Here is a 144,179-nt window from a genome sequence, read left to right as displayed (position 1 = left end):
TGACCTAGAATGTTATTTCTTCTTTGTTCAATAGCAAACCTTGAAAGTATATTTTAAATGGAAAGAAAACTTTTGTGTGGGACACCTGGGTGGCTCATTTGGTTAAGCATCTGCCTTCGGCATAGGTCATGATCCCAGCCTTGGGCTCCCATGTGGGGCTCCCTGCTCAGTGGAGAATCTGCTTCTCCCTCTCCTCTCAGCTTATGCTCTCTTTCTCTCTCTCTCACTATCCCTGTCTCTTTCTCAAATAAATAAATAAAATCTTTAAAAAAGAAAGTGCTTGTGTAGAGACACCTATACAACTGTGGTACAGTTTTGTAACAAAGTTGAAAACAAACTTTTGTGATATTAAAAAGATATTGATTTATTCTGACTGAAGACAAGAGAAAAGTTCACACACACAAAAAGGTAAAATTACATCTTCCATAGTCTTGGAAAATGAGTAAGATTTTGACAGATAAAAATGTGTGGGAAAAACCTACTAGATATTCTGATATTTTAAAAAATTGACAGTACAACATTTTTGGCAGCTTCTTTTTATTAACTTTTTTTCCTCCCCTGAGTTCTAGGCAGACATTTAGCAATTAATCTTCTGGTGCTACAATGAAATAGGCAAGTGTGATTAGAATGGTGAATAGCTCAGTGTGAGGATAAAAGATAAAAAAGACAGAAGTGACAAGTCTAAGATCATAAAAGCAATCATTCATCAGAGATTAGAATTCTTAAATTCTAGACTTCACTATGTGGCCTTTGGTCTAGTACTAGACATCACTGGGATTCTTCTATTTACTTGCCATGATGATGTCTTGGGGAAAAAAGGAAGTGATGAAAGTTTGATTCTTTAACAACTATATTGCAGTTTGAAAATAAACTTTCTCAAAAAAAAAGGCAAAATAGTTATTTCAATTTTCCTGAAATGGTCTTAAATACAAGTTGCTTTCTGAAGAATGAATTCATCTTGACTCAAATCTGCCTCAAGGTTACTGTTACATTGTATCATCACCATCATCATTATTTTCATTTTACTTTTTGTGTCATAAACCCAATATATGCACTTACTTTTATAACAATATTCAAGTTTTAATTTTATCATATTTTCTGTTGGTATTTTCAAACATTCAGAACATAAAGACACTATTTAAATTTATTTTTTGGTAAAAATCCATGCCTTCAATATAACACATTTTCTCTCTAGCTCTAATATTTAGGAGTATGTAGACTAATGATTAAAAAATTCCCCCGGAGCAAAGTATGTTTCTGATAAAAATCAAAGTATTAGGCATTTGTTCAACCAAGCACAATATTCTCTAGAACTAACCAAATCATAAAATTATATACAAAGCATGTATTTTTTCCCTATTCACTTTACTAGAGGATCAAAATGCTACATCCAATTTGATATAACAATTTGGAAGAGACCTATTGTAAATGGGAAGAAAATGACATGGCGTGGAGAAGTTTACAGTAAAGATGAAGTTTCACATTCAGACTACATAGTCATTATAGATGTATGCATATATTTGTAACAACTTGGGGTAAAGGACAGTTGACTATTCTATTTGTTATAATAAGTAATCTTTTCATTATTTTCATTCCTAACAAAGTCTATTATAAGCCCAGGTCAAGAAGTTAACCTACACTAAAGAGTAGAAATGACACAAACTAGCTAAAAATATATGATTTGTAAATTTTACAGGAGAACAAAATGGAGATGAAGGAAGAAAGAGAAAAGGTTCCAGAGCTACAAAAACTCTGGCCAAGGAACTGAACATGGTCACAAAGTTATTATGGAAGGTCATGAACCAAATCCAGAAATCTTTGGGATAAAAAAAGAAAGCGTTTTTTATTGACACTATTCTAGGCTTATGAATAGAAAATATAGAGACACCTGGGTGGCTCAGTTGGTTTAAGTCTCTGACTTCAGCTCAGGTCATGATCTCAGGGTCCTGGATCCATGTCAAGCCCATGTGGAACTCTGTGCTCAGCAGGGAATCTTAATTTCTTTCCCTCTCCTCTGCACCTCCCCCTGACCATTCATGTTCATTCTCTCTCTCTTTCAAAAATAAATAACTAAAATCTTAAAAAAAAAAAAAAAAAAGGAAAAGGAAAAAGAAAAAGAAAGCAGAAAGTAAATGTTGAATGGGTATTACTGATTGTTAGAATGTAGGATTGAAGGATATTGAAGCTATTTGGTTTTAAGTAAAATATGTTAATTTAGTAAACTCAGAGAGAAGTACACTCTCAGAAATACTTTGTAGAGAAACCAAAATGAGACAGACAATCTTCAGAATAGTTTTTTACTTGTGAACACAACAGTTGAGTTGGGATCAAAGCTAGAATTTAATCAGATATGGTAAGAATCCACTTAAAATAGATGTGCACACAGTTCATCCTGCTTGCTGTAAGTCTTCTATTAGTTGAAATATAGTTAACATATACTGTTGTAATTGTTTCAGGTGTGCAATATAATGATTCAACAACTCACTACAATTTTCAGTGATTATCACGCTAAGTGTACTCTTCATCCCTTTTATCTATTTCATGCTTCCCCACCCACCTCCCCTTTGGCAACCACCAACTTGTTCTCTGTATTTAAGAGGCTATTTTTTGTTTGCCTTTTTTTTCTTTGTTTGTTTTGTTTCTTAAATTCCACATATCGGTGAAATCATATTTGCCTTTCTCTAACTGACTTACTTCACTTAACATTATAACCTTTAGGTCCATCTATATTGTTGCAAATGGGAAGTTCTCATTTTTTATGACTGAGTAATATTCCACATATTCTTTCATTTTACATATAAACTACATCTTCTTTATCCATTCATCTATCAGTGGACCCTTGGGTAACTTCCACATCTTGGCTGTTGTAAATAATACTGCAATAAACATAGAAGTGCATATATCTTTTTGAATTAATGTTTTCATTTTCTTTGGGTGAATACTCAGCAATGGAATTACTGGTTCATATAGTAATTCTATTTTTATTTTTTTGAGGAATTTCCATACTGTTTTCCACATTGGATGCACTGATTTGCATTCCAATTGCAAAATAAGTCTTTTTATTTTGATGTTTTTAAAATTAGAAAGTCCACATTAAAGAGCACATAAAGATGCATATTTGGAGGCATATCTGTAAAATATTTCAGAATGGGTTTTTGCAATGAACAAAGAATAAGATAGTGGGGGGTAGAAAGAAGAATTTGAATATTTTGTAAACTCAATTTGATTTCTGTGCTCTGAAATTTTCTGGGAACTGTGTAACTTATTTCTCTCTGATTCCATGTGATTTGCTACTTAATAAGTATTTATAGTTCCATGTTATATCACTTGTTTTATCTGATTCCATTACTTCATGAAAAAAATTTAGAGGAATAAAGGTTACTGAGTTAAAAATAAATACTGTAGGGGCACGTGGGTGGCTCAGTCAGTTAAGTGTCCCCCCTCTTGATTTTGGCCCAGGTCATAATCTCAGGGTCCTGTGATCGAGCCCTGCATGGGGCTCCGTGCTCAGAAGGGAGTCTGCTTAAGTTTTCTCTCTCCCTTCCTCCATGCTTTCTCTCTCTCCCTCTCTCTCAGATAAATAAATAAATCATTTTTTAAAAATAAGTAAACAAATCCTGTAACACATCTGAAACATAACACCAAATCTATTTTAGGGCAATTCCTAACTTTAGTCATTAATATTTGATTAGAATGCGAATGAACATAAAGTTGTACATACACAAACCATATAAGAAAATTTTAAAATATAAATGTCTAATATTTCCTGCCACAGTAAAATAATTTCCCTGAAATGGTTATCTATGCATTGGTGAACAAAACACTGCAAAACTTAGTGGTTTAAAATAATCCACTTGCATGATGCAAGGAGAAAGTAACAAATGTATTAGTCATGACCCCATAACTTCATGAAGTATCATTTAGAGTTGTCAGAAAAGCTGGAAGTTGAGGGAGGATCTACTAGAAAGGAGAGTGCCATATGGACGTGATTGCAAAAGTATAAATATAAACTACCTGAAATATTTAGCTGGGGCTTTAACTCTAATTCTCAAAAAAAAAAAAAGATAAAAATAAAAATAAAAATAAAAAAATAAATAAAACAAAACGAGGGGAAAACAATAGCTGTAAGTCTGAAATATATGACTAAAGATTTCGGAAGCCATTTGTGACTTAATGAACAGATTTTGGAGTTTAATTCTGCCAAGTAAAATGGGCTCTGTAAATATTTTGTGCTTTCTATTCAAGTTCAAAAAGGACCATGACTCAGGAGTAAGGACCACATACACACTCTAACGGATTTGTCCAAAATAAAAGATCATAATATCATAATGAGTAAACTCATTTTAATAAAACCTAAAGCCTAAGCCATACAAAATCAAAATAATCATCTGTAGTTGAACTGCCTTCTAAAACAAAACTCAAGAACTCTTAAAAGGTAACAAATGTCTATAAATGTGTCATCCACAGTTTCCAGTATCCAATAAAAAAATAAATAAAATAAACAAATTGAGGATTGCTGGAGGGGAGGGATCCATCTAAGTATCCATATATACACTCCTTTGTCTCTCTAGATCCACTCTCCACTTTCCTTCACCCAATTAAGTATCCTGTGAGGCTAACTTTTATAGAAAGATAGCCAGAGGTAGCACAAGAGTAGGCAATTATATGACTAGAAAAACATGATGTGGGAGTATATATTATATTCCCTTTCTTCCTTGGTATGCTTTGGTAGGGGCTGTTTTAAGTTACTGCAACTTGGAGCTTAGGTTTGTTGGCTGTCACATTCATTATCAGCCTTCTTTCGAATTCTGATAATTTTGTTGTCCCTTTTACCCTCCCTTTAGAACAAAGAGTGTTAATAGATCCTAACTGTTGCTATTCTGCAGTGATTCAGTCTCTCTTATAGGGTTCTCTAACTGTCCTCATTCTGTTGTCAATAATCTCTAAACTCTTCAATTAAAATAAATAAATAAATAAATAAATAAATAAATAAATAAATAAATAAATAAATAGCAAACTCTTCAATTACCCTTAGTGAACATGTCATCTGTTTTCTGAGAGACTCCAACTCATAACAATCACATGCACAGATAACAGGGAAAAATTATATCACATCAGTAGATGCAGAAAAGAACTTAATATTCAATATCCAAAATTAATAACAGTTTAACAAAGAAATGCTTTAAGATTTTATTTATTTATTCATGAGGGACAGAGAGAGAGGCAGAGACACAGGCAGAGAGAGAAGCAGGTTCCTTGCAGGGAGCCTGATGTGGGACTTGATCCTAGGACCCTGAAATCACAACCTGAGCCAAAGGCAGATGTTCAACCACTGAGCCACCCAGATGCCGCACCAAGAAACATTTTAAAAAGTAGGAATATAAGGAAACTAATATAATCTAATAAAGGGTATCCTCAAAAATATTACAGTGAATATCATGTCAAGTGTGTTCCACTGAGATATTTTCCTTAAAGATCTAGAAATTATTCAAGGATGTTTCTTATCTTGTTATTCAATATTGAATAAAGACAAGAAACACACACACATACACATGCAGGTAGATTTGGGGGAAATGTCTTATTAGGAACAGATCTAACAGATTGCATATTCAAAATACACAATTATCTACCAAAAATTATTAATATTTACAAGAGACTGCTCGATATAAAGTGCAATAACATTTTAATATAAAAGGCAAAATATTAAAGCTTCTGGAAGATAAAATAGAATATGTTTATGCCTTTGGAGTAGGCAGCTTTAAGGACAAAATATTGGCCATAAATAAAAGACTACATTACATTTAAAATTAAAATGTAAAGTTTATGAAAAGTTTGCCAAAAGAGATCATTAATAAAGAGAGAATTTCAAGTCATAGAAGAGTTATTTGCAACACACATAAGTAACAAAAAGTTCCTATCTAAAATACAACGTAATATTGTATGAACCATTAAGTAAAAGAAAGACAACAGAAAAGACAAGTTGTTAAAAAAAAATAGACACTTTAAAATACAGATAATTCAAAATGATGAGTACATCTATCCAAAAGCAATTCCTCTCATTAACAATCAAGGAAATGTACACTAAAAAGCATGGGAGGATACAAATGCACACCGACTAGAATGACTGAAATAATCATGACAAACAATACCCAGTGTCAATGGGAACACTGCACAAGAATCACATACTCTGCAGATGAGAGGGCAAACAGGTACAATCATTTCAGAAAAATATCATTTGTATTATCTACCAAGCCAGAAACACATATATCCCATGTCCCAGTGCTTTTATGTACAAATTCCACAAAAATTAATATATTTGTTCAACAAAAGTAATATATAAGAATGTTCAAGCATCACTAATTATAACAGCCAAAACTGGAAACAACCAAAAGATTGGTTATATTGTGGAATCTTTGTTCAATAAAATATTACTGCAATCACACTTTATGGCTGCAAAGTATAAAAATGTGCACAAGGAAACATGTACTAACAATCTCAGGGCATCATTTTAACTGTAACACTAACAAGAACTGATCAAGATATCCATAAAATAGGGGGATCCCTGGGTGGCGCAGCGGTTTGGCGCCTGCCTTTGGCCCAGGGCGCGATCCTGGAGACCCGGGATCGAATCCCACGTCGGGCTCTCGGTGCATGGAGCCTGCTTCTCTCTCTGCCTGTGTCTCTGCCTTTCTGTCTATCTGTGTGTGTGACTATCATAAATTAAAAAAAAAAAAAAAAAAGATATCCATAAAATATAAAATGGATATTTGTAGTGTACCCATACGATGAAATATAATGTAGCCACAATATTAAATGGATTATAGCTACAGGAAACAACTTGAATGAATTATAAAAACTTAATGCTGAGTAAAAAATTGAGTATGATGATTCCACTTATATAATTCTGTGATAGTTAAGATGAAACCCCATTATGAAGAAAAGGAAGGAGCAGTTTCTATAGAAGTTGAACAGCTTACGTGAAAAGTACTTTGAAGCATAACCCAAAATTTTAACACACTATTGTAGACAAGAAAGTACACACTTTGACTAATGCATACAAAATAGCATCGATATCAATGACAATAACAATACTAAAGACAATGATAAAGTTTCTAGAAGGTAGACTTCTGAATATAAGAGCATTGTAGCATAGAAGAAATAACAACTGCCATTCAGAAATGTTTACAGGTTATATGTTCATTATTTTTAAATGTTAGTAGTACAACTAGGAGGATTAAATTATGAGCATTTCTATCTTAAATCAGAGGCTTCTGCAGTCTCCTGACTTGAAATCTGAAGTCCTCTGACTGTAACAGCTAAATGGGACAAGACACTGAATTCTTTTTTCCTACAGTAAAATGGAGATATACTAGATGATCACAGGCATAAATTTTAGTTCTGAATTTCTATTTCTATACCAATATATCCATATATTTATTTTTTTGAAGATTATATGGCATATTTGCCCAGTGTTAAGCCAAGATGAAATTTATAATTGTCACAAAACAGTAACTTGAGAAAAACAGTGATTTTATATTTTTGTCAAATAACTTAAAATAATAAATTACAGTGATTCAGTAGAAAGGTTTTTTTCCTCTTCTGAGGATTTTTAAGGGAAGATAATGCTTCAAGATGATTTCTGAAATCTGAGAGGATACCAGAAAGGAATGGAAATCAAATGTATTGTGATTTTTGAACGTCGTTCAGGACCTGGGACTCTTATGCAGTGCCTTCGAATAAGACTGATTGGAACCACTGCTCCTCATTTAAAGGTCATTCTCAATCATATGCAGTTTCATGCAAATCTCTGCTCCACTCTTAGTTTTATCTCTCCAGGAGCAAATGACTGCATCTTCTTCTTTGCTAATTAGAGAGAGAGAAGTAGCTTGTGCTTTATTTTAGAAAGTGTCATTTTACGCCAGTTCATTCTTGAGACTTATGCCATGGACATCTAAAATTTAATTAGAACATTCATCCTTCAGATCACATCACTGCTATTTGCCCCCTTGTTCATTTCATTCACTATGTATTCAGACCCAAGGAAAGGAAAAATTCATTTGGTAGCACAAATACAGTTATGGACTGTCACCCTTTAGAGCTGTGGAATAGTAGGCACCGGGGGCATCGTGGCTGAACAAGTGTTTCCATTTGAAGGGTAGACAGCATGTAGAAAGTGAAGTCTTCCCACCAGATTCCGCATTGCTTTCCCCGTAGTTGGTGACTACAGCATATGCAGTCATGATTCGTTACAACATGGCGATCTTAGGAAAACTGTTCTTCATGTTCCTCTCTCTCAGTGACTTGAATACAATTGTTAGAGAAGAAAATGACACCACAAAAACATCTTGGAGTAGTTTTAAAAAGACCTTAATATTTGACATCACAGAAGCAGCCTGTTTTGTGTGCAAGACTCCTTGATATCTGATTAATGAATGTTTCAAGTCTCTGTAGTCTTGAGAACTTTGATGTCAGTTGAAGCCACAGAGCTATAGAAAAAAAAAAAAAACTGTCATCATTAAACTCAACCTGATATAAATATTCATGTGATGTAATTTGTGCCCAGATTACCTACCTGCCCTCCACAACTGCAGTAATCACCTTCTCTTACCTTCATGGCTGGATGAAGGATGTAGCAGAGACAACTAGAAGAAAATGGGCAAAAGAGAGTGACTCCCAAGGTTATTGAGTCTGACTTTTACAAAGCAGCCATAAAGGCAAAACACTGGCATGATTTGTTATCAGGGCCAGAAGCTATTGAAAATGTTTAGAAGGATTATACTTGTGAAATGACAGTGAGAAACTTTGTTCTAAGTAGATACAAAAAGCTGCCCCATCTCATTGTCTTGGGGGGATTGTGTGTCAGATTAAATGGAATATCTTGGACTACTCTGGGGTTTTGATTTATGAGACTATTGTGTACTGGAATAATTGGGAGAGTTTCAAAGAATATATGGAGGCTTTGGGTAAAACAAATAAAAGAATTCTTCCCTCCTAACTTTCAGAACATTACAGGGAACATTCATCACTGGGTTTCTGAAGATCAATTTCTGAATCATAGACCTGCTGCTGTATGAGGCCCGTGGCCAGGTAGAATTGGGAATTCTGTTCCCATTACAGTGAAATTCTGGGAATCCTAGGAATTTTTTGTATAAATAAGACTGAGAAATACAAATATATAAGGATATAGCAATTAACTTAATCTCTTACTTGGAAAAAACAGTATTAGTCCTAAAAGCAAAGAAAACTCCAACCAAGGGTCAGTACAATTCTCTAGGTATACAACACTAGCAGCCCATTTCTGGAAAGATTTTAATAAAATTAAATATTAGCTTCTGGAATTATAGAATGATGCAAATTTTCCTATCTTTATTTGCAATCTTCTGAGCTTTATATTGTGCAATTGGAATATAAACGTAACAATGAAATACTCACTCTGCCTGGTGTTACATTTTTGTAAAGGCATTATGCCTATACTTTGACTATAAATAGATATGTAAGATCGAATTGAATGAACTACCTGAACGTTCCCATTTGTTGTAATTTCTTAAAATGAATTCATAAACAATGGGACCAGTACTTTTTCAGTGTTAATGACCTTATTCAAAGAATCTGTGGCAAGTCATTCCTCCAAATCCCTTCTGTTATATTCAATCTAACATTTGCATTTAAATACAATATTTTGCATTTGCTGTCTTCTCTTTGCTTTGAGAAATGAAAAAAAAAAGCCATATTGAGGTCTTGGAAAATATAAGCATAAAAACTAAACAAAAGTGCCACTTTTACTTGCATAGAATATTCAAAAGCTTTAAACAAAGCTAAATCCATTTTTTCAAACAGAATGCAAATTTGCTTTGATTAGTTTTCTTTATTTCTATGGAATGGTAATTCCAAAGATATATTATATTTTAATATCAATTCAAAGAAAAATGGACTACTAAATACAGGAAAATATTTTTTGGTCTATGCCTTCGGCTTCATGAGAATTTTACAACATTTATAAGGATTTTTCCATGTTGGTAAATACAATAACATTTGCTAAGTTTATACTGAAAGCTTCTAGTCCCTACATATAATCATGATACTGTTCTTAAAAGTGAAAGACTGTCTTTTCTTTTTCAAAAACCAGCCAATTGACCTTACTGTAGCACTAAACTGCAAAGTATAATTATTTTGATGATTTCTTGGTTCAGAAACCTAGACATAACTCTGGGGTGAGGATAGTTAATGAGTACAACACATTAACCCATATTTATATTTCTTTTAAGAAACGAGATAGTGATTTCAGTTTAGATGACAATCACCATGTGTGCACATCACTGAATTATCATCAACATGGTCTACAACATGGTCTATCTACTGATAGCCTCAATGGTACTACAATAATGGCACTTATAAATTGAAACACAACAGTCTGAAGTAAAGTCTAAACTTCTCATGTCTCAAAACTGTAGTGCAATTTTAAGAAATGAGGGTGGCATGCTTAGGATCATCGTCAAGCTGTAATTCTGTAATTTAATTTGTTTACATTAGTGATTCTCAAAGTTTGTTCCATTATTTTTCAGTGATTCTTAAAATCTCCTCCAGGTATGTTATTGGTGAGAGCCTAGTAGTTCTTATCACAAAAGAAAAAGAAGGAAGGGGGGACAAGGGAGAAAGGGAGAGAAGGAGAGAGGGAAGGAAGGAGGGAGGAAAGAAGGTAGGAAAAGAAGAATGGATGGAGGGAGGGAGGGGGCATTAAAGGTAGGTTTGTGCCCTGTTATGGTCTGAAAGTTTGTGTACCTCCAAAATTCATGTGTTGAGTCTTAACCTCTAATATGATGGTCTTTGGATATGGGGCCTCTGGGAGGTAATTAGGTTTAGATTAGGTATATGAGGATGATGGCATTAGTGCCCTTATAGAGAAAGGAAGAGAGACAGACCAAGAAAAGGCCCTGCAAGTGCACAATGAGAACGTGGTCATCCATAAACCAGGATGAGGGCCTTCATCAAGAGCTGAATCCTCCAACACCTTGACCTTGGGTTTTCCAGTCTTCAAAATATGAACTGTTTAAGCCACCAGTTCATGGCATTTTGTTATAACAGCCCAGGCTGACTAAGACAGGCCCTGTTGGTATTCTTGCTGCTATTATTAGCCTAAAAAAATTAAATTCCTTCCTATGTTATTTGATGCTACAGTAGTCAGTGTTCTCTAGAGAAACCAAACCAATAGGATATATAAACAGACATATATAACAGGAGATATATTTTAAGAATGGGCTCATGCCATTGTGGAAGCCAAGAAGTCCCCATCTGCAAGTTGGAGAACCAGAAAAGCCAATGGTATGATTCAATCTGAATCCAAATTCCTGAGAATCTGGAGGCCAAGAGTGTAAGTCTTGGTCTCATTCTGAAAAGTCAAGAACTAGAAGCACTTATGTCTGAGAGCAGGAGAAGTTAAATGTCTCAGCTCAAACAGAGAAAGTGATTTCACCCTTCCTTCACCTTATCGTTCTATTCAAGTCTTCATGGAATAGGATGACACGCACCAGCATTGGTGAGAGTAATCTATTTTACTTGGTCTACTGACTCAGAAGCTAATCTCTACCTGAGACACGCTCATAGACTCATCCAGAAATATTTTGCCAGCTATCAGGGCATCACTTACGTCAGTCAAGTTGACACAAAAAAACGGCTAAATTCAGATGAATTAGAACATTGTTTAAAGGTAAATACAGGAGTCTGTGTGCATGTAGTTCACTGTTGAGAGGGGTCTCTGAGGTTTTTGGATATTTTAATCTAAATAATCTAAATATAATTATTTGAGGTTGATCCTCAAGAGATCATGCTGAAGCTGAAATTTTAAGAAACAACAGTGCAGAGAAAAGTAAACTGTCTAATTCATCTCACTGGAGCCCTTATAATGTGGATATATATGTCATGGAGCTTGCTTCTAAAAATACAGCTATGAATGCCAGAAGGAAAAGGCTTGCTCAGGTGTAAAGAGGCTCTCAGGTATAAAGAGGTCACATGGACTTTCCCCTTTTCCACCCGAGGTCATCGCACTCTGAGCCACAGGAAAAAGCCTCTCTTTATTCACAGATGCACTAATCTACTGTGAACTAAGGAAGGGGCATGGCAACCTGTTCCTCAGCGGCAGAGTAATGATGCAGACATGATGGGTCTCAGGGGATTCAGGAGTACAATGTTGAATTGGAATAAGAATCCATCATTCCCATAAGTATGGAGACCTGCCCTCTTGCTTCACGAGTGGTTTACTTTGTTTCGTGTGTTTTAGTGTCTACACGGTGTTCAGGGGAAGATTTAAAAACATTGGGTAAAACTATAGCTTTCAGTAGGATAGAAATGAGGCAAGCATATAGATCCTGATCTTCTTTGTCTCAATTATCAATGTATTTTTAAAAAAAAATGTTGAAGAGACTGAATTATTTGAATAATTAGCTCAATAGGTTCTTACTACCAGTTCCTCTTCTCTACAACTTAAACATGTCAAAGAATTCACATCTCAAAAGCAAACAGAATTGAACTTTTCTAATTTAATTTTTCAATAACAATAAGAAATACTGATTATCTTATAGGTTTTATATATACATATAAATTATATATATTATATATAATAATTAAATTTGGAACCATAGCTAAATTACCTGATAGATGTCACTCAGTATATTGAGGGCAAGAAAAAATATATTCTGATTCATTTCTCATTTTTCATTATAATTTACAAAATATTCAAAATAACTGGATATGTCAGGATACTGATAAATTTGAAATATATCAGATATAAATATGTTTCAAGAATGCAGTGGTTTTCCCAAATAATGATAAATTTATTAAAACAAAGCTTAACTTTAAAATACAAGCCTTAACTTTAAAATCAAATATCTGTGTATTTTTAGTGAATATTAAATTATTCAGACAGTAGCTTCTGTTTCAGTTTCCACATGTAGGTAACATACAAATTAAAATTATTCTAAGCTGTAATTGTTTACATGAAGTATATATTCTGGCATGGGTATGCAAAATCGGTATCTGTATCTAGGAGGGTGGAAATTGAGTTTTTTCAGTAACCAAATACTGAAAGAAGTATTACAGACAAATGATTCCTCAGATTATGTGAACAAATTAATAAATACTTAATAAATTATAAAAATAGTATTTTAATAATAGTGAAAATGGATATGAATATTTAATTTACGCTGGCATGGATTTATTTAAAATATATTCTATTGTCTATTAAGTTGAATAATGTGTAGATATTGCAGCCTAAGGCAGTATTTCAAACATCAAATGACAGGGTTATGTTTGTTTTATATACCTTTATAGTCTCCATGACTATGAGATCTTAAAAGCAAAAACGGGGCAGCCCAGGTGGCTCAGGGGTTTAGCACCGCCTTCGGCCCAGGGTGTGATCCTGGGGACCCTGGATCGAGACCCTCATCGGGCTCCCTGCATGGAGCCTGCTTCTCCCTCTACCTGTGTCTCTGCCTCTCTCTCTGTGTCTGTGTGTGTGTCTCTCATGAAAAAATAAATAAAATCTCTAAAAAAAATAAAGCAAAAACAGGTTGCACCTGGTTTCCCATGCCTAGAAAGAAAAGAGAGGGGGTGCCTGGGTGGCTCAGTCCATTAAGCATCTGCCTTTTAAGCATCTGCCTTAGCTCAGGGTATGATACTAGGGTCCTGGGAAGGAGCCCCGCATCAAGAGCCCTGCTCACTGGATCCCTGCTCACTGGGAACCTGCTTCTCCCTCTCCTCTGCTGCTCCTCCTGCTTGTGCGCTCTCTCTCTCTCTCTCTCTCTCTCTCTGTCAAATAAATAAATAAAATCTTAAAAAAAGAAAAGAAAGAAAGAAAAAAGGGTTTAATCAAAACCTGTTGTTATGGGCGTTTAGAATAGAACCCCAAGATGAGATCAGCTCAGACTGACCCTAGGCCAAATTATGAAGGACACATAAATTGTCTTTAATGCTTCTGCTACCTCTATTTTTCTTTGATCATGGCAAGATACATGTAACATAATTTATACCATTTTATACACTTTTAAGTGTAAAATTCAGTGGCATTGGTTAAATTCACACTGTGGTGCCGCCATTATCACTATTTCCAAAATTTTTAGCAAATAAAAATCTTGTACCCACTAGGTAATAGTTCCCCATTTTCCCTTCCTGGAACCCCTGGTAATCTCTAATGTAATTTCTATCTTTATGAATTTGCTTATTGTGTGTATTTCATATAAGTAGAGTAATATGTATGTTTAAATTTTATATTCCTCTTCCATTTTCTTCAACTACTTAGATCCACATTCTGTTATAGTTGGTAAAATCTCCTCATATATAGTGCTTATCCCATGGCATCACCCAACGCACCAGATGGTGAATTTTACCAGCTTATTTTGCCACAAGAGAGAATCTATCTTTACCCAAGTTTTCATTCTCTTAGACTAACATCCACCAAATTTGACAGTTAACATTGCTCCTCCCAAAGGTCTTTTGATTTCTCCAGATAAATTTGTAAAGATTTCTCCAAATATGTTTATGCCTCAATTCAGTAAATAAATACATATACATATAGTGGATGTGTCAACACCATAATCAACTGTGAAGAGCATGATTATTGCCAGAGACCTTGTTATCATTCCAAAGACTGCATTGCTTTGAACTAGCTGCTCTTCTGGGTATCACTCTGTTTTGTCTTTTTAGAAGTGTTTATCAGCATGAGCAATATAGACCTAATCAGCTATGCAATGGGGCTTCATTTCCACTGAATCTCTGCCTTTCTTGCTATAAGCATTGACCTTCTTGGAAGCGTGTATCAGCATGAACAATAGTGATCTTATTAGCTATGTTGTAGCCTACTTGAGTGGATATTGTCCTGTTTTCTGTGACGCTCCTTACTTAATACCCAATCAACTAGAACCTAAAGTTAATGGTCTATATATCTCATCCTTTTTATGTAGTGACCAATGTGCATAAATGGTTGTTCAATATTAGAATTCAAGTTATAGAATAAGATCTTCTGTTTCAACATGGGAAATAGCTGAGCTCATTTGTCTTTTTGACAGCTTTCCAGCAACATCTTTCCTTGACAATCATTATTCATGGACTTTTTTTGTACATAGCCCCAAATCTCTCCCTGCCATCTTAATTAGTGGTTTCTGTTCACACTATGAGAATTAAGAATGCAGGTGTCGGATTCACGTAGTTAATTAATAATAGCTATGACTTGGAGAAAACAAAATATTTTGAAACACAAACTTAGAAGATAAATATAAACTGGTAAACAGTGGAACTAATGTGGCACTGTTTTATAGCTGCTACAAAGCAGCAAATTCCCATGAAAATTATTTCAATGAGCTTATGTTTCAAGATTCTAGATAGTCTTAATACATTACCTGAAGACAGAATAAAGCCTTGCCTCATGAATCTCTCTCTCTCTCTCTCTCTCTCTCTCTCTTTCTTTTTTTAGATTTTATGTATTTATTCATGAGAGAGAGAGAGAGAGAGGCAGAGACACAGGCAGAGAGAGAAGCAGGCTCCCTGCAGGGAGCCTGATGCGGGACTCAATCCTAGGACTCCAGGATCACACCCTGAACCAAAGGCAGACGCTCAACCGCTGAACCACCCAGGCGTCTCAACTCGTAAATCTTTAAGTATTATCAATGCATCTGCCATTTGATATTATTTTCAAGTTGTTTGATTCATCCATATGCAACATAAAGAAAAGGAAAGAGTTTATTCTATAAACATAATAGAAAATACCCAGATAATGTAACTACATAACTTAACTTAACTACATAACTACAAACTTTATTATGTATAACACATTACATTATTATTAATATATTACATATGCTTAAGCTACTGAAATTCCTCAATTCCTTAAAGGAATTTTTTAGTAATATTGGCTCTGTAAGACAAAATGTCAAATCTGAGCTCAAATTTATCAATTAGGCTTAATTCTGTCATAAATGTTGTTTGATTTATTTGTTCATATATAGAAAATTACCATTGTCTAGTTGAGATATAGTATCAAATACTTAATATTATAACCACTACCTAAACAAAAATAAATGATATTTCTTTGCAATACTTAGTGGAAAAGGCTTTTTTAAGAATATTCTTATTGGCTCTAACTTTCTTCTCAGAACATTGTCATGTTTCTGGAGTTAGTCTTCATTGCAATTTAGATTTCTCCATCAAGTAAGAAGTAAGCAATCCAGAATAGTATTTTGTTAAAAAGTTAAAAAAAATTCCTGCAGACATTCCCAAAGAAAGAAAATTGAAAGAGAAGAGAGGTTTGTAAGAGAAGGGTAGTGGTAGAGTAATTTGATACAGTTGTGTCTTGTCTCAAGATAATAAAACAAAAATTTTAAAAAAAGGAAAATTATTTAGGCCATTAATGAACTTATCTTCTTTAAAATTCACTATAACAAAAGAATTAACTTTTTAATATAATTGATTTTCATGACTGTTATCACTAATACATTATTAAATGATAATTGTCATCATACAATATCTACATCTGTTTGCCTTTTCATCTAAAAAAATCCCAAGAATTTATGATTTTTTTAAACTATTTATTTATTCATGAGAGACACGCAGAGAGAGAGGCAGAGACACAGGCTAAGGGAGAAGCAGGCTCCCTGCTGGGAGCCCGACCTGGGACTCTATCTCGGGTCTCTGGGATCAGGGCCTGGGCTGAAGGCCGCGCTAAACCACTGAGCCACCTGGGCTGCCCGAATTTTTTATTTTAAAAAGGTCATTTAATTCAAATGATAATTTAACTATTCTAACAAAGAAATAACAACATTCATTTAAAAATCTCATAATAGAGATAGTGTAAACTAGAGCTGTGTTCTCAAATGTTAGAATGTGTTGAAGTAACGATTTAAAAAAAATCTCAGTGCTACATTCTAAGGAAGAGAAAGTTGCCTGTTGAGGGTCGGGAAGTAGAGGGAAACAGAAAATGAAAGATGTAGATAGATATATTCATCCTTGGTTTGCAATAACAGTGTACAATGAAAATGAATTAACCAAAGAAGAAAATATTTTAAAATAAAATATTGGATCTTTTGTTCAGGAAGGATTTATTTTCATTAAAAATATTTAAATAGAAGATACTGAATTACAATAATTTAGATTTGAGTAGCAAAACTATAATGGGTGAGTTTCATAAAAGTAAAAGTTATTTTATAGTATCTCCTACATTTCTATATATTTAAGATTTTACAAATAAGATTCTAAAAATCAGAGGCAATAGTCATGGAAAGAATAAAAACTCTCATTTATTTATATTAGTGTTCCATTGAATTAGGAAACCAAGAGCAGTATATATATATATAAAGATCTATAAGATCTAAAGATATCTATATCTATCTATATCTATATATCTATATCTATATCTATATCGCTCTTGGTTTCATAATTAAAAATATATATATATATTTTTTTTTAATCACAGTGAAATGTGCTTTGGAGAAGAATGTGTGAGAATCAAGCTCTCAAGGTTTAAATCCTGACTCTGAATCTTAGTAGCTGTGTGGATTTTGGAAAAAAAGCTTAAATTCTTTGAACCTCACATTGTCCATCTTTTGCTAATGATAATGATAAGAAGATTTCATAGGGCTTTTCTGAGAACTAAATGAATTAATAGTTATAAAACACTTCGAATGATTTCTAGTATTCAGTAAATAACAGGTATCATTGTTGTATGTATTATCATAATATAATACCTTAGACTTACATAACAGTCATAGAAGGCCACTCAGAGGAAATTATTTTTGGAACTAAACTTTACTTCTCCAACAAAATTTATATACACGCGTACTGTAACATATGCTGCTTGACTGATCTCATGTATTAATTAGACTTGCAGAAAGCAAGAGTGTGTGTTTTACTCACCTTTGAATTATTTATGTAAAATTCCAGGCTCAAAAAATATTTGCTGGATTGAAATTCTCATTTGATTTAAACTATTTGCACACTTTTTCCCAAAAAATACAGAAAGGCTATATTCTTGTAGGAAGGATGAAAGAACAAGAAGTCATTAAAATTTCTACGTGGCCTGGAAGAGACCTTCACCATCATGAAACTGAGGCTCTTCGTTAAAGACACGTAAAAACTTGACCTGGAGAAGTCAAATTGCACCTCAAAATACATGGCTAGTGAATGCCTATCCAGAAATTATAACCCAAGTTCCTGAAATCGCCCGTCAGTGCTGTTCACATTAACACTCGGGATCACAAGAACTTTTAGTTTCTAATCCTCAGGAGTACAAGGGTATTATTGCCTTATAACACTTAAAATAATAGTGTTCTTTCCACTGTTGAAAATGCCTAATACAGGGATAAATCTCCAACCAATTGCCTTGTTCTGCTCTTAGAAAACTGTCTTCACTTTCTCAGACATTATGATCTTTTTGCAAAGGAGAATCAGTGTAATCCTTACTTGCAAGGAAAATGTCATCCAATTATATTTCATCATCGTAAGTGTTATGGATACAGGAAACAAAGTAAAAGCTATGAAAATTCTATAAAAATGTTAACCTTGAGCAGTCAAGTGAATAGAAATGTGGCTTTTTTCCCCCTATAACAGCAATTGCATCTTGGCAGAATCCAGCTAGAGTAGAGCCCTGATGATAAAAATATTTGCTTGAAATCTCACATCTTTCTGGTGACTAAAGGACATTTTGTTTTAGAGCCGACAGATATTCCGGAAATGATTTACTTCCTTTTAGCACAAGTCACAACTCAGAAGCAAAAACAAAATTCTTTCCTATGACTCATTTTGAAATAATGCCCTATTTACAAAACCTGGCCAAAATAAGTTCTATAGTTCATAAACCCATGGTACAAAGCCCATCAAACTAGAGAAGATCCGCAAGCTTTGAAGCATATTCTACATACACAGTGGAATCCATATTCCACTAGTATCCATTTTCCTAAAGCAAAACATGTAATCCATCCAACTTTTAGCAGTCTCTCCTGAGGCTGCCTGTCTCTCTGGCTCGACTCCTAGAGTTCCTCTCAGCTCCACAGTGTATGGCCAACACTTAGAACAATGCTGCAAGAACCACAAGCATCCATAAACATTTGATAAATAAGTAAATGAATGAACAAATGGGTGAAGAGATCTAAGAAGACAGTGTTAATGATGAATAATTTGCAGGCACTGCACTTTAAACAAAGTCTTTAAATGAAAGTCTGATCTCACCTCAGCAGGAAGCACCACACTTACTAGTTGGGAATGATCTTCAAGATATGTTTGAAAGAAAAAAAGATCAAGATAAATAATAATATGCATGATATATTACCATTGTAATTAAAGAGAAAACTGGAGCACATAGTTATATGTGACTTTTATCCATAACGATTCTAGAGTTAGTTCTAATAATTTTTACAAATTTCAATTAAAAATAATGTACAATAATTTTATGAAAAGTGTTATCTTTATGTGCTAAATGAGGGAGAGGTGGGATGTCTGTAGAAACACACAAATGACAGGGAAGTATTATGCTACATGGCATTGAAATTATTCAGATTTGAACTATGTGAAACAAATGTCTATTCCAGGGGCACCTGGGTGGCTCAGTCAGTTAAGTGTCTGACCTTGACTCAGAGTCCTGGGATCCAGTCCAGCCTCACATCGCCCCAGGTTGGGCTGTGCACTCAAGTGGGAGTTTGCTTGTCCTTCTGCCCCTCCCTCCCTTCACATTCTTTCTTTCTCAAATGAATAGATTCTAAAAAAAACAAAACAAAACATAACAAAAACTAAAAAAATATCTATTCCAGAAAATTTTAAAACTGAAGTCCTTAATTAGGATATTTTGAGCGTAATTTGGCTATGTTCTAAGAGGAAACCTTTATAGATAAATTCAAGCTACCTCTTATTTGTATGGTAACTCTCATCATCTACTAGGATGACCCCCAAAGCTTCTTTGCATGGTTCCCAAACACCATCCATCAATAGGTTGACCTTTTTGTTCTGAAAAAAAAAAAAAAATGCTCTTTCTTTACTAAATCTTTCCTATTAATTTCTTTTTTGTGGATATCTACCAATTAGTAACCTGCATGTATTGTATCTTTCTGCCAGCTGCGGACACATCGTAACAATCACTGATTTTACTTTTGACACTAGTATTCTGAAATTTGAGTGGGAGAGTTTTGCATTACAGACCACAAAGTGGAACAGAAAATAAGATGGGAGCACCTGTAGAGTTTACATTTTAGGTACCAAAATTAACATTACAAATTTTTTTCACGAAATTCTGTTTGATAAATTGCTTCTTTATGAAGTTAAAAAGTACTTTTAATTGAGTAAAAGAAATTACTCAGTTTGACATTATATCAGAAGATACTATGATTTTGATGCAGAGTTTTAATTATGTCTGGTCCTACAGGATCCCATTTCTACAGCTTCCTTGACACTGGAAAGCATTTAGTAGTTCGTGGGCCTGGAAAAAAAGGTCTTAGAAATACACTTTCTACATAGACCATTATTAATTTTTTTTCATTTTAAAGACATTTTATATGGAACAAAAAGATAATATTTAATGCTCTTTGAGACAAATTCATTTATGTTGATACTAACATAGATTTGTTTATTTCTTCTCCGGAACACCACTCATCCCCAAAACAGAAATCACACTTAAAAGCAGATATTTGACGAAACAAACGTTTACATTTTTTGGCCTAGTTTTGCTAAAACTTTTATATATTACATGTTAATTAAAACATTAATTTAAAAATAATCTATGTCACTTATGTGCTTAGATCATCTGTTCTAAAACAGATTTTTGTTTCATCTCAGGAGCACCATACAATTAAAAGATATTGAAATTGAGAAACCAAAAGGGCTTTTCTTTAGGTGGGTTATATATATTGATATCTACCATATTAAAAATGAGAATGGAGATATTTTAAAAATATGTTCGTTAATTCTTTTTAAATAACAATAATAAGTGTATTTCATGTTAATGTAAATAATACAAATTTTTAGTAAAAAAAAAAATACTATATACAACTATACTCTTCTTAAGAAAAGAGAAGAAAGGGCAACCTTGGTGGCTCAGTGGTTTAGCGCCGCCTTCAGCCCAGGGCGTGATCCTGGAGACCGGGAATCGAGTCCCACGTCGGGCTCCCTGCATGGAGCCTGCTTCTCCCTCTGCCTGTCTGCATCTCTCTCTCTTTCTGTGTCTCTCATGAATAAATAAATAAAATCTTTTTAAAATAATAAAATAAATAAAAGCTTTAATTAAAAAAGAAAGAAGAAGAGAATCATGTTACAGTTTTGCACATTACTCTACTGTCTAGCTTAGACCACAGGAAGTTTATCATCTCCTAATACATTCCACCTGTTGCCTCTAATGTGTATGTAGCTGGAAAAGGTAGGAGTATTTATTTATTTATTTATTTATTTATTTATTTATTTTTAAGATTGTATTTATTTATTCATGAGAGACACAGAGAGAGAGAAGCAGACATAGGTAGAGGGAGAAGCAGGCTCCCTTCAGGAATCCTGATGCAGGACTCAATCTCAAGACCCCAGAATCGTGACCTGAGCCAAAGGCAGACGCCCAACCACTGAGCCACCCAGGCATCCCAAGGCAGGATTATTTACAAACAATTTTCAGATAATTTTAAGTAATCTTTTCTTCTACCACAGTGTGACAAGTTGTGTTTTCTTAAAGGTTAAGTCCAATGTAGAATGTAAATTTGATTCGTGTACTTTTTGTACTCTGGTACATTAAAATCCATTTTCCTGAACTCTGAATGGATCATTTACCCATGTATGATTTTGTAACATAATTTAAGGATCATTTGGCAAACATTGGTACACAGATTTATGCAGATAATCAAAATGCTGACTAATTATGATATTAAGACAGCCCGTTTGTTAATATCACCAGTGATCCAATCAGAAAAGTCTTTAAGAATCAGGACGCTCTCAAGATCATGGTGACGGCTACAAGTTTTCAAAAGTTCTAATTTTCACTTGAAATGTTCAATATAATCATTGGTAACAAATACTGTCAGTTGTTCAATCTCATTCCATTGATAATTTCAAGAAAATATCTTTCAAAAGCCCAAATCCAAATAATTGGTGTGATTGTGAATCATTTAAAATAAAAATGATAGGTATTCCAAGTCAATAATTGTTTAAAATAAAAATGGTGGTCCATGGAAAAAGCAGCTAGTGTATCTCACATCTCAAACAATTCCATGAATACTTCTACTCAAGATAAACATCATATTTCATCTTGCAACAAATGTGCTTAATTCATACTTCCATGTTGTTACATAGAATTTTTAAAAGACACATACTCAAGGGTCACGTGAGTGTTACTTTCCAGAACAGTAAAAAGAATAAAGGGAAGCTTCTCATTAGAGTCATAAATGATAAAATATTGTTTCATAAAGTGAAGTTTTATTTAGATCTTACTTCATTGCTTTGTATGATAGCTTTACTACCTTTTTAGTCAAAATCAAAAGTATTCCCAAAATCTACTTGGGTACAGGATAATGTTAAGTTTCAGTTTCTATCAGAATTGCTTACTCTTCTATCATGTCAATGGTATAAATACTCTCAATCTCTTAAGGTTATTATTTACTTGGAGATTGAATGCTGATCTGAATTTAATATTAATCACTTTTCACATATGTTATCATTTAGTCCTCTGGGTCATATTATACATACAGTTTACATCATCTTTCAACATTTGTAAGAGCTGCATGGATGGGGTTAAACGTTAAGAATGAGCAAAAGTTTCTAAGCAGCATTAATTTTCTACCTCACTTCAACTACAGGCAAAATTCACTATAGAATTTCATTAGCATTCAAAAAATTTAAAGATAACTTCACAATCATTTCACATTTTATATCTATACCCTTATAATAAAGACATTGGATTTGGTATTTTATTGGAATTCTTTTTTTATAAAGTGTATTGAAGTGCTCAAATTTACACTGAAATAAACTGAATGAAATAAATGAACACAAATAAATACAAAGTCATAACCCACCAGGTTAATTGTGTTGAACATAGAAGTACTTCTATAATAAGTAGAAGTACTTATTATAATTTTGTTAATTGGTTCAAAATATTTGTTTATTTCCTACAACTGCTACTATTCCTGTTCTGTGGGAATTTGTGAGAAATTTTAAAAATGATGTTCTTGAGAAAAGGGAAAAATTTGAGGTCAAATAATGAGTTGATGAAAAGATTAGTGATAAGTTTCATTAGATAACAGATATAGGGGTCTCTTAATTATAGAGACCAAACTGATGGTTACCAGAGGGGAGGTAGGTGGGGGATGGGTTAAATAGGTGATGGAGATTAAGGAGTGCGCTTGTGGTGAGCACCAGGTGATATATGAAATTGTTGAATCACTATACTGTACACCTGAAACTAATATAATACTGTATGTTAACAAACTGGAATTAAAATAAAAACTTAAAAAGAGGTATGGGAGAAGGGAGCTAAGATAGGTACAATTCCGACAGCAGATTGAAATTAAAAAAGGAACGTTTACTACCATACTAGGGTTAATAGAAACAAGCAGGTGGAAATATAAGAAAATCAGAATTATAAAAACCAATAGGATATTTTCCCTTAAATAACCTAAATCATGCCACCTTAAATAAAGAATAAATTTCTTTGAAGGCATACTGCAAGGGCAAACAGCTGCAGAGGTTATTTCAAACTAATAGTTTTAAATCATTTATTATTTTACTGAATAGCTGGCTGGGAAGTTAATTTATAAAAGCATTTGTCTGAATGTGTAGTGTTGGCAAGAATCCCTGTGGATGAATTTAACAGAAGAGTGTCTCACTGGAAGGCAAATGATTTTATTCACTATCCAACCAATCAGAACATTTCCAACAGCCTGAGCATGGCACTGGTCGTACCAGGAAGGCACAGAATGCTGAGCTTTCCTTTTAAGGCCATAATTAGTCATAAAATTCACACTGGAGTCAAAGTAATTAATGATCAGAAATTGTTACTTACAAACTGCATCATTTGGAAGAGTAAATAAGCAAGACAAGATGCTGGATTTAGGATCTATTTGCCAGATGGCAGTCAGTCCTTGCTCAATTCATGTCTGCCTTAGAAACATGGGATCTCTCATATCTTTAGCATCCTGGATCCTCATGAGTCCCCACAATCTAATGGCAGTTGCGTTTCCTCTTCCTTTGTCCCCAGAGTAGGCCCCTGAGAACTCTGATTTCCAGAAAGATATCTGGAAGACAATCTTCTCACTGAGTCTACCTTACAAAATCATAAACAGCATAAGAAACTGGAGAGTAAAATGATTTCTAATTCTTATAAGGAAACCATAATTAAATTTAGCAATGCATGGGTTTTATTCAATGGAAAGGACACAAACTCAGGAAAAAAAGGCAAGTGACAATAATGTTATATGTATTAAATGAAATATATACATCATGTTTCTTCCTTGTTAAGAAAAATGTACATCTGGATAAATCTATTTATTTTTATTTTAATATATAACTTCTATCCCACACTATTTAACTTTGTAATCTTAGGATAATAGGTGACCAGTAAGAGAATCAAGACACATAAGTATCATCAAGATGCCTGCATGGCTCAGTAGTTTAGTGCCTGTCTTTGGCCCTGTGATCCTAGAGTCCCAGGATCGAGTCCTGCATCAGGATCCCTGCATGGAGCCTGCTTCTCCCTCTGCCTGTCTCTCTCTCTCTCTCTCTCTGTCTTTCATGAATAAATAAATAAAATCTTTAAAAAAAGATACATAAATATCATGGAGTCATATATATATATATATAATTATAATTATAAGTGTGTATTTGTGTGTATAAAATTTATATTATTGGCTATTTTTTAAAACTTCACAACTATGTTCCCTTATGGATAAGCTGTGTCTTTGACAACAGACCTGTCTTTTACCAATGGTAGACGTTAGCCCCAGAATCTAGAAGAGTCCAAAAATTAAACCAATTTTCCAAATACTAACATAAATCTAGAAAATTCCCTAAGGATTCAAAGACCCATCTCCCTCCAATTGTTACAAAGTCCCTTGGGGCACCTCCTCTCCCCAAAATCCCAGGTCCCATTTTGAAGAAAAAAGCAAAGAAAATAATCTTAAAAGAGATAGATGTTAAATCTATAGAAACTAATGATTTACTTAACTAGGGTGATTAAAATATCCTCTTAAGTTTTCAAGTTTGTTGGAATGGCCAATGTTTATTTTCCCTCCACCACCTATCAGATGGATGACTGAGAAAAAGCAGAGTTTATTTTATACATCCAAGTTGCAGTACTATCAATTATGTAATCATAATGCATTCGGGGCACCTGGGTAGCTCTGTTGGTTAGGTGTCCAACTCTTGATTTCAGCTCAGGTCATGATCTCAGGGTCCTGTGATGGAGCTCCTCATTGGCTATGTGATGATCAGCAGAGAGTCTGCTTCAGGATTCTCTCTTTCCCTCTCGCTTGCATACATGCTGTCTCTCTTTCTCTCAAATAAATAATTAAATATTTTTTTAAAAGAATGCATTCATAAGGCAAATCAAATAAAAGATGAAAAAAAAAGGAAAGTGATAAGAAAAAAATGTAGCTAACTGCATGGGTTTTGAGGTTGTTCATAATCCCCTTAGTTGACTCCCAGCTCATATCCTCCAAATTTCTCTGTGCCTCTAACTCACAGATCATGTCCTAGCAGTTATGTTTAGCTTCATCTATTTTAGTGGCCTTTCTCTAGTCACCTCAGATTTTCAGTTATTTTTCAGTCTGTCACCTTTGGGTCTCATAATATTCCAGAAGTTCCTCTCCATTACGGCTCTCTGCCTGACTGCCCTTTAGAAGTTTGGGTTTTCTAAGTCCTGTTTCCAAAATGGGTGCTCACTGATCAAGACACCTGTTCAGGGATTTCCAGTTGATCATGTTCCCAAGAAAATCAATGACAAGCTTTCTCAAATGTAATTATGGTAACTTATGAGTCTGATATCAAAAGATGGTGTAATATTGATTAATTTTGAGCTATTTTTGATAATGCTATTTCTTCATTGCATTTGACTAGAGAATAGAGACTATAGGTTTAAAAAACAGAATGACTTAACTGTCTAATGTGCAGCATAAGTTATTCCAAGACCCAAAAGTTGGGCCACCATGACTATCTTTGTAAGTTCTTTTCAACAATTGGCCATATATTTGTATAATAAAGTCTTGCACTCTTCAGAGGCCATTGACACTACTCTTCACCCAAGACAGGAAATGGCGAAGTAGTCAGCAGAGGGGATTGTGAAATGAATCTGGAAAGGTGAAAAATACCAGATTATTGGAGACATTTTAGTTGGAGAAGTTTATTCTCCAGACAAAAGGGAAATAATGAAAGTCTTTTAGGGAAGAGAAAGACATGAACATCTCATTTAAGAGAACACTTGAGTATTGAGGAGTAGGATAAAATGGAGGAATTAAGTTTTAGAAGTAGGGAGACTATTTAGGAAATCATCTTAAAGGTTCAGATAGGATGAAGACCTGAACCAAGGCAGAATCTGTGAGGAGAAGGAGAAAACGGTAGCCATTAGAGGTGTCAACATCTTCTACTTGAATTTAAGGGATTGGTCTCAATTTGTTTAGGACTACCTATGTTTTTGCCTATGTTTCTCCTTAGTTATATTTATCATGGTAGAAGATGCAGGAAAAGAAATGTATTTATCAAAAATAAATAAATATATTTATCAAAAACTCATGAGGAGGCTGTTCTATAAAATTTGAAATTGAGTTGAAAATATCATGTCCATAATTAGTTATATTAATATAAAACTTGGCACAATGGTTGGGACAGGGATCTTTGTGAGTCACCAGCAAGGATTTCACAGTTGAAGTCACTGAAGTTGGGAATATATGGGTAAGGGTTCTAGAAAGAAAAAAGAGAATAATTAAAAATATGAACACTAGGGTACCTGAAGTGTCTGTCTTCAGCTCAAGTCATGATCTCAAGGTCCTGGGATCAAGCCCAACATTGGGCTCCCTGCTCAGGAAGGAGTCTGCTTCTCTCTCTCTCTCTCTGCTTCTCCCCCTCCTGCTTGTGCTCTTTCTCTCTCTCAAATAAATTTTAAAAATCTTTTAAAATAATTTTCTTAAAAATCTGAAAACCAGTGTTGTTTATTGGTATAATTGGTTACTGCCAATTGCAGTGTACTTGCTATATGCTAAACATAATTTGAAAACATAATTAACTAATACTATGGAGAAATATATATGTTCCAGACATGTTTCTAAGTCCTTTAGATATATTAATTCATTTAATCATTACAACATCATAGTTACATCATAAGTACTATCATGTTCCATGTTTTACTTTTGAGGAAATTGAGGCAGTTTTAGTAAGTTATCTATAATGTGACAGTGCTAGGAAGTGGTAGAGCAAGCTTTAGACCTTTGAAGACTGTCTATACTTTTAGCTGATACAATTCTTGGTCAAGGGTAAGTCTTGCAGGATTATAAAACAAGCAGAAAATCTAGAAAGAGAGAAGTAGAGACATTTTGAGGAGGATATAACCAACTGTGTCAAGTACTACAGAGAATTTAGGTAATTATCTAAACAAACAAAGTCTGTTAAATATGGCAATAAGAAGATCCTTGGTGATCCAGGACCAAAACGTAGGCATGGGAAGAACTTCTGCTGACAAAAATCATTGGGCAGGACTGTATTTATACTCTCCTCCATACAGGACCCAAGCCTACAGAAAGTACTGCACTTACATTGCAACATGTGTCAAGGGCAAGAAGAGATGTGCTAGGCTTCTGTATAAAGTGTAGCTTTCCCTAGGATTTTCAGTAATATTCTGTGCTGGTTGTTATGAGATACTGTGGGATTTGAGCTTGATCTGGTTTCCTAATGCATAAAAGATGCTGACTTTTACAACAGTAAGACTTCAGTTTTGAAATATAAATCGATATGACTGCAGAATGTGTATCCATGTGGGTATAACTGTTGGGTGTGTGTGTGTGTACATTTGTGTGTACAGTATGTGTGTTTGTATGTGTGTGTGTAGCATGTGATTTGTGTGTGCATACGTGTGTGTGTGTGTCTTTGGGAAAGGGACAGTAGACCACTGAGCTAGACATCTACCTAAGAAATCTTCAATGAAAACATTTCACTAAGTTTCTAGGTGGGCAATAAAACTAATAAAATGTGACCTGATTCAAAGATCATGAAGCTTTTTTTGTTGCAAACCTTTCTTATTAAAATCTGATGCATAGTTTGTGTTTTTTACAGTACACCAACAGCTTTACTCAGGCTGTATAGAGAAGACAAAGGAGTTGCCTTAGACTGCCTTGGGGTGTTATTCTGCACTTTAGTCTGGCTGGATTGGTTCTCTGCAGAAACCAACAATACAGCCAAATGGAAATTCTCTCAAAACTCAAGGCAGGACTTTAAATACATCAGTAAGTTTCTGATATTTTTGCAAAATTTCTCTGTATATTAACTGTGTTTGACAGTTAATTCTGTGATCCATATTCCATTGGCTCTGAATCTTATACTCCCACAGAAATATCCTTTCTTATTACAAGCAGGTATATAAACTTTTCCAGAAAGTATTTTAGGCCTACAAAGAAGAATAAAGAATGCTATGGCTCTCCCTGCTTAGAGATGCCACTTGTACATTCCTTTGGGAAAGAGACCAGTAATACTTCCAGGCAAAAGAAAAAGTAGCTGATAAAGAATTCTTCAACCAAAATCTGTTCTAAACATTACACATTACTATGACAACAGGAAACTTCTGGCTCTAAAGTTTGGTCTTGTGGTAATATAAATGTCCTCAAAATGATAATTATAAAACATAATGTGAAAGAGAATACAATGCATGACTTGCAGACAGTGTTGAGTATTGCAGGTGAGAGAAGAGAGGGTGAGGTACAGGTAGGATAACCTTTCACAACCACAAGAAAATCACTTTTCACTTTTCTTCTGATCCTTATGTAAGAACAAATAAAAATAAAACATTTTCCTCGAGTAGTTTGGCATAAATGAAACCTGTTCTTATGGAGATACTACTTCTGTTCCAAATGGTCATATTAATTATCAGAAAGCTTGCTTCCCCCTTGATGACATCTGTGCTTAACTTTCTGCATTGCAAATTTGACATTTTTCTAAACAAAGTTTTATGAAGACCAACAAAGTTCTTGTGACCTTTATTTTCAATGAATCATCACATGAGTTGTTTTCAAATGAAAATTCTGGATTCCTAGTGTTCCTATTTTCCTTCTTTATTTGCGCCTTTGATTTCAGCACATTTGATTCCAAGGTCTTCAAACACTGCCAGCCAGCCTAGATCTTACCTGCAAATGTCCAATGCCCACACACAGTCAAGGATTCCAATGGGAAAAATCATGTTTACCTCTTCTCTATAAGTGATAATTCAACACTGACCAGTGACAGCATTCTCCATCATCTGTCATTTCTAAACCACCTGCATCCATCAATAAATTTCTTTGTGACAAATCTTTTTGGAACCAGAATGTCACAAATGCCAGCAATTTTATGTCTATGTTTCTTATCCATGTCTCATCTTGGTCTTTATTTTTTTAAACATTTTATTTATTTATTCATGAGACACACACACAGAGGAAGGTTGAGAGAGAGAGAGAGAGAGAGAGAGAATGGCAGAGACATAGGCAGAGGGAGAAGCAGGCTCCATGCAGGAAGCCTGATGTGGAACTCGATTTGGGGACTCTGGGACCACATCCTGAGCCAAAGGCAGACGCTCAACTGCTCAGCCACCCAGGTGTCCCTCATCTTGGTCTTTATAGTTCACATTTATTCATGATTATGATATTTCTATCAGTATTAATAGAAAAGAAACATATCATTTCCTAATGGTTCACTAGGGAAGATAATAAATCATAGGACCTAAAATGATTGTCATATTCAAATTGTGCCCAAATACAAATCCCTGATGTTCTGTGACAGTTTTCCTTGGTAAAACTCAACCTATAGAGATTCTTTTTCTTTTTCCCCAAGTGCCTTTTGCATTTATGGCTCCCAGTATAAACTTAATCACATATATTTAAATTCTGTAGTTATTCTCTGTGTAAATTATTTCCCCAGCAGTGCTTAATCTCCTTGTCAGTAAGACCTATATTATTCTTCCTCTGTATTCCATGAGTGACTAGGATACTACTCAGTAGGTACTTGAAAATGTTGATAGATTTGATTTAGTAATGTCATAAAAGGGAAATTATACAGAATATTTAATCTCTTCAACTGTTAAGCTTTCTAGACTTGAGTTCTTACTGGTATATAAATTATTAAACTGTAAATACCAAACTCCTAGAAATAAGAATATGCATCCTACAACACATGTAACCCTGAGCATTCATCTTATTTTCCTCTAAGTTAGAATACAAGCTCACTGAAGCCAGAGACATTAGCTCTTTTGTTCACCTTTATAACCTGATATACGATATTAGCCTTTGGAAATGTTTATTGAATGAATGAAGGAAGTTCTATCAGATAGTTCTATCTATCTAATTTATGGGATGTCTTCCCAGCCCATATTCCTTTGTTTCTGAGAATACCTCCTCCCTAACCAAAAGTGAACCCTGTAGGCAGTGATGCCCCTCCCATTTTTTCCATAACTGATTGGACCAATAGGATACACCAAATCTAAACTAGCCAGTCAGATTGCTCCCTTATTCAGGTTGAAATATTAGTTGGGGGCACTGGAGTGCATTACAGCAGCTGAAGTTGGTGGATAAGGTGAATTGCAAGGTGAGATAGCACACATTGCCACAGCTGCACGTGTCAAGCATGATGGCTCTGAGGAGCAGAGAAAGCTGGTCTGTGGAGAGAGACAGATAGAACAAATGCCAAAAGGAAGAAAGTCAAGAGTTAAGGATGGAGAAACTTTCCCATGACCTTTTTCTAGTCCTGCTTCTCTCTAATAACCTTGAAAAGCTGGTTCACTTCACAGCCTTAGTTTCCATGAGTCTCTCTTGGATAGTAACAAGTTGGCCTTTGGTTTCCTATGATTATGTCACCAAAAATATTTTGCTAATTCAAAATACTCAATAAAAAGTATGTAATAGACATTGAACTGGAAAAACAGAGAGTGTATTTTAAATAACAGTCAGGTGACTTGAACTCCATTTCAGCTCTATCATAGGTTGAGACAAGCAAGTAACATTTTAGTTTTTTCATTGGTGAGTTGAGGATACTGAACTAGATGATATCCATCAATGTTTTTAATCCCTCAATTTTTGAGATCTTGCCATGAAAACAGCCACTTCCATGAAAACTGTAACATTCATTTAGCCAATTATTTCCTAATAGATATTTTATTGCATGTGAAGAGCATACATAGATCTTTATAGAATTTTTTAGTTTTCATCTAAATGGATTAAAGTAAATTGGCATGGTATCCTTTCAAACTCATCTTTTCGTTTCTCCCATTCATGAAGCACCAGCCTTAATTTCTTTTATTCTGGGATCTTTCCAAATAACATTCATTAAATCAAAATTAGGTTGGAATAGGCTTTTTTTTTTCTAATCCATGTGCATGGAACACCTGTCTTTTATATCTCTACAGAAGGTTATCTCTCATTAAAAATTTAGTATCACAATGTTATGTTCTTTTGTTTTGAATATATTAGAGTAGCTTTCCCAACAACATTTACAAGATCTCCTAGGCATATGTAAATGCAGAAAACTTGGTAGAAGACCTTGATAGCAATCAATACAGACTCAAAGTACTAAAACTAAAAAGATAGCACATTGCAAAGAACACCATAAACATTTATTATTGCATCCAATTCTAAATATTTTAATAACCTTTTTCATATTTCCTTCTACCTAGATAGACTAAAGAATTTCATTTGTTAAAGTTTGAAAAGAACAAACATTTTGACTCTTAACTCATTCTGTTCTTTTCTTTCTCCTGCTATGCAGTTGTAGAATATATCCTCTGACCCAAATCAAATAGTATGAATGAAATTATATTTATATGACACAACATTATCTACCTAAAATACTTTGGACATTCTCTCATAACTTAGTTCAAAATACTAATTTTGTTCATACAATTATCTGTCTTATGCCTCTCCAGGATAATGCAAGCTAAAAAGAAGAGAAAATTATACTTCTGTTCCTGAGCTCATACCCAGAACCACAATAGGAGCACAGTGATCTATCTATGCTACCATTCTTTGCATAGGTGACCATCCATCTCTGTGCTCAGATGCACACAAATAGTTAAGAAGCCTATGCACAAGTGAAAATCAGTTTCTACCTAGTGAGAGTCAAACAATTTGAGCCACTAGACTCCTTTTGGTGGAGCAGAGTGGTTGCCTGGGTGGCTATTGGGAAGGATGTGGGAAGAAGTGCTTACAACCGGGAATCAGAGCAAAACTAAGAGGTACATTAACACGAGGCCTCAAGGTCATCAATAAACATGTGCAAAGAACAAGTAGCTCAGTTTGGCTGGGTTAGTATTTCAAGAAGTGGTGAATAGAAAATAAATCTGGAAATTCAGATTGAGACCAGATTATAGATGGCATTGATTACCACACTAAGGAAACCAAAACTCAAACTATGCATGACACCATGGAGGATTTTTTTAAAGATTATTTATTTATTTATTCATGAGAGACACAGAGAGAGGCAGAGACACGGGCAGAGGGAGAAGCAGACTCCACGCAGGGAGCCCGATGTGGGACTCAACCCTGGGTCTCCAGGATCAGGCCCTGGGCTGCAGGCAGCGCTAAACTGCTGAGCCACCCGGGCTCCCCCCATGGAGGATTTTTAAGCAGAGAACTGACTCACACCAATGAAACAACACCGACAATATTAACCACAGTCAATATGTCATAATCATCTACATTGGGAGTGGTACTGCATAGAAAATAAGGATTAATAAATTGTAGTGCCTGGCTTCAAGTGGGAAAAATACACATGCATACAAGATAAAATTATGAAAAAAAATATCTATACTATAAGACAGAAAAGGCTAACTCCTATAAAAAAGGACCAAAATGCTTTGACAGTCGTATCAGCCCCATACATTCCTGCCTTTATATCCTTTTTTTCAATCATTAAATCTAATATGATCAATTCAGCAACAAATATGATTTTAGATAAAAATGATCAAATCCGCTTTAACCCAGCACTCTGGGACTTATCAAAAATTCACCTTTACTGTTCATGCCTAATAATAGCTAACAACCATACTCTAGATGCCATGCATATTCTTAATCACTGTACAAGCCTTATCTCATTCAATCTTTCCAGAAACACTGCATATTAAGTTTTATTATGACCACTTTCTGAGGCTGAGAGATATTAAGGAATTTGTCCAAGGCTACAAATTTAAATTTATAGTTTTAGCTCTTAGACAACAAATATACTGCCTACTACATGATTTAAAAATATAATCTCTGACCTGGAGCCCAACGACCTCACTCTGCCCATAGTTTCTATATTTTCCCTGAAATTTCATCTCTGCTTTGTGCTCAAATTCTCTTGCACAGACTCTGAATTGTCTCTCCTGTTTCAGTCCCTGTGGCAGGCTGAATTGCTGCTCATAAATCTCCATTATACTATCCTATATCACCATTCCTCGAATGGTGTTGAACTCAAGCAGCATGGTCATATGACCAGTTTTGGAAAATAATATTTGAGTAACATTCGTTCTTTTGGGGGAGGATCTAGAAGACCCAGGACTAGTTTCCTATTAAATCTTTTCTCCACACGATGGTCAAATCTCATAAAGAATTTCATCAGCCTAGCTCCCAGAATAAGAATGTGTAGAGCAAAAACAATGTTGAGCTGCAATAGAATAGATCCAAAAAGCCAGACTTGGATCTCTGTCTCTTTTCCTAAATCCTATACCTGCTCTCTTTCAGCCCCTAAGGTTTAAGTTCCTGTTACATTAGTGTTGTCATAAGTTACATTCCACAGAAGAAAAAAATCCCAAGGCACTGAGATTTGTGTGGAGGACATTTATTGGGAAGTAATCTATGGAAGAGCACTTGCAACAGGTAAATAAAGCAGGATTGGGCAGATGGAGAAGTTGGGCCATGACACATTTGTGGTGAAGTCTTCATGTAATCCATGTACTGATCTGGATTGGAAAGGCCTTTCAGAATTCCCCCAATTTAAGCAAGAGGGCTGGGTTTTGGTATGCCCCTTCCATTGATCTGCCATTGGATATAGGCTTCCCTCTTAAGTAAGGCCTCTTCTTCGGCCAAGATCAATTCCTAGACAGGAACTTAACCATGAACAATCAGAGCTAACACTTCCTGCACTGGGGATAATGACTACACCATTCTAACAGGAACTTTAGCCAGCATCCCACAGAATCCTCTCTAGACAGCCATAAAGAATTCTACCTGTCTGAAAAGAGCTTCCCTAGGATTCTTCTTGGTCTCTTTTCCTAAGAAAACTTACATGAGGAAAGTTAGTGGGTTAACTAGAGCCACTGCCACTGCAACTGATCTCAAAGCCACAGGAGGTACTCATCACCTCCTCTCTACTACCAATGTTGTATTTCCCACATCCTTCTCTAGGGCCTTGATTGGCCTTAAGTGTGGAGGCTGAGAAAAATCAAGGCCACTCCACCTCAAGTTTAGCATTAGCACAAGTACAGCCATCTTAGGCCCCTGTGAATAAGAGCTGAACTTTATGGGAAAAACTGCAGAATGTCTTCAATGTCCTCGGCAGGTAATCCCATATCAGAAAGACAACAGAGCCCAGGCCCGCCATAGAAAGTTCCATATTAGAATGAGAACAGAGCTCAATGTCCTTGAAAGCCCCACATCAGAGTGTAAACAGAACTTGAGAAATTCCTCCACCCCTTCTGAAAATCCCCTAGACCAGCGTATAAAAAAACCAGCTGTAACCCACTTCGGGGTCCAAGTCCCTGTTCGCTGTGTCGGATACACTTGGACCCAACCTCGAGCTTGCAAATAAACCCTCATGCGCTTGCATCGGTGTCAGCTCCTTGGTGGTTTCTCGGATTCGCAATCTTGGGCACAACATTAAGGACCTACTTAATGTGGTGAACCAGACCCTCCCCTCCAGTGGCTCTGTGTTCCTGTCCACCTTGTCCTTCCCAGGTTGCGGCTGATGTCTTGTCCATTTACAGTAAAGATTGAACAGAAAAGTACTAAAAGACACCCCAGAGAGTTATCTCTGCTCTTCCCTGCCCCCATTGCATCATAGAAGCTTTTCCTCAATTACCCAGGAAGGGGCCTCTTTTCCTTATTTGCTAGTCCCTTGAAACAAAGAACCAAAGGTATCCAGGTAGCTTTAAGTTTAGCAGAACTGCCATTGCATCCCCAGGTGGATATTCCCTGTATTAAAATCAGATCTGGGGATCCCTGGGTGGCGCAGCGGTTTGGCGCCTGCCTTTGGCCCAGGGCGCGATCCTGGAGGCCCGGGATCGAGTCCCACGTCGGGCTCCCGGTGCATGGAGCCTGCTTCTCCCTCTGCCTGTGTCTCTGCCTCTCTCTCTCTCTCTGTGTGACTATCATAAATAATAAAATAAATAAATAAAAAGCATTTAAAAAAAATAAAATCAGATCTGCAGAAGTTAAGAGTCTTATGAATAGAAGGATGAATTTCTAAGTGTGTCATTGGGAATATTAGTCCTTGAGGCATGTATTAGTCTGATGCACTACCATAACAGAATACCATAGACTAGATGGCTTAAACAAAATAATTTATATTCTCACAATTCTGGAGGTTGGAAAGTGCAAAATCAAACTTCTAACATGGTTAGGTTTCTAGTGAGAGTCCTTTTCCTGGCTTGCAGATAGATGGCCACCTTGCTGTCTCTTCTTATAAGGACACTCCTTCACAATCAGGGTCCTGACTTTGGCATAACGAATTGGTGAATGTTGGAGGTTCAATCATCTCTGGAGCTCTCTCACTCTTATAAATAAGAACTGAGCTGGATCCTCATCTTTTTCTGCCCTCTCACTGTAGCATTTAAGAGTCTGTTTGTTGCAATAATAACATCCTGTTTTTTGTGCTTTCCCTTGTTTAGGAGTTATTCACCTTCAGCCTTTGATTGTCTTTCTTTAATTCATTGATAATCCCCAGGAGTAGCCATTCTATTTAACATAATTACTAATTCCTCCAAGCCCATCAAATACCTGATATAAAGTACACACCAGCACATTCCCTTCCACAGTGTTCCATTTCAGTTCCCCATCAGTGAAAGCTGAATATACCACAACTATATGCCATGAGAAATGCTCTATCTTCCACAAGATTTTTACTGCCAGCCAGTCCCTGAGTAAAATCCAGTTTGAGAACCCTATTTTAGAGTCAGCTTCCTATATCAGTAGCTCGTAGTAACTGTCTTCATTATGAATCCCAAGAAATATGTTGACTCTGAAATTAGCATGCAAGTGGTTTATAAAAAATGAAAGGCTGAAGGGAACAGGTTTGGGTAGATAGAAAGATGAACTGTGATGATATTTCAACAGAGGTTTCCAGTGGACATTGTGGGGAGCTCTGAGACTAGGAAGGCCCTTGGCTTATTGCAATGGAGGCAAGGAAGCCATGCCTCTTTCTTCTTATATCAAATCTTTGGCTACAGGTTGCCCCCAGAGAGCAGTCATAAACTTGAACAAGGCAGTTTCCTTCAGTGAAAGACAGTTTTGGAGAGGAACTGAGTGATATGGGCAGTAATGGAGACCATCAGCAGCTGTGAGATTGAATACCTGGTCCCTGAAGGAAACCACATATCAGGATAAAGTCCTCAGCTAAATTACAGGAATATTCCTCTAAATTTGGCATAAGTTAGTGATTTGGCTAATGGTTAAGCTCATTCAGCCCACTTAAAGACTTTTATCTATAACCCATATCATTCATTCGCCCCAAAGCTATCCTGCCATAATGAAGTGCAAGCTCTTTGTTGATCCCCTCCTGTCTGCTCTTGACAAAACTGATAAACAGGATGTAAAAGAAATGTCATATTTAGTCCCTTATTTAGCTCCACTAGCACATATTAGCTGATTACAGAATTAAGGAGTTTCTGTTCTTGCAGTTTTGTGTTTCAAGGACGGTCTCATGAGCCTTCAGTTTCATGCACAAGATTTACGGCAGACAAGGGAAAAAAATACTCTGGAGAAAATATCTTACTTTCCAAATTATTAGCAGTTAGTGACTGCTTGTTTAGGAGACCAGATCACAGAAAAATTTCCCAATTTGAGTGAATAAATATTTACTTATTGTCCACAGTTCATAGGATACTATGGGGAGACAGACACCACATGACAACACTATAGTCTTTTCTTTAACAGACCTCATTACACACAAACAAGTCTCATTAAATAGAAGGAGAACATTAATTTATTCAGTCAAACTGTGTTGACTAATGCCCAAATACCAGTCATTTTCTAGACAATTTAGGTGATGCAGAAATAAACAACACATGACCCTTGAGTCTAAGTTTGCAATTAACTGGGAAAGCTAGGAAAAAATATATAAAACTAGCTATATTAAGTGGGACAGGAAAGTAGGTACTATATAGAAAATGTAGAAGTAAAAAATTGGGCAGATTTGGGGGGCAGGGTAGTCTAATTTGTTTGAACTTAGAAGTCTTTTGTGACATACTTCATAGATATTATCAACACTCACCAGAGATATTTCTGGATAATAGTTATAGATATAGATGCTCACAGAACTATGGGTGCAACAGCTAATAAAGCTGATCACACAGGCATATGGATAAGCAGTTCATGAAGGCTGCAATCAACACCAGAAATTGAAAAAAATATATGCCTAGAAAAGAACCCAGAAGGGGGTAATGGGAAAATAATGCTTCTTCCTGGGCAAAAAAGAAACTATTATCTTTAATATTTCTGCATATATTTGTTTGATTTGTCTCTACTGATAAATGTGTGGCAGTTTACAAAGGACATAGATACCAGCTACCTGAAATATAGATCACTGACAATAGGTAAATCAGAAAACCAATACCCTACATCCAAGGAAGGATTGATTTGTTTAACAGGAAGGGAAAAACACAACACAGCCTACAGTTCAATAGAAAATGAACTTTTGACTCTACCCCCAAAGATGGCAATATATGAGCTCTGAAACCACAAAGAAAAACTATGACCAGAGAAATCTTAGGCAAGTCCAAGTCTGAAAAATTCATATTCAAGGATGGATAATGAATGGATTATGTTGGATTTCATTTGCTTATTGGCTAATTGTTACATTCTATCTCCACAAATATTTATTAGTGTAGCAGAGCACAGATTATACATGCTACAAACAATATATTGTGATTTACTAAGGATAAAAGATATCCATGAAAAATATTGATATTCATGACATTCCTAAAATGTTGTTATCAGGACTAGAGCCCTTAAAATGGCAAATATAGGCATGTATTCTTATTATCAGTTGACCTTAGTAGTATTAATGTTACCTCAACGTCAGTCAGCACTTTTCTTTTTTTCCTGAACCTTTATTGAGTGCCCTATTATTTAATAAATTCAATCATCTTTTGCCTGAATAATCAAAACCTCCTTCAAACATCAGACATCTTTTAGTTCTTGGGATAAGTGAAGGGTTCATGAGTATACACCATATGTTGGTAATTTAAAACCAACCTATAGATTACATATATTTCCTCTCCTAAATAAAACATATTGGAAAATATAATAAAAAGGTATATTTTTCAAAGTAACAAAAGCAGACATAAAATGAATTGAATTGGCTTCTGTTACTTTTGGCCTTCTAACCAAATTTACTCATATCCAAAAGCTCCTAGCCATGTTTTTCTCTTCTAACTTACTGAAACCCAGAGATTCCATTATAATCCTGAACCTGAGAGAAAATGTCTGAGCAGCCATTCCAGCAGAGAAATACAGCAAAGCTCATATTGTAATTTCACTGAGAGTACTTCAATACCAGAGAAAGCTTTTAAACATATGTATAAGTGTTTATTCAAGGTTAAATGTCAAGTAAGAAAGGTAGTCAGCACTGAAATCACTGGGCTCATGTCTGACATTTCAGTAGTAAAAGATGATTATCCTTGACTTTAGATTATGTATCTTGATTATAACTTTCATAATGTGACTGTTTTAAAAAGTCTCCAAATTAGCAAGCCTTCTTAAACTAATCCAAAATTTGACAAGTAATCCATTGCCTTCATTTGGATGTTCTGATTATACTTAGCAAATCACAAATTGAGACCTCAGATCTAGTTTGAATGTAACATAAGTTTTCTAATAATTATGACTTAAAATGTTAACTATAATACAAGAGCTAAGTTAAAAAGACAAACAAAACATAAGTCTCATTAATTTTTAATTGGATGTTTTGTTCATCCCTCCTTATATCCATTCAGTCTTGAAGAGTTCTGAGGAAAGCTTATTCCAATATAATCTAATGGGAGATCTAACGTCAGATCCACAGTTTTGCCTTACATATACTTTACAGAAATCTACATGTTAGGAGGAAGATGATTTTCACTGTTCTTTTTTTACCAAAAAGGAACTTCATTCTGAAGTTTTTTTACCAAAAAGGAACTTCATTCTGAATCAAGATTCTCTAGAAAAGTCTTCTCTATCAAGTCATCCCTTTCTCCCCATTACTTAGAGTGGGCCCAACAGGCACTCCAAAACTTTGCCTAATGAACAAATACATAAACTTGATTATTATTAAAAGATGATCAAAAAAATTTGGTGCCTAGAACAAAGAACAAAATAAAGTTATGTTTCATATTTTTAGCAAAATTACAAAGATTAATGTTCTTAAGACCTACCTAGTTTTTATAAAAATATCGTCAATGTTCTATGATGATACCTTCTTGAAGGATGGGAATATGGAGAATATTCATTCTCTTGATAACCTCTTTTCCAGAAGTTTTCAACAACTGAGATGATAGTTGTTTGGGAATGCAGATTTTCCTTTTAAATCATAAATCATTTCCTCACAAAGCATACAATGATGGTAGATGGGCCATGGGTAGAAAGAGCTGGGCTAGAGAATGATCAAGTTCCCCCCTCCCATATCCTCTGCTCCTTTCTTTGAATTCTCAGCTCTAGCCAGTTTCTACCACCTCTAGTAACTTGGCACCTCTTTCTTGGAATCATTGTCTATACAAAACCACTATCCACTGTTAACCATATGTCAGACAAGAATTTAATAAGTACTCACTGGGCAACACCTCTGTGAAATCTTTAACCCACTAACCTTAAATCCTGATTACTCATTGCCTAATGGAATGTGTAAGTAGTCTCCACTAGTCTCCACTGAGTCATCTCTTTGTTATTCCAAACCCATGCTACCTAAAAATCTAGCTTTATGTGAGTAAGATAAAGATGAAAATTATAAGTTAAGAATGTCCAGTATAGTAGAAATAAAATAAAAGAAAGAAACTGAATTAAGGTGGAATGTGAATCACACCTATGGTTATGCAAAAAAGTTGGATGTATATTTCAACCAGGTCTTGGTGTTGCCACAAGCTGGTCTAGGACCCAGTGTTGGTATTACCCTCTTAAATATCACAATTGCAAGAACATCAATATCAGACAAGGTCACTTTGTGATTATTATGGATCAAGAAAAAAAAAACATGATCCATCCATAATAATATCTGAACACAAAAGAAACATGAATGTTGTTCAAACCACAGATGTGACCAAGCATCTCCCTATGCTGGCTGATATTTCTTTATTAATTGTGGTTTTTCCCTATCTGGTCTTCCTTTCTTCTAGATAAAGTTTATAAAGATATCTAATCATAGTAACATCCTTACTTCATGACAGTAATCAATCCATAGCAAAGCCCATTTCCTTAAGCCCTCCCCAAATCACCTACCTTAAGCTCAAATCCTTCTAATACCTTCTTACTGAGATGCCTCACAGTCCTCATGCGTGTTTTCCCTTACTTCAATTTGTAAGAAACCGAAGGGTTCAACTACAGGTGTGTTCCAGGGGTCTTTTAGCTGGAGGGCATTGACACATCATCTATCCAACTTATCACTGTGTGTTCTTTGCATGCTAGATGACATGCTGCTACTTCTAATCCGCTAAAAGTAGTAAATGCATAGTCCTTTCATATTGAAACCTGGGCACAAACTTTCCCTTGAACACACAAATTGGCATATGCTGTACAAGCAAAAGATAAAATGAAAATATAAAACTAAATAATATTAGGGAGAGAAATGTCCACCTTTATCTCGGTTATTTCAAATACAGATCTAATGGGAGACACATCCATAGCCATCCATCACGATTGCCTCCTTCTACACTTTTACCCTCAGTATGCCTGTGGATTTTTCAAAAATCAATTACAGTTTTAGTCTGAAAAATGATCCCTTACTGTGGAAACTTTATTGTCATGCTTGCAATATGTATTTTTGTTATTTTTCCTTGAGAGCAGAAGAAAATTATAGTATATTCTTTAATACTGAATGATTTATTTCTTCATTTCACTAGCAAAAATATTTTTGGATTGAAAGAGTTATTCTGCATATTGCTATACCAGACTCTAATAATTTATGTGATTTTTATGCTGAACCAATTGATCAATTTACATATTTCTTCTTTCATCATTTTTGTTTGCTTCTGGATTTATCAATATAATATCCAACTTGATTCATTACACACATTTTATAAATTGTTACTCCTCTATGTGAATGTCAAACAAGATTCAGGGGGGAAAAATACTATTTTTCATGGCTAACAAATTTGCTTCCTTTTTGAATTTCTATATTCCTAAGATTTGTTGACCTATAAACAAACCATTATTACATTTCTAACATATATTGAAGTATTAACTTAAACTAATACTAGTGCTTATGTTTAGTGACTTGAATATACAAGTGGTTTTGCTTACATATAACATCACATTAATAAGTAACTCACAAAACAGTGAAGCTGAAACTTGGCAATCAATGTATTGGGACAAAACCACAGAATTTGACATTATCCAGAATATAACAAGATATAGCAGTATATTAGAAATTTAAATTTAAACTATGGCCATCTGTAAGGGAGCCAAAAAAGTAGTTATAATCCCAGATTGTATTAGTTTCTAAGAATCATTTTTAATGTTATTGGATGACTTCCAGTTTCAGTGATTTTTGCATTGTTAATGGGAACAGAGGGACTAGCAGTCTTTCCAACAAAACCTTATATGTAATATCTTAGAAAACAGTAGATCTCTATTTTGTATAGAAGATCTTGTACAGTAATTTTAAAAATTAATGAGGACCACAAAGAACTCTTGATGATATATGTATCAATATTTGCTGCATTAATTATTAAAACTGAAAATGCTTAAGTATTTTATTCATTTAAAAATGAAAGCAATCTTCTACATGTTAACAAAAATAACAACAAAACTATATATTCCAAACAAAGAATATAATGGGAACAATAGTATATTTTTGCAGTTTTGCAAATCTTTTAAATGTCTGGCTACCTCTCTGTTGCAATACATGGCTTTGGTTAAAGCAAATGAAAAAAGCAGGTAGATATCTAGTTGGCAAAGGGAGAATTAGGTTAATAATCTTTTCACAGAATTGTGGACATTCTGTTTTGTTAACACATTAAAACTCTGATTCATTGTAATATGAAATCTGAAATCATATCAATTAACTCTTTGTACTCTGCTACAGTATAATCTGTTAGTGACTTCAAGGTAGTTTGGTTTTGTTTTTGTACTTTGAATAGATTTTTTGCTCATTGCAAGATTTTGCTAACACCATGCATTGGTAATTAAGAAAATATTGGTTCCCTCAGTTATGCAGATCATCTAAATGTTAACATATCTCATGACACAGTGTCAAAAAGCACATTCATCAACATCACTGGCAACCTCATATTTCATCATAAAAATCCTTAAGTTTTAGGAGACTAACAGTGGTAAATATACATTTTCCCATATTCTAGTTATTCCTTAAGCATTCATCTTTTAACACTGGTTTTAAATACTATCAGTTACTTTCCTTGAAGTGATAGTCTCATCTTGTTCATTTATGAGAAAATGTCTGCAGGTTCTTAGATCTGAAAACCAGTTTCTCAGTTGTTTTCTCAGGTGAAAAAGTTGTTTCATGAAAAAGCTGTCAGATGAATTCACAACTCAGACAATCACACATGTGCTTCTTTTGGAAACAACCATTGCACCTCAGGAAGGGCAGAAGTGTTTTATGTGTCCTTTACATTTAATTTTCCAGAATCTTAAAAGTACAGGTACTTAATAGGGAAGATATAATAAAATTTAAAACCATGCCATGTGAGATCTTCCTCAACTGCCACAGGCAACATTTTTCACTACCTTCTTTATTTTTCCATTTTATTTTCTATTGCACAATGTTCAGCCTTCTATGATATAATCCACTATGTATATAGAGTACAGTAATTATATGTGTGTACCTTCCTCATAAAATGCTGATTTTTCCAAAATTCTGGATGTTTGAATTGGCACAGAGGAAATCCTTTTGTCTATAGGTCTTAGCAAACCCTCTGACAGAGAGTAGGACTTTAGAAATGGGAAAAAAACATATTATGCTTTCTGTAACACCTGTATTGAATACTATGTAATTTTAGGTGATTCTCCCAACCACTTTAGATCTATGCTTAGACTGAGGGTAAGGAACTATATCTTCTTTCCCAGTATGTTATTCTTGTCCCATAATGTGTGTGGGACCGTCTGTTCACACTGTCAGTCTCCACAAATGGTGGGAAAACTGAGTATCTACAGTAAAAAATATTGAATTAGACCTACATCTTACATAACTCACAAAAAATAACTCAAAATACATCAAAGACATAAACATAAGACCTGAAACTGTAAAACTCTTAGAAGAGAACATAGGGACAAACCTCCTTGACATTAGTCTTAGAAATAATGTGTTGGATATGACACCAACAGTACAAACAACAAAAGCAAAAAGAAGGGCAGCCCAGGTGGCTCAGCAGTTTAGCGCTGCCTCCAGTCCAGGGCCTGATCCTGGAGACCCGGGATTGAGTCCCACATCAGGCTCCCTGCATGGAGCTTGCTTCTCCTTCTGCCTGTGTCTCTGCCTCTGTGTGTGTGTGTGTGTGTGTATCTCTCATGAATAAATTAAAAAAATATTTTTAAAAATAAATAAATAAATAAAAAGCAAAAAAGCAAAAAGAGACAGCCAGAACTACATCAAGCAAAAAAGCTTCAACATACCAAAAGAATCAATCAGGAGAGTGAAAAGGTAATCTACAGAATGGGAGAAAATATTTGTACCATTTATCTGATTCGTGGTTATTATCTAAAACATAAAAGAAGCTCCTACACTCAATAGCCGAAATATATGAAAAGATGCTCACTGTCACTAATGACTGGCAAAATTCAAATCAAAATCTCAATAAGATATTACCTCTCACTTGATAAGATGACTATTATCAAAAGAAAAAAAGATAACCATTGGCAAACAAGTGGAGAAATTGGAGAGCGTATACATTCTTAGTAGGAATGTAAAATGGTTCAGTCTCTATGTAAAATAGCATGATGGTGTTCATAAAGAACTTAAAATAGAACTACCATATGACCTAGCAATTTCACTTCTGCACGTTTCCCAAAGTACTGAAATGAAGGTCTCAAAGAGGTATCTGCATTCTCATCTTCATTGCAGCATTATTGAGAAGAGCCAAGATATGGAAACAAACTCAAATTTCCATCAGTAGATGAATGGATTAAAAATGTGTAATGTACATAGTATGGAATATCATTCAGTCTTATTTAAAAAAGGATTTTTACCATTTTGCAACAACATGGGAAAATCTGAAGTACAATATGCTAAGAGAAATAGATTAGTCACAGGACAACACTTGCCTGATCTCACTCATAGGAGAAATCTAAATAGTCAAACACACAGAAGCAGCGAGTGGAATGGTGGCTATTAGGGGTTGTGGTGGAGGGGAAAATGAGGAGTTATTATTTACAAAAATGAATGATTTCTACAGGTCTGCTATATGACGTAGTGCCTGTAGTTAACATATGGTGTTTTGGACTTAAAAATTTATTAAGAGGGTAGAACTCATGTTAAGGATTTTTACCACAAGAAAAAAAGGACAAAAAATATATATGTAATTAACCTTACCACAATATTAAGTAATAAAACACATGTTCTAAAAGGAGAGAAAAAAATCATAAAATTCACCAAAAACAAAGAACTTAATTCCTGCTGACTATTGGCAGACTTTTGATTTATAACAAAAATGCCAGAAAAGGATATGATATTATCTTCAAAATTCCTTAGGAAATATCCTGGTAACCTAGAATTTTATACCCAGAAAAACTATTATTTAATAGTGAGGACATAATAGGTATTTTCAGATACTCAGTGACAAATACCATTAGTAGTTATCAATGAATGCTCTTCTGGACATATATACTTCCCATATAGTTCCACTTTATTGATTAATAAATTGAAACACAAATGAGTTAAAGTAACTTTCCCAAGGCATTATAGCTGTCAAGTGGCAAGCTATGAACCTATTAAATGGCAAGTGGCAAGACAATAATTTGAAACCACATATTTTCCAGATACAGAGTCTATATACTTAACATAAAGCTAGAGGATCTATTAAAGAATATTTATCAAGAATAAGAAAAATTAACTTGGAGACAAAGCATCATTAAATGCAGAATGATCAGACAATCTTTGTTGAATGTTTCTATCTAACATGCATACCATCTTGCTGATAAAAATCATGGTAACTGAACACTATGTTTTATGTTTCAACAAAATATACTATATATTTCCCACTGAGCCTTTAAGATTCCTACTTATACATGAAAATTTATGAAAAGAGAGCTCTGAAATTTTTAAGTAAAAGCTAGTCTTTTGAAGACATAAATAAGTTTAATAAAATCTGAGCCTGGGGATCCCTGGGTGGCTCAGCAGTTTAGAGCCTGCCTTTGGCTCAAGGTGTGATCCTGGAGTCCTGGGAACGAGTCCTGCATTGGGCTCCTCGCATGGAGCCTGATTCTCCCTCTGCCTGTGTCTCTGCCTCTGTCTCTCTGTGTATCTTGTGAATAAATAAATAAAATCTATATATAAAAAAAACCTGAGCCCCCATCTGACCAATCTCTGCCTAGAGACACATTCAAAGGATGCACAGATTTATTCCAGAAACCTTAAGGCATATTGTTCATCTACAATGTGGGTTATCTCAAAAAGTCCAGGCCAAAGGTCTTACATATTTCATCAGACAAAAATTATTTCCAGAAATCTTCTCTATACCTTACTGTGTTTTGCAGAAAGAAGAAATTATGCACATGTAAAGAAAGAAACAGACACAAAAGACCATGCAAAACAAGATATATAGAGAAAAAAATCATGGTCTCTGATGGTTTCCCAGTTGTCAGAACCAGCTCACCATGTGGGCTGGCTTTATTCACTATCTTTGGGTTCCATGAAATGCTCATGTAGCCTGTTTTATGGGGAAGTAGAAATTCAGTGATTTGATAATTCATTTGGGAAAAATGACTCTGAGTGTAGCAAATCAATGGCACAGTAGCTGAAGGAACAAATGAAGGTCAGGGGACTTTTGTAAAAGTGAGGAAGATGATTGTATGTGATATGAAAAATCCATGACAAAGAGGGAGGCTAATAATGCAGGCAATGGTAATAGCCAAGGGATTAAAGTCTTCGAGAAAGCCAGAAGGCATGTAATCTTAGTCCTTCTGGGAAGGACTTCCCTCTGGTAGGAGAAAGTACTTGGTTTGAAAAGAAAAAGTGATGAGTGAACAGGTAACACAAACATGTATATTCTGATCTGACCAGGTGAAAAAGAGAGAGTTATTTTCTGTTAACAGCTGAATTCTCAGTGAAATATGATTTAAGTAAACAGTTGTAAGATGGACACAATAGGAGAGATAGTTGGAATTTTAGAAGAGGGAAAAATGGATATGATAGTTACGATACAAAGTGAGTTAGTAAATTTACTAAAAAAACATAGATACATTTGTGGATCAATAGAGTGAAGATCTCAATGCGATAGAATACTATTTGCATGGCAGTGTTGGAGCAAGTGGGGAGGAATTATATGGCTGACAGGGTTAGAAAGTGGAGTTGAATATGAATTCAGGCTCCATTTAGTCCTAACTGTGATCTCATTTTGAATTTACTCTCAGCTTTGGACTCTGGCCCAAGAATCTGATTTTCAGCTTCTAATTCATTCCTTGTTGGTTTTAGAAATGTTGGTTTCATTCCTTGTTGGTTCCTTGTGGGTTTTAGCCCATCCTATATATGCATGCACAGAATTCACTCCAGCTCTAAAAGTAACAGAGATGACAGTAGTAGTAATAGTAGTAACAAGATTCTGAGAGCTCCCAGAACTGAAATGTTCTAGGTTGAACTTTGAGGAACAACTCAGAATCACACCACAATGTCCTGGGAAAGTCAAAGATACTGTCACGCTATAAAACCCCAACTGAAGCCACAGTCAGGCCACTGCCAGCAACTCCAAGGTCTGGTTCCCCAACTTGGAGGTACCTCACACTACTACCTGTTTCCTTAGGGAGCCCATTTTTCATTCAAAGCACACTATTTGTACAATTCCCTGGTGGTAACTAAGCTTCATGTTTGCCCTACAGATCTGGAAAGCAAATTGTAATACTTGGTATTTTCATGATGGGACTGACAAGGCCAAAACTACCAAAATGTGAGAAGGATGTGCAAGTCTTTGAGAAGACATAAAAGGATTCAACAGGAAGAGCCTCAGTCACTTCTTCTAATAGTAAAATATCATATTTTCCATGTTGTTTACAGACTTTGATCTATAAATAATTGTTCAAGTATTTATGTGGTACTAAATACAGAAGAGTGCTCACTAATAGAAATTTTGGGTGATGAAGTTACAAAAAGGAAAGGAGAGATGAATGTGTTATTCTGATCCTCTATTCACTCAGACTACATATAGAAAATATTTTTTAAGTCACTACTTTGCCAGAAAATGTCTAAAAATTGTTTTACTACTGACAAACACCTAGTTATTTAATAATCTCCATGATTTAAAACATTTCAGTTTGAAATTTGTAGAAGTTCCAAGGCATGCTCACTGTGACAGGATCCCTAGGCTCTAGAAAGCATGACATCATGATTCTAACCTGCAAAAAGATCATGAATGAGTTTCCAAATCTAAAGCCAGGCACCAGGTGAAAAAAAAAAAAGTTATATATTAGGAATATTTCTTTTTGCCTCACCAAATACCTGAGATGAATGCATATTTTTAGCCTAAATTTACACCATAATTACTTCCATTCTGGATCACATTGCTGCTGTAGAACTGTTAATATATGACCAAAAAGAAGTTGGAGAAACACTTTGGGTAAAACAGTTCTTTACAAAAGATAGAGAAACCCTATAATTTTCAGGGAGATGATTATATAAAGTCTTACCCGCAATCTTACTTAATTGTACCTTTTTACTTCATTTTCTCAAGCTAGATCCCTTTCTTTTTCCACACTTGTCTCAAAAAGAAGACATTGAAACTACGTTGAAAACAAAATGTTCAAGGATATTTACATAGTTAACTATTCTTAATTTGTATCTAAGATTATAGTATTTCAAACAATTAGCTGAGAAGTTAAAACTCACTCTAGTAAGTCTTTTCCATAGGTACAGGTACCAAGACCATAAAACATTACCAATGAAAGTATTAATCATGGGCTACATACAAGTAAAATTAATAAGAAGATTCTACTAGTAATCAGAAATAATATGCTATATGGCAACAAATGCAAATATAGCCTTACGTATTACCATTAACACATATAACTGGCAATAATAATGAAGTTAAGCATTAAAATTCATTAGGAAACTTTTCATTGTTGTTGACAAATAAGAGTGTGATGTTTAAGAATGTAAATTCTAAACCAAGATTTACTGAGTTCAAATCCAGCTATACCAATGCCACCTATGCAAACATCATTAAGTTCTTTAGTATTACCAGCCTCTGTCTCCTCATCTATAAAGTGAACATCATATTAATACCCACCTGATAGGATTGGTGATGTTTGTATAGATAAAGGATGTAAAGCAGTGTCTGGCATGCAGTCAATTCTCTACACAGGTCAGCTTTTTAGTTAAATGTCTATACTGTAGAAATATCACGATAGTCTAGATAAAATTAATCAATGACTCACAGATTTTTTTTCTATTTATACCTTCTATTCTAGTTAAAGATAAAACTATATCTTCAATGTTTATTCGGTTAAAAGACTGAATGTGTTATTCATACTACTTTAAAAATCCAAAGCTTTTGCTAAAGTTTTGTTAATCATCTAGATCAGAAGTTGACACACTTTTTTTGCAGAGGGCCAGGTAGTTAATATCTTAGCCTTTGAAGGCCATAAGTTTCTGACATAGCTATTCAAGTCTGTCACTGTAATGTGAAAGCATCCATAGGTGACACTTAAAAAGCAGGCATGGTCATGATCCCATGCAACTTTATTAACAAAAACAAGAAGCAAACCAGGTTTGTCCTAAGGGTATTGTTTGCCAACTCCTGGTCTAGATATTCGATAAAATGGAAACAGAGTCCTCTAGTCTTTTAACTCTATTTAAACTGTCATGAGGGAAATAAATTCAGTTAAGCTAGTGGAGAATCATGATTTTACTGTCTGTGAGTAGATATATCTGAATTCTGAATTCTGTTTTAAATAAAATGAATATAAACAGGAGTCGGAAAATTTAATGTTTCTTGTTAGCATGTACAAAGAAGAGAGATGACAGTTTATAAGACTGAAAAACTATGCCTGACCAGTTAAATAGATGAAAGTGACCAGGGGAGCTCCACTCACATATTTATTGTCCTGTTTATCACACAAATATCTAATACTTTATATGCCTGACAAAAGTACTATAGATGAATTATTAATTTGAGAATGTTGTAACTTCTGAGATCATGCTACGATTAAAATTCTTAATAATCAAGTATATTGTTTTTGAAAATGAAAAGCAGGTGAACCTATTCTACCAGAGCCTAGGTTGGACCTACCATCAGTGGAGTGGTAAGCTTCCCCACTAGGGCATTGTCTTAACCGTGTCTTTCATGCAGTATGATTACAACTTTGTGTGCTGCCTTTAAATTTAAAAACTTAAAGAGAAATTGGTGACATACTAGAAAAATCTGAATATTATCAACACAAGCTAAAATGGGTCTTTTTCAAACTTTGTTTGTTTTATTTTAGGTTAGATTATCTAGGTAATTGCCCAGATTTTCCCACTGAATTTCACAGAGTGGATCACAGTCTATGTGTATGAGGAAAATATACAACTGAAGGCCGCTGCTGTGCTTTCTTTGGTTTTCACTTTCTGCGGCACAGTACTTTCCATGATTATCCACATGGAGAAGACACCAACTTCATGGCAGATGGAAGAGGAGATAGAATAGCTGGTACTTCAAAAAGCGACATCATACTTCAATCCAACAAAGGGTAATTCTGCACCATGGAGTCCAAAGCACTGAAAATATCCTTGAGGGATCTTCAAAGGACTCAGTCACTTGTCCCTTGCGGTCTTCAGCCAATATTCAAGCCTGTCAGTATTTGAGGAAGACAGCAGCTTCCTATAAGCCTCTTCTGTCCATACCAGAAAGGCTGATTATTATGCAAAGTGAGGAAAGACAGTCATGGTCTGGAGGAAGAGGTCCACTGGCTTGACCCAGGAAGGGCTGATGTAGGTATCCATTAGAGATCCTCTTCTCTGGGGGAATACATTCTCTTTCATCTTTCTTGGTGCTCAACCTGAATTCCAACCACCAACACATGTCTGTGCATTCAGGATCCGTGAATGTGGTCTCCACAATCAGGTGACCATTCCACAGACCATTAAGTCCTGGACTGTCAAAGGTTGACAGTTGGACCCCTACCCAAGTCTTCCACTTTGATGGTTTGCATATTTTCCAGTTTACTGTGGCCTCTTTAGGCCTCTAGCTTTAACTCCTTTTTCTCATTTCCACTGCTCAGCACTAGCTGCCATTTATGGATTCCCCACATTGCTCTCCATGCATACATAATAATGTTTATAGTAAAGACACATGTAGAAGAATGCATTTGTACTTCAAAAATAGGATCTTATGGTTTTCATTTACCTGATGAGCAGCAAGAAACTACTTTGTGGTCATTTACAACATTTCCATTCCATATGCCTTGCTCATATGCATATGTGAAATAATTCAAGTCAAAAAAGAAAATAAGAAAATCCTTCAACTTCAGAAATTAAAATATAACCCAAGTTCCTGTCACTACTGTATATACATAAAATTATTACATTTTTAGAAAGTGCCTTCTCAAAAATTACATATTTATAGTTGAGCAAGATACACATATAAAGCCAGTGAAATTATAACTCACTTTATGGGTAACAAATAAAAACTAGTCATGTGTGATCTAATCCAGTAGGGCTCAAAATGTGGTCCGTGGACCAAAGCTGATCCACCAAGTGTTACTTGTTTGCAATGAATTAAGTATGGGAATTGAAGATAAGTGTTTGAAAACATTTATGGTACTTTGAAGATTAATTTTATATCTGTTGAATCTAAAGAGAAAAATACAGATCAGTTTTTTTTTTTAATTTCATTTCTCATCTGTAATGGATTAAGACAAAAAACAAAACAAAACAAAAAAAAAAAAAAGAACTTGTCTTGCACCAGAGGAATCTTGAGAAGGGCCATTACACAACAATCATTACAACACTCTGTATCTTCCCATTCTGTACTACTTTTCACTCTTTTAAAACCTCTGTTGTAGAATCATAAAAACAACTGAGTATGGGAGTATGGTATGGGGAGCTTATTAAGCATCCACTATATGTTGGTCACTATGCAAAAGCATATTACATAATAAGGAATGTCTAAAAGCTGGCTTAGTGGAGTAGAATAAAGATCAAGGAAACAATTAGGAAGATCGGTTTATAATGAAGACCTCACAGTGGGCTATAGAAGAATCATCATCACCAGAAGCAGCTGAAAGTACCCTCAACATCTTACTGTACTATCTTTAGCCAACAAAGAGCACAGAAGATTAACTGCTTTGATGTTCATTTGCCATTCTCTTTATTTAATCTAAGAAACTCTGCAAGCAGACTCCAAGACTGTGGACATTTCAGTAAAATCTTCAATACTTGGGAAGCCTGTCCTTCCCCCACTCCCCCTCTACCAACAGGTCTATTACTGCAGCAGTTGTAGAAAAGCAGAGCTACACTCCCTACACCCTCTTGCCACGCTTTGTACCTTGTTTGGAACCTGAATCCTAATAAAGCATTATTAACCCTGAAAAAAAAAAAAAGAAAAAAAATCAGTTACAAAGTCCCAAATCACTTATAACTTTCAGATAAACAGACACCTTTGGAACCTTACTACTCCTCATAATAGACTTCACTTCACCTCATCAAATAATGAAAAGAGAAAAATGAAACTCTCTCCTTGACAACAATTTGGACTCAGTGAGAATATATGAAATCAACTGCCCTAGGACAAAAAGATATTTGTCATCCCACAATAGATGGGAACTGGCAGATCTAAGAGGGGAAAGTGGAATGCTCTTATTGCCTATGCGTTCTAGCTCACAACTGTATCCTGAGGCCAAAGCCACCTGGCATCCTTTGCTCTGCACACACAAGACTGACGTTTGGTTTAATTTATGAAGAAACAGACACCACAGTGAGAATGAAGTCCCACTGGTCCTATAGCTACTTTGAGGTTTTACTGACATTGCAGAACAGTGGCAGAAATAGAGCGATGCTGCATCACTTGCCATCAGAGAAATACAAATCAAAACCACAATGAGATACCACCTCACACCAGTGAGAATGGGGAAAATTAACAAGGCAGGAAACAACAAATGTTGGAGAGGATGTGGAGAAAAGGGAACCCTCATACACTGTTGGTGGGAATGTGAACTGGTGCAGCCACTCTGGAAAACTGTGTGGAGGTTCCTCAAACAGTTAAAAATAGACCTGCCCTACGACCCAGCAATTGCACTGCTGGGGATTTACCCCAAAGATACAGATGCAGTGAAACGCCGGGACACCTGCACCCCGATGTTTATAGCAGCAATGGCCACAATAGCCAAACTGTGGAAGGAGCCTCGGTGTCCATCGAAAGATGAATGGATAAAGAAGATGTGGTTTATGTATACAATGGAATATTACTCAGCTATTAGAAATGACAAATACCCACCATTTGCTTCAACGTGGATGGAACTGGAGGGTATTATGCTGAGTGAAGTAAGTCAGTCGGAGAAGGACAAACAGTGTATGTTCTCATTCATCTGGGGAATATAAATAATAGTGAAAGGGAATATAAGGGAAGGGGGAAGAAATGTGTGAGAAATATCAGAAAGGGAGACAGAACGTAAAGACTGCTAACTCTGGGAAACGAACTAGGGGTGTTGGAAGGGGAGGAGGGCGGGGGGTGGGAGTGAATGGGTGACGGGCACTGGGGGTTATTCTGTATGTTAGTAAATTGAACACCAATAAAAAAAAAAAAAGAAGAAAAAAAAAAGAAATAGAGCGATGTTCAAAATCCATTTCACATTTAAAAATAGTCCCCATCTAATAGTTAACATTTTTCCTGTTATATTGATCATCACAAAACTACATGTAAGCAACATCTAAGTATATATTTCAGCACCAGAGAAAAGGCTTCATTATTCTCATACTTATCATTTATTAGCATTTATGTCTATACAACTTAAGAGGGATTTAGGGGTGATGGAGTGGCTCAGTCAGTTAGGTGTTCAACTCTTCAACTCTTGATTTTTGGCTCAGGTCATGAGATCAAGCCCCACATCAGGATCCACACTGAGTGTGGAGTCTGCTGAAGATTCTCTCTTCCTCTCCCTTCCCTTCTTCTCTTCCACCTGCTTGCATGCTTTCTCTTTTTAAAATAAATAAATAAAATCTTGTATAAAAATTAAAGGAAAAAGAGGATTTAACTTTCCACTCTCTACCTTGGTCTTCACTCAGTTATTTGTTTTCAAAGATAGAGTTGCAAATTTAAAATCGAGATGATCTAAGTATTAAACCATAACTCTGTATAGACTTTGGCATTCATCCAAATGTTATAACCCTGAATGTGGTAAAAATAAATGCAAGAAATAATAACATGATGAGTGATTTTGACATAGATCATGGGGGAGGCAATGTTATAGGAGGCATAGAATACAGTACAATTTTCAAGAAATGTCAAAGTACTTATGCCTCAACAATTGTAAAGCTGTTATTCCTATCACAATCATTCTAGAATTTCATTATTACACCACTTCAATCATTTAATTAGAGAACAGTATAGTTTAATATAAGATCTGTAATTGACTTAACTTGACCATCATATACACACACACACACACACACACACAGGATCTTTTATGCCAAGATCTCTTTTTGATACTTAGGTATTTTTTTTTTAAAGCATGAAGAATCAAAAACAAAAAGAAATTGGTGAACAAAGTAATTTGACCATTGTATAAATAATACCTAATCAAAAGAACATTTCTTAAGCCTTCCTTGAGGACCCCCTGGCATCCAGTTGTGAGTCTGGCTGTCATCATCAGTAGACTATGAGATGTAGGCTATTTATGTGGGTCCCTAGTGCTGCGCACAAAGCTTCATTGGTACACAGCAAACATTACATAAGTGTTTGTCTGAATGAATAAATCAATTTGAGCTTTCTGTTTGGACTTGAATAGGAAAGATCAAAATTTTCTAATTGGAAGGAGGAAAAGGAAGATAAGAGGGGGTAGAAGAGGAGAAGAAGGGGAAGGAAGAGGAAGAAAGAAAAAAAAAAACACCATTACATTCTGGGAGTTTAGTTAAGGATAGCTTATGATAAAGTAGTCTACTAAAGACTTGGGGGGGTGGGGCACACACAATGAAGTATGCAAATACTAGAAGAGAATAAATAGAAACAAAACTAGGGAATTTTATCAGAAAGACTAGTCTAGAAATATGACTGCTCCCAAACTTCTGAGTAACAAATCAACTTGACATATTTTCTGGTAAAACTGGTAATCTTACAGTAACAAAAGGGGAAAATCACTCTACAATGACCTATTTTAAGGAAGGACTGGTAAACTGCCCACTTCAAGGGCAAGAGATTGCTAGAATTTTCTTCCTAACAAGCTCAACCTGCCACCTTGTGGTGGCTGCCTTGAGTTGCAGATGCTTGTTCATCAGGGTGCTCTGGGCTATTTGTAAGAAACTGTGCCCCAAATTCCACCAGAATAATGCAAAGGAAGTGATAGGAGTTCTTGTGGTCCATAGAAACATATGACCACTACAGCAAAACCACACAAAACGAAAATATTTATAAACAAACAAACAAAACTTGTTTCCATTACCTGTGGAACCCACCACCAAAAAAAAATCTTGTCTAAAATTAAATTTTGGAACAAATAAAAATTGCATGCAGCATTCTGCTCATTCTCTTCCTGAGCGCCTCTCCTACATCTAGGGTAACATCATTGCCTTCACTCTGCTCAATGGCCCTTCTGACCACACTCATGTGAGCATATCCACTCTGAGCAGTAGCTCCAGCTTGAAATATTTCCTTCTAACCCAGCATAACTACCACAGTCTTGGAAGCTCAGATGTCCAGAATTTCACACCGATGATACCAGGTACATTCTTTGTTAAAATGCCATGATGTAGAATAAGGCCTGGTGCAATATAAATAAAAGTAACTGAATTACTGGAAACTAGTTTGTTTCTTTGCATATGATGCTAAGAATATATGCATATTAATAAAAGAGTCTCACTTTGATAAATATGTTTCAACATGCTAATTAGTGATATGCTAATGATGAGTGATTTTTTGAATATTAAATACAAATAGGAATATGTTCATTACTTTTTGCTATTATGGTTTATGCTTCAGAAGTCTTTAAAAGAACAAGAACACTTATAAGCCACCAGAGTATGACACCTATTCTCCAGAGTCAAATGTCCATAACCCAGGAATTTAGACAATTGTCCAGGCATAGGTATGATAAAGATGGTTCAAGAGGAGAAAAATGAGATACTTTAATTAAAGAAAAGGGCAATTTTAGAAAAAAAAGTCTAGTTTACCAAGAAGCCAATCAAGTATCTATTGTACTAGATTCCTATAAATAATGTCTAAACATCTTGCCTGAACCAGGAAGGATCAACTTCGTTGCCATACCAGTGTGAGGCCAAGGTCAGCATTTTAAGCCAAATTCTGGGCCTTTATTCAGTTAGCGAAACTGAGAATGCCTTGAGAAATCTAGCGGTGTGCTTTAAAGTGGAGTTGAGATTTTGAGCAGGTCTTTCAAGTGTCTTTTGTCCTAACTATACAGCATATTTGATCAAAAGTGTAGTCATTGTATTTGACATGAAGATCAATAAGATGTATCATGCCTGAAATGAAATGGATAAGGGAACTGAAGATAGAAAAAATTAAATGTATTGGAGAATGAAAAGAATAGAAAAATGGAGAGAGAGATATGCAATTTTACAGGTTAAAAAATGTTGAAGAACTTCAGGTTTATACAATTAATATGTGTAGGATTTTTTTGAATCCTTTGACAGTAGAACCAAGCAAAAACACTGATACTAATTCAACGTCAGCTTCCTATTTTTCACTTATAAAACTGTCCTGCCTCATCAGAAGAAATGTAAGTTCCACATAAATACTCTAAAAGAACAAAGTGGAAGTAGCCTTTTCCAAATCAAAACATGCATCTCTCTGAAAAAAATTTTAAAAAGTAATAATTGAGTTAGCATGCTATGATGGCCATCAGGCTGATCTCATACATATTCTTACTCCCTCTACTTCCAAAAAGTAAAGATTACAGTTCCCAAATAATATGAAATTAGGTGTGCCCATGAGACTTATGTGAGCCAACAAAATGTGACAAATGACATACCTATGACTTAAGTGCTTTGTGGATAGAAATTTAAGAGACAGTGTGTGAGCTTTACTGTGCTTTAATTTTATCTTTTCCATTCTGTATTAGTAACAGATAAATAATAGAGATAACAGATAGAAGAACTGGGTCCTGGAATGAAGGAACAGTGGGGAAGACATCCTCCAACAAACCCAGGTTGATGTGAAGCACAAATAAGAAATAAATGTTATTATTTTAAGCCACTAAGAATCTTGGCTTTTTTGAATGTTTTTTTTTTTTTAATTTGTATTTATTTATGATAGTCACAGAGAGAGAGAGAGAGAGAGAGGCAGAGGGAGAAGCAGGCTCCATGCACCGGGAGCCCGATGTGGGATTCGATCCCGGGTCTCCAGGATCGCGCCCTGGGCCAAAGGCAGGCGCCAAACCACTGCGCCACCCAGGGATCCCCAATCTTGGCTTTTTTGTTACAAAGTCTGTTCTACCTACCCTGCTTGATACACGCAGAGTGTCAACATGCAAAGCCGGCAAAGTCACAGACTGCAGGGGCCGGAGTAAAGCATGGGTTCGGGACACCTGGGTGGCTCAGTGGTTAAGCACCTGTGTTTGGTTGGCTCAGAGCGTGATCCTAGAGTCCCGGGATCGAGTCCCACATCGGGCTCCCTGCATGGAGCCTGCTTCTCCCTCTACCTGTGTCTCTGCTTCTCTCTCTGTGTCTCTCATGAATAGATAAATAAAAAATCTTAAAAAAAAAAAAAAAAAGCATAGGTTTTAGGTGACTGAGATTTATTTGAAGATGGTATGTTGTGATTCTGACTTTACTCTTCCACTCCCCACCTATAAGATTTTAGACGTTGTCTTCTCCCAAGTACAGGTTTTCTGATTATTACATAATCTACTACAGTATTAGGCACGAAATAGACAGTGGAGACATTTTAGTTCTTCCCTTTCATATAACCATATGAGTCACCAAAGACTTTGAATTAAAAATTAAATATTGGTAATTACAATAATATTAAAACATTATGCTACATGCATCCACAAAACAAGGGATAACCTATCTTTGGGAGAGGAATGAGGCTGATTGAGATTCTAAACTAGATTCAAGTACAGATTTCCTAATATAGGTGGTGTTATATACCCCAACCAGAGCAAAAAAATAGACCATTACTCACAACGAGTTTGGGATCATAATACATTAAATAATAGCCAGGTTGCCAGAAATAATTTCCTGAAAATAAAACCTCTTTAAGATTGTGGATAATTCAGGGTTTTATTTTTTATTTTGTTTTTTGTTGTAATTAACTAGTGTCGTGTGCTCGTTAGACTAGTGTGAGTGACTTGGATGTATATGTTTTCCTCTACACTTTATAGATGCTCATAGTGGTCCTGATAGACTGGGTTAGGTCTTGGTCAAAAAATGACGTCTCAATCTTGGTAGCTTTGTTTGAAGATTCTTTGTGACAGAGGTCATAAGTACAATATGTTCACAGGCAAAATTCAGTGAGTTTCCATATTGGTGATTATGTCAATATTGAATATCACATAAATGTTAATATCCTATAGCTTTTATTATATTTGTGATGCTTAATATCAAAACAGCATAGCACAAGTGATAATAGAAATTTGGGTCTTTTCAATCACACTGTTATATAGATTATCTTCAATCTGCACCAGTTCGGTTTATGTGTATAATGTGTGTAAACACATTCCAAACTAGAGTTCCAGCTGGAATGATCTCATGATACCTAAATTAGTTTCTTCATATAACATCTGCAGCAAAATCATTCTAGGCTAGAACACACTGAGTCTTGGAATAAAATCAGAGATTGGGTTCACTACAATCTTCAGATGAGTTCTGACAAAATTTATCAGTCATTTGGTCAAATAGTTGGCTGGCAGATAATTAGGTTGATAAACCTTTTCACTGAGTAGTGACTGAGTGGACCAAATTTACCAGCTGCTTTGACACCATAAGTACCTCCCTTAATTGATGGTGTGGAAAATATTCCAAACTCATAATTCATTTGAACTACTCACAAAACAGATTTAAAGTGTAGCACCTTATTATGGCTTTCCTTACCTTACAACGCAGGCATGTTTATTTTCTAGAACGTTTTTGAGAAATCCATTATTAAATTTGGCCCTATCTATTAAAAATAAGCACCTTTCTTAGATCAAAGTGAACTAGAATGATTTAAAGTATGATTTAAATGCGGTGCCTAGTTTAATCTCTCCGTTGTTTCTGGGTACCTGACCAGATATTCATCGAGAATGCTTAGCACTGCATTTTCATATAAATGACACCAAACTACTGAAAGGAACCCAAGCAGATGCAATCACTATCTCATCTTCTTTACCCCACCCTTACCCAGTGGCAGTGGCGTGCAACTCGGACCAACAATCCAGTGGCCCTCGATGTTGCCCTATCTGAGACATAACGTTTCTAAACCATCACTTGTTATTTACCTAAACTTTAAATGAGTGTTTTGAATTTTGTCTGTGAACCCTGGTGACAATGTGGTTTTTTGAAATACAATAATGATCAGGTTAAATAATTGTTAATATTTCTTCGGTTTTCTCTGCCTTGGAATGAATTATTCATTTGTACTGAGCAATGTGCAAACAATAATAAAGCCAAATCCACATTTTTGTGACATTCCTGACAAACTGCTGCTGTATTAAAGAAATAAGTTACAAGTCCTATGTTGCTCAGCTGCATGGCCCTCATCCCTATTTTTGAGGCATTTCAATCAACCTTGCAATCTTCACCAAGCTGTAAGATTTTAAACATATATTTTATCTGCTCTGAAGTAGCATTGATTTTGAAACTGTGAGATCTAATTTTTTTTTCCAGATAATGGTCAAACTGGCCATTTGGGTTATAAATTAGGTTTTTCATGGCTAATGTACTTCACATTGGCACTTATTATACAAGCAACAATTATGTCATCACAAGGCTCTGGTACAACATGAAGGGAGCGTAAATGTCAGGATTGATGATGATGGCTCAGAGCCAGCTCATTAAAGGCAATGGTGTGAATAATACAACTGTGTTGCTTTTGAAAGAACCGAATATGTATTATCTACCTATCAGTGCACCAAAGCAGCATCATAAACATAGATCTCTAACTGCAGCCCATTTAGATGATGAAAGGGTGTATATTAATCTATGAAATAGATTTTACCCAGGGGAAAAATTGTTCTCTCTATTTATGAAAGTTAAAACATTCCGTGCACAGAGAAGCACTTATCAGATGAGCATCCATGGGATGCAGATGCATTTTACTAATGTGTCCTGCTAAGATAAATAGGCTATAGTCATAAAAGATGCTACTATGATTTACTAGAAATAAAGGAACTAAAAAAAAGCAACATGTATACAGCTTTTTGTAAAGCACAGAAAGTAAATTTCCCAAATTGCTGGGCCTCTATTTGATATATTTAATTCAAAAGTCATTGATAAAACATGATAATTTTACATAAATGCATGCATGTGTCCGCCCACACGAAACTCAGTGTTTTTTTATATTTAGTATTCCCTAAAGGTAAATTCGAGCACTAATTTTTTTTAATATTTTATTTATTTATTCATGAGAGACACACAGAGAGAGACACAGGCAGAGACACAAGCAGAGGGAGAAGCAGGCTCCACACAGGGAGCCCAAGGTGGGACTAGATCCTGGGACCGCAGGATCAGGCCCTGGGTTGAAGGCGGGGCTAAACCACTGAGCTATCCGGGCTGCCCCTTGAGCACTAATTATATGCTTCAAATCCACCTTAATTTTCAGGATCCATAGGGCACCAATAGAATGCTCCATTTGAGGAAAATTATATTTAGATATTTAAGTGGTTGCCTAGTCTTTGCATTTTCAACAAGATCAGGATATTTCAGTTTATGTGCATAACTTCAAACCGTATCAAAATAACTCAGCAGATTATCTTCCATGATACACACCATGAAGGTAACTTTGAAGCAAATCATCCCAACTCTTAAGCAGCATCACTTAAGCCAGAAGTAAGAGGATTTTTTTTTCCCTAATATGCTCTTACAGATATTTCTGGGCCCATCTCTTACCTGCTGATACCCAACTTACAGATTGCAGAAGAAAATGAAATTTCAAATAGTATAAAAAGTAAAGTAAGAAATAACCAGTTATATTTCTGGTAGGGGTAGGGAAAGGTGGAGGTAGCTTTAAATAATCCCACATACACTGCATCTCTGAAACCCCCCAAAATTTACATTGTACTTATCTGACAGAGATGCTTGCTCACTAATCTGATTGTATTTATCTGTATTTATCTAAATGAGGTACTGAAAATACAAGAGATTAAGATCCCTAAACTAAGAGTGGAAAGGAAAGTATGTGACCCTGGAATCTCAGGCAGATGCCTTTCTAAGAACCCCTGCTGCTCCCTGGAGCCAGATGTGGAGTCAGATACTGACTTCTGAGTAAGCCTGATTTTTCCTCACATCATCTTCTCCCTATAACGGCATCTTCAACATCTCGCTTCCCAGCTTTGTGGGATGAGATCATCCACATAGGTTTGTGGTATGAAGCCCCAATCAACTTTAATTCCAAGCCCTCTCCACCAGGTAATCAATACACCGCGTCAACTCAAGCTCCTAAAAAGTTCTCAGAGGCAATTCTTTGTCTCTATCAGCATTGCTACTGCCCCCTTCAGATTCTCACCGTAGCTCACTTGGACCATTACTCTAACACCCTAATTAGTCTTCTTAATAACAATTCTTTCTTTTGTTACTTCCAGTCTATTCTCTGTGGATATCTCTTTCCAAAATGCAAATTGAGTCATGTTATTCCCCTGTTTTACTTATTTTGTTGTCACCCAAACTTTTTTTTTTTTTTTTTTTTGGCTAAGGAGTTGCTTACTTCCAAATATTATTATTATTTTTTTTTTATTGGTGTTCAATTTACTAACATACAGAATAACACCCAGTGCCCGTCACCCATTCACTCCCACCCCCCGCCCTCCTCCCCTTCTACCACCCCTAGTTCGTTTCCCAGAGTTAGCAGTCTTTATGTTCTGTCTCCCTTTCTGATATTTCCCACACATTTCTTCTCCCTTCCCTTATTTTCCCTTTCACTATTATTTATATTCCCCAAATGAATGAGAACATATAATGTTTGTCCTTCTCCGACTGACTTACTTCACTCAGCATAATACCCTCCAGTTCCATCCACGTTGAAGCAAATGGTGGGTATTTGTCATTTCTAATAGCTGAGTAATATTCCATTGTATACATAAACCACATCTTCTTTATCCATTCATCTTTCGTTGGACACCGAGGCTCCTTCCACAGTTTGGCTATCGTGGCCATTGCTGCTAGAAACATCGGGGTGCAGGTGTCCCAGCGTTTCATTGCATTTGTATCTTTGGGGTAAATCCCCAACAGTGCAATTGCTGGGTCGTAGGGCAGGTATATTTTTAACTGTTTGAGGAACCTCCACACAGTTTTCCACAGTGGCTGCACCAGTTCACATTCCCACCAACAGTGTAAGAGGGTTCCTCTTTCTCCGCATCCTCTCCAACATGTGTTGTTTCCTGCCTTGTTAATTTTTCCCATTCTCACTGGTGTGAGGTGGTATCTCATTGTGGTTTTGATTTGTATTTCCCTGATGGCAAGTGATGCAGAGCATTTTCTCATGTGCATGTTGGCCATGTCTATGTCTTCTTCTGTGAGATTTCTGTTCATGTCTTTTGCCCATTTCATGATTGGATTGTTTGTTTCTTTGGTGTTGAGTTTAATAAGTTCTTTATAGATCTTGGAAACTAGCCCTTTATCTGATATGTCATTTGCAAATATCTTCTCCCATTCTGTAGGTTGTCTTTGAGTTTTGTTGACTGTATCCTTTGCTGTGCAAAAGCTTCTTATCTTGATGAAGTCCCAATAGTTCATTTTTGCTTTTGTTTCTTTTGCCTTCGTGGATGTATCTTGCAAGAAGTTACTATGGCCGAGTTCAAAAAGGGTGTTGCCTGTGTTCTTCTCTAGGATTTTGATGGAATCTTGTCTCACATTTAGATCTTTCATCCACTTTGAGTTTATCTTTGTGTATGGTGAAAGAGAGTGGTCTAGTTTCATTCTTCTGCATGTGGATGTCCAATTTTCCCAGCACCATTTATTGAAGAGACTGTCTTTCTTCCAATGGATAGTCTTTCCTCCTTTATCGAATATTAGTTGCCCATAAAGTTCAGGGTCCACTTCTGGATTCTCTATTCTGTTCCACTGATCTATGTGTCTGTTTTTGTGCCAGTACCACACTGTCTTGATGACCACAGCTTTGTAGTACAACCTGAAATCTGGCATTGTGATGCCCCCAGATATGGTTTTCTTTTTTAAAATTCCCCTGGCTATTCGGGGTCTTTTCTGATTCCACACAAATCTTAAAATAATTTGTTCTAACTCTCTGAAGAAAGTCCATGGTATTTTGATAGGGATTGCATTAAACGTGTATATTGCCCTGGGTAACATTGACATTTTCACAATATTAATTCTGCCAATCCATGAGCATGGAATATTTTTCCATCTCTTTGTGTCTTCCTCAATTTCTTTCAGAAGTGTTCTATAGTTTTGACGGTATAGATCCTTTACATCTTTGGTGAGGTTTATTCCTAGGTATCTTATGCTTTTGGGTGTTGTCACCCAAACTTGACCCATGAATGAAAGCCAGGCATCCCTGCATAGCATAAAGAAATCTTTTGATGACCAGTCATCTACTTGCTTTTTAATTTTATTTCCCACTGGCCCAGATGAACCCGACTTAGAAATGATCACCTTATCTATCTGTAATGGTATCCCCCTTCCCTAGAATAGCCTCAATCTTTAGCTCTCCAAATGAAATTTTGCTCATTTCTATGATCACAATGCTCATCTCCACTTTCCAATCTTCACCAAAAATTCATATGTTGAAACCTAATGCTGGTGTAATGGCACATGGAGTTAAGGTCTTAAGAAGGTGCTTAGATCATGAATATGTTCTTATAAAAGAGACCCCAATAGAGAGCTCCTTTACCCCTTCCACCATGTGAGGACGCAGTGAGAAGTCAGCAATCTCTAAACCAGGAAGTAGCTTTCACCAGAACTCAACCCTGCTCATTACCTGATCTTGGACGTCCAGCATTCAAAACTGTAAGAAATAAATTTCTGTTGTTCATAAGCTGGCCCGTCTGTGATATTGTTACAGCAGGCCACATGAACTAAGACACTCATCTTTTAAAATGGTTTCAAATAGCACTTCCTTGATGAACCACGGGTCCAGTGAGAACCATTTCTTGCCCCTACCCTTCTGTCTCTTTTTCCTTGTGTACGTACGTGTGTGTCTCACAGGATTTTGAGTAGTGGCACCACAGAAGACTTTCAAAAATACAAAATTATTCACCTTTGTTCTTTGAACTTTGTTAGTTCCCTATTTGCTTGAGGATAAATATACTAATGTTTTAGAATGGCATACAAGGCATAATTCTTGTTTCTCTCTTCAGGATAATTTCTCATTAAACATTTCCTTTGACTTAGATTTCACCACAATCTCTCTCTTTTTTTTACATATCATTCTTATCAGTACTTTCTTGGATTTTCTCATGCTGTTTTGCATGGTAGGAACTATATATCCTATCTATGGGTGGAAAAATTTCAAACTGGATTTCTCTGAATTTTTCCAATAAACAATTTTCAGAATTTGATGGGTAAAGTTGAATACTACCATGTTGATCAATCTTACACTGATACAATTCCCCCCAAAATCTTAATGACTCACAACAACTTCACTTCTCAAGTCTTTTCTGTAAGCAGCTCAGCATTGGCTGCTAAATGCCTTTCTGTGTATTTTCTTATTCATTCTGGGACTTCATTGAAGGGCAAATCCCTATTTGAACTCACCTTTTTCCTGATCAGAGAAAAAGAACTAAAAACCTGGCAGAAACACATCAATAGCTTTTATTATTTTTTAAATATTTTATTTATTTGTTTATTTATTCATGAGAGACACAGAGAGAGAGAGAGGCAGAGACACAGGCAGAGGTAGAAGTAGCCTCCATTCAGGGAGCCTGATGCAGTACTCGATCCCAGGACCCTGGGATCACGCCCTGAGCCAATGGCAGGCTCTAAACCACCGAGCCCCCCAGGTATCAATAGCTTTTAAAATTGTGTCTTGGCTTCAGCACTCATCATGTCTAGCAGTATGCACATGTGAACAAAGCAAAGTCACTGTGGACAAAGCAAGCCCCATGGACCAACCCAACATCAGTAGGAGGCACTGCATTTATAATGGCAATAATAGATTGAATGTATTTGGGAACAACAATGAAAGTGACTCTTTTTACCTTCTTAACTAAATTACTTTGAAAATTTTATCTCTAGGATATTTTCCTCTTTGAATAAATGTGTCTTTGCATCTCTAACACCTAGTACAGGGCCTGAAACACAATAGTGTTCATGAGTTATTTGCTAAGTAAATTACTGGATGGATGAATGGATAGAGGAACAAAAAAATGAAAGAACAAATGGATATATAACAATATTGTACTGTAATTAACTTTTGACAGTTGTATTACCCTGAGTATAACCAAAAATTCCTTGAGGTGAGGGCAGGTGTTTTATTCAAATTTCTCTCATCCCCCTTTTTGAAACTTCCTAGAAGAAGCATGGCCTGGTGTGAGTATATATTCAAAAACTTGCTGAGTGATAAGCAAATAGATGACTGGAGACCCCTTTATGTAAAGTTAGCCTCAGGTCAGCCCTCATAAATTATGCCTATTAAATAAAGGAGACACTAGCTGTACTTTAAGAAAACTCTGGGAAATGGCTCAAATTCTTGCTCTATTCAACCTTGCTGTGAGTACAAGTTTGGTTTTATAGAGATCTATATAATTACAGTTCAAGAAGGAAGAAATGTCTACCTATGAAGACAAAGACTGTCTCCTTAAAAACAAAACCAACAATATTTCTATCCCATAAAAAGTAATCCAAAAAGATTACTTCACTGTATTTTCTTTATAGCAGCATAGAAACAGAAGTGGAAACAGATGCTTTCCCTGCAGTTCGATTATTACAAGAATAAGCAAGGGCACTATTTCCACACAAGTGTGTAAAAGCTGTGATGGTTATTATTGCTGTTAGTGAGAAATCTGGACCAGGCCATCTTCTGTTCTTTCATGTAGACATTTAGTTGTCTAGAAAGTGATAGTGGTACTGTGATTGGTATAGACATTGGCAACTTGCATTGCCTGACCTCGTCATTAATTCCACCGTTGGCTTGCCTGCCCAACTTACGTTCCTTTCAGACTGTCAGCTTTAACATCTTACTAAATCTTGCAGCACAACTAACTGCTGGTACTCTTGAATATGATTCTGTACAACCAGAATTTTAAACAACCAGTTGTTTAAAACAGACTCAACATAATAAAAATGAACTTGTTTGTCTCCATGGAGGAAGGTTCTGAAGGAGGTTTCAGAATACCTGAGATTTACCTTCTTATAATATTGTCATGAAAAATAACTATTTTTGAAGGAAACAGTTCCAAAATATATTCAGCAGTTCCATATTTTCTTTTAAAAGGATACAATATGTATTTGTCCTGATGAATCAGCATATTATGATTTGTTTCCCTTTATATGCCAAATGGCAGCTCACTTCTTTTTTAAGGCTGTCTTTTGTAATATTTTGTTTAGTTTGTTAGCCTCTTATGAAATACATACCATAAATGTGTTCAGTTTGCTATTTGTTATCAGCTGTAAGTAGTAAAAAAAAATAAAATTTAGATGGTAAAATTTCTACACACATTGAGCCAACAAGCAGGGAATAAAAGCCAAGATACAAAGTGAAATGCAAGCACTATAGTGTTTTGCTTCTATTTTCCTGCTTTTTCTTCCATTTTTTTCCTTTTCTCCATTAAGCTTGCCGTAAATTTTAGGACAAGTTCTGTACTAAAGTAGATGGATAGGTAAACAAGATAAAATGTACTTTTCAGAAAATCTAGAACACCATTTATTGTCTATGAAAGGAAAATACTTCTAAGCTTCTCTTATCACTTAGAATTGTTTCATTACATGTTCAATAAACCATGACTAAAGAGTTTATTTACACATGCATTTTGACCTTGCACAGTGAACAAAAAAGAAAATATGAATGGAACAAGTTAATCATGATATTCCTCAAACTTCTGGAGCAACTTCATTTTCATATGTGTCTATTTCCATCATTCCGACCTTCACCCTGGCATGGAATTTCCTTCTATCTGGTTATATAATTCTGACAATTTTTCTCCAATCATTTTCATCAGTTGCTTTATCAGTTTTCACTTGTTAACTGAATGAAACTCAGCTGTAAAATCTGAAAAGACACAGAACCATGCTTATTTTCCTGGCTTAATTGGGAGAAAACAACACTTCAGTGTGACTAGATTTGCACTGTAGTTTTGCTCTAAAACCTTACAAGTTTTCTTTTTGAATTGTAACTCCTATAACACCCATTTATTTTATAGGATCATAAAATAGCAGACACACACACACACACACACACACACACATACTTTAAAAGAGAAGCTTTTTTTCTCCTGGGATCTGATTAAATGTTGTATTAATGTAGTTTATGACTCACAATTGAGGCTATTTTTAAAATTTTCTTCTTAATGCTGTTGAGTGTATGCTCAGATGCCTGGGCTTCTATGATTTGCCAGAGGATTTCATCTTGGTTGATTTCCTACATTTGCTATTTTGCTTTAATAACAAAAACACTTGTCATATTCTTCTAGTATAAAGGAGTATCTGGTCACTGCCCTTCCTAGAAAACTCTCTCTATACCAACACCGTAAACAGGACATCAGCCTTCTGGGTTCTCAGGAATTCCTGCCAACTTGCTTTCGTTTTCCTCACAATATGACATAAATGGCCTCCACAATAGTCATTGTGTCTTTAGCATGGCATCTATCCATTTCAATTATAAAAATGTTTAGAGCAATTATCTTGGCAAGAACCAGTCTAGAAGAACCCATCTCACATATTGACCCATCTTGAACTCATTTCATCTCTGCCATCATCCTGTTAATGGCACCTGATGTGTCTCTGAAACATAATTTTATCTCTTATATTTTTATTAGGCTGAATAGGTTTACATTTTTATTAGGCTGAATAGGTTTACTTAATCTCAGAATATGATGCCTTACAAACCCTGTGGCCAGAAATTCACCTGCCTCATAAATAGGAATAAATTCAGCATCCAAAACAAAACAAGCCCCCCAGAATGCAAATTCTCTAGTCCAGGAGTATTCCCAAGATCCACCCTGGTTGATGTGGTAAGACTCCAGCTGCACATCTGACAGCCCTTGGAATTGATAGCACTGGTGGCTCTAGGCCAAGCAAAAGCAGATGGGACAATCTTTTTAGCTACAGTGGATGTAATGTTGGCAAAGATCTTCAGTAGCAATCTTCTCTGTCAACAGGTCTGCCCCCTCTCAGAAAAGAAGTAAGGCATGAGCATAAACTAAAGATGGAGGATAATTTGATAGTGTCTGTGGGGAAAAGAACCTCTCACTTTAATAGACAGTATTATAAATATTATAATAGAGTTATTAGTGGGAGCACACTGGAAAAAGCAGCTGGATTGTAGCAGTCAAAAATGTTATAGCCTCAGGCTTGAATATGAGAATACACAGCTGAAGAAACTTTTCATTGACCATCTGTTCCATAAAACCATCAGAGATGGAGAAAGCAACAATGTCTTCTGCTAATGACTCAAGGGAGAAGGGTGGCTCATTACTCAGAGGACTTACCCACTATTTGCTTCTGAGAAACAGTAGTGATGACATCTGAGTGACTTTCTTTGACAAATGTGTCTCTGGTTGAAATACTGGGAACTCTGGGGCACGTCTCTCTGGAGGAGAAGAGAACCTGAGAAATCTTAACAGTACTTTCTGAAATAAAGAAAAAAATCCCCCAGATACCTCAAAACATGGCAGTGTGAGGATGAGTGGGAGGACGTTGCATGATTATTTTGCATTTACGTTATGTTCACCAGCTTATATGCATGTTTAGTCATTGATGAGTCACCATGCTAATATGGGGAGATTAGCTCGGTCTCATATATCCTATGAAATTCTGCAGGAAGAGAGTAGAAACAAAGTGCTGTTCAAAACTATACCTATACTTAAAGGTTACTAAGCAACTTTAGACAAATTTTCTGCCTTAATTCCTCTTCAGTCTTTTAGGAGTAATGAGTGCCCACATTAGCTCCAGACCTTGAAAATAAGTGGGACACAGTCATTTGGGGGCTTCAGGGTGAAGAGGAGGCCACTAAAATGTAGACAGAGCCATAAAAAAAGGTCTTTGCTAATAGCATCCCTAGTTTGTGGCCTACATAGGCTAATACATAGTCACTTAGGTTGCTGTAATACATACATAGTAGGAAAGGACTTAAGGGCCAATGAATTATCATATAAACTTTTCTTCTGCAAAGCTAGTGTTTGAATTAAAGCGAAAGTATCAGACTATTAAATATAATAATTTTGGCCATAGTTCTGAGGCTGAGGAGGAAAAAGTGATAATTTTGAAAGCAAAATTTTCAGAAAAGCCATACATAGAAAAGGAAACCTGTTGCTCCTTGGGGAGCTGCTTTCTTAGAAACACTGTATCCTAAAGTCATTCTTTTCTATTCAAAATGATGTCTTCCTGCAGGATGATCTTCATAGGAAGCTATCCTGATTGACACTAGAGTGATAGCAGATTTAAGAAAAGAATAATGGATGTGAGGCAATTGATCAGTGAGGCTCCTGGCCAGTGGAGTAAGGTTTCTGGAAAACCCAGAAATAATTTATCAGCTGGGTCTTGTGATTAAGATGGCACTCCTTGGCACTGTCTTCCAGTAACAGATGCTCTCCTCAGCCTTGCCCACCCAGTGTGCAAATTGGGCAATGAGAAAGTGGAAACATGAAATACAGATGTAAAAACGCAGCTCAAGATGCCACAAGTTAGTTTTGCAAACTGGTTAATATTTTATGGGAAGCTTAGAACAGAATATATATGTGTTTTTAAATCCTAGGAGGGTAAACCACTGACTCTTATGTTTCTTTCTCACAAATCTGGATCAGGAGGCAGATTTAAGAGAAACATGCTGAAAAACTGTAGGCAATGCTGCCTGTGACCAGTTTGTACCTCTGCAGGTCCCATAATAACCATTCCCATGGTGGGCTCTCTCTGATGGCAGGAGCTGCCTCAGTCTCTCTGCAGGATGCCTCAGAAGTAGAAGAGACTTAAGGGCTCTGAAGCAGCCTACAAACAATGACAAACAGGAGGTGGTGGGCAAACAAAATAGTTTCTCACTCCTCTGGAGAGACAATTCTAAGGATTACTTTATGCAGAGTTTTGATTTCCAACAGCAGTAACAGACTCATTAATGCAACACACACTAGGTTATGTGGGAATGAATAGAAGTTATAGTAGGTGAAATCATATGAAAAAACAAGGGAGATAGAAAACAGGAATGATGCTAGAAGAGAGGAGTGATGTCATAAGCCCAGGATGGGTAGAGGTGTCTTCTAGGGTCGGGGAGAGACTGAGTGACTATCTTCCCCTTTCTGTACCACCACTGTCCTCAGAAACTCTGCATGACTCTGTGTCATAACTTTGTGATATGCATCTGGGATTCATGTCCAAATCCCACTTACCCCAAGCCATGGGGATTTTCAGATGATAAAGAATTTGCTGTCATTTTGAAATTTTGTTTTTATTTCTGCCTGGTTGTGTGGTATGTGGCTCCTGGTTGTAATTTTCCATCTTCTAAAGAGGCATTCATCTTCATCAGTATTTGGGGAAGTAGTGACAATGATCTGGTGAGGAAATGCTTGGCCCAGACCACAGAACAACTGGACTCTGGTCCCTCCTTTCCTCTTCCCACTTCTCCAAAGCAGCTACACTGGCAAAGAGAAAGACAGGAGCTCTCAGGATGAATTAGAACATCATCATTCCAGAAGAAAAGACAAATTCTTGTGCGTGTGATAGATGGCTGCATGGTATAAACTCAGTGACCCTGGATTTGATTATTCAGAGGATTCCAGATACTTGCTAGAGAACAGAGTGCCCCAATCCTTGACCATCAGTGCCCTTCCCATACCAGGTGAGGCAGCCAATCCTTTGAGTTCAGGCTGATGAAGGGAGCACTGTGGAGCCCCTGAGACCACAGATCTGAGACGAGAGCCCCCAACTCTGCCCTGTAGGATTGCAATGCTATGTTCTTCTTAAGCAGAGGAATACTGAGTGAAACATCAATTGAAGATTGTGTAGAGAAAGAAATTCTTTGAGTTTTCCAAAGAAAAAATACTATAAAAAGATACTGTTATGCCCTCATAAAAATAAAGCAGAAAAGGGACACAGAACCCTAGTATTCCAATGTAGAAAATCATGACTACTGATGTTTGTACCTTCCCCAAAGAGAGGAGACAGAGTTGGATCTGAAACACTTATTCTTTCCTTGTCTTTCAGAATTAAGACAGAGATAGGTAGAGGGGAAAAGGGACCACTGACAAGTTGGTTTTGACTTGTTTAACCCTGAGCTTTCCAAGGGTTACCTATGATCTTTCCTTGCATGAGTTTCTATGCCCACAGTCTCAGAGGACATAAGTTGCTAATACAAGTCTTTCAAATGAAGCCCACAGCAGGGAGCTTTATAGGAAGGGAATATAGGATACATGGCAGATTTCCTGCCCTGCCCACTATTAGAAGGAGTAAGCAAGAAGACATGCAAGCTGGATACAGGCAATTGGAGATTCCCCATCCCATCTCCTGTCCTTGGGATGTGCTTCTCTTGCCTTCCTCACTCCCAGAGGCTGCTCCAAGTATAAAGTCTTGAATAGAAATGTGGTATTGAGGTTACCCCCTGCACACATCATATCAGGATCAGCATCAATTTGATGCTTGGGTTGTAGCTTAGCAAAGTCCAGGTCCTAGAAGATCCCTTAGACTCCTTTCCTACAGCCTCTAATGGTGTGTTTTCTAGACAGAAAAAATCAGACACAGAGATAGTCTTCCCAGGAAATTTCTGAAATCCCAGGATTGATAATGGTGTCCAGGGCATCCTCTCTACATGTTCTCCAGGAAGCCTGTGTGCACCGCCAGAACTCCACAAGATTGCACTATTGCTCCCAGGAATATCAGGCCATTGCCACTATCTTCATGAATATGTGTTTCATCGCCAAACAGAAAATGCTCCTCCAAGTCTTTTGTGGAAGAAAATTTCACTCCAGTAAGGAACTTCATTAATTCTCATAGGAGCACATCTCCTTAAGAGTTCTGCTTTTTTGTAATCAGTGAGGTTTATCCTTCACAAATACGTGTCTTCCTTCAAATACAAAAGTGGTTTCCTCCATCTGTGTCTTGGTTTGCGTGGAGGTTTGAGGCATCCAGGAACTTGAGAAGGAAGGTGTCAGCTTTGGCTTTAACACTCTGCATTTTTATGCTTCTAAAGAGTGGCAGGCGCATGGAGGGAGGTAAAGAGAGGGAGGGTTGCACATCCACTATCATCCGGAGTCCTTTCAATCTGCTAAGATAACCTAATTTTGAAATACATAATTATCCTGTGTAACTTTCATTTGGGGAAAAAACAAAAACTAGTATAAAAATATTCATTCATTCATCCATTGAATGGCTTATGAAAGTGAAAAAAAAAAAAAAAAAAAAGCAAGTAAAGACCAAAGCCTAGGGCCTGGCTTAGCCAGTTCTTCACCAAAAACCTACCTTCCTTTCCATCTCAACACCGGAGATAAAGTGAGTCTGTAAGCATGTCTGAGTGAGTAATATGGGAACATTAGCATGTGTGTTGTCACCTTGGCTATTTTCTGGTGAGTCCTGTGCACTTCGGGGTTGTTAATGGGTAGAACATTCTCCTTTCTTTTGCTTTCCCAATAGAAGGAGGCCAGAGGGTAAGGAGGGCAGAGAAAAGGGCTTGGCTAAGTGGGGAGGAGAAGGAAGACATTCTATTTTCAGGCTTGGCCAAGAAATCCTTATGTATTTCCAAGTAGCACTCAGGTTATTCTCCTGCCTCTGGATGCATACAGAATTCAAAGCCAGCGACATGTTAAAATCACCTCCTGGCCTGAGCCAGCTTGCCCAACCTCCACCCATGACAACTGGAAAACAGCTGCTTGAAGGGGCTCAGGGACAGGGACTTTTTCCTCAAAACAATTCCATTTTTGTATTCTAGCAAATATAACCAATGCACAGTGAACATAGGGTGGGGTCTGCTTTAGGTGAAGCCATGTGTTGGAGGTTCAGGGTAGTGCTCTGGTGATCCCTGGAGGTGGAGAATTCAGGAAAAGGTAGGAAATGTTTGGTTAAAAACATTTGGGGGTGCCCAAATAGCTCAGTCAGTTAAGCGTAAGTATCTGCCCTTGATCTTGGCTCAAGTCATGGTCTCAGGGTCCTGCACTAAGTGCAGGGTCTTAGGCTCTGCACTAAGTGTGGAATCTGCTTGAGATCCTCTCCATCTCCTCTCCATCTGCCTCCCCCCCCCCGAAATAAATAAATAAAATATTAAAAAAAAAACATTTTGAGTGGTAGTGCTCACAATCAGAACACACAATTAGGGTGAACCACCATTCACCCTGTACAGGGCTGTGTTTCATGGGGTGCCACTGATACTGAATGCAATGGGAATGGGACTTCCTGGAGTTATATGATACTCAGGCCTATACCATGCACCTAATATCAGGGTAACCAAAATGCATGAATGTTTAGATACCTATTATACATTCCTACCTAGGCTCTCACCTGGGAGGAAATTTCGCCAGAGATAGAGCAGACAGGGGCTAAGATGGATGCTGGGTTAAAAAAGGAAGAGTTGGCCAAAGTTAGCAGGGTAATTGAGGGAAAGAATGTGGTGATATGTCAATTGGTATCCCTTTCCTATGCCTGTGGATTCAGACATACTTCTGCTGAGATGAACCAATGTGTTTAATGGAGGGACTGAATAATAATCACCATAGTTTAGGAACTGCACAAAACATGCTGGTGTCCATACTTAGCCCAGAGGCTATGGGGCCCTCACATTTTAGTGGACCATATAGGCTTGCACTAAGAACTTCCAATAGCAACAATGAAGGACCAAAAACAAGGTCTTTATTAAGCATTTTATTGAGGTGGACACCATGATTAAGGGGAAACTTGCTCTCAATATTAGCTAGTATTGGATGTCTTTTACCTAGTAAAGACTGACTTCAAATCTGATAAAATTTAATTTTGAAAAATTAAGTGATGAGATATATCTTTCACCTAACCAGTTGTGAAATATGTTCTTGATTTTCTATTATTATATTTTTAATATTACAACTCTTCAAAGCAGCAGATATCATGTATTTTTTTTTTTTTTTTTTTTTTTTACAGAAGAAGAAATAGAGGCACAGAGAAGTTAATGTATACTTAGTGGACTAGCGTAAAATAAGGATCTGGAGAACCCTCTGTGATTGTAAGGAATAAGTTAAAATAAAGTGACAAAAAATATAAGGTGATTGTTTTAACTAACACAAGGGAAAGTACTGACTCATGGAAAGGGTAAGTCTGACATTAAGGCTGCATTCAGACACCAGGATTATTGCAAGGGTCCAACTGATGTCCTCAGGATTCAGTTTCTCTTGATCTCTTGGCTCTATTCTTTCATACTTCCTCAATCTCAGACTTCATGTGGTAGAAACATGCCTGGCAGCAAGTTCAAAATGAAATCCTTTCAGGTTGTAGTACAGCTGACAACACAGTTTCTTTCTTTCTTTCTTTCTTTTTTTTTTTTAAGGTTTTATTTATTCATGAGAGACAGAGAGGGAGGGAGAGAGAGAGAGAGAGAGAGAGAGAGAGAGAGAGGCAGAGACACAGGCAGAGGGAGAAGCAGGCTCCATGCAGGGAGCCTGACATGGGACTCGATTCCAGGTGTCCAGGATCATGCCCTGGGCTGAAGGCAGCACTAACCGCTGAGCCACCAGGACAGTTTCTACTTCACAAGAGTTGCTATAAGAGCTTTACTGTTCTTTATTGGCTCTAGTTGGGCTACATGCTCTTCCCTAAACCAGTCACTGGGGATAGGATGCTTTTTTCTTTTTTTTATTGGCTGGGTCTACGTCCCATGCCCACCCTTAGACTAAGGGTAGGGGTAGAAGATGACTCCACCTACACCTAAACAGAAACTAAAGAATAGAGGTAATTCTCCTAAATGAATTTTGATACTTGTTTTCAAGCATCAAACAAGTATAAAAGGAGGAGACATACTTGTTTTTCACAATATCTCAATGAGCTCTGTTCCTTCATAATGGCCACAAAGTTCTTAATTGAATTGAACTCTAATTCTAATGATAAATGATGAACAATCCAGATTTTGTCATCTCCCTCCCAACCAAAAATAGATCTCTAAAATCCATGAATCCATTTACAAAGATCATCAAATATTTAGATTATAAAACCAAATTTCTGATCCTTGCTGCCACAAGTTGAGAATAACTTTTCATCTATAAACAAAGCAATAGTAGAAACAAAATCCAAAATTAGTTGAGAGGAGGAAAATCTAGAGAAATAGAGTTTGAGCAAAATTAAACTTTTATTGTCACCCATGTTCACCTCTGCAGGTGATAGAAAGACATGCCTGGGCTTATGCTGCCCAGGAGATGCATTTTTCTGGCAACACATAACCTGGCTGTCAGGTGAATCTACTTCACATCTCAGGAAACAACTTTCAAACATGATACATAATTATTTTTGAAAGACATCATAATCATGACTTCTACACATATACAAAACAAGCATTGCCACAGGTTTATTTAACTCATTAACTAATGAGGAAACCAGCAAATGTTTCACCTCTTTCCAGGGAGAATCCAAAGTACAACACATACATAAGGAAACAAGAAATGCTAAAATGAATTTACAGATAGAGGCAAATGAGTCTATCCTTAGGGTAATTACCTATTGCATTCTGCTAGCCATGATTTCCATATTTATGGACAAGAATCATTTTTAAAAATATTTTATTTATTTATTCATAAGAGATACATAGAGAGAGGCAGAGACATAGGTAGAGGGAGAAGCAGGCTCCCTGCAAGGAGCCTGGTGTGGAACTCGATCCCGAGACCCTGAGGATCACAACCTGAGCCCAAGGCAGAGGTCCTTTTGAACTATTGAGCCATCCAGGTGTCCCATGGACAAGAATCATTTATATTATTACCAGTTTTACACAGCTTACAGAGATATAAATAGCTCCCAGCTATGAAAAGTAGAAATAATATAGATAGAAGGGATTTACTATCCCAGATTTTTTGGCTTTTTGCCAGTTTCCCAATATCCCAGGACTCTGATATGGCCACAACAGGCAATCCAAGAAGACCTGTGAACCCTACTCCTGCTATATCCTACTACATTGGTAACAAAAGAAGGGAATTTTCTCAATCTCCATGTCTCACACTTTTTTTGTAAGTAAAATGGCTATCCTAGGTTTGTTTGAATCCCCTTTTCCTAGAATTTTCCTGGAAATCCATGGAGATTAGACAAAAATAGTGTAAGTCAAAACCATCTGTCCCCCTACAGTGTAAATATCTAAATTACATACCTTTTCAACTATACGCTTTGTTGTATTCCCTAGTAAGGCTCTATTTCTTGCTTCTTATTTCTTTAAAGTCCTTTCAGTTATAGTCTATATTCCATGTACATCATACAGTGGCCACATACAACTTATTCCATGTTTTTGCTCATTGAACATTCATTAATGAAAAACCACTCAACATTAACATTATGAGCTGGTATGCTGACTGAACATGTAGTGGCATAAAGTCTAACAACTGTTTTTCTAGTTTGATTTGTTGAAATACATAATGCCGTCTTTCATGACATGAAAGTTATCTTTCATGACATACCTTGTTTTTTTCATTTTTTTTAAAACCCCCTTGAATCTCTTGACCAACAAATTTTTTAAATTTCTCCATTGAAAAAACAAACAAAAAACATTAATGTCAATTTTTAATCCCTTCTCAGTGCTACACAGGATGACACTACTGGTCCCCATCTTAGAAGAGTAATTAGTTACACCAACATAAAAGAATTCGATTCTTCAAGGAATGAAGCCGATTTCAAGGAACAGTCATAACAATTGTTTATAATTATCCACTTCAACTCAGTATTGCTTTTTCATAAGTAATGTCCCCTTTAAGAACAGCTTTGACATTTAAAGAGCTAAAAGTTTGTAATTTCTGTCTAACTCATTCAACAAGTTCCCTACAGCAATGGAGTACTTCAAAAACACTGCTTACACTTCTTTCAATTTGCATAATTCTGTTGCTAATGAGCTACTGAACACTATGAGCAAGAAATAGATAGACCTCACTTAATAAATTATTTAAAAAGTCAACAAGATTTTTGAGATCTTTCATTCCAAATTAAAGTACAATTTCAGTGATTCAAAGAAACCAAGAATTCTCTCAACTCCATTTGTTAAAGAGAGCAATGATTTTTGAAGAGAAAGAATTAAAAAATACTGAACTTCATCTGTTTTACAGATGTTTATCAAATATTAGAGAAATAGCTAATCTTATGCAAGTTGTCTCATAAAACCTGCTACCCAGCACATTTTGTAGGCTAATAGAACGTTAGTATCAAGACCAAATAAAAGTAATGTCAAAAAATGATGCATAAATATAGATGCAAATAAAATACCAAGATTCAGTAATATATTTTAAAAATCCTATTAAATTATTAGAGTATAAACTAGGAATTCAATAATGGTTTGGAATAAGCAAATGTACTTTATTATAACAACGTTCTCAGTAGATGCAGGACAATATATTTTAGGGCATAAATGTCAATTTGTGATTTAAAAATGTCTCAGCAAACAGAGAACTTCCTTAACCAGTAACAGTTATATTCCAAAAATATATGTCCAATACTAATGGGAAAAAAATACCTAAAGACCCTTTTAGGTTGGATACAAGAAAAAGAGTACATATAGTAGAAAAATACATTATTTTTACTTTTTAAAATCCCTCTCAAAATTTGGTTGAAAGTTTATTACATTTATATATTGACTGGGGAGAAATTATATCTTTGTGGTATTAAGTCATTCCAAATAAATGACAGGTTCTTGTTTTATTTTGAACTTGGTTGTTAATATTTTACCCTGTAAAGATTGCTTTTATTATTTGTATACAAATTAGTATATGCATTGACACTACATAACAATCTTGTTTCTTAAATTTTTTCTCCAGTAATTGTTAACAACCATTAATGATTCCAGCCAAGATCAATTATTACCACAGTGGTTATGAGATTATCTTTCCTAGTATTTCTTCTTTATTTATCAGTTTATATTTTTATGTAAAGAGGGCCTCTCTCCTACTCCCTTATTTTCTGTGCAGCAATTTTCATATTATTTTCTATATATGTTAATTCAATATGTTATAATTTGTTCAAATAAAAAACTCTTCTCTAAAAAATTAAGAAGAAAAAAATAGGCTTTTTTTGCCTACACCATTGCACTTTTATTCTTTGCCTATACTCCTTATCACTGTGAATTTTCATGGCTACTTAACATGTCACATGCATATACTTCCCATCAATACTCACTTTGTAAGTAGAGATCATCTTACCTGTTTATAACTGAGGAAGACTTGTCACAAGTAAAGTGTGGTAGGTGCTCACAAAATATATAATGAATAACTTTCAGAGAGCTTTGTTAAATGAATGAATGGCATATTAAAAGTTCTACCAGTAGTAAAGTAGTATTCTTTTTTACCTTTGAAATAGTTTCACAGTTCTAGTGAATAATAAGGAGAACTATATGAAATGTCTAAATAAATCCAAAAGGAAAAAGTGAATTAGAGGTAGAAGAAACTAATGTCATCATAGAAATCAAGGCCTTGCAACTGGGAAAGTTATAAGTACCTAAAAGAAGATTCTTCATACAGATGTCAATTAACATAAGTTAGTAGAGATAGGACAATGGAAGGGAGAAAACAAATATTAAAGAGAATATTAAATGGTAGCATGAGAAAGTACAAAGCATAAAGCAAGTTATTCTTCCTAGGCTCACTGATTTAATGTAAATAATAATAAAGAAGAAAAATATTAGGTTTTGAATTTGCATTTGTCTCTTAAAAATAACTCAAGGAAAAAATATATAAATAGGATATTATTAGGAAGCTCCAAAGTAGATGAAGTATCTGCACTACATTAACAGTATCTGCAAATATTAATAAATTCAATTCTCTGGATCAAGAATCCTGAAACTTTTTGTGAGGTCTAGTAAAGCCTATGGATCCCTTTTTTAGAATAATATTTTAAATTCAGTATAGTAAAATACAAAGATTACAGAGAAAATTATAGACATGTCATCAAATATTTTAAAAATATATTCATGACATAGTGATGTGTTATTATATGTGCAAGGCACAGTTAAATTTTATCTTTTTATTTTATTTTTTTAATTGAAAGTTTACAGTTGAAATGTTTATTTCATCACCTTAATTTTTTTTAGAGATTTTTATTTATTTATTCATGAGAGACACAGAGAGAGAGAGAGAGGCAGAGGGAGAGGGAGCAGAGGGAGAAGCAGGCTCCATGCAGGGAGCCTGATGTGGGACTCGATCCTGGGACCCCAGGATCACACCCTGGGCTGAAGGCAGTCACTAAACCGCTGAGCTACCCAGGGATCCCCAATTTTATCTTTTTAAAGAGAGCAATAAAAAAACTATAGGTGCTTATCCTAAATAAGAACATGAAATTTGAGTGGATTTTGACAAGGCAACATGTATGTCACATTGGAGGACCAAAATTTTCAATATTTTGTTTGAAAGTTATAAGGCTTGAAAATATCCATTCCCAAGGATTTATTGTTACAAATGCAATTAAAGCTTTCATGGCTCATCTCATTAAGATGGGGACTAACTACTCTCAAAGAACATCAGAATTTTATAAGATATTTTGAATTAAACATCCCTGTGTGAACACATGACATCATCATTTGGTGGCTAAATGACCACCAGGCAAAGCATTACCAGAGTTGGCCAGTTGGAAACTGTAAGACTCAGATCACATAAAATAATTGCTATTTGTATTTGGTTATAGCTATAAGCATTAATTTTATATATGTGTGTATACATATACACACTCTATCCTTTATTTTATATACATAAGCATAGGTCTAATATGTCAAAAAATATCAATAGTTTCAACCGATACCAGTACCATAGCTAATGCTCAATACTAAGAGTATTTGTCCATATTTTGCCTACATTGGAAAACAATGCTATATTTCCCTTAAGGAAAGTAACCTTACAAATTAGTGAAAACACAGACACCACAAGTTCACAACCATCCCAGATTCTATCCTTACCTCCTTGAGACCATGAACCAATGTGAAGACTCACTGTGTCTAGATCCAAATAGTATATTGCCTCAGGGTATTGATAGAACTTACACATATAAATAATAATTCTAAGTACAGCAGTAATAGAAAACATTTGAGCACATTACATATGTTTATTAATTCTCACAATAGCACTATGAGAACCCCATAAGTATTGCTTTCATTTCACAGCTGAAAGTGATATTTAGGTGGAACATTTTTATCTCAAATCACACATCAAATTAGTGGAAGAGTTATTAAAATCAATATTCATAGTTCTCCTAATGATGAAAATGTAAAACAATATGCCAATATTCAGATGCAGTATGTGTATATCTGTATGAATTTTTCAATAGGACCTCATATTCAGTGTACATTGAATGATGGGTGACACTGTAGGAAGGCTAGCTGGAGGACTCAGAATGAGAAGAAATCTATTATATAAAAGAAGAATCAAGAAACTGAGCAACAGAGTGAAAGCTGGGAAATAGCAACTCATTACCAGTTGACCTCAAAATTAGGCGAGAGAGGAAACCAAATGTTCTAACAGCAACACTAGGAGATTAACATTTTCCACACTTTGTGGGTCACTCATCTGCTAGATGAAGAATACAGATTCAATTATTCTGAAAACAAGAGACTACACTTCCCTGTCAGACCATGACACAATGCTGTTGAGTTGCCTTGACAACCTCGGATCAATCAACATTTCAAGTTTTGGATGAAAGACTTTTTTTAAATTCACTTTTACATGTTATTTATCAAAATAAGATAAATATGTAATAACCTTCATAGACTTTTTCTATTATATATGTATTTATGGTATTTATTAGCAAGATGCTGGGTAGTTAGGTACGTGCTACATACATTAAACATTTCACCACCTGCAGGAGATGTTAAATAAATTCCTCTAAAGTTTGATGGAGTCACCTGGCAGCCTTCCTAATTTAGGAGTAATATCAAAAGTAATTTGATCATGACCATTACGTAAGCTGTATGTGTAAGGCAATAGAATTTGTTAAGAAAAACAATAATAACTTAATGATAATCATGTGTAAACAAGCACTACACTAATTTTAATGGCATACAAATGCTATGGCTCCCTTGTTAAAACACCTGAACCTACTTACAACTCTCTCTCATTATTGAGTCTCCAAAGACCAAACAAAAATAGTGATGTTTTTAATTATCCTGATTACAACCCACATTAAATAAGAATGTGCCCCAGGAGGATATGCAGAGTTTGTGATTTTTAAAGCCATTTAGAACATCAATTTTGTATTGATAGACCTATAGCTTTTCTAGGAAAAAAGAACCAACTCCCCAAAATGTGGTCTCTATAAATCCTGAAAAATACTGTTTTTTTTTTAATGATTCATCTATTATCCACATACAAAAGAGTGTATGTTAAAATACAAAGGGGAGAGTGTATATTTCATGCATAACTTGTTACCATCTTCTGAATATATTTAACACATTTGAGGCATAATGAAAATGAAAATTTTAGACCTGCATTTTTCACAGCTCATTTATATACCTAAAAAACATTCTACAAATAAAATGTAATATTTCAAAAATTCCAAATAGAAAACTAGAAAGTGGAATTATCTAGGATGATTACTCCCACAAAAGACGAGTTGATAAATTGCTGGATGTACACATTATTTAGTAATGGATATAATCAGCAAAAAAATTCAATTAAAGCAATTTTTTTAAAGTTTAAAGGATTCAGTTTGGGAATGGGGCAAGAGGGTAAAAAAGGAAAAGTAAAAGAACATTCAAACTCACTTGAACATTAAACTTTTTAGCTATGTACATTTATAACTTTTGATACTATAAAATAAAATATAATAAATGTGAATTCCTCTTCCTATGACTTGAGTCCTAAATCTACCTCTTCTGATGGCATGCACTGATCCGTAGTATTGACAGAAATTATCCTTTTCTTAACACACAAACACCTAGAGCCACAGGTAGGGAATAGGAGATTTCTTCAATTGTCAAGAACACAGATGTTGACATCTTATACCAGGATCATGGCTGTGGGGTAGTAATCAGTAGACAGAGCATGAATATATTTTGAAGGTTTAGCCAACAGGAGTTTTCTGAGATGCACTTTGAGAGAGAATGAGAACAGTGAAAGTTATTTCCAATGTTTAGGGCCAAGGTGATTAAAAGAACTCTTTTTCTGGGATAGGAAAAACTGTGGAAGGTGATTTGTAAAATACAAAATTAATAGCAAAATTTTAATAGTGCCAAAATCCTCTGACATTTTTGCCTTTGAGAGGTGGGTCTATACCCTCCCCCTTGACCTGGGTGGGCTCTGTGGCTATTTTACCCCTTGGAATATCACACGTGATGCTGTGCCAGTGTCTGGGCCCACACTTCAAAGCTTGGCAGCTTCTACTTTGTCTCTTGGAACACACACTCTTTAGATTCTGAAGGCCTGTAGAAGTATGACTCTAGGCTACCATGCTGCAAGGAGGCTCAAGCCATGTGGAAAGACCATGGAACATGAATCACCATGGAATTGGAGGGAAAGACAGAGACAGAGAGAACCAAGGTGCAAGGCACATATGTAAGAGAAGAAGCTATCTTGGAAGAGGATCCGTCAGCCACAGACATCCAAGCTAATTATATGTGAATCAGAGATGAACTGCCTATCTGATCCCTTCCCAAATTTCCAATCCACAAGTTCCTGAGCAAAATAAAATGGCCATTTTCAGACACTAAGTTGAGGAACAGTTTGCTGTATGTCAAGAGATTATCAAAACAGGAATTAGGAGTTGAGTTTTACATATGCTAATTTTGAGATGCCCCTAAACACCCAGGTGTCAATGTATTTCAGCCCTTAAATATTTGACAAATATTTTCCTGAAGGCTAAATGAGATAATATATGCCAAGAACCTAGTTAAGTGCCTCCTTGTTATAAATCACTCAACAAATGTTAAAGCTTTTCAAATTTTGAAGTCACCAATAGCCAAAGGACAGAGGAAATTAATTATGTTATGAATCACAATGCTATATACATTTTATAATAATTAAGCCATGCAAAAAGGTAGAGGGGAAAAGAAATGAAATAAAAAACATATATATTAACGTACTCTTTTACAGTGCATAGTGAGTAGATAAATGCTAAATCTGATTATTCATAAAATAAAGTTCATATATATTAAATCTTTAAAGTTAACCTCTAGAATAACCTGAAACAATATTTCTAAAATAGAGGAGAAAGAGAACAAAATTGGTGGCCTATTGGATGTACGATAATTGATTCTTTCTATAGCAGAAAACCAATGTGTTCGTGGTAGCTTTCTATTGCTCCCAAAATAGATTATCATAAAGCAATTTGTGTGCATATGTGATAAAAAACAATATAGATTGTACAATCCATTAATAAAGATAATATTAAGTATATACAGTTGACCCTTGAACAAATAGCTTTGATCTCTGCAGGTCCACTTACACATGGGTTTTCAACAGAGCAGTACTATAAATGCATTTTCCCTTTCTTATGATTTTCCTAATAACATTTTCTTTTCTCTAGCTTACTTCATTGTGAGACTGTAGTATATAATACATCTAGCGTACACAAAGTGTTAATTGACTATGTGATTGGTAAGGCTCTTGGTCAACAGTAGACTATTACCAATTAAGCTTGTGGGGATCTTCAACTGTAGGGTTGGGGGGTCAGCTCCCCTAATCCCTGCATTGTTCAAGGATCAACTGTATTTTTCACATGCTAGAAATAAATTTTAAAGGAAATCCAATAAACTAGGGAGTTATAGGGGAAAGAGAAACAGAGAACTTTTCATTTTACTTTCCTAATTTAGAAATTTGAAGGGAGATTTATAAAATAAAACAAATGTAAAATTACAGTTATTACTCAACACATATCTAAACCATATACCAATTCTCATCCAATGAGCAAAAATAAAAATGCCCACTTCTTACTTAAAATTGTGAAGTTCTATTTAGTTGTAAACATATTTTTAAGCTAACCACCTCTGTGATAACTAGAGGCTCCTATTCTTCTGTCTTACAAAAATTCTTTCTGATTCCAGTTAATCCAAAGTTATTTTGAGTCAGCATAATATAAATCCTCTCAGTTAAAAAATAAAAAATATATATATAATATGCTACACTTGAACTTTCTGAATAGACAGGATATGTCACTTCTATCAGAACTAGGGATTCAGGGCAGCCCGGGTGGCTCAGCGGTTTAGTGCCGCCTTCAGCCCAGGGCCTGATCCTGGAGACCTGGGATCGAGTCCCACATTGGGCTCCCGGCATGGAGCCTGCTTCTCCCTCTGCCTGTGTCTCTGCCTGCCTCCCCCTCTCTCTCTGTGTCTCTCATGAATAAATAAATAAAATCTTAAAAAAAAAGAACTAGGGATTCAGAGAACTGTAGTTAGTGTGTTCATTTTCTCCTTTCCTTTCTAGTGCAACTAAAAAACCTGACCTTTTGACCACCACTGTCACCCTCAAACATGAGCAATACATCAAAAATCATATTTAGAAAAAGAGAAAGCTTTCTACAGACTGTACTACTGCACCAAGATAAATCCATGCTGGCAGGATGAAACAAAACTATTTTCATTATTCAAATTATATAGGTCCCAAAGTATAATTCTTCTCACTGAAATATTTAGATAACTGAGTCAAAATTAATATGTATTATTGTTTAAAGTGCCTGTAGGTGGCATACAGTCTCTGCCTCTCTTGCTAATAGAAAGCTGTCCTGTCCCACCTCACATCTTAGTTCTTCCTACGTAATAATTAACCACATTTCAATCCTCACAGTCTCCTGTAAAACTTTTACCTTATGATATCACTTGTTTTTTATTTCTGTTATAAACACTATTCCTGATTATTTGGTTTAGGTTTTCTAACCAGGAGGGCCTAGAAACAAACAAACTGGCAAGTAGATGAATCTGCAGTCTTTCAGGTGAAATGCCCCAAGGGGAGAATCACTCAACAGTTCTTTTGTGGCACCATCAGAACTGCTTTTCAAAGAACTGAGTCATAGAGAATCCTGTCACTAGCTCAAAGTCTAAATATATTTTATAAAGAAAAATAGATTTAAGCAAAGGAAGGCTAAGGAATTTTATCCCAATGAAAAAGAAGTGTAGTTTAAGAAATTCACACCATACCGTAGATGTTCTATTAAAATTCCATCAAACTCATATGGTCTTTCTGGTTTCTCCTTCCTTATCTTTGCAGCAAATGCCCTATAACCTACTGTGTGTAAGATGAACTCCACCTGTCGGCGCCCTGTGGGAAGTTACTGGTCTCATGTTTGAGACCTTCTAATTCATCATTGTGCGAGAAACTATGACACATTTAGTGCATCCTTCCTCTGGGGACTTGACAAGGGAGTAGAGAAAGTGACCGGAAAGGTCATTTCCATTTCTTGCTTTTATGGTAAAACATTGAACGTTGGTTGTTTGCTTTCTTGCGAGTATTAGGCAGTTTAACAGGCAGCCATTTTGGTATAGAAAGGGTAATAACTGGCCACTCAATATATAGAGTAAAATATGAAAGCTGGATGAGTCTCTGACAATAGACATCATCTATTTCAAGAATATTGGAGCCTGATAGAGGTTTCATGACTTGCACAATCATGTTAAACTGTTGCCCCAGGTAGAAAGACTAAGCACTAGGAAGGAAAAATAACCAGAAAGAGAGTTTGAATTGCTTTCATAACTCCTGCCATTTCAAAACAAACCGCGGAACAATCCCCATGAATTTACTAGCTTGAGAGCTCTGATGGGAGCTGTAAGTGGAGATTCTGACAAGGAAGAGGAATCACACGTAGAATCACAGAGCAATTACAGGCATTACTAACTTGAAATAGAAAAATTGAGCCCAGCTGCTCTGCACTGACCACTGGGGAAGGATCTGGGTTTCTGTTGTGTACAGCAATTCTTGGCAACTCTCATCGACATCTAATACATGTTTCTATGCCTAGTAATTAAAAACCAACACGTTCCAAGCAGTTGCACAGAGGCTGAGGTCAAAAGACCATGTTAGGACAGCTGAACTAGCTCAGCTGCCTTTCCCGAGGACAATTGCTTTTCATAATTAAGCTTTGAACAGTATAATTCGAAGACGAACTGCCACACTTCCTATGGCCCTTTCTGCTACAGTCAAAATGTCTTATATGGGATTTTCTTGGAACAGAGACAGAGTATCAGCAATATGATCTGGAGCCATGTTGGAAAGGAAGTTAAATTGGAAAATCTATTGTTGTTTTTGTTGTTTTTAATGTGTCTTCCTCCCTCTCTATCCTACCATTTATTGCCAATCTTTACCTTATAAGTGAAATTATGACAGTCACTCCTTACCACCATTATTATCACAAAGCACACACATCTTTCCTATAGCACCTGGTAAATGAATTTAATCAACAACTACACTTACTTTGTATTTACCATGTGCCACATACTAGTCATACAATGGTGAGAGGAGTGTGGTCCTTACAGATAGAATAGAGAGCTCACAGTGGGAGAGACGGAGAAGTCAGCATAAAACTACAATGTATAAGCACATATGACATGGCATCTGCAAGGATGAGGGCACATACACATTTTGAATGTCAGAAAGGGTTGCCTGGGAAGAATACATTCAACTCTGAGACCAGAAATCAATGAGTTAGAATTATCTGGGTGAAGCAAGGGTGGATCTCCTCTCAGGCATTTGGAACAGCAGTTGTAAAATGCTGAAGATGAGCAAGAATTGTCATATTCCAGGACTCATCCTGTTATGACTTTTCCCCAGATATCTATCTATATTCCCTGCCTTCACCCCTGTTAAAACACCCCCCCTCCCCTAGCTTTGGCCATTAGTAATCTCTGTACCCTTCTTCATCTAGACTTCTTGAGGACTTCTCACTTGCAATTAGCCCTTCTTGTTTCATCTATTTGCTTCTCTCTTTAGAATCCTTTAATCCATTATACCCACCATATATTAATTCTTAAAAGGAAAAATGAGAAGAAAAAGAAAACTTCTTTTGACTTCCATGCTAGGGAATTGGATGTTTTATCCTGAGTCTGGACAACCAGAGAAGGGTAGTAAGCAACTAAATATGAATTTAACCCATTGAAAATATCATCCCGGCTACTGTGTGAAGCACTGCTGAGAGGTGAGATGGGATGCGAGAAGATTTATTAGGGGCTTAATACTGGCTGTATCTAGACAATGGCAGTGAGGACAGACATTAGACAGATATAGAGAGTAATGAGAAGCACAACAGGGTGTGGGACTCTGCCAGATGATTGGTTCAGCCTGTTGAACATATTAAATTTGGACATCTGACAAACTTCCAACTATAGTTGCTAGATGTGGGTATCTGGGGGAAAATTGGTTTAGAATTTGAATTATTTGGCCTATGAGGTCTGATCTTTAAATATTGATAGGTTGCACACACACACACACACAAATGTACCACCTTGAAGGCACTGGAAACAAAACTGGGGAGAAAGCTATATGAATTGTATCTATTAGGGTGCTACTGTATATACCAATTTATATGTTTTAAGTTAATTTTTCTTAGTTCTTATTCTTGTTACTAACTTGTCACTACTTTATGCCCCCTGGATTTCCCTAGAATACAATTTCCATGAGTGTAAAATAAAAAGATTTGGATACATCTTCCAGCTCTAAAATTCTAAGTGTTTGATTCTCAGACCAAATTTTTTTAAAGATTTTATTTATTTATTTATTTATTTATTTATTTATTTATTTATTTATTTATTTATGATACAGAGAGAGAGAGAGGGAGGGAGGGAGGGAGAAGCAGGCTCCATGCAGGGAGCCCGATGGGGGACTCCATCCCTGGACTTCAGGATCATGCCTTGAGCCAAAGGCAGATGCTCAACAGCTGAGCCACCCGGGTGTCCCTCTCAGACCAAACTTTAAACCCAGAGAGAAAATCCTGTATTTAATTGAAGTAATGTCCCAGCACTCCAACCCGAATTATCTGTCAAACTTGTGATTTAAAATTCCAGGTAAAATTGAGCCTTTATTCACAGGAAGAGAAGAATCAGGCCCCCCTTCTGGCTCATTTTGGATTCACCCAAAAGTAGTCTCTGAGATAAGGTTTTTAGAATATGTCAGTTATTTGGGACATAAAGAAAACACCAAAGGGGGAAAAAGCAAAATCAGACAAAGGAGAGAGCCAACAGAGTAGATCTTTTAAAGCCAGCTCTCACTGTGGTTTACTGGAACTTAATCCCACTGAAGAAACTATAGGAGACCAGAGCCATCCCATGTGGATAGTGAGAGAGCTAGGACAGTCATGCCCCATCTCTTGTGCATCATTGCTTGAAGGCTGTGCTTATGGTACATCCACCCAGATGCAGGCAAGCCAAAGTGTTCTTCCACAGCCACAGAAAGTCTTCAGACAAAAAGAAGCAGGTAAGGGAAGTCAGAAAGTAGCAGTCACAAAGTGTGGGGATACAGGTAAAGCCCAGCTGTTACCTGTTCAATTATATTAGCAGGAAAAGTCTAAAGCAAAGTGTTCACAGCCCAGAACCCTAAGAACTCTGTGTCCTGAAGAAACTGCAGGGTGGTTCCTATAAATCGGAGACACCAAGATTGGCTAACATGTTCTCTACCTTTCACAGTCCTGTGATTTATATATATATATATATATCTTAATATTTACCTTTACCTTTCCACAAATAGGAATGGAGAGATCTGAATAGTAATTAAGATAAAAAAAAAAGAACTATTATGACCAATGTAGAAGAGAAAATAAGAGTTGTTTGAATGATTCACAAATTTGCCAGATATATTATCAGTGCTACACACCTTTATTTCTTGATAATTTGTTGATGAAAACATACTGGGATATAAATGTGCATTTGTTTCAAATTTACCTAACCTGGATAAAAACCTGGCACACTAATTAGAAATGTCACTTTTACTTCCCTAAATTGTAAAGTTCATTTAGTCATTAAGAGAGGAAAAAATGTTCCTGCTAATCTGAAAATGAAAAAAAAAAATTCAAGTTCATTAGTAATTTTGTTGTCAGTAGGAAAAATATTTTCTTATATATTTAGGATAAAGTAAATATTTTCAATTATTTTCTCAAATCTCTTAGAGTCTTCAGGATAAATTATATTTGGTCCTTTTTTGAAAATAGGAAATAAAGGATAGGGGTGCGTGGATGGCTCACGGCATGATCCCAGGGTCCTGGGATCGAGTCCCACATCGGGCTCCCTGCAGGAAGCCTGCTTCTCCCTCTGCCTGTGTCTTTGCCTCTTTCTATGTCTCTCATGAATAAATAAATAAAATCTTTTTAAAAAGGGAAATAAATGACAAACTCTATCTTGTTTTATTTTGAATGTCACCGTTATTTTTTCTTTCTTTAAATATAGTTACATAACAAAGTCATCTCTCTAACAATTCTTTTCAATGAATGAAGTGAAAGATTCTCATTTTTGTCCATGTCCTGAGTACCTAACCTAGTGCCTTATGAATGGAACTCAAAAATGTTTATTAAAATAATGTTAATATTTCAACATTTTTCTCAGTTTGAACTCTCTAAAGTTCATATCTTGTATAGTCTCTGGTACAAAGGCATGACTGACAGCAATGTCTCATCTCTGGGAGCCCAGTAATCACTTGTACATGTATAACTGAGGAAGGGGAAATCCGTTACATAACTCTCATATAGAACAGGGGCTGGCAAGCTAACACATCTGTCCAGTGTATCAAATAACTGTACCTGATGACCATGTCTTGTCCTACTGCTGATCAGCGTCCTTGTAACATTCTTTAAAAGCCTTTGGTTTAAAAAAATTAATACAAAATGAATAAAAGCCCTTGATTTTGTTACTATAGCAAGTTAAATGATGTTATCACTACCCTCTCTCCCCCCAAAAATATGTCCACTCAGAATCCATGAATGTGCAAAAAGGATCTTTATAGATATTAAATTTTAAAACCCCAGATAAAATCATTTGGATTATCTACAATAGCAAGTGTCCTCATAAGAGAAAAGAGAAGAGAAACACACAGAGGAAAAGTCCATGTAAAGACAGAGGCAGAGTTATGTAGCCACAAGCCAAGGAACACTGAACTACCAAAGCTAAGAAGGACAAGGAAAGATTCATCCCCAGAGCCTTGGAGGAAGTGTAACCCTTCCAATCCCTTGATTTCAGACTTCTGGTCTCCAGAATCCTGAGGGAATAAATTTTTGTTGTGTTAAACTACCAAGTTTGTGGTCATTTGTTAGGGTAGCCACAGGAAATGAGCACAGGCATTATCTTTCCTATAAAAAGCTATTTTCAGTTTCACAAGTGACCTTTTGACAGGATTTTCCATTTCCATATCCCTTGAAAGCTATGGAAGGTGGTTACTGTGATGCTGGCTTTGACCTTTTCAGTTTGAGTAAATATGGCAACATGACCAGTGTTCCCTACATCTGTTTTCCTTGAATCCTTACCACAGAGTATCTCACTTCCCTGTCTACTTTCAGCAAAGCACATCCATTTGGCTGGATCTACTGAAAGAAATAGGACAGAAGGGAGGTACCAGGCAGGATATGATTCCCCATGTTCATTTTTATTGTTCTGATGACCAAGATTCTTGATCAGCTTGGGCTATTATAACAGAACACTAGACTGGCTGGCTCAAACAAATATTTATTTCTCACAGTTTTGGCAGCTGGAAAGTCCAAGATCAGAGTGCCAGCATGATCACATTCTTGGTGAGGATGTTCTTCCTGCTTTGATGACAGTTACTATCTTGCTATGTCCTAACATGACATAGAAAGGAAACTCTGGTCTCTCTTCCTCTTCTTACAAGGGCGTTAATCCCATCAGTAGGGGTCTGTTCCTCATGACTTCATCTAAACCCAGCTATTCACAAAGCCCATTCTTCCAAATACCACTATGTTGTGGGTTAGAGCTTCCACGTTTAAATTTGGAGGGAGTCACAAACAATCTATAACATTGGGTATCACTATGTCTATGGCTATAGATAATTTCTTTAGGCCACTAATGGACTTGATATGAGTAAGGAATAAATTCTACTATATCTATACAGATTATTGTGACGCTTGTTACCATAGTATAAACTATATACTAAGAAAGTATATAAATATAGAATTAAGACAGTGGTTTTTGTTTGTTTTGGTTTGGTTTTTAGTAAGAATTCTGCTTATAATCCAAGAGGTGTTGCCTTAAAATGAATTCCTAGGATTACAACTGTGTTGATCTACAGACCGACTTTCCCCTAGGTATAAAGGAACTGAACGAACATGCATTGCCACAGGAAGTGACCCAGGATACACATAATTTCCCTTAAAAATCACAAATCACTAAGTAACATATCATATTTTACATATAAAACTATAAAATGTGGAGAAGTTTAAACAAAAGCAAATAATCAGTTGTTACCTGGGACCTGAAAATTTAGTACTTTATAAATGTTTTTATCATTTGGTTTAATTTTTGGTCACCAGATTATATTTTAGAGAACATATAACAGAAAACCTTACTATTTCCACATTCTAATCCCTGGATTCTGTGAATATGTTACTTTATGTGGCAAAAGAGATATTGGATATGTGAATAAGCAAGAATCCTGAGAAGGGAGATCATCCTGGATTATCTGGTGGCCCAATGTGACCCCAGCAATGCTTATAAAAGGGAGAAAAGAGCCCAGAAAGAAAAAAAAAATATGCTCGGCTGCTGGTTTTGAGGATAGAGGGAAAGGCCACAACCCAAGGAGGGCATGTGGCCTCAAGAAGCCAGAAAAGGGAAGAAAATCCCTTTCTCCACTAATGCACCCAGAAAGGACTCAGTTCAGCCAACACCTCAATTTTAGACTAGTAAAACTATTGTTTAGTTATTGTTTAGTCTTAAAAAGTCTAAAATTTTGCCTATCCTTACCTTCTGAGAAGTTTGGTATTTCAGTTTGCTCTGTGTATGTAAAATGTTTTAGGAATTTCCTCTTTAAAATCCTTCAACTGGGACACCTGGGTAGCTCAGTGGTTGAGCATCTGCCTTTGTCTCAGGTCTTGATCCCAAGGTCCTAGGATTGAGTCCCACATTGGGTTCCCCACAGGGAGCCTGTGTCTCCCTCTGCCTATGTGTCTGCCCTCTCTCTCTCTCTCATGAACAAATAAATAAAATATTTAAAAAATAAATAAAATAATAAAATCCTTCAACTGACAGCCTGTAGTTAAAGCTTGTGCATTATAGAAACATTAACTCTAAGATGGTATAAATTCCACATATCTCACGATATGAAAGAGAATTGGATTTCCGCTAATCTCACTCTGTTCCATATGCACAGATTTCCTATAATTTTCCCATTCAAAGCAGTAAAAAAAGGGGCAGGCAGAGAAATACTGGGCCATATATACCTGGGGGGACAAAGCTAATTTAATACTGTGAAAAAGATTCCACTGATAACAGTCCTTCATTTTAACTAACTTTCCCCATCCTTACAGGAAATATATACATAAAAAAAGAATAGGTCTTCTTGTGTGTTTTGATGTTTGATTATTATTTTTAAATATTGCTTTTTAGCAAAAGCTAAGTTTGTGATATTGTGAAAATTCCAGATATCACTGACAATGTATAGGAATTATCTTATCAGATATAAAAAGTATAAAAGTACCACTCTGATCATCTGCAGTTATCCTGACAAAAAAACTAATCTCTGCTGAAATAAAAAGAAGTTCCTTAATCACCCTGTCATGTATATTAAGGAGTCACCACCAACTAGACCCACCAGGATGCTGTCAGAGCTGAGCCTCTGGTGGTATTTCTGGCAGGCTCTGATATTACAAAATGCCAGGATGAATGCCACTTCATTGTTTGGTCTCCCAGGATGCAGACATTTTGACCTAAGAGCATGGAGAATATTATTGTATCATTTTTTATTTCAACATTAATTTCAGTATTATCTAATGCTTTTTTAAAGTAGAGACTCCAAAAATTAATCAAGTTAATCTGAAGATAGTTTTCAAAACTACCTAGTAAAGTTTTTTCATTTAATGACACGGCATTATATTAAAAAAATAAAGGTGCACATGAATCATTTCATTTCTTAATCACATTTATAAATTTTAGAAATTTTTGTGTTATGATTGACAATATATATTGTTGTTCAGACACATGCAGATGAACATTTGCACTTTTAGGTGCCATTGATTTTTTAAAAATATTTTATTTACACATGCATGGGGGAGGGGCAGAAGGACAGAAGGACAGGAGAAAGAGAATCCCAAGCAGACTCCCTGCTGAGTCGGGAGGCCAACACAGGCCTCAATCCCACAATCCTGAGATCATGACCTGAGCTGAAACCAAAAGTCAGACACTTTACTGACTGAGTTACCCAGGTGTCCCTAGCTGTCGTTAATTTTTGGATTGACCTCCTAAAATCAAATTTTAACAAATTATGAAAATCAATAATTAGAGAAGTGCTACAAACCATGCCTCACCTGACTTTGTAAATAAGAAAAGAGACCTCACATAAGTATAGGAATTATAAACCACAATAAATGTTTGACAAGAGTCATTAAAATAGGAGTTTAGGGTTAGTTCTAAATAATTTCCCATCATTCCCACAGTTGTCTCAAATTTTTGGATTATAGGCCATATCAAATTGGTAAATAAGCTATGTAACAATAGCTGTATCAGAAATCAACTAATTTGATTATTTCCTTATCAATGTATATAATAAAGTTTAGATACCTCTTTAGTTAACTTTATCAGAAGTATAAGTAACTTAACAAAAATATGCAATAGCATTTGAAAAACCACATAAAGTGTTTTATCAAAGCAAATTATATATTAAGCAAATTATATATAGATGTAGATAGATATAATTTGATTTACTGAGACCTAAGACAATCTGAATTGTTTAAGCCTACCCACAGAAGTCGCAAATAAAAGCACAAATCACTTTAATAACTGATGAATTGCTTATCATTTCTTTTTATTTTCCAATACAAACAATAAATGACAAGTAAACATGAATCTCTGTCCAATCATAATAAAAACACTTCTATCTATATCAGCTTCTTTGCTCACTCTTAAGCAAAGATCATATTCTGGATGCTAAATTTATTAAAAAGTTCCCAAAGTACCTTACCTGACATTGGGCATGAGTACATACCTATATATACTAGATCACAGTAGCCTAGGATACTTTTCTCTGGGGAATATCCAATGATGTTGAAGAGAAAGAAGTATGGTCCTTTATACTGAGGGTTCAAAAAGTGTGTATTCCAGCATAAAGAGGCTTTACTTATGAAGACATTTTAAAAGGTTCATTTCATTTCTACAGCCTATAGAGAACACTAATTCAGTGGAAGGAACACAGTTCCCAAACAGAATGAGAATAAAACTCACCAATTTATTGAAACACAAGGTGACTATGTCTGGAAGTTGTTCTGGAGTTAACCAGAAATTAAGAGTCTGTGATTAGTAATGAGAATCCTGGGGCTAGAACCTGGCATCATATTATAGAAATCTGAGACAGAACAATGTAGCACACCCACGAGTATATTCGGCACTGGAAAGCCAACTTTATTTCAGACCAAGATCTCTTTACCTACCCAAAATGATTGTCAGCACAAGCTATTTAAGGAGACAAACAGGGGAGACATTTTTTTAAAAGCTGAACATTATACATAGCATTGTTTCTCAGCACTTTTATTTGCCTTCTTTGTGATAAATTAGACATCTCAGCCCTCCTCCAGCAATGCCTGGATATTCTGATAACTCTAATGAAGACTGCAGTTACAACTTACTACTTTGTGTCTTCCAGTCAGACAAGAATTTCTGTAGAGCCTTATTTTCCATTGTTTATACTATTAAAATTAATACTTCTAGGTTTTCCAAATACAAAGTTATATTTAACATGCTTTCAGAAATTTAAAATGTCCTTCTTCACCACTGACCTACTGCCCAATAAACATTGAGCTCTCTAGACATATAATTTCCTATCCAAACTCTTACCTTCAGCACATAGTGTAATACCTGGTCCTCAAAAATGTTTGATCCAAGTAAGTAAATAAGATTATGGGACACCTGGGTGGCTCAGCAGTTAAGCATCTGCCTTCGGCTCAGGGTGTGATCATGGAGACCTGGGATCGAGTCCCACATCAGGCTCCCTGCATGGAGCCTGCTTCTCCCTCTGCCTGTGTCTCTGCCTCTCTATCTCCCTGTGTCCCCCATGAATAAATAAATAAAATCTTTAAAAATAAAAATAAAGACTAGAAAGAACAGGCCAGAAGATGTGTTTTCCTTCCAGCTTTGTGACTAATTACTTACATGAAACTGGCCTGTTTGCCCTTTAAAAACTGAGTGGATTGCACCAGAAATCTGTAAGATCTCTTTTACCAAGAACATTCCATGAGCTTATAACCATTATTCATGATTACAATTCTGTGTGAAGCATACCGCTTTAGAGATGGGAAAATGCATATTTCGATAAATGTATTAAGTTTAGAAGAAAATCTATAAAAATTAAAAATTCTAGTTACACACAGCAGATATGCCATAGATATTTATATTCTTACTCTCAAAACTTTTCTAAAATGATAGTCAAGAAGTTACAGTACGTATATCCTCAAAAATAGAAAGAATGGCAGCAAAAATACCAGTGGACAAAAGATTTCAGCAAATATTTGAAATTTACTGATAAAATGGTAAATTTTTCAGAGATAAGAATTCTAAAGTACATTCAGAGGCCAGAACTGAAGTGAGGTAAGCTAATTTGCCTTTTGAAAGCTTTCAGTTCCAAGCAAAGTATAGATGCTATGAGTCTGAAGACAGGAGAACTGATAGAAAATTTTCTAACAGAGAAATTAGACTTACCAGTCCTTATCTAGAAATTGCTGTTTGAAAAATTGAGAAAACTAATAAAGATTAAATAAATAAAAAATGCAAAATACTTACATTCCATGCATGTCATGGTACACATCAGTTGAAGAGAGGCAAATCAAGAAAATTAAATATTGATAATCTAGCAAACAAGAGATCTAACAAAGCAAAGTGGCATAGAAGACATTCAGGACAACAACTTTAGAGCATTCCTAAAAAGAACCCAGTCTAGATGTAAATAGGAGGGCAGAGAGTTCCCAGAAGAAGGTCTCCAGAGGGAAAATCTGCTATGTTTGAATATATGTGTGAAAAAAAACATAAATACATAAATAGGCCTATGACAAATTTTATATGAAATAAATAAAAATAGATACATAGAAAACTAAAAAAAATTAAAAAGAAATTTTGTCAAAAAATGAAAATATTGAACAAGAAAGTAAATATAATCATAGCATACAACTTCTGTTGTTGGAATATATATCATGATTATTCTAGGAGCATAACAGCAAAACATGATGTTTCTTGACTTTATAATTAAAAAAAAAAAACAATCAAAAGCTAAGAAGCATTCGGCTGATATCATTCACTGAAATGGAATGTCATGGTCCTTTAAGGACCACATGCCCACATCCCAAGAATTGAAAGAATTTAGGAATACTGCTCCAACCCTTTTACCAAAAGACACAGAAGGATAGACTTTCAAAAAAGAGATCAAGAAAGGGCTTTTGGGGGCACCTGGGTGGCTCAGCCAGTTAAGCATCTACCTTTGGCTCTGGTCATGGTCCCAGGGTCCTGGGATGGAGCCCCGCATTGCTCCCTGCTCAGCACAGCACCTGCTTCTCCCTCTGCCTCTGTCCCTCCCCCAGCTCATGCGCTCTCTCTCTCTCTCTCTCTAATATAGATAAACTCTTTAAAAAGAAAAAAAAAGAGCAAGAGAGAGAGAGAAAGAAAGGGCTTTGCAATAGGAACAGGCTGAAGTACAAGCTGCCTGGCAACCTATTCTATAAGACTGCATGGATCTGATGTTGCTAGATGCATCAGTCAAGGATAAAGCAGCTTTATATAACCTCCGGAAAGTCCGGGCAGTAGAGATTCAGCACAGATGCTTCTAGCTCTGGGTCAAGACCAGGCCTCCTGCATCAGAGAACTATCCTCTGTTTGCAAAACACAGCACAAAGCAACCGAGAAGCTCTTCCTCAAAAGGAGAATATTATTTGCAAAAGAATAGTATAACTTTACTGTAAAATCCTGAATGTCCCCAAATCTCCATAGAACATCCCTACCTGGCACATATATTTCAAACTCCATTTAATCTGGGTCCTGTGGTCAAAGTGGCAGAGCAACTTGCATGACAGGTTAGGACAACTGCAGATCCTTCTCTTGCACTGGAACTCACAAAAATTGTCAGCTTTTTACATTGTTTAGCAAACAGATCAAAGCAGCATACCACATGAGGAATATACTGCCTATAACTTCTAGAGCCCTATTTATGTAATGTACATCTTTCCTGCTTTTAGGACAGACAAGATACAATGACTTATCTTTCATCTTGCCTCTGAATCCGATACAATGATTTGGTCAACATACTTGAACCACTGGAACTTTCAAAATTTAATTAAGGAACAGGACTCTGAATTTTCAAGGGATGTGTTTCCTATCCTCTGGAACAAATGTCATATAAAAGCAGTTAAAATAACTTTTTCCTGACCAGCAGGTGCAATTGCATGATATAATCAACATAGTGGATTAGCACAATATTTTATGAGACAATAGGGGTCCTTGCAGACTAGCTAATGACAGAAGGCTAGAAGTTGGAATAGCTACAAGGTAGAAAAGTAAATGGCCAGAAAATTGAAAGCCCGCTCTTGTTGGTGGGCTTTACTAAAAGGTATAAAGGAAAAAAAAAAAAATGAGTTCTCCAGATCAATAATTGCATCCTAGGTAACAAGAACTAGTTACTTTTTGTTGACTTGCTCTAGTAGAGAAAACACATCTACAGCATTTGCAATTGAATTCCCTGAATGATAAAGTTGGTGATAACCTACTGTCACTCTAAGGTCCATATCTTTTTTGCACAGACCAGATGGGTTATTAGAATAATAATGTGTCACAAATCACTCTCCCTGCATCCTTCAGGTCCTTGAAAGTGACACTAATCTCTGCAGACCCTCTAGGAATGCAGTATTGCTCTTGGTTAACTAGTTTTCTAGGTAGAGACCGATCTACCAGTTTTCATTAAACTGGTTCCACTATAATAGTTCTGACTCTACTTGTCAGAGAACCAACATGAGACTTCTGCTTTTTGCTGGGTGTGTTCATACTAAACTATGCACTAAGGAACTAGAAAAATAACCATTGGAGGTGTTCAGGGATCAAATTTGCCCACCGTAAGGTGAATCTCAAAAAACAGTCTATTATATACTTGGCCCTCTATACCTCTAGCCCAACTGGCTGACCACTGTGGACACTTTAGGAACAGAACCAATATAAAGTCAATTTTAAGTACCTCAAAAATTGGGGGAGTATATTCCTCCCCTCACTTCACAGCCACCTAGCAGGTAACTCAATTTTGAAGATAGGAGGTTGAAATTTCCTAAGTGGATCGCTGAGAGTGATGGGAAATTATGCCACTCCTAATTCTATACCTAGGTGTTCAGACCCACATATTCTATCTTTAATGGACCCAGCTTGATATAATAGTTTTTGATATAGGACTTGTACTGCATCTTGGAAGATGGCAACCTGCCATGTAAGGTTATCTCCTCCAACTTTTTACCTCAACAATGCCTTCAAAAACGTACTGTATTTCTAGCAGTTTTTGGATGGTATAGTATAACCAGTGGATTCTATGGCCCTGTGTCCATTGCCCATCCTCTGTGAAGTTTAGTGCACCTCTTGGTTTAAGGCAATATTACCCACTATCCTGTGCCAATGGATCACCCTTTATAAGCCCTTGTACAGTGGCATGGACAGAAAAGGCAAGCTGATAGCTGGAAACGTGTTGATTCTAGTAAAGATTAAAGGCTGCTGCTTCCAGGATAGAAGAAGCATAACAACACAGTGTAATCAATTTACCTCCAGTGGCTGGTAGTATGATGGCAGGGTTTCAGCCTTGGTCTCTGTTGTTGGCAGGTTACATAGGTCAGGGAGCAGTAGTTGTGCCTGAGATTCTTTGAGAGATAAAAGTGTTTTGACAATAGAAGGCATAATGTTAATAAACTGAAATAATCTGGGCAGTGATCATTCAAATGATCATTTTGGTCATTCAAAACCCAGTAAATCTAGTATCCAGGGCTTCCAGAAGTCCTGCTTTGCTATTTAGAAAGGGGATTTGTGGGTAAAATTTGAGAGGCATATGTACTATCATGCTCACATTTGGCATTCTTGGTTTCTGAAGCCTCCCTACATCAACTGTCTCAATGCATTCCTTTGCCCTGAAATTGGCTTTGGCTAAAAGGGATCCCAAGACAAAATCAGAGAAGGAGAATAAGCTTGGAATTTTTATCCTCCCAGCTCCCCACATGTAGGTTCCATAAAGAACTCTCTCCTTTCAGGTCATAGAAACCAATCATCTCACTCTTTCTGCCTTGAGTAGCAACAGCCCCTGTATTCCTAGTACTTTGTTGGGTTCATGATCTTGTGGGTTAGCTCACTCAAATCTATGTCGATGGTGCATTTATTAAACTGTCTTCAAAATATCCTAATTTGTGTGTGCCATCTTTTTTTCTGCAGGACTTCTAGGTGACATACATATGGGAAAAATAGGGGTGGTGGATTTTAATGAAAGTGAAAAAAATGGACATCAAGGGGTTCTTTTCAAGTGACCAAGAAAATGAATAAAAAGTTCCCAGTAAAAATGTTTTGTTGATACTGAAGCAAGAACCTAAGCAAGTGATAAATCCCAACAGATGCAATTAACAGATAATATGTAATCTCTTCTTAAAAAGACTTTAAGATTTGAAGCTCCAAGAACACTAAATTAAAGTTAGATATAATCTACTTTAACTGATATTGTTAAACTAATTGTGTATATTCATACCAGAACAATGACTCAATTAATTTTCAAGTATAAATCTATACCATCCTCTGCCTCATGCCAGACAAATACTTTCACTCCTGTCTTCATTTAATCCACATCCATCTTATGCTGTGTCAGTTATTTATTGTCACAATAATGGTAGAGAACCAACAATACAAAACATCACTGGCTTACACAATGGTGGTTCATTACTAATGGGTATAGTGTCAGCTGCAGGGTCAAGTAGTTCCACTCATCTTGGCTGGGTTTACTCACTGACAGTTGGCTGGCTCCTAGGTGACTCAGTCTGCCCCAAGTGCTACATCACCCTCCAGCAGGATAACCACGGCAACTTCTCATGGCAAGAGAAGTGCAAGAGCGTTCTTGGAGCCTTGATTTGGAGCTTTGATCCCTTCAATCATCCGCTACTTAGCCAAACAATGTACGAGGCCAGCCCAGATATAAGAGGTGGGAAACTGGTCTCCATTTCTTTAGTGAGATGAGAAGCAACTTGAGATGTCAGAGAAGGAAAAGTGGGCAGAAGCCCTTAGTTCATTCAGTCTGCCCTGTGTGCCTTTTCCACACCCAAGTCACCATAAAAGGACGCTGTGCATGTCTTTTCACTGTCCACAACTCATGCCTTCAAGATAATCATTTCCATTATAGGTGGTTGAAACCGTAGGTCCTTCTGATTGCAAGGAACAGAGATCATGACCAGAACATCAAGATATAGGAGTTTACATTAGTGGGAGCCTGGGAAGAAGTGAGCCACTGGCCTCAGGAAGGTCAGGGTCTGTATGCCAGATACTGGACCGTGGGCTTTGTTCTCAGGTAGCCAAAGGCTTGATCAACTCTCCAAATCTTGCCTTCCTGCTAAGATCATGACTACCCTCTCTTCATCAATAAAATGTACTTCCCTTCCCCTCGATCCCACGTGCCCCTCTGCTACTCAGTAGCCTTGATGGAGCAGAGAAGAACTTGGAGGAGTTGTCCTGAGCAGGGTGGTAAGAGGACACATTGTGAGACAGCAGTCAGGTGTGGCAGGAGTCCTGAAAGTATCTCCAGTTATAATGCACATGCTTTCCCCATTATTAAAATTTTCATCATGAAGATTGCTTTCTCCTTTTTATGACTCAAAAACTGCTGTGTGAAATGAGCCATACAAAGAGGAAATATAAATTCCTGTTGCATCTATACATGATGAGAAAATGTTCTTTCTCTACTAAATTGTACTTACTACAACAATAGCAGCCATAATGATAATGTTTACATTTTCTCGGTGATTTACAATTTTCTTAATACTGCCACATGTTTGTTTTATATTTCATTACTTTTTCTAGCTGCAATTCTTCTGTTGCCTGTCCATGCGCTTTTTGGCATCTCTTTGCCCACAGTTTCCAGTATGACATCTCAGTCAAACCTCCGTAGACTGAAGAACCCTGAAGAAAGTCAGCCCCATGTTGGCCATCCCAAAGTGGGAAAGTTCTGGGGTGGATTTAGGGAGGTTTGAGGCTGAGGCAGAGACTTTCGTGCTTGCATTTATTATGAATCACAAACATTATTTGTTAATGTGAGTAGGATATTTGTTAAAGATTAACTTGTCAGCTCACCTCTGCCCAAGAGTCTAAGAATGTAGGCCAGGAAGTCTGAAATCTAGTGAGTTTCCCTGGTGATTATTTTTTTTTTTTAAGAATTTCTTTTTAAGTAATCTCTATACCACACATGGGACTCCAACTCATGACCCCAAGACCAAGAAACGCATGCTCCAAACCAGCCAGGCGCTTTTCCCTGGTGATTCCGACAACACTTCCTATCCTAGATGACTCAACACTATTTGTGTAAACTGGGTGAAGGTGAAGTTTTTTCCAGGCCACTACATACTTAATGGTGTAACTAGCCACAAAGGATAGTCACTACTTATCTAGGCCCTTAGTAAGTACATCAAAACATCTGAGATGAAAATTGACTTCCGTCCCCCTGTGTTTCAAAGCACATGAAATTTTGTTTTATTTAAAAGAGAATCTTGGACAATATACTTCATTATATCTGCACTCAACTACAAATTTGAATTGACTTCTTAGCTTATTATTTCTATTTAAGGATGAAATCTACAAACCATCAGATTTAGTGGGAATGCTTCTCTCACAAAGTTCTTCAGAAGAAGAAACTGAACATCCCCTGGGCATCTAGTCCATGGGAGCTACTTTGACAAACACCATCTCATGGTACAAAATGCTACCGGAATGGAGTGGGCAGGGGGTTGAACTCTGTAGTCACCTGCCTGGCTTCACATCACCTCTACCAGCTTAGACCTGTGTCCCTAGGCAAGTTACTTAATTTTCTGCTTCAATCTTGTTATCTATGAAGGAGGCATTTAATAATAGGACCAAGCTCAAAGGGCACTTAATGTGGCTGAAGGGAATTCAGATGAGCAAAACTCATGGAGTTCACACGTAGGAAGTGAGTCAAAGCAAAGTAAATAGAAGCTATTATTATTCTTTTATAATTGCAAGCTCCATTCTTAGTCAAAGAGCTCTCTTAATGTTAGTTAAAATTAAATTGACTTATTATTTGGTGTAATTAAGGATGACAGAAAATACTAACATGTGCTAAATTGGTTTAAGGCTATATTTAAAAATAAAGTTTTATTATTATGTCATTATACTTTACCCTTGGCTGAGTGGAAAATGCGATACTACGATAGAGCTGCCCTCGCCAGATCCCGCCTCATGGCATGGACTCCTCAAAGATCAAGCCATAAATCCTGAAAACAAATGACACTTTTAGAATTCTATAATTAAATTATGTTATTCCCTGATACAGAGAGGCTTACCTTCTGTTGAAAGATTTTTAAGATTAACTTCTTCACAGCCTGGTTTCTCACCACAAGATAAGTCCCAGGTGAGAGCTATTTTGCATTTTAATTAGAGGCCTCCAAACCTTCCACACAGCATTTGGAGAACTCTGACCCCGCACTAGTAAAGGGCCAGCAATAGGGAAAGTGAAAGGCCCTCCTTTGTCTCCATTTGTTGCAACCTTCATGGAGGAAGGGGACAGAGCTCTGATGAATTCTGTGCCATTGAGTTTCAGCAATCCCGTGACATATTGGAATGCTTCTCTTTTATGATTTCAGCTTCCCTCTTGCACTTCCTTTACACACTCCTCCAATGGAAAGCTAACCTTTGCGCTTTTATAGACTGATACTGCTCCAGTCAAAGCCAAGTTGGCAATCAAAGGCTAGGGTGGCATTTGAAAGGAAGATCATCCCAATGGCGCTCACAGTAAGAGTCCTCTGAAGCCCTAAGCATATCTTTTGAAACCAGCCTGCTCTGCATATCATTTGTCACTAAAATGCTAATACTGGTAGTTGCTCAAATTGTATTCCTATTCTCTGGAGGCTTATGTATGCTGTCATCACGCTGTTCATAGACCTGATTTTCAGACTGTTGGACAAAGTACAGGGCCTTTATTTATTCTGGTTTTATAGCCACTCAATCTACTCTAGGGCTGTTTTTCTGACTGATGTATGATATGCAGCCAGAAGGGGATTACTCATAATGACTTTTAACCCAAAATACCTAATATGTTAATGTTAAACACATTGGCTGTATGATTGGATAATATGTTCTACATTCTGTGTGGAGATGAGACTACTTGTTAGTAAACTCACAACCTCTGTGGCTTTTAGATATATAGGAGAGTTTTGATTATTTTGATTTTCAAATTTGATAGAATCTGATCAAATCACCTCTCTATTTTCTCCTTGCTGTTGGACACACAGCTGACTATGAAGCCATAGCATTCAATGCTACTTTTATGAGCCTTGTTGCTGTTAAGTCCTGATGTGGGCAACAAAGGCAAAAGAAAATGTAGATAAAATTAAAGGTCCTTATAACCTGCAGACCACTGACAAATGCTTGAGGCAGGCAGAGTATAATGTTCCTCCAGGATATTCCCAACTGTTTTAAGCTTAATGCTTTCCTAGAAGGCAAAACAATCTTAGCTTGACAATAGCCAGACCTCCAGTATCCTGTGAGTCTTCTTTAGCGTGTGAAAATCCTTTTGGAACTTCTTTGTCTTGACTTGCCCCAACCCCAAAGTATATAATCAGTTGCTCCTCACATCCCCACAGCAACTCTTCCTGCCCACAGGGTCCCGTCCTCTTGTTTTAATAAAATCACCATTTTGCGCCAAGGAAGTCTCAAGGATTCTTTCTTGGCCTTGAGCTTCATACTTCAACACCACTCCAAACCACATCAAGTCCTAACTGATGGGGGGACACAGGGCTAGCTGAGGACAAGGCACTAGCTTGGGCCAGCACATTGACAAATCCTTGAAGCAGGGAGAGTAACATTCCTCTAGAGACTCAACTGCATAAATGTTCCTACTTCGCTAAGGGCAGAAGGCAATCTTAGCCCGGCCCCCAGGATCCTGTAAGTCTACTTTAACATATGAAAATTCCTTTAGAAATTTCCTTTTATCTTTAAACCCCCATGATACATGTTGGCAATCATCCCCCAAGCACATGGTCCACCAATACACATGTGAAGGGTCTCATGACTCAGGTTTTATTAGATGGTAATAAGTGACTTTTTCCCAATAACAGCCAGCCACCTCAAGGTCCTGGAAACCTTGCTTCCAAAATTCCTTAGAGAGTACGCTATCCCCAGACCCCTCCTAACTCCCAGGTATATAAACAGCCACCCCTCACAGGCCCAGGGCAGGAGCTCTTCCTGCCCATGGATCCTGTCCCCGGGCTTTAATAAAACCACCATTTTGCACCAAAGATGTCTCAAGAATTCTTTCTTGGTAATCGGCTCCAGACCTCACCTATATTCCAAAATTTCATCACTAACCACTTGCAAATATCTTTTTTTTTTTTTTTTTTCAGAGTGGGGATGGGGTTGGCATAGGAATAGGATGTAAGACAGGTGGTTGGAAGGTGGTTATAGCAAAGCAGGATTTTCTTTTTCTTCCATTCCATAGAGGGAAGGGACTTTAAAAAAGACAATGTCTTAGCACATCAACTTTATGCTATCTGAGTGGACATCACAGTCACTACCCGTGTCCCACCAGGGTGAAAAAAATATGAGTGACTGAAAGCTTTGAGGAGACAAAAACACCCCTTGTCCCTATCTTCCCAAAAGAATGGAGGAGACCACAGGTACCCTGTTTTCTCACTGGGAGGAAACCTAAGCCATCAAGGGAGGGTAAGGCAAAGAGGAAGAAAAGTTTCTAGTAAATCCAATATGAGGAGATAAAATATTCACTAAAAAATGGATACAAGGTTAGAAAATGACAGGGCGCCTGGGTGGCTCAGTCCATTAAGCATCCAACTCTTGATCTCAGCTTAGGTCTTGATCTCAGGATTGTGAGTTCAAGCCCCACATTGGGCTCCTCGCTGGGCATGGAGCCTACTTTAATTTTAAAAAGGATTGACTCTGATCAAATCAAGTACAGAAATATTTTGTACCTTGGTCTGAATTATGGATATTTACAAGATTAGCTAAAAATTATACATCATTTCATTATAATGGATTGTATCCACATGCCCACAAGATGCCACCTATGTACCTAACAGAGGCAACATTTAGAAGCTAATGAGCATAGTGTAGTGGGACAGACACCGGCCTCTAGGTTAGAAGACCAAGGTGTTTTCATTCTTTTTTCCCCTTGCTTTCTACTTACAAATCTTGTGAAATGGTAATTAGTAAACTCTTTCCTGTGTTCTGGAAAAGAAAACAAAATTATAATCTCCTCAAAATGTCTGAAAATCTAACAGACCTTTACAAAGGTAAAATTACATCATTAGCAACTGAATCCTTGTCTTCAAAAGACTGACTCTTGCCACAAATTGCCCTATATCTAATTGTCATCAATACTTTATCTTAAATTGATCTACCTCAGTGTTTCTGCACCTGGAAATCGTGAAACCTTAAATCAGACACTCAAGCTTGTGGAGGCTAAGCACTTTGCTGAGGGGGCTGCTCCCTGGGAATAGTTCCCCTATTTCAGACCTCAACAAAGCAAGACTGAGAAGGGCTCTGTCACTTAATTCTCTAGGACATCCCCTGAGGGATAGACTTAGGCAAAATAATCACTTGCTACATATTCTTTGGAAAAGCAGAAAGAGATTGACTCAGATCCCTACTTCTAGCTGATGGAGGTTTGCTGCCCGGCTTTGCTAGATGGAATCCAAGTTCCACTGGAGAGAACTTGGGTCTGGTAAAGGCAGTATGGCTGGCATGCCAGGTTTGTTCTGGAAACCTTGACATTTCAATAGAATCACATTTGAAAGTTCACACCTGGGGCATGCCATCAGGGTGAACTTCAGGGCAAAACCAGGCATTTACAATTATTTACTTTGGGGCTATATGGAGTCTAGGTAAGTAGAGACAGTGATTAAAACATGAAGAAAAAACTGGTAATTACTTGGCAGGATGGAGGTACTAGCTTACACTATAGTGTTAATCATTTTACAGTACACACGAGTATCATCAACAGACAGTGAACCTTAAGTATATACAATGTTATATGTCAATTATATTTCAATAAAGTGGGGGAGAGAAAATAAATAAATAAATAAATAAATAAATAAATAAATAAATAAATAACAAAAGGATTTTCTTTGTTAACTGACCTCTACATCAATTCAAATGGATTATGAGACTTAGGAAATATAAAGCAATATAAAGAAATAATGTCTAAAATTTATCCTAGGGACACCTGGGTGGCTCTGCTGTTGAGCATCTGCCTTTGGCTCAGGGCCTGACCCCAGGATCCGGGATCAAGTCCCACATCGGGCTCTCTGCAAGGAGCCTCCTTCTCCCTCTGCCTCTGTCTCTGCCTCTCTGTGTGTCTCTCATGAATAAATAAATAAATCTATAAAATAAAATAAAATTTTTCCCAGTAATTAAAAATCTTGCTTTTTAGAGGTTACAGTATTTATTTTTTAAGTTTTTTTATTTTATTTTTTATTTGAGAGACAGAGAACACAAGCGGAAATGGGAGAAGCAGACTCCCCACTGATCAGGGTGCCCAACTCTTGGCTTTTTCCAGGAACCCTCTGATCATGACCTGAGCCAAACAGATGCTTAACCGACTGAGCCACCAGGTGCCCCACAATGATATTTACTCTAAAAAATGCCCAGTATAACATGTAAAAATATTGTCTCAGACCACTCATTTGATAGTTTATAGGATCACTTACAATAAAGTTTTTATTCTACTTTCTCCACTGTTTTACAAATACATTTTTGAAATTATAGCCATCGTTATGTTTCAAATGCATGAACTTTAAATTTTTAAAGAGAAATTCATTTTATTTTCAATGATGAATTATTCAGTTATTTATGCTTAGCACCACTAAATCTTTCATATTTTGACAAGGTTTTGCTTGTCAACCATATTAACAATCAACCACTAACAGTTACATTGTGTTTGAACTCTGACTATAAATACTAAATACCTTCCTATTTCTTGAAGTTTTTATTTAAAATGTATCTTTTGGGCCAAATAAAAAATATTTTAATTTCCTTAAAATTCAAACTGGAGGAAAGCCCCTGATATTCATAGTGCTCTGCTATTCAAATTAATTTTGTCCATGTAAAAAGCATCACTGATGGTTTGAAACCTTGGGAATTTCCCAAGTAAAATCTGAAACTGACCCCCCATACATGGAAGACAGGGAAAGATGTAGAAAGGGCCAGATCACTTCAGTAGGGTGGGTAGGTGGGAGGTTTAACAAGCAAGGGAACTTACTTATGAGGCTTGTCTTACTGGCTGCAAGATGAGTAGATCTCCACATTCACTGGTGAAGAATCTTGAGTTTATACAGAGGCCTTAATGGGGTTCAGTCATGTACATGGTCCAGATGGTCTTAATGACACATTAATCTCTCAAGGCCATGTCCTTGAAAACAACTCCCACTGGAGGAGCCATGGGCAGAATGTACATTCCAAGAACAGGGAGAGGGTGAGGAGCCTCTGATTGCCATGACCCAGCTCGCTGGTCAAACTATGGTCACATCCTCTCAATGACCTTCTCCATCATTTAGTATTTAGTATCCCCATAAGCTATCCCAAATCCTCTTTGAAAAAGAAATGGCATAGAAATAAACAATTTTCAAAATAAACTTTAGAAGATTTAGTTCATCTGCGATATCACCAGAGAAAGAGTACATCAATAAGAAGTTGTTTTGTGACAAACATAGATAATGTCAGTTGGAATGGGCTAGGTATCCTGCAGTAATAAATAGCCCCCAGATTTCAGTGGCTTAAGCACAAACATGGTTCTTTTCTTCCTCATGTTTCACTGTTGTAATTAACTAGAGACTTTGCTCGTCTTAGTCCCTCTGGATCTAGGCTAATGAGGCAGCCACTATCTTGAACTCTGGGGATCATTCTGAGTGCAGAGGGAAAGAAGGTGCTCTCAAGAGCTTTGGATGAAAATTTAAATGCAGACCCCAGAAATAATACACAGCATTCCCAATGACCACTTATTTGGTCAGAAATGGATTTGTGGCTCTATCACCAAAAGTCAGAGAATGAATCAACCTTAGGCCCCAAAACTAGGGCAGAAAAAGACATGCAATGGAAAAAATCTTAAAGACCAGCACGGTCTACCCTTCTAATCAACGACTATTTGCTTCACCATTCATTTTACAATCAAAAAGCACATATAACTTCTCTGAATGAGAAAATTTAAAAGATGTTAATCCAGTCATGCCACGAAGTGTAAAGGCTTAGATGTTGAGATATCTGAGTAATATTTATAGCAGGAGGTATGCTGATCATTAAGCTACTATCATCCAGCTTGAATTCTAACTTTCTGAACTCCATTTCATGACACTGAGATTCTACAACCATCCTTTCTCTTATACCAGCTGACTCCCAGTTAGGCTTTGCAATTGGGGGTTCTTAAGAAGACTGGAGACTAGAAGAAGAAAAATATACATGATACTTGCATTTTGATGCTGTGAAATCACTCCAGTAATAGTACTACAGTACATCAGTGGTAGATATTCCAGTAACAGTAGCCAATAATGGTTTGCAATTTTTCAAAACTCTCTAAAGAAAGCACTCACTTTGTCCCCTGAGGGCAACAGAACCAGTGAACAGTTGAGTGCCATACCACTGAGGTTTGCACAGAGAGCACTTCCTCCAAATGTACCAGTCAGAGGGCTGAATCTTAGCTCAGAATCCAGCTCTGTAATAATCCTAACTTTTCCCTTCAGTTTCCAACCCCTGGAAGTGGTAGCTGCTTCCATTTGATACTTTCTTTGTGATACCTTTAGTGCTCCCTTCTGCCTTTTCATCTACAGTGTTTCTTATTTAATTATCTGTTAAAAAGCTGGTGTGTTTTTTGCCTCCTGACTGGATTCCTGACTAATACAGTGTATATTACAGGTTGGATTTGGCTCCTCTTGACCCAGGGTATTATGTACGCAAAAGATAAGCCATTTGTCAACAACCCACCCTATAAACAATTGTGGTTTAGGAATAAGGTATCTGCAATAAAGTCTCTTATTTAGAAAGCAGAAAGAACATGAGATACTAAGCAGTCCAGTTCTTGGAGCTGGGTAAAAATTTCTAAGGGAAGGAAAATATTCATGATTATGCCCTGGTTTTGCTCCCTGGGAGGATCTCTCCAGTCCCTTATTTGTTCCTTTACTTCCAACCTCTGGAAGGTCCTTTGTTATCCTCTTAGGCCACTCTGAAGAGGGTGTGGGAAAACATTCCCTTTGTGACCACCTGAGTCCTATGATAAGCAGATGCCAAGAGTTTAAACATGCAAAACTTTATTTGGGGAAATGCCTGTAGGAGAAAATGGAGAAGGTGCTAGGGGAGGCTTGGGAAGCTTCACATCAGATGCAGGTCTGACCCCAAGGAAAGGGAAAAGAGCAGGAAATGAGGAGAGATGGAAGGAAGGAGAGCTGATGTATCTTAAAATGCAGGGCAATCCAAGGAACTTTTGACAAGGCCATCAGTGAGTCCTTGAGCCAAAGTTGCCCATCAGAGGGGTCCCACATCTCCCAGGAATGAGCCTGCCTATGTTCAGTTATTAGAAGGGAGGAATCCATGGGTGGTGTAGCCTCAGCATACACATGGTGGTGGTTTGGGAGGGGCCCCCCTGGAGCCACTGTTCATCATGCTTCCTGCAGCTGGTGATCTGAGTAGCACATCCTCATGGCCACCTCACTCTCTTTTGGGATTGAACACCCTCTCAGATTGTTTTCCTCTCATATAAATGTGAGAGTTCAAGATTGTTCAATGTCTGAAACAGTAAAATGTAAGCCAGGTCTTTTCTTTGCCGCTCTTACCTATTTTATTCTAGCTAGCAATGTGTTCCTATAGCCACACCCATAGTTTCTTTCCAAGACTTTTTTACTCCCCCTCTTTCTGGGTAGAATCGCTGCTATCTGGGGCCTAATAGGTTTCCAGGAGAGAGGCACACTCTGTTCTCTTTTTCTAAGTCATTTTGTCCAAGGAAAAGGCTTAATGAGGTGCACCTAAGCCATTCAAAGGTCAAACAATGGATTTGAAAGCTGCATCCTTAATTTGATTCTTGCATTTAGACAGTGGTTTCATCTGATTTTGTTGCTCAAAGAATTTTTTTATCTGTCTTTTATTGTTTGGGGTTAAGAAGCAGTTACTTGTTCCAAATCTACAAGTGGCTGGATATCTATACTCTTTATTTTCTTTATTTCTGCTGGCAAACCAACCAATTACATTCTCTTTCTTTTAGTGCCTTTTCAAATGGAATGACAAACTTATCTAATAACAATCTGCTCTCCAGACTCTGCCACTAATGCTTCCTGTTCATTAGGTACATTATATACATTCCAAGTTTATTCAGGCAACATTTTCACCAAATAATTCACCGCTACATAAAAAAGATCACTTTTTTCCCTGAATGATCATGTGTTTGCAATGAAATACATGTCCTGGAAGGACACATCATTGGTCAGAGCTACTTACATGGCACAAACCATACGAAGACATAAAGTTCACTCATAGCATGTTACCTGGGGAGGCGAATAGGAATAATTTAGCAGACAGAATAAGGACTTCCATAATGACTTTATTTTAAATTTGTAGAGAATCTTACTGGTTTTGTATTTCTGGAAAATACTGATATAGCCTGCTATTCTACAACTTTTGCATCTGACTGTGGATTAACTGTCAGGCAAGGTCAGATTTTTTTGATAAATACCAACTGCTTTCAGCAATTAAAGTTAAATGAAGGCTTTAAGCCTCATCTTCTACGACCTGGTTATCAGGTTACTAGGTGATTTGCTATAGTGAAAATGTATTTTAGACAAAATAATCTATTTTGGTTTAGCAAGAAGACACAACAGCAATATTACAAACTATTTTTTTTAATCACCAAAGACTATTTTTTATCTCAGACACTCCAACAATTCCCAGGATTAAAAGATTCATTCTAAGATGGATGAAACAATATTTTCATGTGGAATCATTTAGGTTTCTAATGGAGCCAGGTGACAGTGTCTTTAGGAAACTAGAAACTATTTAGACCTAAAGTATACTGACTTGTCCTTGTAGATACTCTCCATTTGCTCATAAAAGGGCAGAGGTGCCCACAGCATCTCTCTAGCCATTTTCATCACTTGCCACAACAGCAGTCAATTCTCTAGTTAGAAAGTATTTTTAATCCTCATCTTTTTAGAGTTCATGGATAACTCTGAATATTCAACCCCTAATGCTATTTCCCGAGATGAAGATTTCAAATTAATGTGTTCCAAGTGATAGCCACTCCTAGAATATAAATTATACTTATCTGGACATAAATTCCACTGATTATAATAAACTGTAGTTTAAAAACTTTATCATGCAGAAATTTAACAATCACATGAGTTGTTAAGTCTAGATTACCATGTAACCCAATGCAAAGTCAATAATAGAGTAGCATTGTAAGGCATTGGCAATAGAAAGAGATATAAAATCTTATTGTATTAATTAAGCAAGCAGAAGATAATAAATTAAAATAAAATTACAGAAATACAAGTAATGAAGGATTTAGGTAGTTGAAATCTCATTTTTTTTTCTCAGAATTGATCTAAACAGAGCTATCTCATAAAGTAGTTCCATTTTAACAATTCAAATATTTTCTTTTTAAAAAAAGATTGTATTTATTTATTCATGAGAGACATAGAAAGAGAGTGAGAGGCGAGACATAGGCAGAGAGACAAGCAGGCTCCATGCAGGAAGCCGGGATGTGGGATTCAATCCCACAACCCCAGGATCATGCCCTGAGCTGAGAGACTGCTGAGCTACCCAGGCATCCCAACAATTCAAATATTTTTGAGTGCCTAACTGTCAAAGGACAGAAATCCAGCAACAAATTAAATATGTAAAGTCTCTGTATTTGCGGGTCTTGTATTCTAGTGGGAAAAGCAGGTGAAAAAAATAGCATGGTGTACTATGGTATGGTAGTATGATAAACATATTCTAATATAGTGATAAATGGGCAATGATTCTGTTTTAGAAAGAGCAATAAATCTAAGAGTTTGTGAATGACAAACTGTCTTCATCTTCTAGCTTCTGCAATGCCTCTGGTGTGCCCTTTCATTGAATGCTACTTACCTTTGTAAATGTCTAATATCCTTTGAGTACTTTGGAGACATTATGTTACTGTCTTCTACAATCTTGTTTTTTTTTTTTTTTTTTTTTTTTTGGTGGTGGTGAAAGTTTTGTCAGGATAATTAGGGAATATCTGTATTTTTTTTTTTAGCATAGTAGGACTTAATCTGGATGTTTGAAGCATTTTGTTGGGGTTTTTTTTTTTTTTTTTTGGCTGTTTGAAGTTTTAATTCAATTTATCTAGGTGGAGAATTTTTTTTAACTACATGAAATTTGAAATGCACTTCTTAGCTGATTGTTTATTTCTTTTTTAATTTTAAACAATTCTGCAGTTTGAATGAATACTGACTGTCATTTCTTCTCTTTTTAGGAATTCCAATTATATACATATTGAAACTTTTCAATTTCTGTTTTTTCTGCTGCCTTATATTAGCTTTCTAAATATGTGTCTGCACTTGTGTGTGTGATTTTTTTCTTTTACTAAATATTTTTATTCTTATTTAATTCTTAAATATGATTTCATTCATCTATTCTATCATTGGTTTTATCCAGCTTGAAGTTTATCAATCGATTAAATGTGACTTAAATGAATAGATTTGCCATTCTAATATTTCTTGTTGGTCATTTTTGTATTCACCTAGGATCTTGTATGTCTCTGCTTTATTATGCCTTATATATTACTGATAATTTTTATGAACATAAGATTCATGTTGGGTGACAAAAGATCTCTCTTTCTCTCTCCAATCCCTCTCTCTTCCTCTCTTTTTCTCTCTATTCCCCAGGGCCCCTGTTCAGAACGAAATCTATTTTGGATAGCTGAGGCCTCTTGTACCCTGGTGTTATTGAGGAGATAGGCATCAAGCTATAAGTCAGAGAGCACCTTTACTTAAACATATACTATTGTGTTACTTCCTTTTACTCTATGGTCACAAACTATGTCACCCTAGGGCTGAGGAGAGCTCTGCTCCAGCAAGTGGTTCCAAACATTGAGACTTGATCAAATGGACTTCTTATTCTTATTTTCCCAAGAAGGCCAAACTCAGTGCTCTCCTCACAGCATGAGCCAAGCACAATGTATTCCAAATAAGAATTCTTTATTTCTTTTTCAATTTAATTTAATTTTTAAAAAGATTTTATTTATTTATTTGACAGAGAGGGAGAGCACACAAGGAGAGGGGGCAGCCAAGGAAGAGAGAGCAGGCTCCACGTCAAGTGGGGAGCCCAATGCTAGGCTTGATTCCAGGACCCCAGGATCATAATCTGAGCTGAAGGCAGATGCTTAACCAACTGAGCCACCCAGGCACTCCATTTTTTTTAAATTTCTGTTACACAAAGTTGTCTGTATTGATCTAATTGTATATAAATGTCTTCTTGCATGTTCTCTTTTAAATTTCTGCCATCATTATACATTTGGAGCAGAAAGAGATCCACAATATGGAATTCCATTACTATCTTGGCTTGAATGCAGTAGCACCTATTCAATAATTTAATCTGTGGCTCAGGGCATTGTGCTTGTTTTCCTTTTTTTTTTTTTTTTTCTTTTATGTATTTCAGGCTTTTCTTCAATAATTGTGCACATCTTTTGACACACAAAAAAAGGAAAAATTTAGGATTTGAAAAGGAAAAGTAATTTGCAAATGTTTAATTTATATAGATATGGTAAATTTTCTAACAAATATCCCTTGGATGATTTAAGGCTAGAAACAGACAAAATTGTCAAGTAGGTTAGGACATCAAATTAGCAGGAAGGGATATTAGGATATTAAGATATGGAAGCCAACTACATCTTCTTACTTCATTAAGTTAAAATATTTCCATATCATTAGCAATTATCACTTCTGAGTACAATACAAGTTAACAGTCATTTTCCAAATAGCAAAAGTAATTGTAGATACTACTTGATGAATTGTTTGCAAATCCAAAAGCTGAGCATTGAGTTTTAAAAACCTCCACCTCTGACACTAACGTGTTGGTCTGACCTAAATTGTTCACCAAAACCAAAACCAGGCATTTGTGCATAAAAGAACCATATGATGAAAAAAGCATTAACAAGAAAAAGAATAGGAATTTTCCTCAGAGTCAAAAAAAAAAAAAAATACTTCAGAGGATGCTAATCAAATGTCATAAAGACAACTCCCTCCATGGGACAGATTTCATAGTCTATAACATTCATTTCACCTCAAGTAGGTTTCCACCTTTAACTTTAAAAAATAAAATATAGCCATTTGTGTTTGAATAACTAACTGTATACTTAAATATTTAAATAGCTTATGTTATTTGTTAGTATTTCCAAAGAGTTAAAATCTATGAGTATCAAAAAGAAGTGAATATTTGCAGCACAAATCATTAATCACAAACTAAAGAGATATTGTCATTGAAACCAGTGAACTAATTTCTTCATATCAATCATCTACTGGTATTCTGGAAACACTTTATTCATTAAATTTCTAAACCTGAAGCTATAGACTGCCAATGACATCCACATCGAGAGTGAAGTGATCAGATCTCAATCTTCAACTTCTTGGTCCTAAGCAAAAAGTGTACTAGGAAAATTTGAACAAGCAAGGAAGACTTTATTCAAGAATATTGAAAGAAAAAAACAGAAAAATAGAATATTGCAATAGAAGAAAAAGGTGAAAACTAAATTCTCAACTCTATTGAGACAAAAGGTGGGGAAAATTTTAATCACTGAGGTGAGCTAGTGGAAAAATAGTGGAGGAAGTTAGCCTTGAGGTTGATCAATGGGATGTGCTGAGCATGCTGAGTTATTCCTGAGTTCACAGATATTTTCTCTCTGTGAGTAGACCATCCATACTTGCTAATTGGAAGTGTCCTAATGGAAGTCATGCTCCTATCCTCCCAAAGCAACTGGGAGACAGAAGCACCATCTTCTTTAATAATGACACTTCAAAGGGATGGCTCCCAGGTCCTTGAGGAAGACATTCCTGGGTTGTGATGATTTTTCAAAAGATACACATCTCAAAGAGACAGAAAAGAATTTACAATTGCAAGTTTTCTAAAATAAATGCTTTAAGTTTGGGAGTCAGGAAAAAGCCTGTCTGAACTTCAGCCAAGCTGAGAGCAACTTTAAGATCCTCTTGATTGCAGCATTTGACACAACCCCTCCAGACAGTTTTGACTTGGTTTAAGGGACACCAACCCATGGCCAGTTTTCCCTCCATCTTATTGAAGGCTGCTTCTGTGTCATTCTTGTGGGACTGAGCGTTCTCTTCATGTTTTAGTGTGCTGGGGCAGCCATAACAAAATACCACAAACTAGGTGGCTTACAGGACAGAATCTATTTCTCACAGTTACAGAGATGGGAAATACAACATCAAGGTGTCACCAGTTTGGCTTCTCCTGACCCCCTCCTGGCTTGTAGATGGCCATCTTTTCACTGTGTCCTTTTATGGACTTTTCTCCCTGCGACCCTCCTGGTGTCTCTCCCTCTTATTAGGATAGCAGTACATAGCAGTACTATTGGACTAGAGTCCCACTCTTTTTTTTTTTTTTTTTTTAAGATTTTGTTTTATTTACTCATGAGAGATACAGAGCGAGAGAGAGGCAGAGACACAGGCAGAGGGAGAAGCAGGCTCCATGCACCGGGAGCCCGACGCGGGACTCGATCCCGGGACTCCAGGATCACGCCGTGGCCTGCAGGCGGCGCTAAACGCTGTGCCACCGGGGCCGCCCCTAGAGTCCCACTCTGATGACCTCGTTTCTCCTTCATTATTTTCCTTTAACACCTAATCTCCAAATACAGTCACTTGAGGAGGTTAAGACTTCACCAATTTGGTGGGTGGATGCAATTTAATCCATAATATTTCATGAGCTTAAAAAGATGGAGTATTACGTATACTCAGTCCTCTGACCCTTCTCTATTACCATTTACTCTTCTCTCACTGAAAAAAGTCCCCTGGATAGAAGTGAATTTTTTAAATTGATGACACTCAAATTTATAAGCTCAGCCTTGAACTTTCCCTCAAATTCAGAAGTCCTAAAGCCAAATTCCTACATGACATCTCTACTTAGTATTTAATAAGCACCTGAAATGTAATATGTAATGTGAATTGTTCATTTTCTTTTCAGGTGCACCTTTCCAATCTTCCCCATCTCAGAAGACAGTAACTCCAGTGTTCAATGGCTCAACCAAAAAATCTTTTGTCATTTTTCACTTTTCTCATTCCTTCATACCCCAAAACTGTTTCATTTGCCAATCCTTTTAATTCTACTTTCAAAATATATCTTCAATCCCATTTGAATCCAAGGGGGAAAGGAGTTTGTCTCTGATTCTGTGTTTATCAATTGTTTGAACTTGGGTACTTGCATTAAACTTTATGCCTCAATTCCATTTAATCTAAAATGAATATTAAAAATATCTATCTCATAAGATCTCACTGTGTAGCACACACAGTGCCTGGCATGTATTGCTCAATAAATGGCAAGCACAGGGGTGCCTGGGTGGCTCAGTTAGTTGCATGTCTGCCTTCAGATCTCAGGGTCCTTGGATTGGGCTCCCTACTCAACAGGGAGTCTGCTTCTCCCTATCGCTCTGCCTCTCCCTCCCACTTGCTCTCTCTCTTGAATAAATAAGTAAAATATTCCTCCCCCCCCCCCCAAAAAAAAATAAGTGAATGGTAAGCCTAATCACTGTGTACTCTAAGAAGTTTTTCTGATTTGGGGCATGATATGAAGTCCACCAACAGTGCAATTGCTTCAACTTTTTCTTTTTTCCTCTCTATTTCCCATAGGAAACTTTTGTCAACAGTCACGTATACTCAAAACCTGAAATGGCTGAGCATAAATTAGGTTTATTTTGGAACACTGTAAAAATTCCTACTTCTAGTGTACTCTCCCTAAACTGACACATCACTCTTTTTAACTGAGAAAAGGCAACAGCCAAATTTAAATACATATGCAGCAGTAGACTTGAATCACAAACCCAACTGTACAGCTCATCTTCTGCCAAACTAAGTATTCAGGAGATACCATCTTCACTGGGTCTCACAGTTGCTCTATTGTCTTCCCTGGAGCCTCCCTGTATGGAGAACACATAGGCTATTTACACAAAGGCAGGTTGTAAAGGAAGGAGACCTTCCACATCAGCCATTCAGGGGTATCATGCTTAATTACCATTTTCTCTCTTTTACCCCCAATCCTGCCAAACTTCGAGGTTCTGAACTCATGACCAAGTTCCCATTTATGGATTTGTAGTTTTATGGAGTGCTTATTGTACACAAGAAGGTATGTGAAATTAGTAACAGAAACCCAAAGACCACTATTTCTAATTGCGGGATTGTGTAGAGAGGTTAAAATTGAACTCTTTTTGGAAAATGCTTTATAAACTAGAAAGAGCCTGATGAAATGCCAGGTACCACTATCTTTAAAGGGGTCAGTCCACACCACTGAGTTTCATGATATTGCTCTATTCCAGGACAGGTTACTTCTGCATTCTTTAGTGTCACTCCATAGGCTGGGTGCCTTTGTAGCTCACGCATTAAAGGAAGTGTGGCATATTAACAACTACAGAACGGAGATGAAGTGAATGTGCCATGAATTCTTCTCAAACACTCATCTTTTGAAAATGAGTGCTAGGTGTGAACTGGCATAAATGGACCTGCCATTTGTGCATACAAAGGGCCGAATTATTTGAGGTTGCCTGGTTAGATGTGATAGTTTATTTCCTCTTAGTTTTCCCTTGGAGACTTTGAAATAGGAAATCAATTAAGTCTTTACTGAAGAGAGTAGAAGTCATCAAGGCCTTATCACTGAACATAGAGAATCTCGGGGTCTCTTCTCTTTTTGAATCCTTCGAACAGAATGTCCTCACACTCTACTCTCCTTATCAAAACTTCCCCAGCCAAGCTTAAGTCTGGCATCCTCCTTGATGCTTCCTGCAGCATTCTGATGCAGGAGAGGTAAGTTCTCGTTCCACACAGAGTGGAAGAATGAATCTCTCAGACAAAAGGGAGTGAGTAAAGCAATAGAAATTTATTAAGTGAAGGATGCCTGGGTGGTTCAGCGGTTGAGCTTCTGCCCTTGGCTCAGGGCATGATCTCTGGGGTCCCGGGATTGAGTCCCATGGCAGGCTCCCTGCATAGAGCCTGCTTCTCCCTCTGCCTGTATCTCAGCCTCTGTGTGTGTGTGTCTCTCATGAATAAGTAAGTAAAATCTTTTTTTTTTAAAGAAATTTATTAATTGAGGAAGGCTCAATTCAAGAAGGCTCTCAGAAGAGAGAGGGGTCCCAACAAGGTTGCAATTTGAAGGGTTTTTGGCTGGCCTTTTACTGAGAACCTAACTAAGGAGTTTATGGCCTTGAGATTTCTTGTGCCATTTTGAGTGAATGACATATATCTTTTGGTTTGGGGAGTCTCTGTGATTACTTTGTACCTGTCAAAGGAAGATACTCCCTAACATTTGGGGCTAGGTGACCATATCTACTTCCTTATCTCTGTTTCTATTGAATCTCAGTGTCCTTGGGATTTATGGGAGCCTGACTCTGTGGCCTTCCTCTTGTCTTTCCCTGCCTAGCCCTATTTGTCCCTTACTCAATTCTAGCCACTAGGATCTGAAAGTCTATAACATCATGTTGCACTTCCATCTATTTTATATCCTTTTTTGTTATGGTGGTTCATTTTTTACATGTGAATGCCTTACCATCCATATATGTTAGAATTTTTTTTAAAAGATTTTATTAATTTATTGATGAGAGACACAGAGAGAGGCAGAGACAGAGGCAGAGGGAGAAGCAATCTCCCTGCGGGGACCTTGATGTGGGACTTGATCCCAGGATCCCAGAATCATTACCTGAGCCAAAGGCAGACATTCAACCACTGAGCCAACCAGGCACCCAATATCTGTTAGAAATTTAAGGTAAGCAAATGACAGAAATGCAATAGCATATACTTATATTTGATAAGTAACACTAATCAGAAGAAAACAGGAGAAGCTACTTCCTGGAAAACAATATTCAGGTAGGTCACAAGCTAACAATGAATTAACTTGTTCAAAACAATAATGGTGTGAGGTAGTTACTATGATTATTACCACTTTACAGATGAGGAATCAGTCTTAGTAAAGTAAGTTAAGTTGGCTAAGGTTTCCAAGCCTAGGAAGCAGCAGGGGCTTCTGAAACCCAGGTTTCTCTAACCCTTCAGCATCATAATCACAACCACAAATGAGGTGGTATGGCTTAGGGACTGGGAGTTCATGCTTGGACATCAAATGGACCAGAATTTATCAGCTTTATCAATTTACCTGCTATGTCATTTTTGGATTGTCCACTACACTGAACAGAGGAACCACAGAAATGTTTATTTAATAGGAGAATGGATTTGCATGGTATGATTTGCTATACAGGCTTGGAAACAGAATTATAGCTTCTGAAGTCCTAAGTGAGAGTGAACATAAAAGAGTTAAGCGTCTATCTCTAAAGGTGGTAAGTAAAATGAAATCTGAATCAGGATAGGTAGAAATTTTCAAATATATCTGATCATCCTTTCAGATTGAATTTGCCATTATGATCTGCTTATGATATTTATTTCAAAATATCTTCTCCAATTATATCTTTTCACAAGGCAGATTTCTTTCTTTCTTTCTTTCTTTCTTTCTTTCTTTCTTTCTTTCTTTCTTTCTTTCTTTTCTTTTTCCATTAAGCAAAAAAGAAAGACGATATTTATTTACAAATTAGGCAGAAGGTGATTCTAGTATGTTGAGAATTTGGCCTGGAAGTGGATTGTCTGGGGAAAAATAAGTTGGAACTAGGGCTATAGTTTTGCTTCTGTCTACATGAGTAAGAAATGGCCATAAAAAATAGGATGGTGTGTGTTTAAAATTAACACACCTGGACTCACATTCTCTTATATTTCTTTATTTCCTACAAAAACCTTACATACATGCTATCAAATTACAGCCTTCTGCTATATACACTGCCAAAATAATCTTGTTGAAATGTAGATATAGCCTTATGGTGACTTTACTTCAGTATCCAAATCCCCGAGGAGCCTAATTACTGCTCTCAGTCTATCCAAGGCCAGATTACTGACAAGACAGACACTTCACATGTGTGTGTCATTCTCCTTTCTCTTTTTAACTGCTTTTTTCAAAGAGCAAGAAACTAATAAAAGCAGGAAAAATTTATGGAATTACTATTGTTATTAAATGTTTTCTTTTGTTTCTGTCAATATGTATCAAGATAACTGATATTTCCTCTGAAATTGACAACATTTTGGCATAATGTAGAAGATAACTGTTACCTTCTTAATAATCTTTAATATATAAGTAGGTGAAGTTTCATGTGCCATAAAAGGAATTTAGGATGTTTACATATGCTCAGTCTAGGACTTTATCCTTAATCCAAATGGAATCAGCATGATTCGATTAGTGTCTTTGTTGTACTTTTTCAAAAAGGGGATATTTTTACTTGCCTCTGTTCTTCGTAGATGTCTAAAATGCTTTCACTTTGCTTAAGCAGCATATTCTAGTAACATATTTTCAAAGGACAAGATACATTAAACAAGAAATATTGTAAGTAATGGGCAATTTTATAGGAAGGCCAATTCCTCCCAAAGCGTAATCTAGACCAGCACTGTCCAATGGATATTACAGCAATGATGAAAATGGTCTATATCTGTGCTGTCCAATATGGTAGATATTAGTCACATGTAACTACTGAGCATTTGAAATTATCTGATGTAACTAAAAAGTAGAAGTAGAATTTTAAATTTTTTTAAAAAGATTTTATTTATTTATTCATGACAGAGAGAGAGAGAGAGAGAAAGAGAGAGAGAGAGAGGCAGAGGGAGAGGAAGAGAAACAGGCTCCATGCAGGGAGCCCGAAGTGGGACTCGATCCCGGGTCTCCAGGATCACACCCCAGGCCGAAGGCAGCGCCAAACTGCTGGGCCACCGGGGCTGCCAAGAATTTTAAATTTTATTTAATTTTACTTAATTAAAATTTAGCCTTGTGCAGCTAATAGCTATCGTACTTAACATGGTTTTGGACAAAGTCATCACATATTTCACTATGTCCTTCCTATTCAAAACATGTCTCAAATTTTCCATAAATTGTCCTCATTTCTATCTCCACCATCTTAATCCATCTCCCATGTAATCATTAAAGTATTTTTCCTTTATTCAGCATTCAACAAATGTTAATTGAGGGATGCCTGGGTGGCTCAGTGGTTGAGCATCTGCCTTCAGCTCAGGGTATGATCCCGGGGTCCTGGGATCCAGTCCCGCATGGGGCTCCTTGTGGGGAGCCTGCTTCTCCCTCTACCTATGTCTCTGCCTCTTTCTCTCTGTGTCTCTCATGAATAAATAAATAAATAGAACCTTAAAAACAAATGTTAATTGACACCCTATTATGTAACGTGTCCTGTGACGTGTCCTGTGACATATAACACACATAGATCTGTATAATCAAAAGCAGCATAGTCCCTATACTCATTCAACTAAAAATTCCCTGGTTAAGGAAAACACAAAGCACTATGAATGGCTTTAATCAAGTTACTCACCTCTCCAAACTGTTCTATGGCTCACTATTGCCAATCCATGGAAACAAAACCCCTGAATACAGAACCACATTAAAGTGGTTCATTTTTCTCTATTTCAGTCTCTCAGCCAGACTGGATAAGTGCTTTCCTAAATTTTCCTGCCTCCATCCTTATTGAGAGGCCCTCAAATATTTGACACTTGACACTTTCTTCATGATTCTTATCAAGGTTCTTATCAAATGTCACCTTTTTAAGGAAGGAATTATTTATTTAGTGATAACTTGGAATTCAGCTCTGGAGAGTTTATATGTCATATAGATGTAGATTTTCCTTCTCAACCTGGACTCATAACAGTTCAGTACTAGGTATGTGCTATTTTGGAACTGACAAAAAAAATTTGGAATATAATTCTAAAACATTTTAAAAATCAGACTGACAAGATGAACAAAAGAGATATAGTCACTTGTCTATTTTTACAACAAAGCGCTATGATTTTGTTAAAAGACCAATTTGATAATTTGATCTATATGTTTGTGAGTGTGTGTGTGTGTGTGTGTGTGTGTGTGAAGTAGGGATGTGAAAACTAGTGAATAATAAACTTGATTCTCCAACATAGTCTTTTCCTTTCCAGTTCTGAAAATAAATCCTCACAAAGTAGAGAATCTGGGAGAAATGCCAACCTACCCTTTCTCCCTGCAGAGTCAGCAAATAAGCTATTTTGTTGATTGGGTATAATTTCTGATATCTTAAACTCTTATTTGACATTTCAATGAGATGTCAAAAGCAAACGCAACTAATTCTTATCCTATCTCCCCATTTGAGGTTTTTCATTAATTCCTAGGGTATTATACAGTTGCTACAAGCTTATTGTTCTTGTGTTTCATTATTAACATACTTCCACACATTGTATTTTATGTGAATGCTGCAGCTACTCAGTTTACAGAAAAAAACATTTAAAAAAGAGTTGTGCAAGATGAAAAAAAGCATATTAGTGAGGAATTATTAAGTATTATATTCACTATATTAATATTTCAGTCTGTTATTTGGCCTGTCCCTGTCATCCTCTCTCCCCTTGTCTTCTCTCTGTCTTAATCTCTTTCTGGAGATAGATATAGATTATCCATATAGATAAATGGACATACATACGTGTGCTGTGGGAATGTCAACTTTCAGTTAAAATGGAAACATAATACAGTTGTTTTTAAGGTAAAAGCATACAATAATTTTTTGGTAGTAATTAAATGAATTCCATGAAGGAAAATTTTTGTATAGGATTATATAGATAAAGTCCCATTTTCATACTATGCTTTTGAATGTGGACACATATGTATGATATTTGTTATATAAAATACATTATTGATTCCTTGTGGACAGAAAAAGAACCTTAACAAAGTTTCTAAATCCTCTATTATAGAAATAATCATAATTTCTACTTAATTTTTTTAATTAATAATTTTTTGGCAATGAGGGTCAGGCCATGTGGCTTTGCTCTCTCATGAAAAAGGATATGATATTTCAAAATGTAAATTTTCCCCCCCAGATACTTGGTACATCACTCCACCGTGGGTATGTATACATATCCACATATATTTACTCTTTCAGAGTTCTTCAGTGTTTTAATTTTGTATCAAAGCTTCTCAAGTTCATTCATTTTCCTTTATATATATACACACATATATGTATATGTGTGTGTGTGTGTGTGTGTGTTACCTTCCCATTCAGCATAATAAATTTACTTTTCTTTTTGTTTTATCCAAAAGTTTTCAGCATGGTAATAGGATTTTAAAGCTACAACTAAAGAATGGGATTTTGCTAAAAGTTCAGTCAAAGAATATTTCCCTTACTTAATGGTTTTGATACGGGAGACCTTGGTTCTTGTCTCACAGAGTCTAAGAATGAATCTCGCAGACAAAAGAGAGTGAGTAAAGGGATAGAAGTTTATTAAGCAAAGATACAGAGAAAGCTCTCAGAAGTGAGAGGAGTCCGGACAGAGTTGCCACTGAGGGCTTGTAGGGTTGGTCTTTTACTGAAAGCCAACTAGGGAACCTAAATCCTTTTAACGTCTCTATCCATATCACCATTGAGTAGGACTAGTGATAGCATCTTTAATGGCTTACTTCCTCTTTGTGGTCTGGTTAGTCTTTGTTGGTCACAGATGACTGTCATATAAAAGACACCCTTCTCACCTTCACCTAATGCAGGGTGGTCTGGCTTGTTCCCTTATTTCTGGTTTCCTTATACCTCAGCATTTTTGAGATTTTTGTGAGCCTGCTTCTGTGGCCCACTACCTAGCCCAGCCTAGCCCCATTTGTTCCTAACTCAGTTTCATGACTAGTCAATGGCCCAGTTTCTTAGAAGGCAGTAACAATGAGTTAAATGCTATAGTAGTCATGAATTTTCCAAATATTTCATCTCTCCCTATCCAGGCACATGGGAGAATTTCAAACCCTGCTTCCCTTCTTGTTGGGTGGAGCCATGTCCCCAATTCCAATTAAGAAGTTATGGGGAGGGGCAGCCCTGGTGGCTCAGCCTGCAGCCTGGGGCGTGATCCTGGAGACCCGGGATCGAGTCCCACGTCAGGCTCCCTGCATGGAGCCTGCTTCTCCCTCTGCCTGTGTCTCTGCCTTTCTCTCTCTGTGTCTATGAATAAATAAATAAAATCTTAAAAAAAAAAGAAGTTATGGGGAAAATACTTATATAATTTTAGGCCAAGGATTTTGTTGCCAATGTGGGACCTTGAGGTCTCTTTCCCTATGTTGCAGAATCTGGCAAAGTACAGAAAGAGTCCATCACCTCTGGATCATCCCAGAGTGAGAGTGTGGATGATACCGAGTGGGGCCACCTGCAAACCCATGATGGACAGAGCTAGAGAGAAATAAAATGTAATTCTTTCATGCCACTAAGATTTGGGATTGTATTTTACCAGAGCACAACTTACTGCAGCCATACTAATGCAGGTGTTGTGACTGATGGCAAATGCTGGTTTTGTTGACCATGTGAGCCTTCCTTCAGAGCAGAAATAGGAGGGATAAATGTCTTCTCTCAGCAATACAAAAGCATACTTACGAAATGGTTTTGTAAGGATCTAATTACCTATCCTCTCTCTCTGCCTTGTCTATTTTAATACCCAGGATACATCCCCACTTACCCAAATTCTTTTTCACATATCATCTAAGCTAACATTTTATCTCTTCTTTTGTCAAACATATTTCATAGGAAAACACATCACAGCCTATATTTAGTATAGATGTAGTACCTGTCCAATGAAAACTAAATTAGCTCTCAAAATAATCTGTCAAATCCAATAAACTTTGTAAAGCCCTTCAGTGGAGCAACTGTGTTTGATTCTTGCATAATTTTAATTTTGTTTAGTAATATTCAGTCATCCAAAAAGAAAACGAAACAAATAACAAAATCTACTGGATCATTCTAAAACTATAGAGTGGTTTGTTTATTTGAATATTTTATAATTTCCTGTATATCTCAGTTACAATTGAGAATATTGTGGTGAGGAAACAATATTCAATTTTGATGTGAATCTCAATGAGATTTGAAATGCCTAAGCTATTTATTTCAAACTTAGGTGTTTGAAATGCCTAAGTTATTTAGTAAACATAGTTGAAGAACAATTGTACATTGTTCTGAACCTAGTTGCATAGGTTCAGAAGGGTATTTTACACATTTCTATAATTATATAAATATGTGTAATATATTCTATAAAATATGTAAATTATATAAGTAAATATATTGGTATTTATCCGTTATTTATCCATGACATAGAATATGCACCACTGTTATCATCAGCAAGAAATTAAAAGGCATGATTCTTTTTAGAAATCGCTTAGATTCACGTGATAGCTGGTGGTAAAATAAGAGCTCATTTTTATGATTTGTGTTAAAATTCCTCTCCTTTTGTATAGAGAAAACCATGAATTTCTTTCTTTCTTTCTCTTTCTTTCTTTCTTTCTTTCTTTCTTTCTTTCTTTCTTTCTTCTTTCTTTCTTTCTTTCTTTCTTTCTTTCTTTCTTTCTTTCTTTCTTTCTTCTCTTTTTTTGAAACCATGAGTTTCTTATAAAATTTCTTGTAAGAAAAACATCCTACACTTATGTGCAAGCATTTTCTTAGAAGCAGGTGGAGGATTTATCACCTCAGTTAGTAGATGTGAGTGAATCTCTTGTAGACAGTAGGGTATGGGCTGGAACAAAACCATGAAAAACACAAAACTTGGCTTTAATGTGTGGCTACTGCCTGTTTTTGTTCTCTGCCTCCATGAAGTATTCCCTTGTCCCTTCCCAACTTTTACTTTCTGGTGGCATGTTGTCTGACCATGTCAGCAGCTCACTTACCTTATGGTACATTTGCTGAGGGTCCCCAAATTGGCTGATCGTTGACCACACTGCAGAGGACATATTTGTTTTGAAGACAGAATTACAGAGCTCTGTGCTTTCAAATCTCTACAAGCAATGTCTCATGAAAGAGCAGCCAAATTTCAAATAGAACCTTCAAGACTAACAACAATAATGAAGACAACAATGATGATGGTAACTCTATAGTGTAGTGATTTTACTACTTTGATAACCAGAGAGAAAGATATTTTGAAATTTTTAAATATATTTAAATACCTTTGAAGATATTTTGTGGTCTTTTAAATAACATGTAAAAGATGCTCACTTCGTTCTCTGTGAGGCTGCCAGACATATCCAAACGTTACATTGAGTATTTGTAGTATTTGTGTGTAGTATTTGTACCAGTGTTACTGGTATTTATTCTGGTGACAAGGAGTCTGCCTTACCCACTCAACCACAATCCACATTCCATACAAAAGTGGTTCTTAACTATGGGATCACAAGAATTACCTGGGAATCTTGTTAAACATGTAGAGTCAATATCCCAATTTCCCGAGAATCCAGGCCAGAGATCTGGTATGTAAAGTAGCATCTTTGATTACTCCCTAAAAGAATCTGATAGAAGTGGTATGTGACTCCTGATGCCAGGACCACACACAAAGTCTGAAGAGAGAGTTACCTGTAATGGTGGTTGTCCTCTTTTTTGAGAAAGAAATAGAGCTCGATGAAGAGATTTAGGAAGCCCTATTTCTCTCTGCTATTATTTTGGCATCCTGGAGGATCTATAATACATGAAATAAGATATATGGTCTCAATGTGATGGCTGAATGAAAAATTGTAGAATATGGTGTCAAAAAGATCTGAATGTAAAATCCAGCTCAGCCACATTCTCACTGGGGGAGCTCAGACCAGTTATTTCACCTTCTGAAACAGTTTCCTCCTTTATAAAATAATTTTTTAAGTCAAAACAGAACAGAACTATTTCACAGATTTGTTATAACAAATAAAATAGGGACAATAACAGTACCTACAGCAGAATAATCATTTTTAAGTTCATTTAAATACCTGCCCATTTCTCTTGTCATTTTACAGGTTTCCATTTTAAACCTACAATATTGGCTTAATTCTGATAAAAATTGCTCTCCACTTAATTCTCTTTTGAAGCAGTTCTGGAAAGATTAAAGTTGACATTTTTCCTGGCTGCATGCAATTTGACTGTCCAGTCAATTAGCAGCCAGATTCAATCATATATAAATGTTGCTCACAGTTTTGTGTTGGTTCTCTAACCCCAGAGGGTGAATATAACTCTTCTTTCAAAATGCAACACACGTTCTTTATGTGATGAGATATCAATGCTCTGTTTTTTTTCCAATGAGTGGAACTGTGATTGCCCTTCATGGATGAAACGTTTTATAGAGTTATATTCTGCTTTCAGGGTGTTGTTAGAAAACAAACTATTTAACTTTCCTTTAAAGTCTGGCCCCTGATGGGCCAAGGAGGTTAGTAATTATGGGTATATAGGATAGTAGATGGCTCTGGGACAGTAATTGGTGAAGGAACACCAAGTCTTTCGGCTCCAGGTCACTACTCCAGGTCAGCAGTGATCAAAGGCGTGAGGGACTTCGTACCTTCTTCTCTGGCTTCTACTAAATGGAGGGTTTATGTCAGAAAAGCATCTCCTAAAATGACATTGTTTGCGCAGAAGCCACAATTGACATGGAAGAACCTTAGAGTCTGCCAGCCTCAGTCAGGGTGAAGACAACTTTGTAGGAATCCCTCTGACCTTCCGGGAACACATGCCACAGGATGACCAGAGTGGCACTTGATAAAGGGACTCATGTGTGTGTGATCTAGCATGTGGCTACTGAAGTCTGTCTACTTAATGAAGACCCCGCTACTAAATGTCTGTATGTTACACTTGACACATTAGTTAACACTCGATGTTAAATTGCCCAGCCATGTCTCAGCAGTTGTTTGTAATTTGAAGATACTTGGGTAAAATTTCTTCTTCCTCTGTGCTTTCCAGGATTAGGCATATTCCAAGCCTCTGTATTTTATTTTCTAAGGAAAGATGGTGATTGTTCCTCTTGTAATGTTTTCTCCATAAATTTGGGGTTCTGTATAATTTAGGAAGTCCTGTGATTATTGACACTATACAACAATACTCTTGATGACAATGTATCAAAAAGAGCTCTTTTCCAATTGGAAATATTTAATGTTAAGAAGCAGTCATTCTTTTGTGGAAAGAACATTGAAGATCAGCAGTCCTGAATTTGAATTACTACTCAATATTCATTATCATATATATTTAGAAACTTGATGCAAATTACTTAACTTTTCCAAATCTCAATTTTCTTTATTTGTCAAATGATCATTAGCAATATCAGTCCTATAGGGTCATTGTAAAAATTTAATAAATAATATCTATAAAGTGTCTCTTAAAAAGCATATTTCATAAAAGACACCCAATAAATGTCAATCTCTTTTCTTCCATTAGTAAGTACAGAAATCACTAAAATATTTTTGCAGCTTTATTGTGTAAGGATCCATTTAAATGTGAAAGACATTGTGTCAGTGGTTTTGAGGTTTCCTTCTTTGTGGGGAGGGTTAACCCATCTAAAATGGGTGGGATCCATCATGTGAAGAAAATGTCTTCTCATTTGAGAACCACAGAATAGAAAGACTGAATGAAGTGCAATTAGAAACTGAGGCAAGGAATGCCTGGGTGGCTCAGCGGTTGAGCGTCTGCCTTCGCCTCAGGGCATGATCCCGTGATCCAGGATCAAATCTCACATCGGGCTCCTTGCAGGGAGCCTGCTTCTCCCTCTGCCTGTGTCTCTGCCTCTCTCTGTGTCTCTCATAAATAAGTAAATAAAATCTTAAAAAAAAAAAAACCTAGGGAAAGTAGTTTGCTATATTAGCCAAGACTGACTTCTTGTGAATGGCAAAATTATAATAGCTTTTATATTTCACCTATATGTGCCAGATTGCTCTTTTTATCAATGATCAAGTGCATAAAAGAAACATAATAATTGGTTAGTTCTCAGGAATTCACATAGTCAGGAACAACCACCTTAGGATAGTGGGTATCTTATAGATACCATGTTGGTACTATGGTACCATCAGTAGTGGCATCCTGTTGTGTGCTCTAATGAGCCATTTAACTTATCTGTGACTGTGACATGTTAGATTAAATAAATAATATTCAAAATATTTTCTAGCTATAATTATATCTGAATATTTGCTATTATTAATGGGACAGATAATCATAATTTTGCTACTTGCTCTATTATATTTATTTTGTTGTGATTCACTTAGAATTAATTTATATCATAGTCTAAACAGCAATTCATTCATGCAGAGGTATTATAGTTGAGTTGTCTCAGGTTGCGTCATTTACTTCATTACTAACATTGCCTGGTAATTTTCAGTTTCAGAAATGTATAGTATCAATAATGACATCGTAATAGAAGAGCACAGCTTGGTGTTCCAATGCCAGGTTGATTTTATAGCACAGACAATAAGATTAGTGCTCACCTGACAAGTAAGCCCAATAAATTTTGACAAGAAAGTCACTAAGAATAAACACATGCCCCCATATTTATTCAGTTCTGACTATAAATACATTTTTAAGAATATAGAACATTTTTCTTGACAACATCCTTGACATTTTAGCTACCAGTTTATAAATCATACAGGAATTTGACAGTTACAATATTAAAGTGCCTGTGTAGCTTGTAGAGATGGAACATCCAAACCAACCTTGAAACTAAAGAAAGATAATAGTTATATGAAATGGCATTATTGTAATTTATTGGAACTTTTTTCCAGTATATAGCAAACTTCCAGAATCAATCAGGCAAGAAACAGAACTTGTTCTCACTCAGTGACTTAAAAATTTTCCATTCCTTTCTGTTTAGTTTAGGTATTTTGATTAATTGAACACAAATTATTTTTAGAAGTAGAATGCTATTGGCTAACATAAATTCATAAATATCTATTGTAAAAGAATCTATATGGGCTCTTAAGTATATTCTAATATAAATTAGATAGAATTCCTTAATCTGAAGGAATTTAGTGTCCAGTATTGACAAACACATACATCATTGATTCATAGTATACAGCAGGTATACCGACCACTTCTCGGTAACATTGGTTACCCACACTTGTACACACAAATACTTCTTAAAAATATGTATTTCCAGAGTAGGTTGAGTTACCTTGTACAGAAGAGAGAATGCTACTCCAAGACCAAGAGATAAATTATGATTGTGATAAACTCATATAATCTCATTTTTGTTGTCATTGATTTGTCTAAGATTAGGTATGTATTCTTATTCTAATATAAGAGAAAAATTTGCTGAGAAACCTTGTTCTTATTAAGTCAGAAACTATGAAGAGTTTGAGATTTTGCCTACTTTCAAACTAACAACTGCCACATTTTATAGACATTTTCTGATAGAAAAGTGCAACACTTCTGGACAGAGAAATATAACAGATAGTAATCCTGTCACAATGAAGCAGCCAGACAGACACCATGCACCAGTTTCCCCCATTCCAATTCCATAGGGCAATGTGGCAAGGGCCAGATGTTTACATGCATAAGCAGTTAGTTGCATCACAAGAGAGGAACTCCAAGACTTTAAGACTTGGCGCTTCTATAGGATAATTGAGTTGCCCATGCTCCAATCAGTAGATAGAGAAGAGACTTTATCTTTACTCTGGACTGTGAACAGATCCTGTCTGGAAAGAGTAGAGGAATGTCTCTAAGTTAATACCTTGGTATATAAACAAATGTGTCCAGATAAGAGCGAGCAGGGTGGTTTCTTTGAGATTCTAGCTTGCAAAACCTTTGCTGTTCAAACATGCCTTTTGTTTAGAAGGTCCAGACATTGCAGACCAGAAATATTCATGGAGAGCTGTCTCTCAGTTGCTTCCCATCTTGGATAAAAAGACAAAGCCTTCTAGGATAAGGGTCTTTTTCCCTTCCTCTTTTTTTCTTTCTGGCAATTTCATCCTGAAGATGAAAATACCATTTAGTGACCATGTTGGCAAAAAGCATGCTGGCAAATGTCAACACACCAGAGGTGATAGAAGAGAAAACTAAAAAGAGGTTGAACACCTCACTGTGTTGCTAAGCATCCAGATTAAAGGAGAAACTGCCTCTGGATTTGTTATGTGAGGAAAAAAAAAAAACAAACCTCCTATTCACTTAAGGCATGTTAATTTGAGTTTCCTTTACTTGTAACCAAGAGCACTCTTAAATCATGTGTAAGAGAGTCATGAATTAATAAGCATCTCATCTATCCTGAGCAAAACTGTGGTGAAGTGTGTAGTAATCCTGGTTACAGTACATTAATGGGACACATGTAACATGATTCATATGAATTATATCATTTTATCCTCACAATCTTTGAAGATACAGAATTTCCCTGTTTTCCAATTGAGACAGTGTAGGCTTAGCAAGGTTAGGTAACAGGGACTTAGAGGAAGAAAAAAACACGTGAACATGACAAGTCCATGTTTTTAACCACTTGATTATGTACAGGAATCTCCTGCTTCCTTGACAGTTTACAAAAGATGTTGAGTTCATCCTCCTCAAACAACCACCCATGCTCCAAGCTTTGTTGTAATGTCCCCCTTAAAAAATAACTTTCTAGACTCTTTTCTCTTCTGAGTAGTACTTTAGTTACTCTGACTCACTGACCTTTGACTATTTACCCCCTCCAAATAATATATACAGAAAATGCAGTCATCTTGAGGCAATGCTAGACCTAAAGGATCAATGCCATTGTTTGGGATTGGGCTGGTGGTGGATAGATATTTGAGGTGACAATAAATTCATTGGACTCCCACAGCCATTCTTTGCCTTTGCAAAGAAAAATCTGTTGGTTCTTATGCACTGGATGGGGACTGAATAACCAAAAGGATTAAGCGGTCTCTGAATAATCTGATTTCCTACAGGAAAAATATCATTACAAGTACTTAATCTCCATATTATATAAAGCTTTCCAAATCCCATCAGACCAATGGCTCATAAATTTCAAATATTTCTCCACATAACAAAACGTCAGTGAAACAAGAGAATTAATCCCCTAAGTTATGCATTGGTTAAACCAATATAGCAGAAGATAAGTTGAATGCTGGGAATGTTCTGGTTTGCTGGAATGTATAATGTTAGAGGTGACATAAATGAGTAATAGCATTAGATATTAGTGATGTTACCTGATGACTTTCTTGGTTATCCTGCCAACTGCCATGAATCAGTTCTGTCTGGCACATTGAACTACAACCATGTGGTTTTTGTTTTTTAAGGTAGGTTTCACATCCAGCATGGACCCCGATGTGGCACTTGAACTCACAACCCTGAGATGGAGACCTGAGCCAAAATCAAGACTCAGATGCTTAACCAAATGAGCCACCCAGGTACCCATAGAACTGAGTTTTTATAAGAGCCCTTTAGGCTTATTTGTTTTGCTTTGTTTCTAATATCCATTGTGAACAAATTATTTTATAAAATGCAATAAATATGAAGATAAAAATACCAATAATAAGTTCCCCATTTTTTAATATTATTGTTGATAAACAAATTTCAATAAAAGTAGAAAAAACATGCTATTGAGAAAAAGGAAATAATTTAGATACCATAAGCCTTGTTTGTTTAATGTAAACATCTGGGCAACTAACAGAAAGAATTGCTATTATACCTAGCTTTTTGTCGTCCTACAGTCACAATTAACCAGAAGTTATGAATGAAGTACTAATTTCCCCATATTAAATACTCACACACATATATATAAATATAATTTGAATGAACACTGTGTATATCAATATTTGATGTGACAAATAAACTTGCTTCTTTCTTTTTACCTAAATATTCTAAGTTAGATTGACAACAAAGCTGTTTCTGTAATAATGTTTACAAACCCCTTTTTTGGTTTGGTTTCAAAAGCATCTAATCTAGAGCACTAGAATAGACATATATTGGTGAAAAAGGATTTTTAAAGCAATTTCAGAAAGCTCAAGATATATTTAACTTTCATACAACATAGAACAAGTGAATCTGTATTTTTTTTTTAAAGATTTTTTTTAAAATTTTTTTATTTATGATAGTCACACAGAGAGAGAGAGAGAGAGGCAGAGACACAGGCAGAGGGAGAAGCAGGCTCCATGCACCGGGAGCCCGACGTGGGATTCGATCCCGGGTCTCCAGGATCGCGCCCTGGGCCAAAGGCAGGCGCCAAACCGCCGCGCCACCCAGGGATCCCTGAATCTGTATTTTAAAATGAAAATTTTACTACTACATCAGCAGCCTTTTCTAATAATTTAGTCTGTAAAGTTTTGGTTAAATTTAAATCATTTTTTGATGAAAACTAAAGGACTCGGATTTTCATATACTCGTTAGCCACAGTTGAAATACTCAACGGAAAATAGGACACACCACCTCCAATTGTGTGTAACCACTAAAGAGTTTGTGTTATAAGCATCTTACAAGAAAAGACCTCAGCACCTGAACTCATCTATATTTATTCAAGGAACAAGTTCACTGATCATATGTTGTATGTCCTAGTAATATCAAATTGCTATAAAAGTTTCTGTAATTAAGAATCTGTTTCTTGCTTGGTCTTTCTCATTTTTTCCCTTTGCTTGTTTGTTTCTTAAATTCCACACTAGTAGAATCATATGGTATTTGTCTTTCTCTGTCTGACTTATTTCACTTAGCATCTCTCTAGCCTCATCTGTGCTGATGGTCACCAAAGGGGAGGTGAGTCGGGGGAAGGCTGAAATAGGTGATGGGGATTAAGGAATGAACTTGTTTTGATGAACACAGGGTGATGTATAGAACTGTTACATTAGTATATCGTATGCCGAAACTAATATAATACTGTATATTTACTAACTGGAATTAAAACAATAAAAAAAAATGCTTCTAAATTCTTACCTTAAAGCTGATATTTATCTTTTCAGTAAACTGCTTCCAGCCCCAAGTTCACACTAGAGGCTCTGATCTACAGAGAACAAGGGTCTAGCAAGAAACCTCATTGCTCAGAAATGCGGAATAGGTAGGCTGTTACTTAAAGCCAAGAATCTTTATTTTTTGCAACCACCCTGCCCCTTTTTTCCATGGCAAGCATCTCTCCCTTTTTCTTGCTCTCATTATTCTTGCTCCATCAAAACTGCTTATTTTATTTGCACTAGTGTCTTAAAATGTGAGCATTTGATGAGGGATGGTGTATTTCAGCAGTAGAGTGGAAGGCTTGAGCTAAAAGAAATGACTTATTCGTTTATAGACCACTAGGTGGCAGCAGACAGGACAGGCATAATTTGTACTAACCGGTCTTTCCGAGTAGGTAAAGCCATCTTGGAAAGTAGGTGCCAGGAAAAAGTCTCTGCAGTCACCCCGGAGAACATTTAGGGTTTGTTTTTATTTTCGTTTTGATGCAAGACAAGAAAGATGCTTTCTCATTGTTGCTTTTCTTGGTCTATTTTTCTCTTTTCAATTCATTTTATCCTTCTAAATGCTCTAGGTGGGATTTCAGACTACCTATTGCAGAATTTGAGACTTTTATATCCTGTGACCTTTAATACTGGTGAGGTAATTGAATTGGTTGGGGGCTCCACAAAACTGGCTGTGCAAAATGAGTAGGTTCTTCTTTTATTTCTTTATCTTGCAAGTAATAGAATTACATTGCCCATATCACCACAGGCTTTATAACATCTCATGTTATATCTTACTCTTTTAACTACTAACAGTAGCTTTGAGTTACTTGAGTAGCTTAACTCAAGGCAAATTGATATATAACTCTTGGGTTTAGGTATAATTTTTATTTCATTACATATTAGGCTCATTTAAATGAATTTTCAACCCCTGCAGTGCTAAGGTGCAATATTGAGAGTCCTGGCAGATGGAAAGAGAACAGAATAAAAAAACAGCCAAATATCCAGTCTAGCAAAGATTTGGAATCTTTAAGACTTCACCCTAACTAACACAGAATTTATCCCTTTGGAATCTTCTCTCTGACTATTGCTTGTTTTATTTGGATGGAGTACTTTAGGCTGTTCTGAAAATGATATCATTGATCCTAATTAGCTTTGGCTTCAGCAATCAAGCTGGTTGGAAAGGAAGGTGGGCCAAGTTACATTCTCCCTTATGCCTTCAGGAGTCCCTCATATTCTGCAGCAGCTCTGTAAGTCCAACCTTTTCCTCTTTATTTCTCTTTTTCAAAGTGTTATAGTATTTAAAAGCCAATCTCATTATGTGATAGAATGTAGATTGCCCAAAGTATCCAATCCTATGGCTCATGATGAACCAGTGTTTTCTTTTGTTTCAAGGATAAAAATGCACGGTGAAGAAGATATTTGCATTTATTTTCATGAGCACAACCCTGGAATAAATTACCGCATATCTATGAAGTGCAGATGGGACTCCTGGCATCAAAAGGTCCTTAGAATGTTTCTCTAGAAGCACATAAATTGTACTTACTTTACATATTATTATTTCACACAGGGCATTGAATGAAAATATTAGTTACAAAGGTTTATAATTTAGTGTTTCTATATTTACTGAGTATATAATTTTAGTCTTCATAGGAGCAGTTAATAATTCTGAGTAAGTGCTAATATCTGCATATTATGTGAACTATTTAGTTTCAATCATAAGAAGTTTGCTTTATGAAAGGCTATCAATATGAGAGACTTGAGAGGGCAAGTGCATAGTTAGTTACTCAACTATAGAAGTGCATGATGTTCTTAAATGAAGCATTCAAAGAGCAAGTTCTTCTCTTTTATGTATCAGCAAACTTACTAACCCAAAGTCCATGTGAAGCTATTTATCCAGAATTTCTATCCTCCAAAATACTGAGCAATATAGAACATTATGACACCTCCCCAATACCAGGAGATAGTGATAAAATGAAATAGTCCCTATTAGAGTCAGTCAGAAAAGGTAAAAGGAAAAAGTCACTGGTGCTCAATATTAAATCTCCCTGGCTACAGATTTATAACTTAGGGCCTCAATGAAGATTTTTTTTAGCCCTATGCCTCTTAAATGTTTGCCACTCTACCCCTATTAACTATTAGTCCTAGGAATTTTTAATCAATGTTAAAAGGAAATGAGTTGAATTACAGAAATTTTTATCCTTCTTCCCTTAGAACCACAGAGTCCAAAGATACTCTAGCCAAGGTGAGTAAGTATAGGAACATTAGAAAAACACAAGAGGTGGGATAGTTCCAGTAAGCTAACATAACAGACATCAATTCTTCCAAGAAATGAAGAAGTATAATTAACAAGGAATTATAAAATGAGAAATTCCATACACTATTCATTATTTTACAATTATCTTTTTGAATTCCAATAAATGGTCCATTATTCAGCCAAATAATAACTGGATGATTCATTAGTTAACTAGAAGTGAAAAACTCAGGTTAAGTTTAAATTATGCTTTTATTTGAAAGCAACTATGTGAGAGACAAAAGATATTCAGGTTGGATGATAACCTTATGAATATTAACTCAAGCACTGTCATTATACAGAAAGGGATATTAAGGGTACACCATAGCTAAATTTTTAAGTAATAAAAGAAGTAGAACAAAATCACCAATCTATGACTCTACTAACCCTTTTTTCTCTGCATTTTGCCTTCTCTTTAAATTTCCATTACCCAACAAAATTGAAATGATGACTAAATCATGGGCTCTGTCTTAATCACCATTCCTCCTCTCAACCAGTATTTAGATGCAAGAAAGCAAAGGAGAAAAAGAAATGGCCATTTAGCATTTACTGCATACAGATATTGTACTAGACACTCTCACATACTTTACATCATAAAATAATTACACTACCCTGTAAGTTATGTTTCTTCCAATTTGGTTTATTACTGGAGAAAAAATGAGACTCAGTAAAATTAAAGCACATTGCTCAAGATTATATGGGTAGTAAACATTGCACCTGGGATTCAACTTAAGGTCTGATTGACTTCAAGATGAATCCACTTCCACTAAAAAAGGGGGTGTGTGTCGTGGGGGGTGGTAGCTAAAACATAGGATCAGGCTTTGTACATTGATCTGGAATTTAAAATACTATTTCATGGTTCTTCCAAAGATAAAATGTGCTCAGTCATAAGGTGGAGTTTGAATGCTTTGCAACCTGACTTCATCCCATATCCATAGTCCATAGAGAACAAAAAACAGAGAACAAAAAAACATCTAGGTCTGTGGATCTCAGTTTGGGGGAAAGGTAGAAATTATTTTGGCCAAAATCTCTAACCAAAAATATATATTAAAAATTATGCAAACAATTTCTTTCCTCCATATTTGTCTTACCTGAGTCTATAATGTCTGTGTATCAATAGTAGACCCCTGATATTTTGCCATTTGCACACTATTATTGCCCTCATTATATTAAATCATTATCATAAAGGTAATTGTCATAATGTGTTTTAAAAAGTGAAAAATCTAATGGCATTTGAGGAATAGGAAAGTCATCTGTGTGTTTCCTCTCACTGTCTCTAACTTGGGCCAAAGCAGAAACCAGAGGAACTATACTAAGATTACCAGTTCCAATCGACTACACTTTCTCTTTTGAAAATAATCTTTGAATCTTAAAAGCCATTCAGTAGAATTCAAGATGCTAATAGGTAACAATGTGAAAATTATGTCTCCAGGATATAGCCATATCTTTCAGGTGGGTTGAAAGGCTGGCATCGTGTACAGTTTATATGCTCTTATCATCAAAGTAATGGCAAGAGAAGAATAATAAGTAAATTAAAAATGATATAAGTAATTGGTTATAACAATTTCTATCTTTTATACATTAAAAGCCCCAAGATTGCTAGTATTATCTTTATGTTTTGTAATAATATATTTCATCCAGCAAATTTGAAGACAGAGAAGGATAAAATTAAAGTCTAAAAACTATACAGGAAAATGGAGTGGAAAATAAGAAAGTAGCCCTCATACTTAACAAGTACAGTGGAAGATCAATCAAAAAGAAGTTGCTACTTTATAAACTCACTGACTTTTTAAACTTTTATGCCTTATGAAGTTATGAGATTAAAAAACAGTTTCTAGAAATGTTAAAATAAATGTTTTATAGACGAATATTATTTTGAACAAAAGGAAAAAGTGAATTTCAAGTTATGTTCCTAAACCTTGATACAAAAAAACAAAACATATTTTGCCAAATTAAGATTTTGACATTTCTACCAAAGGGAAAACAAGAAGGTAAATGGAAAATGAATTTGAAAGTCTATTCATTTATTTTTGAGGGGGGTGAGGGAAGAACAGAGGGATAGAGAGAATCTTAAGCAGGCCCCATACCCAGCAAAGAGCCTGATGCAGGGCTGGATCTCATGACCCTGAGATCATGACCTGAGCTGAAATCAAGAGTTGAACACTTAACCAACTAAGCCACCCATGTGCCCCAAAAATGAATTTGTTCTAGGATAGTATTTTTAGCTCATCTATTAAAATTCATTGTACATTAGAATGACAAAAGTCAGACACATTTAAAGCAAACTCCAAAATGTAATTTAATTAGCTGGCATATGTTTACGTATAGGCAAAATCTTTACTTGTCCTTCCATATACTGGCCCATTGATGGGTGACTGAGTCTGTCTATATGGTTGTGACTCTTATCTTTTTTGCCCAAAAGCCATGCACACAAAACCACTGCCTATGAATAATTATATACTAGTTTTATGGTTTAGCTCTTATGTTTGTTTATATTGTTTTTAGTGAAGAAATAGGTAGAAATATGAGCAGAAAAAATTTTAAAGACCATGCTTCAAATTATTGACAAATCAAAATAATCGTAGGACACTAAACTTTCTGTGTTCTTATTTCAGCTTGATTCAAATTAACAAATTTACAATAATTAACATGTGAGCTATTGTATGAGGTCCTTCAGTTTAGAAGAAAGAAGTAATTTTAAACCATTTTCAGTTAAGAGGAATAATTCTCCCAGGAAAGAAAGAGAAATAAACAATGACCAAAAAAAACCTCTTCCTTAGAAAATCGACACTATGCCAAATTTTTATCTTTTTTTATTGTGGTAAAACAGATATCATAAAATTTACCACCTTAACCATTTTTACGTGTATAGCACAGTAGTGTTAACAATAGACGTATGGAGCTTTTTCCTCTTGCAGAGCTGAAATTCAGTAGACATTGAACAACTCCTTATCCCCCCTTTGTCTTGGCCCCAGGTAACCACCGTTCTACTTTCCATTTCTAAAAGTTTTTACTTTAGAGACTTCACATCAATGGAATCATGTAATCATTTTTCTTATCTGCTTTATTTCACTTAGCATAATATCCTCAAGGTTCATTCATCCTGTAGCATATAACAAAATCTTTTTTTAAAACTAAGTAATATTCCATGTTATGTATATACCATAATTTATCCATTAATCTGTGGATAAATATTAAGGTTGCTTCCATTTCTTGGCAATTGTGAATAAAGTGCCAGTTAACAAGGGTGCACAAATCTCTCTTCATTATCCTATTTTCATTCTTTTGGATACATACATTGAAGTGGGACTACTGGATGATATCATGGCAGGTCTGGTTTTAGTTTTTGATGAACTTCCATACTGCTCTCCATAGTGACTGCTCATTTTTCCATTCCCTCCAAAAGTGTATAAAGTCTCATCTTTTTAACAATTGTGATTTTCTCCTTTTTTGGTAGTGGACATCCTAATGGTATGAAGTGATATTTCATTGTTGTTTTGATTTGCATTTCCCTGATGATTAGTGATGATGCACATCTTCTGTCTAATATTTGTTGGTCATTTGTATATCTTCTTTGAAGAAATGTCTAATCATGTCACCTCCCTATTTTTTAATTGAGTTAATTTGGTTTTGTTAATAAGTTATAGGAATTAATTATATATTCTGGATATTAGCCCCTTATCAGATATATAGGTTGCACATTAAAAAGAAAAACAAACAAACCTCCAAAGCCATGAACAAACCATTAAAAGCAATTCTGCTAAAGGCTCAGAACAAAATGAGAGTTGTAGAGAAAACTTCAATCCTGCTAGGGAATAAGTAGAATCTCTCAGTAGTCATGAACAGAATGTTGGTAGAAAGATGGATGGTTAAGACATTCTAATGGGGTCTCAAATGAAAATAAGGAACTTGTTGGAAACTGAAAAAAAGGCAATTCTTGTTATAAAGTGACAATGAGCTGAGCTGAATTGTGTTTGTGTCCTAATGTTTTATGGAAGGTAGAACTTGTAAGCAATGCAACTGAATATTTGGCTGAGGAAATTTCTGAGCAAAGTATGGAAAAAGCTGCCTGGTTTCTTTTAAATGCTTATCGTAAAATGTGAGAAGAGAAAAATGATTTAAAGATGGTTTTATTAATAAAAAAGGAAACAGAATTTAAAATTTTGAGGAAAATTCAGCCTATCCATATTGCAAAAAAATGAGAAAGTGTGTTTGGAAGAAAACACTAAGAATGTGACCAAGTGACCCTTTGATAAGGAAATTAGTGTGGATAGTATGAAGATAAAACCACATGATCGACACTATGCCAAATTTTTATCTTTTTTTATTGTGGTAAAACAGATATCATAAAATTTACCACCTTAACCATTTTTACGTGTATAGCACAGTAGTGTTAACAATAGACGTATGGAGCTTTTTCCTCTTGCAGAGCTGAAATTCAGTAGACATTGAACAACTCCTTATCCCCCCTTTGTCTTGGCCCCAGGTAGCCACCGTTCTACTTTCCATTTCTAAATAATCATATTTCAGGATAAAAAAAACTCTCAACAAGTTGCATATGAAGCAAAAGGAATGTATTTTAACATAATAAAAGAACATATATGACAAGTCCACAGCTAACATCATACTCAAAGGTGAAAGGTTACAAGCTTTTTTCTAAGATCAGGATCAAGAAAAGCATGTCCACTCTCACCACTCCTGGTCAACACAGTACTGGAAGTCCTAGTCAAACAATTAGGCAAGAAAAAAAAAAGACATCCAAATCGAAAGGAAGAGGTAAAATTGTGTCTGTTTGTAAATTTTATGATCTTATATTTAGAAAATCCTAAAGATTTAACCAAAAACCAGGTAAAAGACCTGGTTACTAAAAACTGTTAAGACTTTGATTAAAGAAATTGAAGAAGATACAAATAAGTGGACAGGTATCCCATGTTTATGAATTGGAAGAATAATATGTTGTTAAAATGTCCATTCTGTCCAAAGCCATCCTTTTACAGATTCAATGTACTACTTATCAAAATCTAGCAGCATTTTTTTTTTTTTTGCAGAGATAGAAAAAAAATCCTAACATTTGTATGGAACTACAAGAGAATAGACAAAGGAATAGCCGAAGGAATCCTGAGAAAGAAAAAAGCCAGAGATATCACATTTCCTGACTACATACTGTATTATGAAGCCATAGTAATCAAAATAGTATGGTACTGACATAAAAATGGACTGATTGGATAACCCAGAGGGAAACCCACACACGTATGGTCAGCTAGTATTTGACACAGCAGTCAAGAATACTTAATGCAAAAAGTACAATCTCTTCAATAACTGGTGTTTGGAAAACTGGATAATTACTTATGGAAGAATGAAATTTGACCCCTCACAAATTTATACCACTCGCAAATATTAACTGGAAAGGAACTAAAAATTTAAACATATGAGCCTTAAAATTCCTAAAAGAAATTATAGGGTAAAAAGCTTCTTGACATTGGTTTTGGCAACATTCTTTTTGAGTATGACACTAAAAGCACAAACAAAAGTAAGCATATATAAGTGAGACTACATCAAACTAAAAACTTCTGCACAGCAAGGAAACAATTAACAAATTGAAAAGACAATCGAGAGAATGGAAGAACATATTTGCAACTCATATATCTGAAAAGGGGTTAATACTCAAAATATATAAAGAACTCATGCAAATCAATAGACAAAAAAATCTTAGTTAAAAATGAGCCAAGATAGATGCCTGGGTGGCTCAGCGCTTGAGCATCTACCTTCAGCCCAAAGAGTGATCCTGGTCCGGGAATTGAGTCCTGCATCGGGCTCCTCACAGGGAGCCTACATCTCCCTCTGCCTATGTCTCTGCCTCTCTCTCTGTGTCTTTCATGAATAAATAAATAAAATATCTTTTTAAAAATGAGCAAAGGTTCTGAGTAGACATTTTTCTAAAGAAAGCATACAAATGTCCAAGAGGTACATGAAGAGATGTTCAACATTATTAATAATCAAAGAAATGAAAATCAAACCATAGGGAGATATTACTTCATACTTGCTAGAATGGCTATTATCAAAAAGACATGAGATAACAAGTGTTGGTGAGGATGTGGAGAAAAGAACACCCTCAACAACACCTAGTTTTTGATGAGATGTAAATTGGTGCTGCCACTATATAAAATACTACAGAGGTGCCTCAAAAAATTAAAAATAGAGCAGCACCTAGCTGGCTTGAGTGTACAGCATGCAACTCTTGATCTCGGGGTCATGAGTTCAAGCCCTATATTGGGCATAGAGATAACTTTAAAAAATTGAAATCAGAATGACCATAAGAGTTAACAATCTCACTTCTGGGCTTATATCCAAAGGAAATGAAGTCAGGATCCCAAAGAGATATCTGCACTCCTATGTTCATTCTTACCACCTTTTCCCTCTTTCTAATCAATCATCTCAATTATTGCCAGGATATTCCCTAATGTATAATTCTGACCATTTCTTCCACCTTAGCAAAAATCATTCATGATGCTTCATTCTGTGCTAAATAAAGTCCAATGATCTGACCCCCCCACCCCATTACCTGTAGTATCTCAGTCAAGAGAGCTTATGTTGCCTGAGTCATTACTACATCCTCCTGCCTTTGCTCACATAGAACTGCCTTTCATCTCATTTCTCTGCTTTAGCTTAACATTTTGTTTTGTATCTATAATACATACAATCAAAAACTACACAAAGTGCTCACACACACAATTTTTAAAATAGAAAAAGATGTGATCAGTTGGGTATCATAATACGAGACAAGGAAGAGGATATTGTCACACACCAGAAACACTAGTGGCCTGAGTTTTGTGTTAATCATTTTTTAATTTTGCTTTTGTTGTTAGTTTTATTCCATAGTTATTCATCTTCAAGCTATAATGCCTGGTAGTGCATTTTAAAATTTTATATAAACCATGGAAGTATAGAGTTTGTTCTATAGCACCTTGATTCTTTCACTCAAATTATGTGAAATTCATTCATGTATTTAGATTGAGCTCTGGGTTGCTGGTTTCCATTGCTAGGTGGTATTCTCTGTGTTAATACCTAGCTGACACCTTAAAATGAGCGTTAGATACCATTCAGTTTGTGTTAACATATTAAAATTCCAAAGACAAGATCCAGACCCAGGAATCACAGACACATAATAAGTCCTTAAACTCCAAGGGCACAGAAAAAATTGCTTGGAGATCATGAATATGGTGAGAAGAGAGGAAGGACTTACCCATTGGCAGGAAACGCCAACAATTATATGAAGAAACAAAAATATAATCATGGGGAGGAGCTATTAGCAGGGAAAGAGTATGAAGACCTAGGGTATTTTTTTTAAGACCTCGGGTATTAAGAAGGTCCACAATAATGGGTCAGCGGGGGGAAAAA

General features: G+C 36.2%; 1 long non-coding RNA gene across 1 annotated transcript; it reads right to left on the bottom strand.

Moving 5' to 3' along the window:
- Positions 1 to 66,407: 66,407 nt before the first annotated feature.
- On the bottom strand, positions 66,408 to 103,405 carry LOC144302140 (uncharacterized). The gene is made up of 6 exons (XR_013369012.1): positions 102,940 to 103,405; positions 102,777 to 102,870; positions 99,164 to 99,258; positions 70,539 to 70,786; positions 68,649 to 68,749; positions 66,408 to 67,210 (listed from the first exon to the last, which is right to left on the bottom strand). It is a non-coding gene; the product is annotated as an uncharacterized LOC144302140 (long non-coding RNA).
- Between the last annotated feature and the right edge of the window lie 40,774 nt (positions 103,406 to 144,179).

This window comes from Canis aureus, chromosome 31, assembly GCF_053574225.1.
Source record: "Canis aureus isolate CA01 chromosome 31, VMU_Caureus_v.1.0, whole genome shotgun sequence".
Taxonomy (NCBI): Eukaryota; Metazoa; Chordata; class Mammalia; order Carnivora; family Canidae; genus Canis; species Canis aureus.
The sequence above is the reverse complement of the archived record's forward strand: the minus strand, read 5'-3'. Positions and strand labels throughout refer to the sequence as shown.